The sequence below is a fragment of the Phyllobates terribilis genome, unplaced genomic scaffold, assembly GCF_046119375.1.
Source record: "Phyllobates terribilis strain yellow unplaced genomic scaffold, ASM4611937v1 Scaffold_4__5_contigs__length_816908805, whole genome shotgun sequence".
Lineage (NCBI taxonomy): Eukaryota > Metazoa > Chordata > Amphibia > Anura > Dendrobatidae > Phyllobates > Phyllobates terribilis.
This window is the reverse complement of record NW_027362764.1, coordinates 497,067,564-497,211,742: the sequence shown is the minus strand read 5'-3', so window position 1 is coordinate 497,211,742 and position 144,179 is coordinate 497,067,564. Positions and strand designations below refer to the sequence as shown.

General features: G+C 43.8%; 1 protein-coding gene across 1 annotated transcript; it reads left to right on the top strand.

Annotated features, from left to right (window-relative positions):
• Positions 1–49,879: 49,879 nt before the first annotated feature.
• RANBP9 (RAN binding protein 9) lies at positions 49,880–129,650 on the top strand. The gene is made up of 14 exons (XM_073678792.1): positions 49,880–50,143; positions 85,268–85,379; positions 94,180–94,232; positions 94,604–94,771; positions 95,180–95,202; positions 96,178–96,353; positions 114,739–114,851; positions 115,540–115,648; positions 116,371–116,462; positions 120,075–120,222; positions 121,144–121,265; positions 123,857–124,008; positions 125,358–125,469; positions 128,410–129,650. The coding sequence occupies exons 1-14, from the start codon at positions 49,996–49,998 to the stop codon at positions 128,538–128,540; spliced, it is 1,659 nt and encodes a 552-aa protein (XP_073534893.1). The 5' UTR covers positions 49,880–49,995; the 3' UTR covers positions 128,541–129,650.
• The last annotated feature ends 14,529 nt before the right edge of the window (positions 129,651–144,179 follow it).

Genomic DNA, 144,179 nt, shown 5'->3' with positions numbered 1-144,179 from the left:
CCAGGGGGGTATGTGGCGCCCCTGAGGGTTCTGTCGCCACAGAGGTGTTGCATCTCAGCCAGAGATGTGGCATCTCACTCTCAGGTAAGGAAGGAGTACAGCTCAGGACCCTAACACCTGCATTCATTACACCACACTTCAGAGGGCAGGGCGAGATTGCTCCTACGGGAGAGCACAGTCCCTGGTCCCTGGCTGGAGTGGGGGGAACCCAGAGATGGGGGAACCATGTAGTGGGTGTGGGTGGAGGAAGCAGCTTAGGGGAGCACATGAGAGGGAGATATAAAATGGGAAGTCAACTTAGGGTGTTCAGCCAGTCAGAGGAGGAAAGTAAGGGGAGGCGGGCCTAGCCAGTGAGGCCCAAGTCTGAAGAGAAGAGAGGAGAGGGAGCAGGAGAAAGGCTCCAGGAATCAGGAAAGGACCCCAGTGGTACGGGCCGTGCAGAAGGCCACCCGTACGCCTGCATCTGCCAGGCGGTGGAGGGGTCAGGCCATCTAAAGGGAACCGGTCCCTCAACTAGCAGAAGACTGTACGTCTCAACTAGAAACCAGAGGCTGCAGCACTTTAAGTCCTGTAGCTACAAGTCCACGCCAGTCTCACCGAGAAGGTAGTCACATAGGACCCAGGGGACGGAACAGACGTCGCCCGCCAAGGCCCGCGGGTACCGAAATGGAGATACTAGGTGTGAGGTGCAGGGAAAAGGCCAGAGAGAGGACACAGAAGGGGGTCCTGCTAAGTACTCCGGAGCTACCTGGGGGTAGACTGAACCCCTCCCTGAGTAAACACAGGACGACGAGGGCAGTTACATGGATCCCTGTAATCTGGACTGCAACAACTGTGAGTAAAGACCCTGGGACTGCACTATCTTGTCTCTGTGTTTCTTGCTGCGCCATCAACTCCTGCACTACAACGCCCAGCACAACCAACATCATCTACACTGCCCTGGAGCTAGCTCTTCCTCGTGGAGAGCCACACCCTCCCTACTGCAGTAACATCAGCTTCAGAGGACTGCTCCGCAGCGGCGGCTCCCTTTAGCCGCATTCCACAGGTGGCGTCACGAACTTTATAAACTATAATCCCCTGTAAATAACCCCCCCCTTTTATTGACCGGGTTTAAATCCGCATTTGTGAAGTGATAAATTTAAAGAGATATTGATCCGTGCCTTGGTCGAGGATGATGACAAGCACTAACGTAATGGGGTACCAGAGCTAGGGACCAATTTTGCATCATAATACCAAGCCATGGATCTTGTGCCAGAACTATCTGATCAAGAGGGTACCAGCAGCAACCACAGCTCTCAGAGTGGAATGGACTCTTGGTTGCCCCTAATTCTTCTGGGAGAATGTGACCCTCAAATGTGCTTGCAGCTTGTTTTACAAGGATGCCAAACTGAGCGCGAGTTTGCAAAGCAACAGCCCCAGACCGAGAGAGACTTTGCAGAGCATCAAGTTGAGTGGCTAGAGCCGCAGTCCGAGCAAGAGGCTGTAGAGCAACAGGCCCAGGCCGAGCAGGAAGCCAAGAGTACCAGTTGGAGTTAACACGGCTACAAACACGGCTAGCTAGCTCACAGAACAGCAATTCTAGTGAAGTCAACACCTTTAAGCCCTGTTTGGAGCACTTTCCTGTTATAGAAAAAGATGGGCAAGTGGACACTTTTCTAAAAGGTTTTGGAAGATTTGTAGACAGTACCAGTCGCCCAGTAAGCAATGGGCAAGGTACCTAACTCTAGGGCAAAGAGATAAAGCCCTGTAAATATTTGCCGCTGTATCCTGAGACAAGAATGGAGATTATGATGCTAATAAACAGGCCTTGATACAGAAATTTTATGTCACCCCAGAAGTATGCAGCAAAACATTTCAGACATTCTAACGTGGACATAACCACAGCTACATTGATGTAGCAGATGGGCTGAAAACTAACCTCCAACAGTGGATCCAAAGACTATCTATTTCCACCTTTGAGAACCTGAAGATTAAATACCAATTTTCACATTTACCCCATGGAACTGTGACAGTTTGTGATCGCCAGGGAAGCCAATGATGTAAAATAAAAAGATATGGATGTGTGTAGCTGAATTAATTTTTAATATGCATTTCATAGATACCCGCTCTCATTTAGCAGTTGTGGCTTTGCTCATCCAGCTTCCAGCCAACAGCTTCTTTTACTAATGAAAGCTTTCTCTACCTAGAAATTTCCCCTACATCCATCACTGCAGTGGAAATGTGGTATCACATGGAAGTCATTCAAATACTTAATCTGGCTCAAAAATGATATCCAAATCAGTGTACCCACCTCTATGGCATCATATGCCCCAATAGGGCTTTTAGAAAAGGGTTGTCTTCATTACTCCCTCTGAATAACAAGATGGCAACCACAGATGTCAAAACATTAAATTTTTTATAAATGCTGATGGCTCAATAAACTAGTATTTTTACTGTTTTGTTTGTTGTTTTTGAGCAAAGTCTAGTTCTTCAAATAATTCTCATGAAACAGCTTATCTTATCTCAAATTTTGTTCATCAACCAAAGAACCCCATATATGTGCCAGCCATACATGGCCCATACTGGCTTGATTTGCACAATGTGTTTTGCAGGATTTTTGGTGGTTTTTAACATTTTGTGTTTTTTTTAAAGCACCAATTTTTTTTATTTCACCACCATAGTCGTATCACTAATGTCTGTTCTCAGCTCCTAGAATGAAACTTACCAGCCATTGTCTTCTGCTCTTTCTGGCGCCACACCAGTCCTATTCTGCCATCTTGTTACCGCAGCTCTTTACTAACCGGAAGTTAGAGGTAACAGTCACAAACTCTCTTTCTGACTCTCATAGACTTACGTTAAGAAGTGACATACGGTCCACCGAGCAAACACTGGAGTGATATGGCTAGTCACAACTAGCAGAACAGGACTGGTGCAGCCCCGAGAACAAAAGAAGATAGCGGCTGGTAAGTATTCTAGTAGCGGTAGGGAACATGCATTAGTGATACCACTCCAGTGGTGAAATAAGATAAAGACGCAAGAGTGGTGCTTTAAATGTGGTAGACAGAAATTTCTTTAAAGCTGTCAGTGAATTTGTAATAGGTCTACATACACAGCATTTTTTGTTTTGGTGGTGACTTGGGGGTATATGGTGTTTTTTCAAAACACAGCATGCTCTAAGTATGCCACTTTTGGGGCATGTTGTTAGTAAGCCAGTTCACCTTTAATGATTGGCAAGATGTTTAAGCACAAGATAATTAATTGTAACTGTTCTAACTTTGTCAGACATGTCAGATATTGCCTTGTAGTCTCATGAGCTCCCCATTTTGGAGACTAGTAACCTATTTTCTCCATGAGGTTAAGGGCTGATTCAAGGTTAGCAAGTCTATTGCCATGTTTAGCAGTAACGGTACTGGGAAGAGTTCAGATTGAAACTATTATATCATATACAGTTGAAACCAGAAGTTTACATACATGTCATTGAAAATATTAAAAATCACTCTCTCTCACCAAACCACTCGTCCCCCCTCCTATCCGATTTACTGTAAGGATGGAAAATAGCAATGTAAAAAGCTGCTACTATGTCAAATGGCAGTGTACAAAAGAAGTGACAAACTTAATTATGCAGGCTAATTACCATATGAAATGGAGCTCCTGGTTAAAGAGGCATGTGTGACAAATAGACACCTTTGAACATATGGGACAGAGACTGAATGAGATGTGTATTTGATAACGAGTATGACACCTGAGAGAGTTAGGAAATATCTCATTAGGCTTCAAAGGGAACATATCACACTCCTGAGAATAGCCGGGTCATTCCCCGCTGCACATACGTTTAATCTCCAGACTCTGAGGCACCAAAATAAAATATGGAATAGCGGAATTGTGATGGGACATATATTTTTAGCGGTGGAGCTAATTAAGAACAGTATGCATTTTTTTCCATATCTGTGAGCCCTGCCGGTGAGCTGTAACACAAGAGGGCAAAAATAACCAACAGCGGCAATGTCATGTTTGATCTATAAGGAAAGGTAAAATCGCAATAAAAAATATGGCATCACTTGCTAACTTCTGCGATCATCGAGCGGGGAGATATCACAGAAATTAGAGATTTAATTAAACCATGAAAGGCGGAGACCAGCCCACGTGAGGTCATCAAGCCGAATATTGATTTATGCTCATGCTGGGAGCTACATATTTGTGTAAGCAGGGGTCACGTTCGCGGAATGGCCAAATGAATTGGGGTGCTCACTTCTGACTAAACTGAATAGTCTCTGCGATCGGTATAGTAAGTTCTTCTATTAATCCCTTTTATTTTGTGTAACTGTATATGCTGTATTGTTTCGTCCCCCTTTGTAAAATCTTTTGTATATTTTTTTCATAAACACTGCCTCCCTTTAGATTAAATATAAAATGTAATAGTTCTGTTTCTTTTGCTCTGTAATCGTTCCTCCCCCGAAGCCACGCGCTACCTATAAGGCGTCCAATCGGCCACAACGGATTGGTGGTGGCAGCTAATAATCTCTATTGGGTTATCGTGAGGCTGGCAGTGATCGTACAGGGGCCTATACACATATTCCATGCGTTGGAATTCGGAGGTGTGTACGCCATACGCTCCCTGTTAGCCTTCAGATAAATAATAAGTGAGAACAGCCTGCGGCCCCCTCGGTTTATCGTCGGCCAATCGTGCAATTGTCCGGACGATAGGGGGCAGCAGAGAGCTGTTTGCTCCAGAGATCACAGTGGGTGGTCTCTGTGAGTAATAGGATCGTGTGAATCCCTGAGAATACACTATATAAAAAGACACATATGCATGTTTTTCTCAATATCTGACATGAAATCAGAATAAACCTTTCCCGTTTTAGCTCAATTAGGATTACCATAATTTTTAATATTTGACAAATGCCAGAATAATGAGAGAGACAGAATGTTTTAAGGCATTTTTATTACTTACTGCAAAGTCAAAAGTTTACATACATTTCATTAGCATTTGGTACCATTGCCCTTAAACTGAATAACTTGGGTCATACGTTTGGGATATCTTTCCACAAGCTTCTCACAATAGTTGGTTGGAATTTGGGCCCATTCCTCCTGACAAAACTGGTGTAACTAATCCAAGTTTGTAGTTCGCCTTGCTCGCACCTGCCTTTTCAGCTTTGCCCATAAATTTTCAATAGGATTGAGATCAGGGCTTTGTGATGGCCACTCCAAAACATTGACTTTGTTATCCTTATTATAAAGAGAGGAAGGGATTTCATAGGCACATCCAACTGGGAATATAAAATTCAATCCTTTATTTTTAACTATTGGTTATACTCATAGATACCCTAGGTAAGGGTGCTGACATGCACCAGAAACGCGTCAGGTTTCTATGTGTTTAAATATGGATTTTAATAGTTCCCAATAAAGGATTGAATTTTATATTCCTGGTTGGATGTGCCTATCAAGTCCCTTCCTCTCTTTATGCAATCACCAGCGGATATGGCACCCACTGGAGCAACGCTAAATGAATAATCAACTTGGATCAGCCTATGTGGTGAGCTCCTAACTATCCTCTCCACTTCTCTTCTAAGCATTTGTTATCCTTAAGCCACTTTGCTTCCATTTTGGCAGTATGCTTCGGGTCATTGTCCATTTGGAAGACCCATTTCCGCCGAAGCTTTAACTTCCTGGCTGATGTCTTGAGATGTTGCCTCAGTATTGCTACATAATCTTCTTTTCTCTTTTCTCTCTATTTTGTGAAGTGCAACGATCCCTCCTGCAGCAAACGATGGTCATTATGCCCAAAAAGATCAATTTTAGTTTCATCAGACCACAGCACATGTCTCCAAAAATTAAGGTCTTTGTCTCTGTGTGCATTTGCAAACATTAATCTGGCTTTTTTATGTTTCTTTTGGAGTAATGGCTTCTTCCTGGCAGAGTGACCTTTCAGCCCATGTTCATACAGTTCTCGTTTACTGTGGTTATTGACACAATCTTACCAGCTTCCGCCATCATCTTCACAAGGTCGTTTGCTTTTGTCCTTGGGTTGATATGCACATGTCAGACCAAAGCACGTTCATCTCTGGGACACAGAACCCGTCTCCTTCCTGATGGCTGGACTTCCCATCTTGTTTGTACTTGCGTATAATTGTTTGTGTTAGAACCCTCCTGTTTGTTTTTTTCCATCTTGTGTTTTGCGTTCACGTGACCATCTGCCTTTATATTCCATCTCCGCCCTTTTGGCTGTGCTGGACTTCAGTGTTTGACTGTTTCTCTAGCCAGGTGCTTCGGTGCCTTTCTCTGTCAGTTTGCTTGGTCCTTCTGGGACCTCTAGTACCTTTTTGTCAGTTTGTCTTTTTGTGTTGTGCAACAACTTCTCTGTTTAGGAGGTGTCCCATTTTTGTCCCAGTCCTTAGTTCTTTTAGGGACCCCTCCACTTGTGCTATAGGTCTTCGTTCAGACTAGCCGAGGACTAAGGCGGGTCTATACACTAGGAACAGGCAGCCCGCTACATCATAGGGATTCAGCTTAGTCTTACTGTAGGGACAGCTTTCGCCTATCTTTCCTTAGTACTTGTTGCAGATCATAACAGTAAGTCCAGCCCAAAAAAACGAGAAGGAAAAAAATTCGGGGATCAGTATGGTTTCCGTCCAGGATTTGGCTCAAGGCTTGCAAGGATTGTCTCTGGAGGTGGCCGAGCTACAGCAACATGTGAGTGGCTGTTCTGGAGCGCATTTTGTGGACCCAAAGTAGGACTGCCTGATGTTTTTTATGGTAAACAGCAAGATTTTTTTTCCTTTAAAAATGCTTGTTTGTTATATTTTTGTTTGAGACCAAGGTCCTCTGGGAATGAATCACAGCGCATTGGTTTTGTTGTGTCACTTTTGCGCAATGAACCACAGGGGTGGGCCTTATCTCTCCAACCTAATGATCCATGCTATGGGTCTATTATATGATGATCCTGATCGAATCTCATCTGCTGAGGCAGAACTCAGGCGTTTGAATCAGGGGTCAGGTGATGTTGAAAATTATTGCACACACTTCAGAAGATGGGCTTCAGAAGTCTTATGGAATGATCCTACTCTGAAATGTTTATTTCTTGCTGGTCTAAGTGAAAGGGTAAGGATCTGCTAATTGCATTCCCTGCACCTGAGACTCTACAGGATGCCATGCAATTAGCTGTTCGTGTGGACAGGAGGCTGAGGTTCAGGCTGAATGAGGTAAAGACACCTGTAATGTCAGGTCCTAGTCCCCAGAAAATCTACTCAGACGGCAGAGAACCGATGGAGGTTGGGGCGATGTCACTCCGCTCTCAGGAAAGAGACCAGAGGTTCGCTGAGGGAATGTGTCTTTATTGTGGTAAAGCTGACCATTTGATTAAGTATTGTGAGCTTTGTTTAAGTAAAGAAAAAAAAAGTCAGGTACGCCCGTATTGCTGGTTTACACTCTGCAGGAGTATTTCTTTCTGGGAGTACTACTTTGCAGGGAGATTTGATTGAATTTCAGGTATTTGTGGATTGTGCTTCAACACTTAATGTGATTGATAAAGGGTTTTTGGAAAAACTTAACTTGAAATCCAAACCTTTGGCATCACCTATTTCTGTGATTGCAATTGATAACACTCCCTTGAAATGTATTACAAGGTTGCTGCATTTCCCCTCACTATCAATGGAGTTCACCAAGAAATTTTGGACTTGGTTGTTTTAGATAATTTACCCTGTCCGGTTGTTCTAGGATTGCCTTGGTTAAAACTGCACAATTCTTTACTGGACTGGTCTACTAATGTGATTAAGCCTTGGAGTCCGAAGTGCTATCATAAATGTTGTAATGGTCGCATTGCGGCTGTGGAAAAAGGGGAATTACCGGTACCTATTCAAGATTTTTGGAGGGTTTTTTCGGAAGAGGAGTCGCAAGTTTTAACTCCTCATAGGGATTATGATTGCGCCATTGAGTTTGTTCCTGGAGATACTCTTGCCAAGAGTCGCTTGTTTAATCTGACTATCCCTGAAAGAAAAGCCTTGGAGGAATACATACAGACTAGCCTGGCTGCTGGTCACATAAGACCTTCTAAGTCGCATGTGGCAGTTGGATTTTTCTTTGTTAAAAAAAAGGATGGGGGTTTACGTCCATGTCTGGATTTTCATGAAATTAATAAGATTACCGTACGCAATTCCTACCCATTGCTTCTAATTCCTGACTTGTTTAACCAGTTAGGGGGGCCAAGTGGTTCTCTAAAATTGATCTCCGGGGGCATACAATTTGTTACGAGTGAAGGAGGGTGATGAACGGAAAACTGCTTTTAACACTTCGGTAGGTCATTTTGAGAATCTGGTGATGCCTTTTGGTCTTACCAATGCACCTGCATTTTTTCAGAACCTTATTAATGACATCCTGAGACCTTTGATTGGTAAGAATGTGGTTGTGTATTTGGATGACATTTTGATTTATTCACCAGATCTAGAGTCCCATTGGCAGAGTGTACGTGAAGTTTTGCAGTTATTGAGTGATAATTCACTCTTTGCTAAGCAGGAGAAATGTGAGTTCACTGTGCAGAAAATTAGTTTTTTGGGCTACATTGTCTCCAGCGAGGGCTTTGAGATGGACCCTGTGAAGGTTCAGGCTGCGCAGGAATGGCCTAGGCCTATTGGTTTGAAATCTATACAGAGATTTTTGGGTTTTGCCAATTATTACAGGAAATTCATTAAGAATTTTTCTGTAATAGTTAAACCTCTAACCAATCTCACCAGGAAAGGTGCGAATACGGTCCAGTGGACTACTGAGGCCATTGAAGCGTTTAAGTATCTCAAAGAGAGGTTCAGTTCTGCCCCTATCCTTATGCAGCCTGATGAGACCAAGCTTTTTTTGGTCAAGGTCGATGCTTCATCGGTGGGGGTTGGAGCAGTTTTGTCTCAGGAGAACAGGGATGGAGTACATCCTTGTGCCTTCGTTTCGAAAAAAATTTCGGAAACCGAACTGCGTCAAGACCCTCGCTAAGGCATTTGTTAAGGAGATTGTCAAGCTTCATGGCGTTCCCACGGATATTGTTTCTGATAGAGGACCTTAGTTTGTGGCTCGCTTTTGGCGTGCTTTCTGTGACAGGTTGGGAGTCCATTTGTCCTTTTCGTCTGGGTATTATCCTGAGTCTAATGGACAGACTGAAAGAAAGAACCAGGATGTAGAACAGTTTTTGCTTTGTTTTGTGGCGGACAATCAAGAGGTGTGGTCTGAGTTTCTGCCTCTCACGGAATTTGCTCTTAATCATACATCCTCCTCTGCTGGGTGTTCTCCTTTTTTTTCTTGTACTGGGAGACATCCGTCTTTTTCTTTCGTTCTCCAAATTGGGGTCGGCGGTGCCGGAGGAGGAGAATTTCTCCGGTGATTTGGAGAGAGTTTGGACTAATGTACGTTGCATCCTTCAAGAGGCTAACAAGAAGTCCAAGAAGTATTTTGACAGGAAACGTAAGGAGGTTTTGTTTACTGCGGGTGACATGGTTTGGTTGTCCTCAAAGAACCTGCGGTTGAGGATTCCCTCTAAAAAACTGGGTCCTAAGTTTGTGGGTCCATTTAAAGTGCTTCAGGTTGTTAACCCGTCTGCTGTTAGGTTGGATTTCCCTACTTCCTGGAAGATTAATCCTGTGTTTCATGTTTCCTTGTTGAAAAAGGCTGATGTGTCAGATAGGGATATCACTGTCACAGTTCCTCCTGTGGTGGAAGACGGCGAATATGAAATTTCTCGTATCTTGAATTCTAGATGGCATAGAGGGAGATTACAGTATCTTGTCTCCTGGAAGGGTTTCGGTCCCGAAGACAACTCCTGGGTAAGGACGGATGATGTCTCTGCTCCTAGGCTTGTTAAAGCTTTCCACAAGAGGTTTCCGGATAGGCCTGGGCATGGAGGATCTGGAGGATCCTCATAAAAGAGGGGGTACTGTTAGAACCCTCCTGTTTGTTTTTTTCTATCTTGTGTTTTGCGTTCACGTGACCATCTGCCTTTATATTCCAGCTCCGCCCTTTTGGCTGTGCTGGAGTTCAGTGTTTGACTGTTTCTCTAGCCAGGTGCTTCGGTGCCTTTCTCTGTCAGTTCGCTTGGTCTTTCTGGGACCTCTAGTATCTTTTTGTCAGTTTGTCTTTTTGTGTTGTGCAACAACTTCTCTGTTTAGGAGGTGTCTCATTTTTGTCCCAGTTCTACGTTATTTTAGGGACCCCTCCTCTTATGGTATAGGTGTTCGTTCAGACTAGCCGAGGACTAACGTGGGTCTGTACGCTAGGAACAGGCAGCCCGCTACATCGTAGGGATTTAGCTTACTCTTACTGTAGGGTCAGCTTTCCCCTATCTTTCCTTAGTACTTGTTGCAGATCATAACAGTTTGTACAGATGAACGAGGCACCTTCAGGTATCTAGCAGTTGTACCCAAGGATGAGCCAGACTTGTGCAAGTCCACAATTCTCTTCCTGATATCTTGGCTGATTTCTTTAGACTTTCCCATGATGCTACACAAAGAAGCAGTGTGTTTCAGGTGTGCATTAAAATACATCCACAGGTGTGTCTCTAATTAACTCAGATGTTGCCAAAAAAAACAGAAGATTCCAAACACATGATATCATCATATGGGCAGTCCAGAATTGTTTAAAGCCATAGTAATCTAGGGGCATGTAAACTTTTGACTTTGCAGTGAGTAATAAAAATGTCTTAAAACATTCTCTCTCTCTCTCATTATTCTGCCATTTGACAAATATAAAAAATTATGGTAATCCTAATTGACCTAAAACGGGAAAGGTTTATTCTGATCTCATGTCAGATATTGTCACGGGTGTGTCAGAAATGACAGACTGTCGCCCTGCAGTTGGTTGCAGGAGATCTCTACGTTTGGCATTGCAGATACCTTCTTAGAAGCTGTCTCTCTAGGACCCAGTGGCCACCTTCCTCTGGCTAATTAACACCCTGGCCTGTGTGTATAAATACCTGCTGTCTGCTAGAGGGAGGTGCCGGCGATACTCACATTACCCTTTGTGAAGGCTCGGAGCAAGTGCATTACTTCATCCTCTCTGGAGCTATGAGGACGGATGTTCATTAGTGTTGAGCGAGCATGCTCGACACTGCTTGGTACTCGCCCGAGCATCACGCTACTCGAGATGTTCGGCGAGCACTGAGCATTTCCGGGTTACTCGGGCGGAAGCTCGGGTCTCCACCCTGCATGTTTGGCGCTCTTTACAGAGCCAATGAACATGCAGGGATTGCCAGCCAGTCACTGTAATGCCGCAGCCATGTTGTTTGTGGGCATTACAGTGATTGGCTGGCTGCACAGCATCACCTCGAGTATTTAAAACCGGGCGCCGCCATCTTGGACACAGTTGCTCCGGATCAGACAGTGTAGGGACAGTGCTGCTGATTTAGGGAGAGATATATCCTGCGAAATAGTTAGTGTAGGGTCTGTAAAGGCTGCCAGATCAAACCAACAGTCCTTCTCAGGACTAATATCCATCCCAGATATCAGGCAGGCAGGCAGGCTATATAGGAGACGCAGTGGTTATACCAGCAAACGCTGCATTACAGTCCTGTGTGCTCCTGTTGCTGAAATTGCTGGACTTAGCTCCAGGTCTCGGGGGCCAGGAAAAATCCTTTTTTTTTCATCTAAATCCTCTTTTTTTTTTTCTCCTTCACACTGTACAAATACCCATCTTATTAACCTTTTGGTATCGCCCCCCCCCCCCCCCAAAAAAAAAGTGTGTCTCTGATTTTTCAGACACAAATATATCTGTTGAAAATAGTCTAGTGTAGGCTAGAGAAACAGAAGTGTGGTTTTGCAGTTCCACGGTTCAAACCTCTGTATTATCCACTTTTGGGCAATGTGTATCTAAAAAAAACAATTTGAGTGTGTCGCTCACTGTTCAGCCGCAAATATATATATTTAAAAAAGTCTGGTATACACCAGTAAATTATAACTGTGGTTTTGCTGTTCCACGGTAAAAAATCTCTATTATCCTGCTTTTGGCATTTTTTGCCGTAAAAAAAAATAATAGTGTCTCTTGATTGTTCAGACACAAATATATCCGTTGAAAATAGTCTGGTGTAGGCCCGAGAAATACAAGTGTGGTTTTGCAGTTCCACGGGTCAAATCTCTGTATTATCCTGCTTTTTTGCATTTTTTGCCGTAAAGAAAAACAGTAGTGTCTCCTGATTGTTCAGACACAAATATATCTGTTGAAAATAGTCTGGTGTAGGCCCGAGAAATACAAGTGTGGTTTTGCAGTTCCACGGGTCAAATCTCTATATTATCCTGTTTTTTTTGCATTTTTTGCCATAAAGAAAAACAGTAGTGTCTACTGGTTGTTCAGACACAAATATATCTGTTGAAAAGAGTCTGGTGTAGGCCCGAGACATACAAGTATGGTTTTGCAGTTCCACGGGTCAAATCTCTGTATTATCCTGCTTTTTTGCGCTTTTTACCGTAAAGAAATACAGTAGTGTCTCCTGATTGTTCAGACACAAATATATCTGATGAAAATAGTCCGGTGTAGGCCCGAGAAATACAAGTGTGGTTTTGCAGTTCCACGGGTCAAATCTCTGTATTATCCTGCTTTTTTGCATTTTTTGCTGTAAAGAAAAACAGTAGTGTCTCCTGATTGTTCAGACACAAATATATCTGTTGAAAATAGTCTGGTGTAGGCCCGAGAAATACAAGTGTGGTTTTGCAGTTCCATGGGTCAAATCTCTGTATTATCCTTCTTTTGGCATTTTTTGCCGTAAAGAAAAACAGTAGTGTCTCCTGATTGTTCAGACACAAATATATCTGTTGAAAATAGTCTGGTGTAAGCCCGAGAAATACAAGTGTGGTTTTGCAGTTCCACTGGTCAAATCACTGTATTATCCTGCTTTTTTGCATTTTTTGGCGCAAAGAAAAACAGTAGTCTCTCCTGATTGTTCAGACACAAATATATCTGTTGAAAATAGTCTGGTGTAGGCCCGAGAAATACAAGTGTGGTTTTGCAGTTCCACTGGTCAAATCTCTGTATTATCCTACTTTTTTGCCATAAAGAAAAACAGTAGTGTCTCCTGATTGTTCAGACACAAATATATCTGTTGAAAATAGTCTGGTTTAGGGCAGATTACGAGAACTGTGATTTTGCAGCTCCACGGGTCAAATCTCTGTATTATCCTTCTTTTGGCATTTTTTGCTGTAAAGAAAAACAGTAGTGTCTCCTGATTGTTCAGACACAAATATATCTGTTGAAAATAGTCTGGTGTAGGCCCGAGAAATACAAGTGTGGTTTTGCAGTTCCACTGGTCAAATCTCTGTATTATCCTGCTTTTTTGCATTTTTTGCTGTAAAGAAAAACAGTAGTGTCTCCTGATTGTTCAGACACAAATATATCTGTTGAAAATAGTCTGGTGTAGGCCCGAGAATACAAGTGTGGTTTTGCAGTTCCACGGGTCAAATCTCTGTATTATCCTGCTTTTTTGCATTTTTTGCTGTAAAGAAAAACAGTAGTGTCTCCTGATTGTTCAGACACAAATATATCTGTTGAAAATAGTCTGGTGTAGGACCGAGAAATACAAGTGTGGTTTTGCAGTTCCACGGGTCAAATCTCTGTATTATCCTGCTTTTTTGCATTTTTTACCGTAAAGAAATACAGTAGTGTCTCCTGATTGTTCAGACACAAATATATCTGTTGAAAATAGTCCGGCGTAGGCCCAAGAAATACAAGTGTGGTTTTGCAGTTCCACGGGTCAAATCTCTGTATTATCCTGCTTTTTTGCATTTTTTGCTGTAAAGAAAAACAGTAGTGTCTCCTGATTTTTCAGACACAAATATATCTGCTGAAAATAGTCTGGTGTAGGCCAGATTACTAGAACTGTGGTTTTGCAGTTCCACGGGTCAAATCTCTGTATTATCCTTCTTTTGGCATTTTTTGCCGTAAAGAAAAACAGTAGCGTCTCCTGAATGTTCAGACACAAATATATCTGTTGAAAAGAGTCTGGTGTAGGCCCGAGAAATACTAGTGTGGTTTTGCAGTTCCACGGGTCAAATCTCTGTATTATCCTGCTTTTTTGCCGTAAAGAAAAACAGTAGTGTCTCCTGATTGTTCAGACACAAATATATCTGTTGAAAATAGTCCGGTGTAGGCCCGAGAAATACAAGTGTGGTTTTGCAGTTCCATGGGTCAAATCTCTGTATTATCCTGCATTTTTGCATTTTTTGCCGTAAAGAAAAACAGTAGTGTCTCCTGGTTGTTCAGACACAAATATATTTGTTGAAAATAGTCTGGTGTAGGCCCGAGAAATACAAGTGTGGTTTTGCAGTTCCATGGGTCAAATCTCTGTATTATCCTTCTTTTGGCATTTTTTGCCGTAAAGAAAAACAGTAGTGTCTACTGGTTGTTCAGACACAAATATATCTGTTGAAAATAGTCTGGTGTAGGCCCGAGAAATACAAGTATGATTTTGCAGTTCCACGGGTCAAATCTCTGTATTATCCTGCTTTTTTGCGCTTTTTACCGTAAAGAAATACAGTAGTGTCTGCTGATTGTTCAGACACAAATATATCTGATGAAAATAGTCCGGTGTAGGCCCGAGAAATACAAGTGTGGTTTTGCAGTTCCACGGGTCAAATCTCTGTATTATCCTGCTTTTTTGCATTTTTTGCTGTAAAGAAAAACAGTAGTGTCTCCTGATTGTTCAGACACATAGTTACATAGTTAGTAAAGCCGAATAAAGACTTGCGTCCATCAAGTTCGACCTGTTAGTTCTGTAATTGCTAAAGTTGATCCAGAGGAGGGCAAAAACCCCAAATGATTTAGCCAATCTTCACCTGAGGAAAAATTCCCTCCCGACTCTGAAACCAGCAGTCAGAATAAATCCCTGTAACAACCTACTATTTTATTCTATTTTTAAGTATATGCTGAAATCTGCCTGGTATCTAGAAATGCATCCAGTCCCCGCTTGAACTGGTTTAGTGAATCCGACATTACCGTCTCCTCACTCAGTGAATTCCATATTCTCACTGCTCTTACCGTAAAGAACCCCTTCCTATGCTGGTGCTGAAACCTTTTCTCTTCCAGTCTTAGTGAGTGCCCTCTTGTTACCGTAATATCCCTCCTTTTGAACAAATCCCGGGCAAGGTCTCTATACTGTCCCCTAACATATTTGTACACATTTATTATGTCCCCCCTCAACCTTCTCTTTTCCAGGCTGAATAGTCCTAGTTTTGCCAACCTCTCTGGGTATTGCAGTCCATCCATTCCCTTTATTAATTTTGTTGCCCTCCTTTGTACCTTTTCAAGCTCATTTATATCCTTTCTATATATTGGGGCCCATAACTGAGCACAGTATTCCAAGTGTGGTCTGACCAGTGCTTTGTACAGTGGAAGAACAATGTTCTCATCCTTTGCAGCTATACCTCTTCTGATACATCCCATTACCCTGTTTGCCCTTACAGCAGCGGCCTGACTTTGGGCACTCCAATTTAGTTTGCTATCAATCAAGATGCCCAAGTCCGTCTCCATCTCTGAATTCCCCAATGGTTTCCCATTCAGTGAGTACTGGTGACTTCCATTTTTCCTTCCCATATGTATGACCTTACATTTCTCCTCGTTAAACCTCATTTGCCATTTAATGCTCCACCTACCCAGCTTATCCAAATCCCTCTGTAGGTCTTCACTATCCTCTTTTGTATTAATTGTTTTACATAACTTTGTGTCATCTGCAAATATTGATATTTTACTATTTATCCCGTTGACTATGTCGTTAATAAAGATATTAAATAACATTGGGCCTAGTACAGACCCCTGTGGTACCCCACTAGTGACGCTTACCCAATCTGAGTATATTCCATTTATAACCACCCTCTGCCTTCTATCCTTTAGCCAGTTAGCTACCCACTTGCAGACATTTTCCCCCAGCCCCATCATTCTCATTTTGTATACCAACCTATTATGTGGCACGCTATCGAACGCTTTTGAGAAGTCGAGATACACGACATCCACTGGTTCCCCCTGATCTACTCGAGAGCTAACCTCCTCGTAGAAGTCAATCAGGTTAGTTTGGCAGGAGCGATTCCTCATGAATCCATGTTGGTTCGGGGTTAATAGATTATTAGCATCAAGATGCTCCGTAATTGCCTCATTAATAAAGCCTTCAAAAATTTTGCCCACAACGGACGTCAGACTCACCGGCCGATAGTTTCCGGTGTTACTTTTTGCTCCCTTTTTGAATATTGGCACTACATTCGCCTGTCGCCAATCAAGTGGTACAGACCCAGTCTCAACAGAGTCCTTAAATATAAGATATAACGGTCTGTCTATCACATTACTTAGTTCCCTTAGTACCCGAGGGTGTATGCCATCAGGTCCTGGTGATTTGTTTATTTTAATGTTACTGAGGCGTTTCTGTACCCCAGCTTGGGTTAGATTTGTCATACTTAGTGGAGGATTAAGTTTGTCACTTCTCATTTCGCCTGTTAGTTCTTTTTCCTTTGTGAAAGTTGACGAAAAAAATTTATTTAATAGATTAGCTTTATCCTCATCTTTCTCTATGATTTTGCCTTCCTCACTTTTTATCGGTCCAATATTATCCGATTTAATCCTTTTACTATTTATATACGTAAAGAACAGTTTGGGATTTGATCTACTTTCCCTAGCAATACGTCTCTCTGTTTCCTCCTTTGCTATTTTTATTTGTTTTTTGCAGGTTCTCGTTTTTTCCTTGTAACACATTAGTGCCTCCTTGCTGTTTTCATGTTTTAATCTCTTGAATGCCTCTTTTTTGCTATTTAACGCCCCTTTTACGTTCTTATTCAACCATATTGGTTTCCTCTTATTTCTGGCCCTTTTATTCCCATACGGTATATACCTCTCGCACTGAGTATTCAGAATTCTTTTGAAGGTTTCCCATTTACTATTCGTATTTCCTTGATTAAGAACTTTGTCCCAGTCTATAAGTTGAAGGTTTTCTTTCAGCTGATCAAACTTCGCCCTCCTAAAGTTTAATGTTTTTGTTGTTCCCTTATTGATAACCCTACTGAAGGGCATTTTGAAATTGATAATATTATGATCGCTATTACCTAGGTGCCCCCCTATCTGTACCTCAGTTATTCTATCAGGCCTATTAGTCAATATTAAGTCCAACACTGCCTTCCCTCTCGTTGGTTCCTGCACTAGTTGGGAGAGATAATTATCCTTGATATTTGTCAAGAACCTTTTTCCTTTCTGCGATCTACAGGTTTCTGTTTCCCAGTCAATATCCGGGTAGTTGAAGTCCCCCATTACAATCACCTCATTATGTTTTGCTACTTTGTCTATTTGTCCTAATAGCAGTTTCTCATTCTCCTCTGTTATATTAGGTGGCTTATAGCAGACCCCCAGTAATATTTTATTATTATTTTTTGCCCCCTCTATCTCTACCCACATGGACTCGACCCCCTCTTCTCCCTCTCCTATATCTTCCCTTAGTCTGGGCTTTAGACGTGACCTTACATATAAGCAGAATCCTCCGCCCTTCCCCTGTTTCCGGTCCCTTCTAAATAAACTATAATCTGTTAAATTTACCGCCCAGTCGTAGCTATCATCTAGCCAAGTCTCTGTTATACCTACGATGTCATACCTCTCCTCCGATATAAGCGCCCGCAGCTCATCCGCCTTATTGGTCAGGCTTCTTGCGTTGGTCAGCATGCAAGATAAAACTTTGGGGTTATTTAGCATCCTATTCTTCTCTAACGATCTAACTGTACTATCCCCACCCCCCTCTCCACCCTCATTATATTCACTTCTCCCCTTCCCCCTTGCTTGCCTCACATCCCACCTATTTCCTTGGTTTCCCCCCCCGTCTCTAGTTTAAAAACTCCTCCAACCTATTAGTCATCTTCTTCCCCAGCACCGCTGCACCCTCCCCATTGAGGTGCAGCCCGTCCCTACGGTAGAGCCTGTAGCCGACAGCGAAGTCGGCCCAGTTCTCCATGAACCCAAACCCTTCTGCCTTGCACCAACTCTTTAGCCACTTATTCACCTCCCTAACCTCCCGTTGGCGCTCCTGTGTGGCTCGCGGGATTGGTAGTATTTCTGAGAAAACTACCTTGGAGGTCCTTGCCCTAAGCTTCCTACCTAGATCCCTGAAATCATTTTTAAGGACCCTCCATCTACCACTCACTTTGTCATTGGTGCCAATGTGGACCATGACCGCTGGGTCTTCGCCAGCCCCACCCAGTAACCTGTCAACCCGATCCGCGCTGTGCCGGACTCGAGCGCCAGGGAGGCAGCACACCGTTCGGCGATCCCGGTCTTTGTGACAGATTGCCCTGTCTGTCCCCCTAATAATAGAGTCACCCACTACCAGGACCTGTCTAGCCTGCCCTACACTTCCCCCCTCCCCCTCATTACTGGAGCATACACTCCCCCGGCGGTCAGAGGATCTGTCATGCTCCAATAATGCCGGTTCTGAACCAGCCTTCCTATACTTCTTCCCTCTATCCCTTCTAACTGTTACCCAGCTCCCTGCCTGTTCAGCCTGCGCTTCCCCACTAAGCTCCACCCCCAGTGTTGAGCCATTGAGTGTCTGCTCGGTGAGCAGCAAACTCCGTTCCATGTTGTCGATGCTCCTCAGTACCGCTATCTGAGCACTTAGATCCAGGATTTGGGCTTCCAAGTGCACGATATGCTCACATCTCTCGCAGCAGTATGGATCCCTGAGCGGTAGCTCAGGGAATGCATACATTGCGCAAGATGTACACTTCACGGCTCCGGCCAACATGGACGCCATTCTAAATATGGGGATACAGTCAGTATATATATACAAGTACAAAACACAATTATTTATATATAGGTGTATGGACGGGGATCAATTAGGGATGTGCAAGTGTATCGATTAGATATCGGCGGGGGATCAATTAAGTATCAATTAAGTATGGACGGGGGATCAGCTGAGTGGGTCAGGTGGATTAATTAAGTATGGACGGTGTGTCAATTAACTATGGACTGGGATCAATAAGTATGGACTGGGGAAATAATTAATTGTGGACTAGGGAATCAATCAATTAATTATGGACAGGGGGTTTAATTAAATAGGATGGGGGGTAAAGCAAATAAATAGGTATGGACGGTGGGTCAATTAACTAAGGACTGGGGATCAATAAGTATCAATAATATCAATAAATATGGACTGGGGAAATAATTAATTGTGGTCTGGGGAATCAATCAATTAATTATGGACAGGGGTTAATTAAATATGGTGGGGGATAAGGCAAATAGATAGGGACTGGGGATGAGTAAAAGTGGACAAGGGGAATCTATTAAATAGGACAAGGGGGATCAATCAATTATGGGCTGGGGGGGTCAATCATTTAAATGTGGTCAGGGGGATCACTTTAATATGGACGGGGGGTGGTCGGGGATCAATTAAATGAGGACGGGGGGGTCAATTTAATGTGGTCAGAGGGATCAGTTAAATATGGACGGGGGTGTTCAGGGGAATCAATTTAAATATGGACGGGGGGTGATCAATTAAATATGGACGGGGGGGAAATCAATTAAATATGGACTAGGGAATACAATACAATTACAATACAGATACAAATACAATACAGTACAGTACACACTTGGGTTCAGTAGGGCCGCTTATCGCGGCCTCCTGCCCCTCACTCACCTCCTCTAGGGACGCTGCACGCTATCACAGCGCGCTTGTCCCTCCGGTCGCCTCTTACCGGTCCTCCTGATCACCTCCTGGTCACCACCACCTGGCACCCTCCGCTGGCCGGCACTGCACGCTGCCACAGCGCTCTCTTGCGCTCGTCCCTCCGGTCGCCTCCTACTGGTCCTCCCGGTCCGCTCGGTCACCTCCGCCTGGCTCTCCTCCCTTCCCAGGAGCTCTCTCCACACACAGCACAACTCTTGCCGCACACGGCAGGCTCCGCCTCCACCACTTCCTGTCAGGCCTCCTCCCACTTCCTGTTGAAAATAGTCTGGTGTAGGCCCGAGAAATACAAGTGTGGTTTTGCAGTTCCATGGGTCAAATCTCTGTATTATCCTTCTTTTGGCATTTTTTGCTGTAAAGAAAAACAGTAGTGTCTCCTGATTGTTCAGACACAAATATATCTGTTGAAAATAGTCTGGTGTAAGCCCGAGAAATACAAGTGTGGTTTTGCAGTTCCACTGGTCAAATCTCTGTATTATCCTGCTTTTTTGCATTTTTTGGCGCAAAGAAAAACAGTAGTGTCTCCTGATTGTTCAGACACAAATATATCTGTTAAAAATAGTCTGGTGTAGGCCCGAGAAATACAAGTGTGGTTTTGCAGTTCCACGGGTCAAATCTCTGTATTATCCTACTTTTTTGCATTTTTTGCCATAAAGAAAAACAGTAGTGTCTCCTGATTGTTCAGACACAAATATATCTGTTGAAAATAGTCTGGTTTAGGGCAGATTACTAGAACTGTGATTTTGCTGCTCCACGGGTCAAATCTCTGTATTATCCTTCTTTTGGCATTTTTTGCCGTAAAGAGAAACAGTAGTGTCTCCTGATTGTTCAGACACAAATATATCTGTTGAAAATAGTCTGGTGTAGGCCCGAGAAATACAAGTGTGGTTTTGCAGTTCCACGGGTCAAATCTCTGTATTATCCTGCTTTTTTGCATTTTTTGCTGTAAAGAAAAACAGTAGTGTCTCCTGATTGTTCAGACACAAATATATCTGTTGAAAATAGTCTGGTGTAGGCCCGAGAAATACAAGTGTGGTTTTGCAGTTCCACGGGTCAAATCTCTGTATTATCCTACTTTTTTGCCATAAAGAAAAACAGTAGTGTCTCCTGATTGTTCAGACACAAATATATCTGTTGAAAATAGTCTGGTTTAGGGCAGATTACTAGAACTGTGATTTTGCAGCTCCACGGGTCAAATCTCTGTATTGTCCTTCTTTTGGCATTTTTTGCCGTAAAGAAAAACAGTAGTGTCTCCTGATTGTTCAGACACAAATATATCTGTTGAAAATAGTCTGGTGTAGGCCCGAGAAATACAAGTGTGGTTTTGCAGTTCCACGGGTCAAATCTCTGTATTATCCTGCTTTTATGCATTTTTTGCTGTAAAGAAAAACAGTAGTGTCTCCTGATTGTTCAGACACAAATATATCTGTTGAAAATAGTCCGGTGTAGGCCCGAGAAATACAAGTGTGGTTTTGCAGTTCCACGGGTCAAATCTCTGTATTATCCTGCTTTTTTGCATTTTTTACCGTAAAGAAATACAGTAGTGTCTCCTGATTGTTCAGACACAAATATATCTGTTGAAAATAGTCCGGCGTAGGCCCAAGAAATACAAGTGTGGTTTTGCAGTTCCACGGGTCAAATCTCTGTATTATCCTGCTTTTTTGCATTTTTTGCTGTAAAGAAAAACAGTAGTGTCTCCTGATTGTTCAGACACAAATATATCTGTTGAAAATAGTCTGGTGTAGGCAAGATTACTAGAACTGTGGTTTTGCAGTTCCACGGGTCAAATCTCTGTATTATCCTTCTTTTGGCATTTTTTGCCGTAAAGAAAAACAGTAGCGTCTCCTGAATGTTCAGACACAAATATATCTGTTGAAAAGAGTCTGGTGTAGGCCCGAGAAATACTAGTGTGGTTTTGCAGTTCCACGGGTCAAATCTCTGTATTATCCTGCTTTTTTGCATTTTTTGCCGTAAAGTAAAACAGTAGTGTCTCCTGATTGTTCAGACACAAATATATCTGTTGAAAATAGTCCGGTGTAGGCCCGAGAAATACAAGTGTGGTTTTGCAGTTCCATGGGTCAAATCTCTGTATTATCCTGCATTTTTTGCCGTAAAGAAAAACAGTAGTGTCTCCTGGTTGTTCAGACACAAATATATTTGTTGAAAATAGTCTGGTGTAGGCCCGAGAAATACAAGTGTGGTTTTGCAGTTCCATGGGTCAAATCTCTGTATTATCCTTCTTTTGGCATTTTTTGACGTAAAGAAAAACAGTAGTGTCTACTGGTTGTTCAGACACAAATATATCTGTTGAAAATAGTCTGGTGTAGGCCCGAGAAATACAAGTATGGTTTTGCAGTTCCATGGGTCAAATCTCTGTATTATCCTGCTTTTTTGCGCTTTTTACCATAAAGAAATACAGTAGTGTCTCCTGATTGTTCAGACACAAATATATCTGATGAAAATAGTCCGGTGTAGGCCCGAGAAATACAAGTGTGGTTTTGCAGTTCCACGGGTCAAATCTCTGTATTATCCTGCTTTTTTGCATTTTTTGCAGTAAAGAAAAACAGTAGTGTCTCCTGATTGTTCAGACACAAATATATCTGTTGAAAATAGTCTGGTGTAGGCCCGAGAAATACAAGTGTGGTTTTGCAGTTCCATGGGTCAAATCTCTGTATTATCCTTCTTTTGGCATTTTTTGCTGTAACTGTAAAGAAAAACAGTAGTGTCTCCTGATTGTTCAGACACAAATATATCTGTTGAAAATAGTCTGCTGTAAGCCCGAGAAATACAAGTGTGGTTTTGCAGTTCCACTGGTCAAATCTCTGTATTATCCTGCTTTTTTGCATTTTTTGGCGCAAAGAAAAACAGTAGTGTCTCCTGATTGTTCAGACACAAATATATCTGTTAAAAATAGTCTGGTGTAGGCCCGAGAAATACAAGTGTGGTTTTGCAGTTTCACGGGTCAAATCTCTGTATTATCCTACTTTTTTGCATTTTTTGCCATAAAGAAAAACAGTAGTGTCTCCTGATTGTTCAGACACAAATATATCTGTTGAAAATAGTCTGGTTTAGGGCAGATTACTAGAACTGTGATTTTGCTGCTCCACGGGTCAAATCTCTGTATTATCCTTCTTTTGGCATTTTTTGCCGTAAAGAGAAACAGTAGTGTCTCCTGATTGATCAGACACAAATATATCTGTTGAAAATAGTCTGGTGTAGGCCCGAGAAATACAAGTGTGGTTTTGCAGTTCCACGGGTCAAATCTCTGTATTATCCTGCTTTTTTGCATTTTTTGCTGTAAAGAAAAACAGTAGTGTCTCCTGATTGTTCAGACACAAATATATCTGTTGAAAATAGTCTGGTGTAGGCCCGAGAAATACAAGTGTGGTTTTGCAGTTCCACGGGTCAAATCTCTGTATTATCCTGCTTTTTTGCATTTTTTACCGTAAAGAAATACAGTAGTGTCTCCTGATTGTACAGACACAAATATATCTGTTGAAAATAGTCCGGCGTAGGCCCGAGAAATACAAGTGTGGTTTTGCAGTTCCACGGGTCAAATCTCTGTATTATCCTGCTTTTTTGCATTTTTTGCTGTAAAGAAAAACAGTAGTGTCTCCTGATTGTTCAGACACAAATATATCTGTTGAAAATAGTCTGGTGTAGGCCAGATTACTAGAACTGTGGTTTTGCAGTTCCACGGGTCAAATCTCTGTATTATCCTTCTTTTGGCATGTTTTGCCGTAAAGAAAAACAGTAGCGTCTCCTGAATGTTCAGACACAAATATATCTGTTGAAAAGAGTCTGGTGTAGGCCCGAGAAATACTAGTGTGGTTTTGCAGTTCCACGGGTCAAATTTCTGTATTATCCTGCTTTTTTGCATTTTTTGCCGTAAAGAAAAACAGTAGTGTCTCCTGATTGTTCAGACACAAATATATCTGTTGAAAATAGTCCGGTGTAGGCCCGAGAAATACAAGTGTGGTTTTGCAGTTCCATGGGTCAAATCTCTGTATTATCCTGCATTTTTGCATTTTTTGCCGTAAAGAAAAACAGTAGTGTCTCCTGGTTGTTCAGACACAAATATATTTGCTGAAAATAGTCTGGTGTAGGCCCGAGAAATACAAGTGTGGTTTTGCAGTTCCACGGGTCAAATCTCTGTATTATCCTGCTTTTTTGCATTTTTTGCCATAAAGAAAAACAGTAGTGTCTCCTGATTTTTCAGACACAAATATATCTGTTGAAAATAGTCTGGTGTAGGACCGAGAAATACAAGTGTGGTTTTGCAGTTCCACGGGTCAAATCTCTGTATTATCCTGCTTTTTTGCATTTTTTACCGTAAAGAAATACAGTAGTGTCTCCTGATTGTTCAGACACAAATATATCTGTTGAAAATAGTCCGGCGTAGGCCCAAGAAATACAAGTGTGGTTTTGCAGTTCCACGGGTCAAATCTCTGTATTATCCTGCTTTTTTGCATTTTTTGCTGTAAAGAAAAACAGTAGTGTCTCCTGATTGTTCAGACACAAATATATCTGTTGAAAATAGTCTGGTGTAGGCCAGATTACTAGAACTGTGGTTTTGCAGTTCCACGGGTCAAATCTCTGTATTATCCTTCTTTTGGCATTTTTTGCTGTAAAGAAAAACAGTAGCGTCTCCTGAATGTTCAGACACAAATATATCTGTTGAAAAGAGTCTGGTGTAGGCCCGAGAAATACTAGTGTGGTTTTGCAGTTCCACGGGTCAAATCTCTGTATTATCCTGCTTTTTTGCATTTTTTGCCGTAAAGAAAAACAGTAGTGTCTCCTGATTGTTCAGACACAAATATATCTGTTGAAAATAGTCCGGTGTAGGCCCGAGAAATACAAGTGTGGTTTTGCAGTTCCATGGGTCAAATCTCTGTATTATCCTGCATTTTTGCATTTTTTGCCGTAAAGAAAAACAGTAGTGTCTCCTGTACAGACACAAATATATTTGTTGAAAATAGTCTGGTGTAGGCCCGAGAAATACAAGTGTGGTTTTGCAGTTCCATGAGTCAAATCTCTGTATTATCCTTCTTTTGGCATTTTTTGCCGTAAAGAAAAACAGTAGTGTCTCCTGATTGTTCAGACACAAATATATCTGTTGAAAATAGTCTGGTGTAGGCCCGAGAAATACAAGTGTGGTTTTGCAGTTCCACGGGTCAAATCTCTGTATTATCCTGCTTTTTTGCATTTTTTGCCGTAAAGAAAAACAGTAGTGTCTCCTGATTGTTCAGACACAAATATATCTGTTGAAAATTGTCTGGTGTAGGCCCGAGAAATACAAGTGTGGTTTTGCAGTTCCATGGGTCAAATCTCTGTATTATCCTGCTTTTTTGCATTTTTTGCCATAAAGAAAAAGAGTAGTATCTCCTGATTGTTCAGACACAAATATATCTGTTGAAAATAGTCTGGTGTAGGCCCGAGAAATACAAGTGTGGTTTTACAGTTCCACGGGTCAAATCTCTGTATTATACTGCTTTTTGGCATTTTTTGCTGTAAAGAAAAACAGTAGTGTCTCCTGATTGTTCAGACACAAATATATCTGTTGAAAATAGTCTGGTGTAGGCCAGATTACTAGAACTGTGGGTTTGCAGTTCCACGGGTCAAATCACTGTATTATCCTTCTTTTGCCATTTTTTGCCATAAAGAAAAACAGTAGTGTCTCCTGATTGTTCAGACACAAATATATGTGTTGAAAATAGTCTGGTGTAGGCCAGATTACTAGAACTGTGGTTTTGCAGCTCCACGGAACAAATCTCTGTATTATCCTTCTTTTGGCATTTTTTGCCGTAAAGAAAAACAGTAGTGTCTCTTGATTGTTCAGACACAAATATATCTGTTGAAAATAGTCTGGTGTAGGCTCGAGAAATACAAGTGTGGTTTTGCAGTCCCACGGGTCAAATCTCTGTATTATCCTGCTTTTTTGCATTTTTTGCCGTAAAGAAAAACAGTAGTGTCTCCTGATTGTTCAGACACAAATATATCTGTTGAAAATAGTCCGGTGTAGGCCCGAGAAATACAAGTGTGGTTTTGCAGTTCCATGGGTCAAATCTCTGTATTATCCTGCATTTTTGCATTTTTTGCCGTAAAGAAAAACAGTAGTGTCTCCTGTTCAGACACAAATATATTTGTTGAAAATAGTCTGGTGTAGGCCCGAGAAATACAAGTGTGGTTTTGCAGTTCCATGAGTCAAATCTCTGTATTATCCTTCTTTTGGCATTTTTTGCCGTAAAGAAAAACAGTAGTGTCTCCTGATTGTTCAGACACAAATATATCTGTTGAAAATAGTCTGGTGTAGGCCCGAGAAATACAAGTGTGGTTTTGCAGTTCCACGGGTCAAATCTCTGTATTATCCTGCTTTTTTGCATTTTTTGCCGTAAAGAAAAACAGTAGTGTCTCCTGATTGTTCAGACACAAATATATCTGTTGAAAATTGTCTGGTGTAGGCCCGAGAAATACAAGTGTGGTTTTGCAGTTCCATGGGTCAAATCTCTGTATTATCCTGCTTTTTTGCATTTTTTGCCATAAAGAAAAAGAGTAGTATCTCCTGATTGTTCAGACACAAATATATCTGTTGAAAATAGTCTGGTGTAGGCCCGAGAAATACAAGTGTGGTTTTACAGTTCCACGGGTCAAATCTCTGTATTATACTGCTTTTTGGCATTTTTTGCTGTAAAGAAAAACAGTAGTGTCTCCTGATTGTTCAGACACAAATATATCTGTTGAAAATAGTCTGGTGTAGGCCAGATTACTAGAACTGTGGGTTTGCAGTTCCACGGGTCAAATCACTGTATTATCCTTCTTTTGCCATTTTTTGCCATAAAGAAAAACAGTAGTGTCTCCTGATTGTTCAGACACAAATATATGTGTTGAAAATAGTCTGGTGTAGGCCAGATTACTAGAACTGTGGTTTTGCAGCTCCACGGATCAAATCTCTGTATTATCCTTCTTTTGGCATTTTTTGCCGTAAAGAAAAACAGTAGTGTCTCTTGATTGTTCAGACACAAATATATCTGTTGAAAATAGTCTGGTGTAGGCTCGAGAAATACAAGTGTGGTTTTGCAGTCCCACGGGTCAAATCTCTGTATTATCCTGCTTTTTTGCATTTTTTGCCGTAAAGAAAAACAGTAGTGTCTCCTGATTGTTCAGACACAAATATATCTGTTGAAAATAGTCTGGTGTAGGCCCGAGAAATACAAGTGTGGTTTTTGCAGTTCCACGGGTCAAATCTCTGTATTATCCTGCTTTTTTGCATTTTTTGCTGTAAAGAAAAACAGTAGTGTCTCCTGATTGTTCAGACACAAATATATCTGTTGAAAGTAGTCTGGTGTAGGCCACATTACTAGAACTGTGGTTTTGCAGCTCCACAGCTCAAATCTCTGTATTATCCTTCTTTTGGCATTTTTTGACGTAAAGAAAAACAGTAGTGTCTCCTGATTGTTCAGACACAAATATATCTGTTGAAAATAGCCTGGTGTAGGCCTGAGAAATACAAGTATGGTTTTGCAGTTCCACGGGATAAAATCTCTGTATTAGCCTGCTTTTTTGCATTTTTTGCTGTAAGTAAAACAGTAGTGTCTCCTGATTGTTCAGACACAAATATATCTGTTGAAAATAGTCTGGTGTAGGCCCGAGAAATACAAGTGTGGTTTTGCAGTTCCACGGTTAAAACCTCTGTATTATCCACTTTTGGGCCATTTTTACCTAAAAAAAAAAACAGTTTGAGTGTGTGGCTCACTGTTCAGCCGCAAATATATCTATTTAAAATTTTCTGGTATACCCCAGTAAACAATAACTGTGGTTTTGCCATTCCACGGTAAAAAAATCTCTATTATTCAGCTTTTGGTATTTTTTCCGTAAAGAAAAACAGTAATAGTTTCTCCCTGATTGTTCAGATTGTTTAAAAGAGTCGGGCGTAGGCCAGAGAAATAGAACTGTGGTTTTCCTCTTCCACGGTTCTAATCTACTTTTTATTACCCTTTTTCCACTGATAGTGCGAGTGTAAGCTATTTTACTTCCTTTACAATGGGCAAGGCGTGTGGCAAGGGACGTGGAAGTGAACGTTTTAGTGATGGTGCGTGCAGAGGACGGGGCCGTGGCCAAGGTGAAAATTCTTGACTGAATTACTAGGGAAGCACAGAACAACACCAGTATTGCGAACTGATCAGTGTGAACAGGTTATTAATTGGATAGCGGATAATACTTCCAGTTACCTGGGCACCACCACCTCCGGTCTGTCATCCACACGGTCAACTCTTAGTAGCCGTGAGTCTCGACAGCATACTCCTCCTCACCCTGATGCTCCTTCCTCCCACCATGCCGAGTGTCGTCAGACAGCAACTGATCCCACACTTGGACACTCTGAAGAGCTGTTCACTGGTCCATTTCTATATTTTGGCCCCTCGTCTGCTCCGCTTGAAGTGGTGGAAGAGGAGATTCCATGTAGCGATGCCCAAATATTTGAACAGCCACGGCCACAGGAAGTTGACGCTGGCAATTTGTCACAAGAGGTGGATGATGTCGAGACACAATTGCCACGAAGTGAGGAGGAAGATCGTGGTGCGCAAGTGGAAGAGGAGGAGGTGGTGGATGATCTAGTAACTGACCTGCAGTGCGAGGCCAGCAGCACACAGGGTGAGGGAGGCAGAGTACCCCAACAGGCAGGAAGAAGCAGTGTGGTGGCCGCACACAGAAGGCGGGCAACAGTTCCCCGTAACACCAACACGAGGGACGTTGCCAGTACAACCTGTAGGTCTTCCAGAGTCTGAAATTTTTTTAAAGACTCTGCTGATAACCCCAAAGAGGCCATTTGTACCACTTGCCATGCCAGCATCAGCAGGATGACAAAACTACCAGCCTGACCACAACCAGCATGATCAGGCACATGGCAGCAAAGCACCTGACTTCGTGGGGCGAACCCCAGGGTCCACGACCAGTGTCAGCGGGTGTCACCACTGCTTCTTCCGCTGTTGTGCGTGCAATAGAACCCTCTGTTGTGTGTGCAAGGCAATCCCCTGTCCATACTGCATGCAAAGATGCCCCCTCCTCTCAGTCTTCACTTGTTATGGCAGTTTCTCAAGAAACAGCATCAACGTCCACGTCCCACTGCAGCATTCAATTGTCCATATCCCAGACCTTTGAACGAAAGCTGAAATTCGCAGCTAACACCCCACAGGCCACAGTCCTAAATTCGCACATTTCACGACTGCTTGCGTTGGAAATGCTGCCTTTTAGGCTGGTGGAGACGGAATCCTTCCGCAACCTTATGGCGGTGGCCATCCCTCGGTACTCGGTTCCCAGCCGACACTATTTTGCCCAGTGTGCCATCCCCGCACTACACAAGCACGTGTCCCAAAACATCTGCCATGCCCTCAACAACGCAGTTACTGGGAGAGTCCACCTGACAACGGACACGTGGACAAGTGCTTGTGGCCAGGGACGGTACATCTCCCTGACGGCACACTGGGTAAACATAGTGGAAGCCGGGACCCAGTCGGACCTTGGGACAGAACACATCCTCCCCACACCGAGGATTGCGGGCCCTATGTCAGTCAGAGTTGCCCCCACAGTGTACAGATCCTGCGCATCATCCTCCTCCTCCTCCTCATGTTCAGCCTCCATCTCAGATATCACCACATCAGTTACAAGCTGGAAGCACTGCAGTACTGCCTCCGCCGAGCGGCAACAGGCTGTGCTGAAACTCATAAGCTTAGGTGAGAAACCTCACACTGCTTGTGAGTTGTGGACAGCTGTGAAAGAGCAGGCAGGTCTGTGGCTGAGACTGCTGAACCTACATCCAGGCATGGTCGTGTGTGACAATGACCGTAACCTGGTGGCGGCTCTGAAGCGAGGCGAGATCACACACGTACCATGCCTGGCTCATGTGCTTAACCTCGTGGTTCAGCGGTTTCTTAAATCGTACCCAGAATTGCCAGATCGGCTCGTCAAAGTACGCCACCTGCCAGCTCATTTTCGCAAGTCGGCTACAGCTAACGCCGCCCTTGCTGCATTGCAGCAGTGTTTGCAGCTTCCGTCACACCGACTGGTGTGTGATGTCCCCACACATTGGAACTCTACCCTCCACATGTAGCAAAGGATTTGTGAGCAGAAGAGAGCAGTTGTGGAGTACCAGCTGCAACAAGGCCGTCGATATTCAGGTCAGACTCCACACATAAGACCTCAGGAGTGGACCTGGATGTCTGACATATGTACCATCTTGACAAACTTTGAGGAGTCCACCAAGATGGTGAGTGGCGATGACGCCATCGTTAGCGTCAGCATTCCACTTGTCTGTCTTTTGCAATGCTCTCTGCAGAGAATTAAAGAGGAGGCATTGCAGCCAGAGTATGATGAGATGGATCAAGAAGCCATAGCGGTCGATTACACACAGCCCAGCCTCATCTCATCCCAACATGCTTTGGGGGACAATGAGGGAGAAGAGGAGGAGGAGGAAGAATAGGAGCTTGTATCATGCGCTGTAGACGGTAGCACCTGTACAACTGTCATACCGTCGGTGCAGCGTGGGTGGCCTGAGGACAGGGGGGAGGAGGAGGAGGAGGAGGAGAGCATGATCAGTCGTCATCTTGGTGAGGACACGGAAGTCTTGCCCGTTACCAGTCTGGCACGCATGACTGACTTTATGTTACGCTGCCTTAACCGTGACCCTCGCACTGTCAAAATGTTGGGTGACAGTCATTACTGGTTGGTGACACTTTTAGACGCCCGCTATAAGGAGAACTTTCACTCTCTTATTCCTGAGGTGGAGAGGTCTACAAAAATGGGGCAGTACCAGAAGGCCCTTGCTGCAGAACTGTTCTAAAAATTCCCATCTGAACACGCTAGCGGCAGAGGTCACAGTTCGTTGACCAACCAAGGCGTACAAGCGAGAGAGAGGCAACTCCAATCCAGCAGAGGCAGGGGAACACTGTCAACGATCTGGGACAGTTTTCTGAGACCCGCCCAGCTTACAGGTCCTGAGGCGCGGGGTACTCTCACAAGGAGTGGAAAGTTTCAAAAGATGGTGAGGGAGTACCTTGCCAACCGTACCAGTGTCCTCCGTGATTCCTCTGTGCCTTTTAATTATTGGGTATCCAAGCTGGACACTCGGAATGAACTCGCTCTGTACGCCTTGGAGGTCCTGGCCTGCCCTGCCGCTAGCGTGTTATCGGAGCGTCTTTTTAGTGCCGCTGGGGGAATTATAACTGATAAGCGCACTCACCTGTCAACTGACAATGCTGACAAGCTGACCCTTATCAAAATGAACAAGGGCTGGATTGGGCCAGACTTCTCATCACCACCAAATGACAGCAGAGTAACATAAAGTCAAATCCACTGTGTTATTTCGGGAGGTGTATTCACATGCACCGCTTCACACCCACACATGGGTATACGCTTCCTCATTTCGGCTGTTTTATGTTCTTCTCCTTATCCTCAGCCTCCACCACCACTATACCACCAGGGTGACCGTGGTCCGTGTTGCCATTATTGAAAGTTCCTCCGTCCTCATTTTTGTCAGCTTTTGCTTGGAAGGTACTGTATATAGCAAAGACTGTGGGAGACCCACTCCCCAATATTGAGAATAATATTTTTAAGATGCTGTACTGTATGGCTTTTGTAAGGGGCATTAAAAGCATCTTGTTAAGCTACTGCGACCTCCACCACTTTTCCGAGGGGCATTCAAACCGTCCTGTTAAGCTACTGGGACCTCCACGTCTCTTCTGAGGGGCACTAAAAGCGTCTTGTTAAGCTACTGCGACCTCAACCACTTTTCCGACGGGCATTAAAAGCGTCTTGTTAAGCTACTGGGACCTCCACGTCTCTTCCAAGGGGCATTCAAACCATTTTGTTAAGCTACTGGGACCTCCACGTCTCTTCTAAGGGGCATTAAAAGCGTCTTGTGAAGCTACTGTGATCTCCACCACTTTTCTGAGGGGCATTAAAACCGTCTTGTTAAGCTACTGGGACCCCCACGTCTCTTTCAAGGGGCATTCAAACCGTCTTGCTAAGCTACTGGGACCTCCACCACTTTTCCGAGGGGCATTAAAAGCGTCTTGTTAAGCTACTGGGACCTCCACGTCTCTTCTGAGGGGCATTAAAAGTGTCTTGTTAAGCTACTGTGACCTCCACCACTTTTCCGAGGGGCATTAAAACTGTTTTGTTAAGCTACTGGGACCTCCACGTCTCTTCTGAGGGGCATTAAAAGCGTCTTGTGAAGCTACTGTGATCTCCACCACTTTTCTGAGGGGCATTAAAACCGTCTTGTTAAGCTACTGGGACCCCCACGTCTCTTTCAAGGGGCATTCAAACCATCTTGCTAAGCTACTGGGACCTCCACCACTTTTCCGAGGGGCATTAAAAGCGTCTTGTTAAGCTACTGGGACCTCCACGTCTCTTCCAAGGGGCATTCAAACCGTCTTGTTAAGCTACTGCGACCTCCACCACTTTTCCAAGGGGCATTAAAACCGCCTTGTTAAGCTACTGGGACCTCCACGTCTCTTCTGAGGGGCATTAAAAGTGTCTTGTTAAACCACTCTGAACTCCACAGCTCTTCCAAGGGGCATTGAAATGTTGTTTTTAATTAACTCTAACCTCCACGACTCTTTGAACGGGCATTGCATTTCCTCCTAATTTTTGGCAGCTTTTGCTTGGAAGGCATAAGCAAAGACTATGGGAGACACACTCCCCAATAATGGGAATAATGTTTGTAATATGCTGTACTGCATGGCTCTTTTAAGGGGAATTGCAGGTTCGTCTGTCCTAATTTTTGGCAGCTTTTGCTTGGAAGGTATAAGCAAAGACTAAGGGAGACACACTCCCCAATAAGGGGAATAATGTTTGTAATATGCTGTACTGCATGGCTCTTGTAAGGGGCATTGCAAGTTCCTCCGTCCTAATTTTTGGCAGCTTTTGCTTGGAAGGCATAAGCAAAGACTATGGGAGACACACTCCCCAATAATGGGAATAATGTTTGTAATATGCTGTACTGCATGGCTCTTGTAAGGGGCATTGCAAGTTCCTCCGTCCTAATTTTTTGCAGCTTTTGCTTGGAAGGAATAAGCAAAGACTATGGGAGACACACTCCCCAATAATGGGAATAATGTTTTTAAGATGCTGTACTGTATGGCTCTTGTAAGGGGCATTAAAAGCGTCTTGTTAAGCTACTGCGACCTCCACCACTGTTCCGAGGGGCATTAAAACTGTCTTGTTAAGCTACTGTGATTTCCACGTCTCTTCCAATGGGCATTCAAACCGTCTTGTTAAGCTACTGGGACCTCCACGTCTTTTCCGAGGGGCATTAAAACCGTCTTGTTAAGCTACTGTGACCTCCACGTCTCTTCAAAGGGGCATTAAAAGCATCTTCTTAAGCCACTCTGAACTCCACAGCTCTTCCAAGGGGCATTGAAATGTTGTTTTTAATTACCTCTAACCTCCACGACTCTTCCAACGGGCATTGCATTTCCTCCTAATTTTAGGCAGCTTTTGCTTTTCAATGCAAAGGCGAAAACTAAGGGAGACTCACTCCCCAATAATGGGTAGAAGGTTTTTAGTATGCTGTAATCCACGTCTGCTTAAAGGGGCATTGCAGTTCCTCATAATTTTTGGAAAGCCTTCCATTCACTGCTTAGGCCAACAGTGTACAGGAGACCCAGTTGCTATAAATGGAAAAAATGGTTTAGTTAAGGCCCTCTGACCTCCATGTCATTTCCAAGGGGCAATGGAGTGCCTCAAATTTTTGGTAGGCATTGCACTCACTGTATGCCCTATAACTGTGTAGCCGAACTGCTCCTTTTGTTACAGAAACATATCCTACAAGACATATGTGGTTGACTGGCCTGATATTGATGTGAATGGTCCCTGTTCCTCCTGCTCTTTCTCCTTTGCTACTACTTCCTCCATCATTTATCACCTGAAGCTTTGTTTTAACGGGAGTCATAGAACTGGGATAGTAGCAGGAAAACATCCAGCAATCCTCGGAGGAGGTAGGATATGCGCCAAAACGCTGACCACTTCAGGCCTAGCCGCTACTACATACATGCGCTTGCATTCCAAGAAAACAAAGCAGATGCTAACTTCTATCATCATCATCATGCTCCTCACTTTGGCATTCTCAACTCCCCTGATGGAGAAACCAGGGCCCACTGGAGGAGTCTGGTTCTCTGGTGGGCTCGTCCAATGCTGCCCTAAAGCAGGCCGGGCTAAGAAAAGTGTGTGGGGGGAAGTTGACAAGAGAAATAGGGGCGGCTCGGGACCGTTTATGGACACCCGGCTGCCCCCTGGCGGCTGGGGACCGTGTGTGGACACGCGGCCGCGGGGCGGCTGGGGACCGAGTATGGACACCCGGCCGCCCCCTGGTGGCTGGGGACCGAGTGTGGACACCCGGCCTCCGGGCACCTGGGGACTGAGTATGGATACCAGGCTGCCAACGCAGCCATGACGTGGTGGCCAGATTCTGTCTCCACATGCCTAAAAGGCCCAATTTCAAGTGCAAGCAAGCAAGCAGTATGGTATTGCAGGATGGGGGTGGGTGGGTGGCAGGCTGCATACTTGCGCTTGCATTGCAAGGAATGGGAGAGGTACAACTGAACACGGCCCTGGGACAAGGACTTGAACGGGGATAGTTGCAAGTCTGCAACGACAGGTGCAGGGTGGAAGGCATCTTCGCATGTACCATGAAGAGGGGTTTGGCATGCACACACTACAGCGGAATAGGCTGTCCTTCCCACTAAATGCACTGGGGAGGGCACAGGTAATGTTTTGGTATGCACGCTTAATCTTATGTATAAGGCACACCGGGACAAATAGGGGCGGCTGGGGACTGAGTATGGATACCTCGCTGTCGAAGCAGCCATGAGGTAGTGGCCAGCTTCGGCCTCCTCCAAACTAAAAGTCCCCATTTCAAGTGCAAGCAAGCAATATGGTATTGCAGCCTGGGGGTGGGTGGGTGGCAGGCTGCACACTTACGCTTGCATTCTAAGAAAACAAAGCAGATGCTAACTTCTATCATCATCATCATGCTCCTCACCTTGGCACTCTCAACTCTCCTGATGGAGAAGCCAGGGCCCACCGGAGGAGCCTGGTTCTCTGGTGGGCTCGTCCAATGCTGCCCTAAAGCAGGCCGGGCTAAGAAAAGTGTGTGGGGGGAAGTTGACAGGAGAAATAGGGGCGGCTGGGGACCGTTTATGGACACCCGGCTGTTAGAACCTTGCTATTAGGTTTTTTTTTCCTTTGCTGGTCACATGACCTTGTTGGCCTATTTAATCCTGCTCCGCCCTTCTGGCTTTGCTGGACTTCATTGTATATCTACTTTCTAGCTAGCCTGTGCTCTGTATCTAGCTCTGTTAGTTTGCTTGGTCTACGGACCTCTATGTTCTATCTATTTTGTTTGTTCGTCTGTCTGCTACTATTTCTGTTAGGAGGTGTCCCATATTCCTCCCAGTCCTTAGTACTTGTAGGGATTCCCTCCCCACATCTATAGGTCTCCGTACAGACTAGATTAGGACTTTAGCAGGTCTGATCGCAGGATCAGGTTCCCTGTTACATCGTAGGGATTCAGCTGAGTCCTATAGTAGGGACAGATCTCCTCTCTTTCCTTAGCTTTGGTAGCAGAACATAACAGTAAGTCCAGCCTGCAAATTCTCTAAGGAAAGATTTTTTTTTTTTTTTTTTGTTCCATCATGGTGTCGGTTCAGGATTTGGCTAAACACCTGCAGGGACTCTCTCTGGAAGTGGCCGAGCTCCGTCAGCACGTGAGTAACTGTCCTGGAGCATATTTCTTGGAGCCTAAGGTATGTTTGCCGGATTTATTTTTTGGTGAACATCGAGAATTTTTTTCATTTAAAAATGCTTGCTTATTGTATTTTCGTTTGAGACCCAAGTCCTCTGGGGATGAATCCCAGCGCGTAGGGTTCATAATGTCACTTTTGCGCAAAGAGCCTCAGGAGTGGGCCTTTTCTTTGCAACCTAGTGATACATGCTTCAGATCAGTGGATAGTTTTTTTTCTGCTTTAGGATTATTATATGATGATCCTGACCGTGTGGCATCAGCTGAGACTGAGTTGAGACGTTTAAAACAAGGATCAGGTAATGTGGAAAAATATTGTACTCATTTTCGTCGTTGGTCCACTCAAACAGGGTGGAACGATTCTGCTCTGAAAAGTCTATTTCTTGCTGGGCTCAGTGAAAGGGTTAAAGACCTGCTAATTGCTTATCCTACACCTGAGGATTTGCAACAGGCTATGCAATTAGCTATACGGGTGGATAGAAGACTGCGTGCTAGGGTTAATGAGAGCAAATCCTCTGCTATGTCAGTTTCTGGTTATGAGAATGTATGTACTAACAGTGGTGAACCGATGGAGATTGGATCGGTGGCACCTTGCTCTCAAGAAAAAGACCGTCGTTTTTCGGAAGGCTTGTGTTTCTATTGCGGAAAATCTGGTCATTTGATTAAAGGCTGTGAGCTTCGTATGAAGAAAGAAAAAAAAATGGTCAGTCACGCCCGTATTGCCTGTTTAAATTCCAAGGGTATATTTTTAGCTGCTTCCACGATTGCTCAGGAAAAATTAATGGAATTTCGGGTGTTTGTTGATTGCGGGTCTACACTGAATGTAATTGATGGGGGATTCGTGGAAAAACTCAATTTAAAACCTGAACCTTTATCATCCCCCATTGCTGTGGTTTCTGTGGATGGCTCCCCTTTGAAGAATATTACTCTCAAGGTCAGTGAATTTCCTCTCACTATTAATGGTGTTCACCATGAGAAATTGGATTTGGTAGTGTTGAATAACTTGCCTTCTCCAGTAATATTGGGTTTGCCCTGGTTAAAATTTCACAATCCTGTACTGGATTGGTCTACCAGTGAAATTAAATCCTGGAGCCATAAATGTTATGACAAGTGTTGTAACGGGCGTATTGCAGCTTTGGATAGGGGAGAATTGCCTGTTCCTATTCAGGATTTTTGGAGAGTTTTTTCTGAGAAAGAATCGCAGGTTTTGCCTCCCCATAGAGACTATGATTGTTCTATTGAATTTGTCCCTGGAGCGATTCTTCCTAAAAGTCGTTTATTTAACCTTACTATTCCTGAGAGGAAGGCTTTGGAGGAATACATACAGACAAGTTTGGCCGCCGGTCACATTAGGCCCTCTAAGTCTCCTGCGGCGGTTGGATTTTTTTTTGTAAAAAAAAAGGACGGCGGTTTACGTCCTTGTCTGGATTTTCGTGAGATTAACAAAATTACGGTACGCAATCCTTACCCACTGCCATTGATTCCTGATCTGTTTAACCAGTTATTGGGGGCCAAGTGGTTCTCTAAAATTGACCTTAAGGGGGCATACAATCTGTTGCGCATGAAGGAGGGTGATGAATGGAAGACTGCTTTTAACACTCCTGTGGGTCATTTTGAGAATCTGGTTATGCCTTTTGGTCTTACTAATGCTCCTGCATTTTTTCAGAATCTGATTAATGACATCCTTAGACCTTTGATCGGTAAAAATGTGGTTGTGTATTTGGATGACATTTTGATTTATTCGCCAGATCTGGAGTCTCATTGGCGGAGCGTGCGTGAGGTATTACAGTTATTAATGGACAATTCGCTTTTTGCTAAGCTGGAGAAATGTGAGTTCGCTGTACAGAGAATTAGTTTTTTGGGCTACATTATCTCCAGCAAAGGTTTTGAGATGGATCCGGTTAAGGTTCAGGCTGTGCAGGAATGGCCTAGGCCTATTGGTTTGAAATCGATACAGAGGTTTTTGGGTTTCGCCAATTACTATAGAAAATTCATAAAAAAATTTTCTAGTATTGTCAAACCTCTGACTGATCTCACCAGGAAAGGTGCTGATGCGGTTCAGTGGTCTTCTGAGGCCATTGAAGCTTTTGTGTATCTCAAGGAGAGGTTCACCTCTGCTCCCATCCTTATGCAGCCTGATGTTACTAGGCCGTTTTTGGTTGAGGTTGATGCTTCCTCTGTGGGGGTTGGCGCAGTATTGTCTCAGGATAACGGGGATGGATTACATCCCTGTGCCTTTTTTTCAAAAAAATTTTCGGAGACTGAATTGAATTACGATATTGGTAATCGGGAATTATTGGCTATTAAACTCGCATTTGAACACTGGCGCCACTTCTTGGAAGGTGCGGAATTTCCCGTTCAGGTTCTTACGGATCATAAAAATCTGATATATCTTGATGCTGCCAAGCGCCTGAATGCCCGTCAGGCTAGGTGGGCACTGTTTTTCTCGCGGTTTAATTTCTCCGTTACTTACATCCCTGGTACTAAGAATGTTAAGGCGGATGCCTTGTCTCGCAGTTTTTCTCCCATAGTCGGTGCTGAGAAAGAGGAAAACATTTTACAAGAAGGTGTTGTGATAGCTGCTTTAGACTCCGTTTTGGAAGATGAGATTCTTAAAGCTCAGGAGAATGCCCCATCTAACACTCCTCATGGGAGGTTGTTTGTGCCTGGGACCTTTAGGAGAGATTTGTTTGTTGAGTGTCACGAATCTCAGTTGGCAGGTCATCCCGGAATCTCTGAGACCAAGAGACTGGTGGGTCGCAGTTTTTGGTGGCCTGGATGGCAGAAGGAAGTCATTAAGTGGGTGCGCCAATGTACTATATGTGCTAGATCTAAGTCCTCACATACTCCTGCTGCGGGGTTACTTTGTCCTTTGGAGGTCCCCAGTGCTCCTTGGACACATTTGGTTATGGACTTTATAACTGACCTTCCCCCCTCTGAGGGTTTTACTGTCATCTGGGTGGTCGTGGACCGTTTTAGCAAGATGTGTCACTTGGTTCCCTTCGTCAAACTGCCCTGCGCTAAAACTCTCGCTAAGGCCTTTGTCAAGGAAATTGTCAGACTTCATGGCGTTCCTACTGACATTGTTTCTGATAGGGGTCCTCAGTTCGTGGCTCGTTTTTGGCGTGCCTTTTGTGACAGGTTGGGAATTCATTTGTCGTTTTCGTCCGGATATCATCCTGAATCTAATGGCCAGACAGAAAGGAAAAACCAGGATGTTGAGCAGTTCTTGCGTTGTTTTGTGGCAGACAATCAAGAGGGGTGGTCTGAGTTTCTGCCACTTGCCGAATTTGCTCTGAACAATCATACATCTTCTTCTGCTGGTTGTTCGCCTTTTTTTTGTTGTTCTGGGAGACATCCGTCGTTTGGGTCGTTCTCCAAGTTGGGATCTGCCGTGCCTGAGGAGGAGAATTTTTCCGGTGATTTGGAAAGAGTTTGGACGGATGTGCGTGGTAATCTTCAGGAGGCCAACAGAAAATCTAAAGACTACTTTGATAGGAAACGACAGGAGGTTTTGTTCGCTGTTGGTGACATGGTTTGGTTGTCCTCTAGGAATCTGCGGTTGAGGATTCCTTCTAAGAAATTGGGTCCCAAGTTTGTAGGGCCCTTTAAGGTGCTTCAGGTTGTCAACCAATCTGCTGTTAGGTTGGAGGTTCCTACCTCCTGGAGAATTAATCCGGTCTTTCATGTCTCTCTGTTAAAAAAAGCTGTTGTGTCGGATGGTGACGCCTCTGCCTCTGTTCCTCCGGTGGTGGAGGACGGGGAATATGAAATTTCTCGCATCCTTGACTCTAGACGGTATAGAGGTAGTTTGCAGTATCTTGTGGCCTGGAAAGGTTTCGGACCCGAGGATAACTCTTGGGTGAGGTCAGATGATGTTTCCGCGTCCAGACTTATCAGAGCGTTTCACAGGAGATTTCCTGATAAGCCTGGTCCTAGGGGATCCGGAGGATCCTCTTAGAAGGGGGGGTACTGTTAGAACCTTGCTGTTAGGTTTTTTTTCCTTTGCTGGTCACATGACCTTGTTGGCCTATTTAATCCTGCTCCGCCCTTCTGGCTTTGCTGGACTTCATTGTATATCTACTTTCTAGCTAGCCTGTGCTCTGTATCTAGCTCTGTTAGTTTGCTTGGTCTACGGACCTCTATGTTCTATCTATTTTGTTTGTTCGTCTGTCTGCTACTATTTCTGTTAGGAGGTGTCCCATATTCCTCCCAGTCCTTAGTACTTGTAGGGATTCCCTCCCCACATCTATAGGTCTCCGTACAGACTAGATTAGGACTTTAGCAGGTCTGATCGCAGGATCAGGTTCCCTGTTACATCGTAGGGATTCAGCTGAGTCCTATAGTAGGGACAGATCTCCTCTCTTTCCTTAGCTTTGGTAGCAGAACATAACACCGGCTGCCCCCAGGCGGCTGGGGATCGTGTGTGGACACCCGCGGCTGGAGACCGAGTATGGACACCCGGCCGCCCCCTGGCAGCTGGGGACCGAGTGTGGACACCCGGCCGCCGGGCGGCTGGGGACTGAGTATGGATACCAGGCTGCCAACGCAGCCATGACATGGTGGCCAGATTCCGCCTCCACATGCCTAAAAGGCCCAATTTCAAGTGCAAGCAAGCAAGCAGTATGGTATTGCAGCCTGGGGGTGGGTGGGTGGCAGGCTGCACACTTACGCTTTCATTCAAAGAAAACAAAGCAGATGCTAACTTATATCATCATGCTCCTCACCTTGGCACTCTCAACTCCCCTGATGGAGAAGCCAGGGCCCACCGGAGGAGTCTGGTTCTCTGGTGGGCTCGTCCAATGCTGCCCTAAAGCAGGCCGGGCTAAGAAAAGTGTGTGGGGGGAAGTTGACAGGAGAAATAGGGGCGGCTGGGGACCGTTTATGGACACCCGGCTGCCCCCAGGTGGCTCGGGACCATGTGTGGACACCCGGCTGCGGGGCGGCTGGGGACCGAGTATTGACACCTGGCTGCCCCCTGGTGGCTGGGGACCAAGTGTGGACACCCGGCCGCCGGGCGGCTGGGGACTGAGTATGGATACCAGGCCGCCAACGCAGCCATGACGTGGTGGCCAGATTCTGCCTCCCCATGCCTAAAAGGCCCAATTTCAAGTGCAAGCAAGCAGTATGGTATTGCAACCTGGGGGTGGGTGGGTGGCAGGCTGCACACTTACGCTTGCATTCCATGAAAACAAAGCAGATGCTAACTTCTATCATCATCATCATGCCCCTCACCTTGACACTCTCAACTCCCCTGATGGAGAAGCCAGGGCCCACCGGAGTAGTCTGGTTCTCTGGTGGGCTCGTCCAATGCTGCCCTAAAGCAGGCCAGGCTAAGAAAAGTGTGTGGGGGGAAGTTGACAGGAGAAATAGGGGCGGCTGGGGACCATTTATGGACACCCGGCTGCCCCCAGGCGGCTGGGGACCGAGTATGGACACCCGGCCGCCCCCTGGCAGCTGGGGACTGAGTATGGATACCAGGCCGCCAACGCAGCCATGACATGGTGTCCAGATTCCGCCTCCACATGCCTAAAAGGCCCAATTTCAAGTGCAAGCAAGCAAGCAGTATGGTATTGCAGCCTGGGGGTCGGTGGGTGGCAAGCTGCACACTTACGCTTTCATTCCAAGAAAACAAAGCAGATGCTAACTTCTATCATCATCATCATGCTCCTCACCTTGGCACTCTCAACTCCCCTGATGGAGAAGCCAGGGCCCACCGGAGGAGTCTGGTTCTCTGGTGGGCTCGTCCAATGCTGCCCTAAAGCAGGCCGGGCTAAGAAAAGTGTGTGGGGGGAAGTTGACAGGAGAAATAGGGGCGGCTGGGGACCGTTTATGGACACCCGGCTGCCCCCTGGTGGCTGGGGACCGAGTGTGGACACCCGGCTGCCGGGCGGCTGGGGACTGAGTATGGATACCAGGCTGCCAACGCAGCCATGACGTGGTGGCCAGATTCCGCCTCCACATGCCTAAAAGGCCCAATTTCAAGTGCAAGCAAGCAGTATGGTATTGCAGCCTGGGGGTGGGTGGGTGGCAGGCTGCACACTTACGCTTGCATTCCAAGAAAACAAAGCAGATGCTACCTTCTATCATCATCATCATGCCCCTCACCTTGACACTCTCAACTCCCCTGATGGAGAAGCCAGGGCCCACCGGAGGAGTCTGGTTCTCTGGTGGGCTCGTCCAATGCTGCCCTAAAGCAGGCCGGGCTAAGAAAAGTGTGTGGGGGGAAGTTGACAGGAGACATAGGGGCGGCTGGGGACCGTTTATGGACACCCGGCTGCCCCCAGGCGGCTGGGGACCGAGTATGGACACCCGGCCACCCCCTGGCGGCTGGGGACCGAGTGTGGACACCCGGCCGCCGGGCGGCTGGGGACTGAGTATGGATACCAGGCCGCCAACGCAGCCATGACGTGGTGGCCAGATTCTGCCTCCACATGCCTAAAAGGCTCAATTTCAAGTGCAAGCAAGCAGTATGGTATTGCAGCCTGGGGGTGGGTGGGTGGTTGGCTGCATATTTGCGCTTGCATTGCAAGGAATGCGGGAGGTACAATTGAACACTGCCCTGGGACAAGAACTTGCACGGTAATAGTTGCAAGTCTGCATCTTCTGATGCAGCAAGGATGACTTCTGATGGGCACACTTTTAGGCAGTGACCTGGGTGTCAGAAATGCTTCCAGGGGTCTTCCCCATGCTGTTCCCATGTCTTTTCAGCACTGTATGCATGTGTCACATAGCACATGGCCAGATAAGGTTGTAAAATGTTAAAATGACATTTCCCGGTGAATGCATTTGTCACGGTTGAAAGCAATACAAAAGTGCAAAAACGCATAAAAAATGCTACTTGTAAACATAGCCCAAGGTGTGGAGGAGTATTTTTTTGGGGTTATTTATTTTACCTTATACACAAGTCTTTACCCTGGAAAGGAACTTCCTTAACATATTTCACAGAAAAGCAGTTTCAGTTTAGTTTTTGAACGTTTTATTGTGAGCCCTTAAAAGTGGCTTAATACCTCTGACCACGTTGTTGACAGCAGTGACCTGGGGGTCAGAAATGCTTCCTGGGGTGATCCCCATGCTGTCCCCATGTCATTTGAGCACTGACACTATCGTTTTGGGCACTTGTTAGGCTTTTAAAAGACTGCCGGGGGTGCCGCCGCAAAAATGCTCGGGTCTCCCATAGACTAACATTGGGCTCGTTGCTCTGGTCGAGCACCCGAGTATCACGGCGAGCTTGGCCTGAGCTTCGAGCACCCGAGCATTTTAGTGCTCGCTCAACACTAGTGTTCATCTCTCTGAAGCTAAGCTATCTTCCCTTGTTTGTTCCCCCTTGTTGTCTTTAGTGGTCAGTGGGGATCGACTAGCACTCATCCCCCTCTCTTCCCTAGCCAGGGCCCAACGCCAGGGAAAGACAGGGAGAGGTTTGCGTGCGGCGATTGGTGAAGAGCCAATACAGGGACATTAGTGGAGACAGGGTGATATTAGATCAGCCTAGGAGGTCTCCCCTCCCCCCTTTCCCTAGAGTCTGGGCTCCCTTTCCCTCTTCCCTTTGTGTTGCACTAAGTCTTTCCCACACCTTGCGTGACATTATCGCCGGCCGAGCACATTTTTGAAAAGGAAAAAAAGAAAAAAAAAAAAAGACTGACACTTTGGTTTCTTTTTTGTGTGTGTGTTTTTTGGGCGTGTTTTTTTTCCCTTTCTCCTTGGTATGGGAACATTTTCAGAGCTCGCAGAGCGGCTGTACAGTCTTTCTCTGGAGGTGAATGACCTCCACTGTGATTTTCAGCAGCAGCATCAGCGGCTAGAGGTCGCCAAAGTGGGGGTCTCTGCAGGTAGGTCTGTCCAGCCTGAACCTAAGGTTGCCCTCCCAGACAGGTTTTCAGGAGATAGGGACAAGTTTTTTGTATTCAGGGAGGCCTGCAAACTGTATTTTAAACTTTGTCCTTACTCCTCCGGAAATGAGGAGCAACGGGTTGGAATTGTGATCTCTATACTGCAGGGAGATCCTCAGTTGTGGACGTTTTCTTTACTGCAGAACTCGGTTTGTCTCCAGTCTGTGGAGGGGTTTTTCAAGGCTCTGGCCCTCATCTATGATGACCCTGACTGAGTCGCCTTGGCAGAGTCTAGGCTACGTCGCCTTCAGCAGGGGAATCGGTCAGTGGAGACGTACAGTTCTAAATTCCCTAGATGGGCAACGGATTCCAAATGGAATGACTCAGCCCTTAGAGTCAATTTTGTGAGGGTCTTACTGAAAGGTTGAAAGATGCTTTGGCAGTATATGAAACCCCTCAGTCCTTGGAGGCTGCCATGTCATTGGCCTTGGTCTTGATAGACGCCTTCGGGATAGATGGGTGAGACCACCTTCTCCGGGGCCTTCTTGTCGGGGTTGTGTACCGCTGCCAGAGGAGGGGTCTGGGGTTGAACCAGTACTGGGGGAGGTGGAGGAACCCATGCAGTTGGGGGGGTGGTCTCTGCATCATAAATTTCTCCGGAGATTTGTAAGAAAAAAGGCAAATTTTTTTTTGTGGGAAAAGGGGACATTTTGTTGAAACCTGTCCTTCAATTCCTAAACAAAAGGAGACTCGATTAACTCTTGGTAGTCTGGAGTTCGATAAACAAGGGGTGCATTTGTTGTCAACCTGCATTTCCAGGTTTGTCCTGACAGCAGAAGTGGTGCTAGAGAGCAAAACTGAGAACATTTCTCTGTTTGTTGACAGTGGAGCCGGAGTCAGCATGGTTGATGCTGAGTTTGTGAAAACTCATAGTCTTGCTTGCTGTACTTTAGCTAAACCTATTTCCATTTTCGCCATCGACTAGGCGCCACATGCACAGAATGCATTTACTCAGATTGTACATAATGTAAAATTGAGGGTGGGGTCAGTTCATTGTGAAATAATCCCTTGCTATGTCCTTGATAATCATCCCACACCTATTGTTTTGGGTATTCCTTGGCTTGCTAAACATAATCCGTTGGTGGATTGGCAAACCGGGGAGATTATTGAATGGGAAGATTACTGCCATGAGAACTGTTTAGATATTTCCCTTGCTACTGTCTCTACAGAAATATTACCTGCTTTTCTGTCTGGTTTTGAGGACGTTTTTTCTGAGAGGGGGTGTCAGGATTTGCCTCCTCAGCGTCCAGACTGTATAATCTTTCTGGCCCTGAGAGACAAGCCATGAAGGATTTCATTGCAGAAAGTCTGGAGAAGGGACATATCAGACCCTCATCTTTGCCCGTGGTGGCAGGGTTCTTCTTTGTGAAGAAAAAAGATGGCGGTCTACGTCCCTGTTTAGATTTCCGGGAATTAAATCAAATTACCATCCCTGATCCATACCCTCTTACTCTGATTCCTGATTTGTTCAGCCAGATTGTAGGAGCTAAGGTATTCTCTAAGTTGGATTTAAGGGGAGCCATCAATCTGGTTAGAATCAGAGAAGGGGACGAATGGAAAACAGCGTTCAATACCCCTAAAGGGCATTTCGAGAGTCTGGTTATGCCTTTCGGTTTCACAAATGCACCTGCGGTATTCCAGCATTTCATAAATGATATTTTCCATCATTTGGTGGTGAGGTTTGTGGTTGTCTATCTGGACGATATTTTGGTTTACCCACCTGATTTTGAGACACATCGGGGGCATGTTAAGCAGGTGCTCCAGATATTAAGGGATAACAAACTTTATGCCAAACTGGAAAAATGTGTTTTCGCTGTTCAGGAGGTGCAGTTTTTGGGGTACTTGTTGTCATCTTCGGGTTTTCGGAAAGATCCGTGCAGTCCTTGATTGGGACTGCCCCGAGAACCTGAAGGCTCTACAACGTTTTCTGGGCTTTACTAATTTTTACCGGAAATTCATCCAAAATTACTCTGTAGTTGTGAAACCCCTTACTGACATGACTAAGAAGGGGTCTGATTTTTCCAAATGGTCGGATGCCTCCCTCCAGGCTTTTTTTTCTTTTAAGAATCATTTTGATACTGCACCTATACTCAGTCAACAAGATGTTTCCCAACCCTTTATTGTGGAGGTTGATGCGTCGGGGTACGGGTTGTGTTGTCTCAGGGTCCATCCCCTGGTGAATGGAGTTCATGCGCCTTCTTTTCTAAAAAATTGTCTTCGGCTGAGAGAAATTATGATGTGTGTAATAGGGAACTTTTGGCGATCAAATTTGCATTCAAAGAATGGCGACACTGGTTGGAGGGGGCTGTCCATCCTATTATTGTTATTACTGACCATAAGAACTTGTCATATCTCCAGTCAGCTAAATGCCTCAACCCTAGGCAAGGGTCCAAGGGTCAAAAAAAATGTCAAGGCTTATGCTTTGTCCCAGAGCTTCCCTGGTGGTGGTGACCATGAGAACCATGCCCCGATATTACAGAAAGGGGTAGTCATTTCGGCACAGTATCCTGAACTAGAGGATGCGGTGTTGGAGGCTCAGGGAGACGCCCCTGCCTCCTGCCCTTCAGGAAGGTTATTTGTACCATCTAATCAGCTCTGCAAAGTAATTAAGGAACATTATAACTCTGTGCTTGCTGGGCATCCAGGTTGTAAGGCAACCACGGACCTCCTCTCTCATCGTTTTTGGTGGCCGGGGTTGTATTGCGATATGATTGAACACGTATCTGCTTGTAGTATTTGCGCGCGTTCTAAGGTTTCGCATACCCGTCCGTCTGGTACTCTTCTTCTGCTACCTGTCCTTAGTAGGCCATGGATTTTATTACTGACCTACTGGTTTCTGCAGGCTAAACGGTGGTTTTGGTGGTTGTTCAGTAAAATGGTTCACTTCATCGCATTACCTGCACTTCCAAATACCAAGACAATTGCTCAGGTGTTCATAAATGAGATTGTGATCACGGGGTTCCCTACGATGTGGTGTCAGATCGGGGGAACCAGTTTGTTTCCAAGTTCTGGAAAGCATTCTGTTCTCAACTGGGGGTGCAGCTGTCCTTGTCCTCTGCCTTCCACCCTTAGTCGAATGGACAGACAGCGTGTCAATCAGAATTTGGAGACCGACCTTAGGTGTTTCGTCTCCGAAAATCAGGAGGATTTGGCATCCTACTTACCGCAGGCAGAATTTGCCATTAATAATCATCGTCAAGAATCCACTGGCAGGTCACCGTTCTTTGGTGCATACGGTTACCACCCATAATTTGGTAGCTTTAGTGGGGGAGGAACTTCGTCGCTCCCCTTGGTGGTCCTGAGTAATTTAAAGATCATGGGAGACAGGTATAAACGTGTGGCTGACAGAAAACGCTTGCCAGGTCCGGACCTGAATGTGAATGACTTTGTGTGGTTGTCTACCAGGAATATTAAATGGAAAGTCCCTTCCTGAAAGCTGGGACCTAGGTTTATTATCTCTATAAAATAACCGCCGTTATTAACCCAGCAGCGTTTCGTCTTGAGCTTCCTCCTAAGGTGCACAATGTTTTCCACAGGTCCTTACTCAAGAAATATGTGGAACCTCTTGAGCCCTCACCCCTACCGCCGCCCCCAGTAATGGTTGATGGTAATCTTGAGTTTCAGATTTCGAGGATTGTAGATTCTCATCCCCAACGTCGTTCCCTACAATACTTTGTGCACTGGAAGGGTTATAGTCCAGAAGAGAGGATGTGGGTTTCAGCATTAGAGGTGAATGCTCTCAGGTTGGTTCGTTCATTCCACGCCTCTTATCCTGAGAAACCACGTTCATGAGTGTCCGTAGGCCACTCGTAAAGGAGGGGGTACTGTCACGGGTGTGTCAGAAGTGCCAGCCAGTCGCCCTGCAGTTGGTTGCTGGAGATCTCTACGTTTGGCATTGCAGACACCTTCTTAGAGGCTGTCTCTCTAGGACCCAGTGGCTACCTTCCTCTGGCTAATTAACACCCTGACGTGGGTGTATAAATACCTACTGTCTGCTTGAGGGAAGTGCCGGCGATACTCACATTACCCTTTGTGAAGGCTCGGAGTACGTGCTTAATTTCATCCTCTCTGGAGCTATGAGGACAGGTGTTCATCTCTTTGAAGTCAACTAAAAGCTAAGCCATCTTCCCTTGTTTGTTCCCCTTTTTGTCTTTAGTGGTCAGTGGTGATTGACTAGCGCTCATCCCCCTCTCTTCCCTAGCCAGGGCCCAATGCCAGAGAAAGACAGGGCGAGGTTTGCGTGCGACGATTGGTGAAGAGCCAATACAGGGACGTTAGTGGAGACAGGGTTATATTAGATCAGCCTAGGAGGTCTCCACTCCCCCCTTTCCCTAGAGTCTGGGCTCCCTTTCCCTCTTCTCTTTGTGTTGCACTAAGTCTTTCCCACACCTTGCCTTACAGATATTGAGAAAAACATGCATATGTGTCTTTTTATATAGTGTATGTAAACTTCTGGTTTCAACTGTAAATATCAAATTTGAGGCTACACAAATTTGTTACCCTATTGCCATCTCACCATGAGGTGACGATCCAAATGGAAAGAAGGTTGGCCAGTGGCCGATATCTACAAGATAGGGGGCATCAAGTCCATTAACTTCTCCAGAGAAACTCTAGATTTATGGAGCAGGACAATGGCTAACAATCTAGAGTTCAAAGCTCAGTTAATTCCAGGCCACTTGAATAAATTGTCAGTTTCTCTAAAAGGGAGTGAAAGATAGATCTCTTTGCATCAGAGACAACAATGTAGGTTCCTCAATATATCCAGCATTTAGAAGTGGATTCCCTGTCCATTCCATGGCCCCAGTGGAGGATCCTGTTTCTTTCCACTTTCCTGCTAACTCATGTCCTCTAGAATATGTGAGATCAAGTAGATCAGATGGTTGTACAGTGACTGGGATCCACAAATTAAGTTTGGCTGCACTCCCTTTCAGGTTTGTCAAACACACTATTGATTTGATTACTCATTCCTTTTAAGTTGATGGATACATAACAAAAGATATGTCACTTGGAAGTAAGCATAAGTCGAAATTAGGCCTTTCTTGCAAGACAGGCTTATGTGACCTAAGATGCCCCTGGCCAGCCACAGCCAGCATAATTATTTACTTTCCAGGAGGATTGGGGGGCAACACTTATTCCCAAAGGCTATTGCTGAGTGAATGTCCTTTTCTCACAGAAGAAAAATAATAAAATGGAGCCAACACCAAGCGCAATAGGGTCTTATCCGAGGGAGGAATATCCCGGTTCTCCTGAGGAAGAAGTTGGTCCACCTTCAAAGCGCATAGAGAATAAATCGCATGAACCCATATTGCTGTTTCTTGCCATCCACATTGGCAGCGTGGACTAACACCTTCATTCTCCAACCAATTGAGAAGAACTATGACGCAAGTCAAAGATTCCCGCAAACCATACTTCATTGGTCCCATGCAGCAGTATTACAGGGTATTAGGCCAGAGCTGCTTCACAATGTTGTTGCATTGTGATATTGCATCTTAAGACTGTCAGTGCAGTTGTATTGTGACACAACATGATCACAAAATAACTTTCGCAAAGTCCAACACTAATGTATTTCTGGTCACATACAACTTTTCCATCATGTAATTCACTTGCGACACTGTCTGAAATTTGGTTGTTATCTTCGACTGGGGATATTTGACGACTTTGGCTACATGGTATGAAGTCTTGAAGAAGAGGGGAAACATAAAAATGAGTGTAATATGTCTGCAATTGGGCGCATTGTAATTTTTTTGTAAAAATACAGCTAAATCGCAGAAAGGACACAAGCCACAGTCACAAGCAACTTACACTATGGTGGTCCAAGATGGCAATATGACATTACAGACCTGGCAACCATAATGCCAGGAGGTTTTGGTTGTTGCCATCGCAGTCAAATTGTATCAGGCTATGTTCAGACAGTTTTTTTGAGGCGTAAAAACATCCAGTTTTTCAAGTGAAAATCACTCTAGGAAACAATTTTGTAGAGGGTAGTTTCTGAGGATGTTTTTTAGATTTTTTTTTATGTATTTTTTCTCTGAAGCGTTTTTCGCAGCCTTTTTTACTCAACGTATCAAATTTGAGTGTATTCTAGGACTAATCTGCACTTTTTCTTTTCAACAAAGCATTTTTTTTTCCTTAGAGGGGGGGGACCCGCTCACCGCTCAATGGTTTTTGTAGCGGGTTTGGTCAAAAAAATCCTTAAAAAACTTGGCGGGAGCATAGCTTTATGGTGCGAGTCACAACAGTCAACGCGACTCGATAACAGGCGACAAAAGTCACCGTACTGCCGTCACCTAACTGCCACAGCGTAACTGTAACAGGCGCACAGTTGGTTTTCAAAGTTGCTGTTGAGCCTAGTAGTGCAGGGCTGGCCAATACCTGAGATAATGAGAGACCTGACAGCCATAATGGTCGCCCACCATCCTATATACATGCACTCTCGGGGTGAGCAGTGATAGTGCAGGGCTAGTCTCTCCCTCACACTCAGTGACAGTGCTGGGCTAGTCTCTCCCTCACACTCAGTGACAGTGCTGGGCTGGTCTCTCCCTCACACTCAGCCTCCATCCTCTGTATGTGTCACACGGCCGGGCTGTGGGCGGCTCCTCCCGCTTCCTGTGCCGTGTTATGTGCTCTGCTCGGCCCCCGTGTGGTTGTGTCTTGTTGTGTTGTTGTGTCTCATGTCGTCTCCTCCTCTGCTCGCCCCTGTAGTCGGGGGATCCCCCGGTCTTCTCCTCCCCCGGGACCCGCCACCCCGAGCCTGGAGTCCCCGGGACAAGTGCAGCTACCTGGGCCTGTCCCACGGTAACCTGCGGGTCCACTACAAAGGTCAGTACGGCGCCGGGGAAAGTGGATGGCAGTCGGGAGGGGGGTGATTCGAGCGATTCCGGGCTTTTGGGGGGCACAGAGGGATTATTGGGGGGCCTGGCGGTGATTTGGGGTGTATGGAGATAATAAACACTGCAGGGAGGAGGATGGGGCCGGAGGAGGAGTGCGTTAGTGGCTTGGCTAACAAGGGGCTTGTGTTTACTAGCTGACACATATATACAGACGTATACACAACAATGGAGGCTCCGCACCGAGCAGACGTGCTGCTACATGCTCGGGTCTCCGGGAGCCTCCACTGCTGAGCTGCAGAGCACACACCAGGGAGGGGGATGGGGTGTTTGTCAGCCTGACAGCCGATAACTCCTGCAGTGCTAACCTCCCTGTGACTCACTACAACCCCCATCATCCTGATCCCTGCTGATGCGTACTAACTGTCATTTGTCCTGCAGCTCAGATGATTGACCATACACTATATTTTGGGTGAAGCCCCCTCCTCCCCAGGTGACATCTGCTGCTGAGTTTTCAGGCCTCATTCACACACACAGGCTTTGTTGTAGAGTGGGGATTTGCAGTAAACCCCATTTTCATTGTGTGATCCCTCGGTTCTGGAGAGCGCACAGCTATGATCTGCACATTACACAATCACATGCACTGCCTGTGTGGGGTTACTGCAGATTTGCTGTGTCACTATCCAAAACTAAAGATAATCCACAAAACTTGTTTATTCTCCCAGCCGAGCTCCATTACCCCCTCGGCTTTGCATCTGCATGTCATCTGTCATCATACATTGCGGTCACATATGTCTGATTGGCTTTTTCTTCCAGTCCGGGCCTTTAATTCTGTGTAAGCTCATAGAGATATATTATGAGGATGGGGCAATATGTGATAAAATCCCCATCTGGACACGGTCGGGGCTTGTGATCAGCCCTGGTGGTTCCTGTGTATGGATGACTTGGTGTGATGTCACAGATTTCATCATGGATTACCGACTTTGCAGCAGAAAGATTTGGGCCTGCGGCTCCTGAGTTTAGGGTCAGGGAAGGATTTAGTAGGCCGTTCTGCTGGGAGCCTGGATATGGCCAGGCCATTGAAATGTGGCTTCTGAATAATGACCCTATGTAGGGTTATGAGAGGTCAAGAGGGGCTTATGCAGGTCGATTCACAACATTATTACATAGACATTTGCCTTCACAGCTGCCCCTGGTGAATTCTGGCACAACCTAGTGTCAGTAGCGACAGCCAGAGAATACCTCTGCTGCCGGAGAAAACTTGCCCTGGACAGGCTTAGGTCTGCTCGAATGACTGACGCCCGTTTGTCAGACTACGATCAGTGTTATAAAGGGACGGTTTTCACCATAAAACCATGTTAACCCTCTGTGAACTTCTGCATTTTAATCACAATTTGGAGCAGTTAGGGATAGCACTTTGCAAACCCATCATAATTTATTACCTCCCCCAAAGCTATTTTTTTGTGTATGGTTGGCCAATCTGGTGAACTAAGTTGAGATCATGACTTTTGATAAAAGTTTATCTAGGTTTAGAAGCTAGCCTCTGGTATATCCTGTGGATATGCCATAAATGTTTGATAGCTGCACCTCTCCCTTGCTAATTCTGCAATTCTCCAAAGTCCTATCAAGGGAATTGTGAGTTGCGCTCAGTAGGAGACAGTGACCCATTTTGGAAACGGGAGCAACGTGTTGATCAAACATTTATGGCAAATTCGGTGGAGTTGCAACAAACGTCCGAGATGGGACTTTAAACCAGTTATCTCGCTGATAATCTAATGTGTGTGTGAGTTACCCCTGACATTTGCTGTCAAGAAAGAGGGGAAAAAATAATTTTAACTTTTTTATTCCACTAAAAAATAAATTGGTCAAACGTGTCTGACATCCACTTAAGCCCCTCGCCTCACACTTTGAACAGGAGGCTGACACCTTTCAGAGAATGCTTGGACAGGTTACTTTGCTTGCAACACAACAGATAAGACAATATTTACACTATTTGGGAAATGGCCTTAGGTTTTGCCCATTTTTTTGAGTTTGGGGCAGGAGATCCACTTCCAGGCCAGACATCGCTCTCCATAGTCAGACCATAAATGTCGGAGTGTGTGTGAAACCAGCCTTTTGCCATATTCACACAGCCATTTGTCACCGTCCAAGCTTGGACCATGATTCATGGAACGGATGCAGGTCTATTGTCCCTAACGCAATGGCTTCAGACATGTATGAGGCTATGTAGTTTGGGTCAGGAGACCACTGGTCATGATCAGGAGAACCATTGCTTGGACCTTGATATACAGATGTGTGAATGCCGCCTTAGAGAAAGGGTTCCAATAGAAGTATAACCCTATGTTCACATGCAGCTGATTTTTTGTCTAAAATACTTCTTTTAATGTCCTGATTATCTGAATGATGTTTGCAGAAATCCACGCATGTCAGGCATTAACACACATCTTTTTAATTATTTTGTTTTTGTATTTTTGAAGCTTCATTGAGATCGGGCAATTTAGATCTCTGTGAAGAATGACAGAGGGCCTGATTCATTATTGTATTTGCACTTGTTTTTAATGTTTTGCGTCTTTTTTTGTTTGCACCATATTTATCTTTCCATTGGTGGATTTTTTAAAGTCTGTTATGTGTTCACTCCCTGCACATGTGCTGCCTCTGTCTACCACTGCAGAACATGCAGCCGCAGGGAGTCCAACATATTAGAAGAGCACGCTGAAAATACTCGGAAAACACATGAACATACTCAGATAGCACGTGATCCGAGCACGTTCGCCTGTTTTTTTTTTCTTCATTTCTGTTGGTCATTGTGGGTGGAGTTCAGGGTTTCCAATTGTCTAGTCCTGATTCATCGTTTGTGACTTTTCGAAACTTGTATATGTACTCCAGTCCTCCTCTTGGAGTGGTTTCATATATACCTGAAATTTTGCCTCAAATTTTTTAGCATTTTAATGGAACATGTGATTTTTATGTGCCAAAAAAATCACTAAACTGGTTAAAGACGAATGTGAAGACCATTTCTGATTGTGTGCACAATTCATGAACCTCTTGTGCCGTTTTGAAGAATTTGGAGTCAACCAATACGAGACAAAAAAATAGAAAAGTGACTTCAAGAAATCGCAAATGATGGATCGGGCCCATAAAGCATGCAGTGTCAATGCCATGGGTTTGAGAAACACAAAAGAATCCTTCAATATTGACTAGCAAGTATCTGGACATTATTGTTTTGGCAACAATGAAAGGAGAAAAATGTCACAAAAATGTGACCCAGACTCTGAGTACAACCTTATGGCATGTTCACATAGGGCCGACATGTATAGATTTTCTGGGCAAAAATATGCAGTGCATAAGACTAGGCCTACACGGAGACTTTGGCCACAACTTCTGTCGTGCGGTCAAAGTTTTTTGTGTGGCTGCTATACTAGTGAATGGGATCACATTGCCACCTCTAGGATACTGTGATACAAGTCACAAAAAACTCCCAACTGCGTCAATTTTTTTCCAACCTTCTTGTCATGGTCACTTAGCAAACTTTGGCTGCGCAAATAGTTGTAGCCAAAGTCACCATGTAACCTCAGCCTTACAGTAGCATTGAAGTGGATGAGATAACACTAGTCCACACTAAAATTCTACTGGTTTTTAAGGTGTAGTAACCACCTGGCAGCTGACAGCTCTGAGCTAGATTGCCGACGAGAGAAGTGACCACCTCTTCTCCATTTTTTTTTCATGATTTTCCTGAATAATTCCTTTAGCTCAGACTATGCCAGTAGAGTACATGAAAATGGGTCCAATCCTCTAAATATCTTCTTCATTGAGGGCTAAGGAATTAGAAGATGGCTGTAGATTTCAGATGCTCAGCTCCGTGTCTTCACATCTCCGCTCTATTTCTGGTTCCTCCTCTGTGACCTTCCTACTAATGTCCCATCATAAGGAGGTAACAGGAGCAGCAGATCTACGGTGTGTAGGCAATATTTATATATTAATCCGCCATTTTCAGCCTAGCAAAATGTGTTTGGGTGGCATTAGTGTTTCGCATATTAGAGTACGCAAAGCTTTTCAGTAAGTACTGGACATTTTACCCAAGCCTTATGTATAGAGTGTTCTGTGCACCATGAAGGAGAACACTCCCTAGTTCTGCTGTTTGGTAATAATGTCATGCACACAGACGAGATCACCGAGCTTCTCTTCTTACAGGCTTTACCTGATATCATGAAAATTGAAATGGTGGGAAAAGGGAATCTGCAATATGTCATATTCATGTAGAAGGCCGATCTTTTAGACAGGCATTTTCATCCCAATTTGCTTAATGGGTAACTGGAAAATCATTATTGGCCCCTTCACACACTTTATGTAAACTTTAGTATATGGTTTTTTTATTTTTACTTTCCTGTTTTCCTATGGCTCCTGCACCAGAGTGGATGGGCTGTCTTCTGTCAAAGGCAGCATTACGGCTCTTTCACACATCAGTGTCTCTTGTACGAGTGGTGACAGTTTCCACACATACCAGAGACACTGACACATTCAGACCCGATCAAATGAATAGGTCTGTGCACATCTCAGTGTGTTTTCACGGACCATGTGTCCGTGTACTTCACACGGAGACAAGTCCGTTTTTTTGTGGACACACGGTCCACAAAACGTCCCACACGAATAACATCCTTATGCCATCCTTGTGACACGTACCAGCGCCTGGGAATTAGCGTTACAGTTAGCACTGTCCCCAAGCCCCGGATGCTGAACGCTGCCGTCATTATGGTTCCTGCTGGCGTTGCGATCAGCACCAGCAGGGACTATGGTGAGGGTAGTGGTAATCTGATCCCACAGTGTCCCCACCTGTAAAAATAAGAATAAAATAATAAAAAATCCATGTACTCACCTCTCCTAGGTGTCCCCTGCTGTAATTCATCCGACTGCTGCTTCCGGGGAGAATGAGCTGGAGCTGCGCTCAGTGAGTCACAGGACACCGCTCCTGAGCTGCAGCTCCGGGGAGACTCATTCTCCCCGGCTCCTCTACAGCAGCGGTCTCATGGATTACAGCGGGGGACACCTAGGAGAGGTGAGTACATCCATTTTATTCTTATTTTTACAGGTGGGAACACTGCGGGAGCAGACTACTACTACTCTCATCATGGTCCTTGCTGGTGCTGATCAAGGTGCCGGCAGGGAACCATGATGAGGGCAGTATTCACCGGCGCTTGGGGACAGCTCTAACTGTAGCACTGATTCCCAGGCAGCACACAGTTGCCACACATGTGACACACGGGACACGGATATCTCCTTTACTGGTTTTTCCGGTACCGGAGATATGCGGACGTGTGAAACTGGCCTTGGGGTATGTGCACACAACATGTGCGAAACCAGCAAGCTTTTCACGAGGAAGATGCTTCTGGACACGTCAGTGTCTTTTGTCCTGAAGTGTGTGGGGGTTTTTTGTTTTTCTTACGTCTTTTCGGTCTTTTTTTGCAATATTTTTGATGGGCGACTTTTTTTTTTTTAATTTTATTTTTACTTTTATTGAATAAACTAGTGAGTGACTTCCAAGGAGAAGACACCTGAAGAATGGTAAGGTCACTTTTTTAAACCGCGTCACGGCTTTGGAAATTTTAAGCATTAAAAGAAGCTTCAAAGACTATATATATCGTTTTTACATGGCAATGCTTGGAATCATTATTTTTAACAGGTTTTTTTTTATGTGGATTACGGAGTATACCGCCTGGAAGAGACGTCATGTGCACATACCCTTAGGTTACCATTCCCCCCATGTTACCACTTCCATTGATTTGACTACCGCGCAGTGAGACGGCCGTATAAATCAAACCGACTTTTTATCGTAATACTTTGCCCGTATTTCGGTGGTATAGAACATTCCAAAAAAGCGTTCAAAAATTTTTATGGATTCAATTAGTAATCCATACAGTGTAACATGCTTAGTGGGCGACAAGGGTGGCAGAGTCCTGCGAGACTCCTGAGGGAGCAATCCGACGAATATCTGAGCCAGACCAAGCTGCCGCGACAGCGGAGGTGGCAGAAGCCTGTGGTCCAGAACTGGATGTTTTCCCAGAACTACAAAGGCCCGAACCCATACCGCAGCCTTCACCGCTGGGTTTCTTGCGGATGGGAGAGCCCAAATCCAGCAACTTTTGAGCAGTCTGCGGGGCCTAGGCTAGTCGGATGAGAGAAGGAGTCAAGCCAGTTCCGGGGCTGGAGATATGCTAGCGGGCCCGCTAGCTGGAAGGTACTAAGAGTTGGAATCCCAGGGGGAGGTTGTTACATACGATCACGACCGGCAGCGGAGATAGGGGTCTAAAGAAGAGTTTGGACCAGTCATCACATCTTTTTCAACCAGCGGGCAGTAGAGACCGAACACTTGCCGCGAAGGCTGCAAGAGCTGACTGCTGAAACCAGGGTCACGTTCCTTGAAATGAAGGGGCGACATAGCTGGTGTGCAGTGGGTGTCATCCAAGAAGGAAGGGATCAGAATGAAGCCTTTTTGCGAAATGAACGGGCCTGCGAGAGGTTCCTCGAGGTCTCTTGAGACAGGGCTACCACCCCCGATATATCGTACTGTCCTTGGGGTTCCCCACCTCCTATGCGGGAGCAGGCAATGGTGCAGGTGACACAGGGGGCTGTTTTCCCTTTCTACATGTCAGGGGCTCCGGCACTACCTGAAGCCGGGTCATTTAAAGCCGAGGCAATTGGGCTCCAGGTAGCAGGTGGAGGCAGTCCCCACAGCCTACCGAAGAAGAAGAAGAAGCAGACACCTGAATAGGATTACCGTTTACCCTCCTTATCATTTTTCATGGCTTTGCACTGTGTGCAATGCCTTTATAAGTATAGGAGTACATTAACTACACTTTCAAAATATTTAAATGAGGCCCGCCAGTTTTCTTTTAAGGGTCTATGAATGACCCTCCTTTTATAATAATTTTCTAGCTTTGCATTGTGTGCAGAGCCTTTGAGTGTAGAAGTATCACAACTACACTTTCTTAATATTTGAATGCAGCTCTACTGTTGATGCCTTCAAGGGTGTATGAATGACTCTGCTTGTAATTTTTGGCAGGCTTTACAATTAGTGGATAGGCTTTGCAGTTAGTACTCTTAGACTCATAAGGCTATGCTCTACTACATGAGAATTTTAAAATAATTTATATGAGGCCCTCCTTTATGTTTAATCCCTAATTTTTGGCACTTCTTGCTTTCCTCAAATTACACTGAAATTTCCAATTTTTTTAAATAAAAAATTAAATTTCTCATCAATATGGAATGTTTTATTGTTCGTTTTTAAAGTGGAGTAAAAGTGTGACACTATTGTTCTCAGCAGCGATCTGGGAGTCAGAGATACTTCCAGGGGTTTTCCCCATTCTTTTCTATTTTCAATCAGCACTTTTTCTATCCATTTCAACATTTTTCACTGCAGGGTCCGCTGGCAATATGATCGGATTTCCCATCGACTCCCATTATACTCGAAACGAGCATCCAAGCATTAGGCATTGCCCGGGTCGAGTAATGAGCATCCGAGCATTTTAGTGCTCGCTCATCCCTGATAGAAGCCGTCATGCTTGGGTCAGGAGAGCCACCGGCCAGTCCGTACATTGATATCCAATCTTGGTCCAATTTATACGACCGTCTGCTGCGCCCTAAAAAGGATATCTGGACGGTGTGTTCAGCTGTGACGTTATACCTAAAGTGGCTAAGCTAATGACAGTTATTTTAATGCATATGTTAAGCTGGCTATAGACTTCAAATCACTGACTGTCATGGTAATAATTGACCATGATCCTCTTCTTCACCATCACCAGGGGTCGAGTACTGTTTTCTTCTGCAAGGAGGAAGAATCATACGGAAATTCTAGTGTAATACCAATCTAATACTGTATAGCAGAACACCCAAAATTCTATAATGAAATTTGATTTAAGTAACAAAAGTGACACTGACGAACAAACATATTAAGAGTCAAGAAACAAGGGATGGATATAATAAGATATCCACACATCAGACACAAATAGATATAAATAATATCTGTGAAATTTAAAAAAATACATAAGCAAGTATTGCTGTGTTAGATCTAAATAGGCAGGTCACTGTGTGTTATATTTTGCTTTGTTCTTTTCTTGTACAAGAGTCCTCTTTATTTGTAATTTATATTTTCTATTTAATTATTTATGTATTCTCTCATTTTACTTACCTGACCTGCATTCTATATTCACTTTATCACGATACTTGCACTGTACACCTTGGGGATACCATTGCTCTTTTATTTTTGTCAATTTCCGATATTATTTATATGTATTTGTGCCTGGTATGTGGGGATGTATTTGGATTACTATAGCCACCCCTTGTTTCTTGATTATATTTTTTCTTTTAATTATTTTTAATGTGTGTTTGTCACTGTCACATTTGTTACTTAAATCATGTTTAATTATCAAATATTGAGTGTGCACTCATATATGCTGTGCAGCTTTTTCCTTTTCCTTCCTGCGTCTTTCATCTTTGGCTAGTTTCTGTAGCACCCCTTTTTTCACTTATTCATATTACCTACTATATTTTCTTCTTTTTTTTCACACCAATCGAATACTAAGCGCTACATGTTACTGTCTGTCTCCGATAAGATGAGTGCTGGATCAGGGGGCAAAATTGGACCAATAATGAAGAGTTGGACACAACACTGTAAAACATTACTCTATGGGCAATTTGCATTGCTTTATTTCCCCTGCAGGCACCCATAGTTATTAGCTGTTTTCCCCAGTGGCGTGCCTTCATGAAGGGAGTTATTAGCAATAGGTATCTATTACATGTCCACTAAGTCTTTTGCATTCATAGTATTTGTGTTACATACCTTTCTTGCTTTTCCACATTTCGCAGGCATGTGTGTTCTTTTGTGTGAGGACTTCACTAGCCTCTGTTCCATTTAATGCCTTTATACCTCCTATATTCTATATTGACTGTTCCTATTACTGTTTTCTTGTTTTTTGGCCTATTGCCTTGTCTTTTTATTGTTACGCCTCGGTATTTTTTGACTCCTACTCTGAATTTTGCCATTGTTTCCTCCTTCTGCATTGTCGTTTCTGACCTAGTCTCCAGTTTCGACATCACATCCCTCTGACAACCATTGACTGCTCTGCGAACCATAAACTGGGAATCCAACCAGTTAAGTTCAGGCTCCCTTTTGAGAGTCCCTGGTGTTTGTCCTTTTCTGCCTCACCATCATGGATGCACGATAGCAACGTTCTTCTCTTCTTCAAAGTCCTTTCTTTATGGAAAGCTGGAGAAATTCTGTTTTGAGAGGCTTAAACTTCCCTCCCTTGGGCATAATCGTCTCCACTCAAGATTTAAAGATGAATCCATATAAACTTGCTGTTGTTTGCTGATCTAAAAGCCAAGTTATTGAGTTGCGCACTCCTTCCATTCTACATACTCCTCACACACTAAGGCTATGTTCACACATCTTGTGGTTTTTTTTTTTTCAGCCAGAAATCTGTAGCAAAACTGATCTCTGCCAGGAAATCAGCTGCGTCAAATCTGCAGGTTTTGGTGCATTTTTTTCACCACCCATTACTTCCTATGGGTGAAAAAAACATGAAAAAACGCTGAAAGAAGTGACATGCTCTATTTTCCAAGAACACAACCAAGGCACAAAATACGCATTAAAAAAAAACACAAGAATAGAGAATTCTGGTTTCTCATAGACTTTGCTGGTACTGCAAAATGCAGCTGAAAATTAGCATAAAAATCTGCAGCAAAATACGTTAAAAAAACACAACATGTGGGAACATAGCCTAAGGGAGTCTGGACACTAATTCATAAGTCAATTCCCTTTCAGTGTGGCTCATCTTGGGTTATGTTTAGTTGCCTTCCTTGCTTAATATTTTGTCACAGATTCAATATTGTGGGTACATACAACTCCAGTTCCCCCAAAATTCGGACTCTGAGTAAAATGTAAAGAAAACAAGAATGCAATGATTTTTAAAACGCCTTTAGAAATTGATGGCAGCAGCACATCTCAAAAAAGTTGGCACAGGGTTAGCAAAAGGCCAGAAAAGTAAGTGGCACTAACTGTGGGGTCAATTTGCAACTATGTCACATGACTGTATAAAAAGAGCATTCGAGAGGCAGAGTCTCTGGGAAGCAAAGATGGTCGGAGGATCACCAATCACCAGTGAACAACTGCTTCTAAAAAATTGCAGAACAATTTCAGAAAAACATTCTTCAACATAATAATTGCAAAGATTTTGAATATTCCACCATCTACAGTACATAATATCAAAATATTCAGAGATCCTGGAGAAATCTATTTGCTCAGGGTACAGGGCTAAAGGTCAGTATTGGATTCTCGTGATCTATGGACTTTCAAGCCACACTGCATTAAAAGCAAGCATGATTCGGTTGTGCAAATCACTGTAATAGGCTCAGGAAAACTTCCAGAAATCATTATCTGTAAACACAGTTGTGCAATCCATAAATGCAGTTTAAAGATCTGTCATGCAAACAAAAAAACATTAATCAACACAATCCAAAAACGCTGCTTTATTTGGGCTAAAGCTCCTTTAGAATGGCCTGAGACACAATGGAAAACTGTTTTTGATCAGATGAATTAAAATGTGAAATTCTTTATGGAAATCACAGACGTAGTGTCCTGCGGACTGAAGAGGAGAGGGCCATCCAGCTTGTTATCAGCGCATAGTCCAAAAGCCTGCATATCATAGCTGAGCATTAGATAGAGGTTTTAGAACAACATATGCTCTCATCCAGACAATATATATTTCAGGGAAGACCTTGCATATTTCAGCAGGACAATGCTAAACCACATACTGCACCCATCACAACAGCATGGCTTCGCCGATGAAGAGTTTGGGTGATGATCTGGCCACCTGCAGTACAGACCTTTTCACCACTAGAAAACATTTGGTGCATTATAAAACAAAGAATCTGGCAAAGAAGACCCAGGACTGTGAAGCAGCTAGAATCCTACATCAGACAAGGATGGAACAACATTACTCTCCCAAAACTCCTGCAGTTGGCCTACTCACTTCCAGACATTTACAGACTGTTGTGAAAAGAAGAGGGTTTGCTAGACAATTGTAGATGAAAGATTTTATATATTTACTAGCAAGCAATAGTATAATCCCCAAAGAGAAAATAACATTGAAGCCTACAATGAAAATATGGGGATCTGAAAAATTCAAAGAATAAATATTAGAATTAATTAATATACAGTTCTATAAAAGCAGGAGAGAAAAAAAAGATAGGGTTTCAAGAACACAATCAATACAGAGATCTAGAATAAGAGGCGTCTCACACAGCTGACACTGCCATTTAGCCATTTTTTAACAATACATCATAAAGAGTGACATATAATTCGACTAAATTGCTGTACACTAGAGTGTGTGTGTGTGTATATGTGTGTGTATATATATATATATATATATATATATATATATAATATATATATTAGTACGGACCAAAAGTTTGGACACACCTTCTCATTTAAAGATTTTTCTGTATTTTCATGACTTTGAAAATTGTACATTCACACTGAAGGCATCAAAACTATGAATTAACACATGTGGAATTATATACTTAACAAAAAAGTGTGAAAAAACTGAAAATATGTCTTATTTTCTAGGTTCTTCAAAGTAGCCACCTTTTGCTTTGATGACTGCTTTGCACACTCTTGGCATTCTCTTGATGAGCTTCGAGAGGTAGTCACCGGAAATGGTTTTCACTTCACAGGTGTGCCCTGTCAGGTTTAATAAGTGGTATTTCTTGCCTTATAAATGGGGTTGGGACCATCAGTTGTGTTGTCCAGAAGTCAGGTGGATACACAGCTGATAGTCCTACTGAATAGACTGTTAGAATTTGTATAATGGCAAGAAAAAAGCAGCAAAGTAAGGAAAAACAAGTGGCCATCATTACTTTAAGAAATGAAGGTCAGTCAGTGCGAAAAATTGGGCAAACTTTGAATGTGTCCCCAAGTGCAGTTGCAAAAACCATCAAGCACTACAAAGAAACTGGCTCACATGAGGACCGCCCCAGGAAAGGAAGACCCAAGAGTCACCTCTGCTTCTGAGGATAAGTTTATCCGAGTCAACCTGCGATTTCTGAGGCTGGTAACAGCATCTCAGATTAGAGACCAGGATAATGCCACACAGAGTTCTAGCAGCAGACACATCTCTTCAACAACTGTTAAGAGGAGACTTTGTGCAGCAGGCCTTCATGGTAAAACAGCTGCTAGGAAACCACTGCTAAGGACAGGCAACAAGCAGAAGAGACTTGTTTGGGCTAAAGAACACAAGCAATGGACATTAGACCAGTGGAAATCTGTGCTTTGGTCTGATGAGTCCAAATTTGAGATCTTTGGTTCCAACCACCGTGTCTTTGACGCAGAAAAGGTGAACGGATGGACTCTACAAGCCTGGTTCCCACCGTGAAGCATGGAGGAGGAGATGTGATGGTGTGGGGGTGCTTTGCTGGTGACACTGTTGGAGAGTTATTCAAAATTGAAGGCATACTGAACCAGCATGGCTACCACAGCATCTTGCAGCGGCATGCTATTCCATCCGGTTTGCGTTTAGTTGGACCATCATTTATTTTTCAACAGGACAATGACCCCAAACACACCTCCAGGCTGTGTAAGGGCTATTTGACCAAGAAGGAGAGTGATGGGGTGCTACGCCAGATGACCTGGCCTCCACAGTCACCAGACCTGAACCCAATCGAGATGGTTTGGGGTGAGCTGGACCGCAGAGTGAAGGCAAAAGGCCCAACAAGTGCTAAGCATCTCTGGGAACTCCTTCAAGATTGTTGGAAGACCATGTCCTTTGACGACCTCTTGAAGCTCATCAAGAGCATGCCAAGAGTGTGCAAAGCAGTCATCAAAGCAAAAGGTGGCTACTTTGAAGAACCTAGAAAATAAGACATATTTTCAGTTGTTTCACACTTTTTTGTTAGTATATAATTCCACATGTGTTAATTCATAGTTTTGATGCCTTCAGTGTGAATGTACAATTTTCAAAGTCATGAAAATACAGAAAAATCTTTAAATGAGAAGGTGTATCCAAACTTTTGATCTGTAATAATATATATATATATATATATATATATATATATATATATATATATATATATATATATATAAAATGTGTGTGTGTGTGTGTGTAAATACAACCAATAGTATAATATGTCTGAGCAGAAGGAAAAAAATCAATGCTAATTAGCATAGACCATATACTAGAACATAAAATTTATGTGTGCACTTTATACATTGTCTTGCCCAAAGGTGTATATTAATATATAGGTGAATATCCCCAATAAAATAGTACGAGGGTCGGAAAGAGTATACCTGCAGCAATTCTAATAAGGATAGAGATTGCAGCCTCAAGAACCCCCCCCCACCTCGATGCGCGTTTCACCTCCACCCGCGGTTTTGTGAGGAGGTCAATTGTAAACGTGGCCCAGTCCTGACTTTTTTGAGATGTTTTGCTGCCATCAATTTATAAATTAGTTATTTTTTTTCCAATTGAAATGGAAAAATGTTTAACTTTCAACTTCTGATATGTGCTTTTTAATAGGTTTCTATGGCTCCGGTCTGAGGGTGACCGATTACAATAATTATTTGTCACCCTTTCTGGACAAGTTTCATTTTGGTACAATATTTGCTATTACTCCCCAACTAAATTGTGTGGCTACTTTCAGAGGTTGGTATGTGTGATCTAAGGCCTGGAATCCAATGTCTAAGCAGTATTCCTGTTGTTTTACTTTCCACCATTCCTTGTCAAAGATAGACCTAGAAGTGTTTTGTTTTAATTTTTTATCAATGCTGTTGTACATCCGTAGGATAAATTCTGTGTCTGATAGTGTTTAGTGGCATTCTTCTACATTGGATTAATATCGGAAGGGGAAAGGCAACCTAATGTTGGAAAATTAAAGATTGTATCCTTATTCTGGGTCATCAACAGTACTGCATGATCGGGAGGCCATAAATTCATATACCAAGTGGAATATATATTGAGAACATGAATGCTTACAAAGAAAAGGTACCGTCACACTTAGCGACGCTACAGCGATCCCGACAACGATACGACCTGGCAGGGATCGTTGCTGCGTCGCTGTGTGGTCGCTGGTGAGATTTCAAACAGTCAGATCTTCCCAACGACGCAGCAACGATACCGCGACCTGTATAACGATGCAACGTAAATGCACGCCTCTGTGTCTCAGTTCTGAGTCGCCAACGAGGTCTTTGGTAAGGTGTCAAACACACTGATGCATGCTACCCAGCGGGACCTCAACAATCAAAAAATGGACCAGGCCTTTTCGACATGACCAGCGATCTCACAGCAGGGGCCTGGTCGCTGCTACGTGTCAAACGTAGCGAGATCGCTGCTGAGGTCGCTGTTGTGTCACAAAACTTGTGACTAAGCAGCGATCTCGCTAGCGATCTCACTTAGTGTGACGGCGGCTTAAAGAGTAGAGATATCCAGACTGCCCTACAGCAATGGGCTATAGTCCCGAAAGACAATTTATTGAAACCCCTCAAAGGCAAGTTGATTGAAAGCCTAGTGCCAATTAAAAGACCTCATACAAGTAGTGGAAAACAAATGCTTTTTTACCAAGCAAAGGTACATTCAGACAAGGTTTTTGGCATCCTTTACTTGCTTTGTTCTACAGGTTCGAAAGCGTTTTAATGCTTTCTGGGATTTGCTAATTACCATTAGCAATGCATTTACAGCTTTTCTTCTCTGGTGGCTCTTCTTACCGCTCTCTCATGTGAAGAGGCTACTTGTCACTCTTGTTCTGAAGCTGTAGTTCATGCCTTTCTGTCTGCTCTGGTTCTCTCCCACTCAGATATTTTTTGGGCTTCTTTTATCAAAGTGGGATGCCTCTTCAGTAGGTGTAGGAGTCCTCTTTTTTTTCTCTCAAAAATGATTTAACAGGTAATTCCTCCCAAAGGCCATTTTCTCTAAAATGTTCTCTGCAGCAAATCAGAACTATTCCAATGAAGATTGGAAATGTCTGGCTACACCTGAAGAAGCTAAAAATATTGTTGCCATCTATGCTAATCAGAGAAACCTAGTGTATCTGCAGTTCAACCGGAGACTAACCATTGACAAGCCGCCAGTCTCAAACATTATTATTTTATACTCACACATATGCCAGCTACAAAGAATTGTAGGGTTCCTGCTCTTTCTTGTTCCTTTGATACATCCAACTCCTGTCCATGCAATTTAGTGTACATCATAGATCGTCTCGATAATGTGGGAGTCTTTTTTTTTTTTTTTGTCGTCTGCCAATGGTCGGAACTTTCTACGCTGGGCATATTCCTTTGTGCTGTTTAGTCCCTTTGGCTGGTTTTGCTCTATGTACCATGTTATAATATTCTACTGGTGACCTATTGGAGATGAGATTATAGACTCCATGTCGACCTGTTCAACTAGCCCTCTAGTTGGTTCTTTCCATCAAGCACCTTTTCTTCTTCTGTGGCCATTATCCATTCCACAACAGGTTTGAACTGACTGGCCCATGAAATTCTGTAATATGGGGGTGTTAAAAAGGTTCTTGAAAGTGGCTCATCGTGTTTCTCTTCTGTGATTACACTCCTGCTCCTTAACTGGCCATTGACTCTAACCTGCTATATTCTATATAAAGGGGTTGTTTGGCATTGAAATATTTAGGCATGAATCTTTTCAAAATAACGGAAACATATTCAGCTTCCATCCCCTACACCACCCTTTTGGTCCAGAGCAAGTTGCTCTGGAAGTTTGTGTTGATTCTGGAATTGATGACTGCGCTGTCCAGATGTCACAAGACCACTGAAGCTGGTGATTGGCTGCAATGATCAGGTGATGATGCGCTCTTCTAGTCAGCTGACCACAGCAGCCTAGGTAAACAGAAAGCCAGCAGGGAGGATGCGGGTTGTTTTGTTCTGGCCCAATACATTAAGAATGTTTGAGAGCCGGATGCATGACGCTTTGTAGCCATGATTTGTTTCTGCTGTGAGTAACTGTTTCCAAGCTCATGGCTCCAGTAGCTGTGAGCACAGTTTCCTCTTTTAGGTCCAGGCTGTTACACTTGTGCTCAAAAGTTTACATACCCCGGCAGAATTTTTGCTTTCTTGGCCTTGTTTCAGAGAATATGAATGATGGCAAAAAAAACTTTTTCTCCACTCATGGTTATTGGTTGGGTGAAGCCATTTATTGTCAAACTACTGTGTTTTCTCTTTTTAAATCTTAATGAGAACCAAAAACATCCAAATGACCCTGATCAAAAGTTCACATACTCAGTTCTTAATACCGTGTATTCCCCCCTCTAACAACAATGACAGCTTGAAGTCTTTTGTGGTAGTTGTGGATGAGGTTCTTTATTTTCTCAGATAGTAAAGCTGCCCATTCTTCTTGGCAAAAAGCCTCCAGTTCCTGTAAATTCCTGAACTTCGCGCTTGAGATCTCCCCAGAGTGGCTCCATGATATTGAGGTCAGGAGACTGAGATGGCCACTCCAGAACCTTCACTTTGTTCTGCTGTAGCCAATGACAGGTAGACTTGGCCTTGTGTTTTGGATCGTTGTCATATTGGATCGTCCAAGTACGTCCCATGCGCCGCTTCCGAGCTGATGAGTTCAAATTTGCCTCCAGTATTTGCTGATAACATGCTGAATTCATCTTTCTTTCAACTTTTACAAAGTTTCCTGTGCCTTTGTAGCTCACACATCCCCAAAACATCAGTGATCCACCTCCGTGCTTTACTGTAGGAATGGTGTTCCTTTCATCATAGGCCTTGTTGACCTCTCTCCAAATGTAACGTTTATGGTTGTGGCCAAAAAGTAAAATTTTGGTCTCATCACACCAAATTACCTTGTTCCAGAAGTTTTGAGGCTTGTCTCTGTGCTGTTTGACATATTGTAGGCGAGATACTTTGTGGTATTTGCACAGTAATGGCTTTCTTCTATGCGGCCCATTTTTCTTCAAGTGCCTCCTTATTGTGCATCTTGAAACTGCCACACCGCTAGTTTTCAGAGAGTCCTGAATTTCAGCTGATTTTATTTGTAGGTTTTCCCATTTGTTAATCACAGTTTGAATGCTGCTCACTGGCATTATCAATTTCTTGTGTATTTTTTCTGTATCTCTTTCCTGTGTTATACAGTTCGACTACCTTTTCCCATAGATCCGTTGACAATTCTTTTGCTTTCCCCATGACTCACAATTCAGAAACGTCAGTGGCTGGATGAAAGATGCAAGAGTCTTTCTGGATCCCGGAAACTCATTCAGCTTTTATACACACACACTGATTACAAGCAAACAGGTCACAGGTGAGGATGTTACCTTTAGTAGCTATTCAAACCCATTTGTGTCAAATTCTGTGCATGTTATCAGGCCAAAATCACCAGGGTATGTGAACTTTTGATCAGGGTCATTTGGATGTTTTTGGTTGTCATTAAGATTTTAAAAAGAGAAAACACAGTAGTTTGACAATAAATGGCTTCACCCAACCAATAACCATGAGTGGAGAAAAAGGTTTTTTATTATCATTCATATTCTCTGAAACAAGGCCAAGAAAGGTAAAATTCTGCAGGAGTATGTAAACTTTTAAGCACAACTGTATATACCGGGTCTTTTATTCTTGTGTTTTGCTTTTTTATATATTAGACAGATCTGCAGGGCTTCTTGGAACGCTGCAGTGCATTTTTAGTTTGCTTTTCTAGTTTGCCTAAGAGTCAATTGATTGACATTTTGTAGCTAGTCCCTTTTATTTTTCAAATTGGTAAATAATGATTACTTTGTTAAAGTTTAGGGTGAGGCCACACAGGGCAGCTGTCCGCATGCAGCCGTATCTTCACCCAACCGCTGTGGCCAATGGCAACATAATAACAAATCGTGCTGCAACTGTTGGCCATCGGAGGTGGGCAGTTTAGGCGCGTGTGTGATATCATTCTAAGTAGAAATCTAATACGTAATTAAAGGGACTGTCCTATTTTCAAAACCGTTATGCCATGTGCTGCGTTTGTTCTAAGAGACAAACAAGCTGAGTACTAGTTGCCCTTCCTGGGTCCAGTGCCAGTTATCTGCCCCTGTGTCTGGTGGAGTGGTGCCCTGAAAGTTGAACACTCTGCTGCTTAAAGGGGTATTATTGCCATTTAGTAATGCCAATGTAATAGATCGTTCAGGGCACATAGGCTGCCATTGTTGTTGACAGCACATGTTTAAACAGGACAATGCACTGTTGAGAAGCTAGCTTTAAAATTTATTTCACCCAACGAATGATCATTTTGCTTGTTCATCGAACGATCGGCAGTCTGATTACACTGAAAGATTCTCAGGAAACTGTCATTTTTCAGTGTAATTACCGCTTAAAGGGGTATTCCCATCTCCAAGATCCTATCAAAATATGTAGTACATGTAATAATAATATTAGCAAATACTTTCAATAACAAATGCAGTATAGTTCTGATTCGCTATGTCTCTTACCCCATGTGCAGGGCATTGCAATAGCTTAGGTATCCATGGTTACGACCACTCATAGTGACAGTTAGTGGTAGTAACAATGAATATCTAAGCTACTGCAATGCCTGCAAATGGGGTAAGTGACATAGCGAATCAGAAAAACTATACTACATTTCTAATTGGAGGTATTTGCTAGCATTATTATTGCACCTACTACATATTGGGATAGGATCTATGAGATGGAAATATCCCATTTTAAGTGTTTTTTTTGCAGTTTTTCACTCCTTGAATTAAACATGCAACATAGAGCATACATGTTTGTGGTAAAATGAAGGAGAAATAGTCTTTTGTTGACATAGTTGAGGGTGGTCTCCATATTTGTATATTTAATACATACACAAAAAGCATAATAAATTATACACAATGAGTTTGCACTTTCCACCACTCTGTACACTATTAAGGTGACTACTATGTTGAGCTGCCAGTGCCCGCTTCCAGTAACGCCCATCTTCTATGCCAGAATTGGCCAGTTGGGTTTTCAGAATTGATCTGTAGCCCTTGGGAGGCACCGCTGGCCTATGGTGCTATGACCTCTCAACCAAGAAAGCATTGATTGCTTATGGATTGCCACTTCCTTTGTCATACCTAGATTATAGGCCATTGTGCAGTATGAAAACTAACACTACAAAAATGAACTAGACATTTGTATGTGCACACTTGTCTACATTATTCTGGGACTGCCGTACCACCTGGAAGGAAAATCTAAGAAGCCTCACAGATTTATTGCTTGAGTTTTTTCCTTAATTATTTTTTGGGGGGGTTGGTCACTAAATCTTCCTTTTTTTTTTTTTTTTTTTCTTTCTTAATATATCCTCATATAAATGACAACGTTGAAATCCTTTCTCTGTCCTGAGGTTTAGCAGTGCTGTTACACCAAGGGTAGAGAAGGTATATTTACTTCTCCTTGTGATCACTAATCCCTATTTATAGCACATCCCAGGCCCCATCTGTGTACTGCGGGATGAACAGAAAGCTACAGATAGCAGTGGTACAATTCTAAATCCTAGCTAATCCGGGTAGTAAACCACTAGATCTTTACACCCTATTTTACCATATGATTGGAAAATGTGCATACTGCGATCTTGCAGGCTAATGCTCATTAGATTTGCGTGAGGGTGCACTTTCTATCTTCCTGCATTAGGACAGTTCTCATTCTGTGATACAACCTGACATATACCATAACGGAATATGATAGGCTCCAAGTGACGTCTTCTTCTGGACCTTCAAAGCCTAGGCCCACTAGAGGATTTTCTGCCACTGGTGGGCAAGACCCTGTAAGTGCACATTAGTCAATGCTCTATTCTGCCGCCTGTATTAAAATGTCTTCTTTTGAACCCGTGGCGCCTACTGTGTTAATTGCCACCAGCACTACCATAGTCTGTGATCCCATGTGTTTCCCAGCTCAGTTTTTGCATTGATCTCTGTTGTTACTGCCTATTCCTACTGGGTAAGATTCCTGAATGTCTGTGGCATCCCCCCTCACCCACTATAGAGGGACATGGGATCCAGTTGACTGACCTAGTACTATTCTGAGAAGTAGTTATATAATAATAATAATCTTATTTATATAGCGCCAACATATTCCGCAGCGCTTTACAATTCAGACAATTTTACAGACCTTATCATCACTGTCCCCATCAGGGCTCACAATCTACATTCCCTATCAGTATGTCTTTGGAGTGTGGGAGGAAACCGGAGAACCAGGAGGAAACCCACGCAAACACGGGGAGAACATACAAACTCCTTGCAGATGTGTCCTTGGTTGGATTTCAACCCAGGACCCCAGCGCTGCAAGGCTGCAGTGCTAACCACTGAGCTACCGTGCTGCCCTATGGATTATCTGATACTTGTACAACAATATATAGAATAATCTGTAAGGACAGGGTTTTTCTAAATAGTTTAAAAAAAAAAAAAGGTAAAAATAAAAGAGCCTATGCATGCCAGCCTGTTCAACGCCAAAATAACATTCTATTTACCTCTGTTGGTGAATATGTAAGAGCATAAAGCATCCCTATATCTACTCTTCCGATATGTGCTCCGGGGCCTATTTATACTGTAATAAGAAATGGTTGCACAGTCAACTTTACTCAGCTGATCCACAGAGCAAGGTTCTGGCAGCACCGCTATCCACCATTACCTGACAGCCTATAACCGGATGTTTTACCGGTCCCTACACGCTTACCTGGACTAAGAGTCTAGCTTCTAAAGAACCCTACCTACCTGAATACACAGCTATCATTTCTATACATATACTAACCAGTAGAAATAGCGACTGAATTGAATAAGGCCGAGTGGGCCGAAACGTCTTCACTGTTCGCTATATTCTTTGTATTGTCGCCTTCTACAACTGGTCTGGTTTAAGTATTTCTACTTATGCTGTTTTAATAAACCACACTTTGCATCTATACGAGAGTGCGATGTATTAACTCTACTATACTCAACCTGGGCTTACTGGCCCATTACATCTGCACCTCAACCTGTGACAGAGTGCACACCAATCTTACCCCTCTTTGAGCCTAATGGCAGAACACGTAGCAGAATAGAAAGAGCTGGTATATAGTATGTTGGGAAAAGATTTAGTACAGATTTTGTTATATGGGTCATAAAAGTAAAATAAATGGGAGTTCAAACCCCGGGCCTACCAGCAGTCACCTAGAATGAAGGGCCACAAGTCTCTGTACCCCATTTTCCTGGAACACAGCCACTCCCCGGAGAAATGAATGGAAATGTAGGAAGAGCTTGACTATTTGTTGTCAACTCCTGTAAATCCCTGGTCACTCTGAGCTTTGTTTCAAACATCTTTCGTTGTCAGAATATGGACCACAATGCATGAACTGGTCCCGGGTCTCTTGACCTGAGCCTAATTAGGCTCATAGGCATATGTGAGACTGTCGTGTTTGGTTCAAGTGACCCACAGCCAGTCCATGCTTCGTGGCCTATACTTGGACTTGTGAAATTGGCCTGATTTGACGCCTAGAGCGTGGCCTTCACAATGATTGCGCCAGAATGCACATTAATATAGGAAGGGCTGTCAGTCATGGATTAACCCTGCTCCTTCTGACTCATAGCTTAGTGATTCGAGATAAAAATAATTACAGACAATGCAGAACATTTTGCCACAAAAATGTGTTTCCTAGAGCTTTGCTTGCATAGCGTCAACATAATTTGTAGTGATGTACGGAGATTTGTCATCACTTGTATCAATCCCACAATCTACATTTCTTATAGCTGTTAAACTTTATACAGCAGTGCTTGAAAATTTGTCAACCCTTCAGAATTTTGCATAAATTTGGCCTAAAATATGTAGATAAGGAAAAACAAATCAAATGAGTAAAAAATATTACAAATATTCTCTTTTTAAATGCGAAAATGGTCCAATATCACACGTCAGTGAGTGGCAAAAGTATGTGAACCTTTTACGATTAGCACAATTTGAAGGAAAAATTAGTCTGGTGTTGTCTGTCAATGGGATGAAAATCTGATGTGAGTGGAAGACCTGTTTTATTTAAAGGGAAGCTAGTGTAAGAAAATTATGTACTGTTTAAATCAGGTTTTTTAAAAAAAAAATCACATCACAGTCTGTATTAAAAAATAAATATATAGAAATCTTAGTTTCACATTGGCCACTGTGGCTTTTTTGGACTCTAACGTCCTGTATATATATTTTTTTTAATGTAACACAGAAACTTGATTTAAACAATAGGTGATTTTTCTGATGGTAGCTTCCCTTTTAAAGAACAGGAATATATCAAAAGTCTGATCTTCAGATCTTATCTGTGGAAGCATATGGCTCGATCAAATGAGGACGCAAGAGGAAGGTTTTTGAAATCAATCGGGCTAGAAAAGTTTACAAAATATTGTTGAAAGAGTTTGGTTTCCAACAATCCACAGTCAGAGAGAATATGTACAAACAGATGAAATTTAAGATCATTATCATCAAAACCAAAAGTGGTCAACTAACAAAGATCACTTCAAGAGCAATGCGTATGGATAATAGTCCACGAGGTCACAAGGAAACATCTAAGCAACTAAAGACCTTTTTAAATTTAGTTAATGTTCATGAGTCCACCAGGAGGACACTGAACAACAGTGGTGTACATGACAGGATTGCAGGCAGAAAGCCACTGCCCTCCAAATAGAACAAACATTGCTGTCCATCTGTAGTTCCCTAAAGATCAGCTGGAAAAGCCAGAACTCAACTGGAACAATGTTTTATGGCCAAATGAGACTAAAATAGATCCTTTTGGTTTAAATGAAAAGTGTTCTGTTTGGAGATGAAGAGCACTGCATTACAGCATAAAACCTCCTACAATCTGTGAACCACAGTGGTGGTATCATGATTTAGGCCTGTTTTGACTTGCCATCGTTGATGGGACTGTGAATTCTGAATTATTCATGCAAATTGTAATGGAAAATGTAAAAATATCTGTCTATGAGCTGAAATATCAAGAGAATGTGTGTCCTATAGCAAGACTATGATCCAAAACACACAAATCGTTCTACAAAAGAATTAAAGAACAATAAAGTTTTGGAATGAGGAGATCAAAGACCTAACCTTACTCCTATAGAAATGTTTTGGAAGGGCCTGACTCAAGCCGTTCATGGGAGAAAATCCACCAACATAACAGAGTTGAAGCTGTTTGGTAGGGAGAAATTGGTTAAAATTCCTTCAAGCCGATGTACAGGGCTAATGAACAATTGCCAGAAACATTTAGATGCAATTATTGCTGCACAAGGGGGTCACCCCAGATACTGACTGCAAAGGTTCACATATTTTTGCCACTAAGACATGATACTGGATAATTTTTCTCATTTAAAAAATGATAGTCTAATATTTTTGACTAATGTGTATGATTTGGTTCTCTAAATCTACTTTTATGACTTGTGTAAATATCTGATGTAATTTTAGGTCAAATTTATGCAGAAATCTAGGAAATTCTGAAGGGCTCACAAACTTTCAAGCCCTACTGTATCAAGCAAAGCGATCCGACTGCTCCTCAGTAATGTGATACACACAGGTATGGCAGATCCTCATTAGGTCTTAACAAAACCTGCATCCTCCCTACTTTGCTATAAGTAGTAATGTATTGCTGGGTGATGAAAATCCAGCAGGGCCGGTTCATGATTCAGACATGAAGCTCCTCTTTAGTATGTAACATGGGTACTCCTTTATGATGACACTTTTTTTTCTCTTTACTCACCTGTTGTGAAGCTAGCAGAAAAATATCAATCACAGTTCTGCCTGTTACCTGAGACCAAGTTCATATGTGGCCTGAAATGAAAATCCGCAACAATAGGACAATGTAAAGGGATGTGGCTTTTAAAAAACATCATTCACAGGTTGCTTAAATTAAATTCAGAACGGTTGTAGGGCATGGGCAGACTTTGAAATCTGTAGGTTGATATACACACGTGGTCAAAATTGTTGGTACCCCTCGTTTAATGAAAGAAAAACCCACAATGGTCACAGAAATAACTTGAATCTGACAAATAATAATAATAAATTAAAAATCTCTGAAAATGAACAAATTAAAGTCAGACATTGCTTTCAACCTTGCTTCCTCAGAATTGTTTAAAAATTAAACTCATGAAATAGGCCTGGACAGAAATGATGGTACCCCTGAAAATAATGTGACAAAAGGGATATGTTAAATCCAAGTTGTGTCCACTAATTAGCATCACAGGTGTCTACAATGTTGTAATCAGTCAGTGGGCCTGTATATAGGGCTACAGATACTCACTGTGCAGTTTGGTGACATGGTGTGTACCACACTCAACATGGACCAGAGGAAGCAAAGGAAAGAGTTGTCTCAAAAGATTAGAAAAAAAACCTATAGACTAGCATGTTAAAGGTAAAGGTTATAAGACCATCTCCAAGCAGCTTGATGTTCCTGTAAATACAGTTGCACATATTTTTCAGAAATTTAGGATCCATGGGACTGTAGCCAACCTCCCTGGACGTGGCTGCAGGAGGAAAATTGATGATAAAACAATACGAATGGTAACGAAAGAGCCCAGGAAAACTTCTAAAGAGATTAAAGGTGAACTTCAAGCTCAATGAACATCAGTGTCAGATCGCACCATCTATCGTTTGATCCAAAGTTAACTTCATGGGAGATGACCAAGGAGAACACCATTGTTGAAAAAAATCATATAAAAGCCAGACTGGAATTTGCCAAACTACATGTTGACAAGCCACAAAGCTGGGAGAATATCCTATGGACAGATAAGACAAAAATGGAAGTTTTTGGCAAGGCACATCAGCTCTATGTTCACAGACTGAAAAATGAAGCATAGCAAGAAAAGAACACTGTCCCTACAGTGAAACATGGAGGAGGCTCTGTTATGTTCTGTGGCTGCTTTGCTGCATGTGGCACAGGGTGTCTTGAATCTGTGCAGGGTACAATGAAATCTCAAGACTATCAAGGGATTCTAGAGAGAAATGTGCTGCCCAGTGTGAGAAAGCATGGTCTCCGTTGCAGGTCATGGGTCTTGCAGCAGGATAATGACCCAAAACACACAGCTAAAACACCCAAGAATGGCTAAGAGGAAAACATTGGAATATTCTGAAGTGGCCTATGAGCCCTGACCTAAATCCTATTGAGCATCTTTGGAAAGAGCTGAAACATGCTGTCTGAAAAAGGCAACCTTCAAACATGAGACAACTGGAGCAGTTTGCTCATGAGGAGTGGGCCAAAATACTTGTCGAGAGGTGCAGAAGTCTCATTGACAGTTACAGGAATCGTTTAATTTTTTTAAAAATTCTGTGGAAGCAGGGTTGAAAAGCAATGTCTGACTTTCATTTGTTCATTTTCATAGATTTTTAATTTATTACTTATTTTGAAAGGTTCAAGTTATTTCTGTGACCATTGTGGGTTTTTCTTTAATTAAACGAGGGGTACCAACAATTTTGACCACGTGTATCCCCTTCAACACGCGCTCCAGCTGTGCTTTCAGCACCAAACGGAAGTGTTCAAATCTGGCCACATTTCACACTGAACAGGGTGCAGCTTCCACATGGTTCTCTTTAGCTCCAACACACAGACTGCTCAGCTTTCCTGGCTCACCCTTGCAGTCTTCATCCTTAGAGACAACTGGACACATCTCTCTCAGCTACAGCACATATTTTGGCTGGTCACTCACCAGCAGCATACTCTATTCTGCTTATCATCCAGCAGACTGACACACCTAGTGAACACAAGACCCTGGTTCTTAGTCAAAGGAAGTCAGGTGCATCTAATCAAGATATACAGTGCTAGGATTTAACCCTAGGCTACCTGGCTTTGCTACAATAATTATATAAATATGTGTGTGTATATATAATATTAGGGTTTATTTTTGTCTGTCCTAAACTCAGTAATGCAGAGTCATAGGCACTCCATGTGCTGCCATATGTAGGCTTTATCACAGGGATATTTTCTGCTGGAAGGAGTACTGCCGAAGAATACCTATGCCATCTACAGCATGCCATGATTATGTTGTCTGGATTCAAACAGGATCTTCCAGAAGAAGGCTTCCTATAAAATTGAAGCCATATTTAGCTACAGAAGGGTAGATTGGAGGTGCAGTTCTATAGCTGCCTGTATCTGCAGGGTGCAAAAGACATTAAAGGGAATGTCTGGTGAAAACAAGTCATCACCTTTCCACAGGATGATTGCGGGGGACCGACCACTAATATCTGCACCTAGAACAGGGAACTTTTATCCCTGTTGATATGGAGCAGCAGTGTGCATGCTCGACTGCTGCTCCATTCATTTCATTATAGGGTGTCAATCGCTGCTCTCAACTTTTCCGGCAGCACTATAAGAAATTACTGGAGCTGCATTCGGGTGTCCAACCTAACGCTCACATTTTGTAAAGAAGATAAAAGTTTCCCAATGGGGATAAATCTGCCAATCGGCACAGGTCCCAGCATTGGGACACTCATCGATGTGCACTTTATTACCTTTGCTGTGATCTCATGGCTCACTTGGGTCCAGATCCCACCAAGGACAACATCTGCAAGGAGTGTGTATTTTCTGCGGAATTAATGGCGCTATATAGGAAAGTAAAATAAATAGCTGACAACTTCTTTTCATTGGACAGCCCCTTCAAAATCTGTTCATTATTTTCCTTTGAAAATTCCATAACCAGGATTTACAGAACAGAAAAGTAGTATAATAATTTACCTCCACTCATCTCCATTGCACTTTTTTTTTTACCCTACTGCTTTTGCTTATCTCTGATTTTTGTCTCTGACGTGTCAGAAGTATTAATGTGTCTGGATCCTGAGGCCCCACTGTTCCTTAAAAATGAGGGACGAACCATTTCACTGAAATGTTTTTATTTTTTTTCTCCCTTTTAGTAATGGTCAGCTTATTTGTTAGTGTAGTCTCCAGTATGTACATGGCTATTGCATTTCTCTCATAAAATTCAATATATAGCAAATCGACTTCAAAAGGGGCAAGTGTTTTTTCCCTTTAGTTTATTGGAATAGTAGGTGACTTTTTATTTTTATTTCTTCCCCTCTATATTGAAACATCGAGCCAACTTGCATCCTAGTAATGCAGCAGCTTTGCCATACTCACCATGGAGCCATGGCCTTCATGCTCTTATTTGGCAAACTTCTTTTTCTTTTGGTTTGTCGTATTCATTATTGTGATGAATTTCACATCTGTCAAATTGGTTCTTGGCCTGGTCTTACTTGCTCCTAAAGTCAGTTATTTCTCCATCCCAGCTATAATATTCATTTTCCTTGATCTCTATCTGTTCCCCGTAATACTTTAATCTTCCCTGAAGCCATCCTGTGAATTGTTTTGAGGCATGAGAGACCTGTAACAATACTATGGCTTCCTGTGATAATCTCCAGACAACGAAATAGCTTGGACTTGTGGATATTACAAAGGATGGTATTGTGGGCTCTACCTGTATCCTCAGTGGTGTAAAAAGAGGAGGCACAGCTTGTAAGCACAATGAAGCAAAAAAAACAAAACGGAGTATAAATTGGTGATCACCAGCTATTTATCAGCTTACACCACAAGTCTATCGTATTCTTTGCTAGGTACAGTTCAGACGAGCATGATTTGTTTCTCTGACTGCACATGGACCAATGGTAATGAGTGGGCCAGTTCATGAGCGATTTTTCCACTGAAAGTCCACTAGTCTTGCCCCATGGATGCAATGTTTGGCTTCTGGACGCTGTAGACCCTTGGACTATAGACGTTCTTTTGAGCTCTTGTGAATCAAACGAATGGCAGTGGCCCATTAAATTAGTCAGAATCGACTCTGACTGTTCCCTCTTTCACGCTCACGTATCCCCATGGCTTCCCATCTATCACACAGATTGCTCTTTCTCTTTCTTAGTCTCCTCATTATCCTCCACCACAGTTAGCAGCAATATCCTCTAATCCTGCCCCTCCTAGGTGGTACCTGTGTGCAGGACCTTTGTCATATGACTCTTATCATTAGCAACTGGGGAAAAATTGATATGAAAAGGCATAAGGGGAGCCAGGGCGGCCAATGTATGCGATGTTGTGGGGTGTAGTTATATAAGTGAGATAGATGAATGTGTTAAAATTGGTGATGGGGAATAGGAGTAATAGTTAAAATAGCACTGGCCGCATGGCTGAAAGAGATTCGGATGGGCAAGATGAACAGTAATGTTCATCTGCGGACTGGTGGGTTAGGGGAAGTTCTGGCAGGAATAATTAGTAAGGCTTGGGTCAGGAACAATAGGTGTTCTTAGTGCGTTTTCACTGGAGAACCTGTTTATTGCCTCTTAGTGGGCTAGGCGATTAATTTGTTGATTCATGGTGGTCTAAGCTGCACCGATTGGCAGATTGGGGTATTGTTATCCCTATTAGAATGGAGAAGTAGTGCACATGCTGAACCACTACTCCATTAATTCTCTAGGAGGCCACCAAGTGCTGCACTTGGCAATTTCCAGTTGCCCCATAGTAAATGAATGGAGCTGCACTCGGGCTTCTGACCTGCCGTGACAATTTGTACCTGGGATAACAGTTCCCACAATATTACGATCAGTGTTGGTTCCGGCGGTGCAGTCAATCCCTTTTAAGGACTAGCTTAGGTGGGTTTATTTTAGGATCCACCTAAATAGAGCAAAGTCTCAGCCAGGCCTTGCTGTGTAGTGTCACAGCACTGCACTGCAGATAAGTAAGGGTTTTGTGGTGGACCCTGGATATTCACGCCTGGGCAGTCACAATGGCTGAACGGCAGTCCAGCGGCTGCCTGGTGGGTCAGCTGTGACAGATTAACATTGCTGACCTCGTATAAAGTGTGAGTCGTTTACTGATGGGCACCGGCTCCAGGAGTACTGTGTTAGGACAGGCTGCTCCTCTGCTATTAAAGGAAATCAATCACCGGGTTTTTGTCACCTAATCTGAGAGATGCATGATGTAGAGACAGAGACCCTGATTCCAGAGATGTGTCACTTCCTAGGCTGCTTGTTGTAGTTTTTATAAAAACATTTTTTATAAAGTTTTTATCAGCAGAAGATTATCACCAGATGACTAGTAAACCTGCTGCCAGGTAGTCCTCCATATTCATGAGCTCTGGATAACCCTGTCCACACTTCTGCCTATTTACAGTGTTAACAGAAAGCTGCCAATCAGTAATCTGCCAATCAGTGATGTGGGCGGGGTTATACAGAGGTCAGCATTCAGAGAACTGCTAGATCTACTGCAGATAAAACTGATTTTTATCAAAATGACATCAAGCACCCAGTAAGTGACACATCGCTGGAATCAGGGTTTTTGTCTCTACATTATGTTCTCAGGTGAGGTAGCAAATACATACTGACCGATGCCCTTTAAATTATTGCCTAATTCTAATAAAAGTTGTCACAAAATGCCAAATTTTTATGATGCGATAGACTATTTTGAGTTTCTGATGTATTTTGCTGTGTGTTGAGATATTAAGGATTTGGCCTGTGCACACCTTATGTCGCCTGGGCCCTGCACTTCTAGTTGCACTTTTCCCTCAAGTTTCATGCAAAAAATGGAGTCATGTGCCCAATTTATACAGCAAAACTGCTGTTGCTTTGCACAGTGTATATAGATCTGTGTCAGAAACAACCCTGCTTATCGCTGCCAAATCCCAAAACATGCCAGAACTAGGGGTCCACTGCTGCCTGCTCCCTGGCCCCTAGTTCTGGCATATTTTTCAGTGATCAGTGAGCTTTGCCAGATGCTGACGCCAACCCAGGCCCATGCTATGGCAATGATGGCGCCTGTGCAGACTGTAACGCATCTGTTAGAGCCACTGAATACACATTTATAGTAATGTTAGCGATGATGACGATAATGTGTGTGGTGGGCAGTCAGTGACTTTCATGTCTGCTCACGTCACTCCTTGCACACCTATTGTTCTCCAGGATCTATAATGAGGAAGAGAATCCCTAAGAATAGTCCCAATCCATATGTTTCTATGCACTGCTGCTAACGTGCAGAGCTTTCATTACAGGTAATGGGGTAGATCTGAAGTTCACTAGGGCATTGTGCTGGGAGCCTGTCATCTTTGTGGTTTCACAGTGTATTACAGCCCGTGCTGTGTACCAGGCAGTAGTTGTGTCTGCACATTGCACACAGCTTCTGTTACATTTCTCTGAGGTCACCAATGTTGTAAGTAGAACCAGTCCTTTCCAGTGTAGAAAACTATACTTTGCAGTGTGGCTATGCTATTTTTAGTCAGCTTTCACAAAATGGTTTCCTGAATACAGTCTGTGCACTGGTTGTGAGGAAGGTGTGGTGTTCTCACAGTCTGTTATTGTAGCCATACAATGTGCTCTTTGGTGGATAACAGCTGTGCCTTCTCCTGTCTGCGCAGTCCTGTGCCCGGCCCCATCCACTGCTAAAATCCAGAGATAAAGGCAGCAGTTAGTAATCCCTTCACTAGACACTGCGTTTACACTATTCACAAAAAGTTAGGGATATTTGGCTTTTGGGTGAAAATTCAGGATTAACCTAAAATGCACTCTTACCTTTTCAGGTGACCTTAATGTGACCTTCTCTATAATCTTTCAATGCACATTTCCCACTGATCAATGTTTTCAGTACTTTTTGCACATCTTGCTGTTCTCTAAGGTTATGTGCCCACGATCCGGCGCCGCCTGCAGCACCGACGCTGCGGAATAGCCGTGCAGTTTCCGCCCTCATTTTATACAAATGAGCGGTGCAATTTTTTTATTTTTTTTTTTTACATGCGGACTTTCCTCATAGATGTTAGTCTATAGGGAAAGTCCACTAGCAGAGCCGCAAAAGAAATTGACATGCTGCAGGTCTGAAAGACGCGCCACATGTGAGTTTCCGCAGGTGCACAGAGACACATGGTGGACATGGGATTTCTAGAAATCCCATCCACTATGCTGTAACATCTGGACGCTGCAGGTTTGACGCCGCAGGACACTCGGCTTCAAACCCGCACCGGCTCCCTAACAAGCAGCTTAATGGCAAAATTCACAAAAGGTGTTTGATCCATGAATCGCCCAATGAATTTCGGGGTTCAATTAGAATTGGTATTTCAACAGTCCTCCTCTTCATGCTGTTCACATTTTGACATAGTACCTCGCCATTGCAAGGATTCAAGCAGGATGTTCTCAGACAGAAGTGGCCACTGAGCGTCACAGAGGGTCATTAGCAGGTTGCAAAAGAGATAGAGAGAGAGACTGGAAGAGTCACAGAAAGGCAGAGAAGTGGACGTCCTTTGGCCACATCCCACACTGATGACCGCTTCATTGTGAACAATGCCCTTCGGAACTGGATATGAATGCCACACAGCTCCAATCACATTTGAGGGAGATGAATGGCACTCAAATGTCACGTCAGACCATTTGAAACTGTTTAAATCAGCGTGGTCTGCGTGCTAGACTACCTTCAAGGGTACCTGATCACACCACCATGCACAGGCGTCATCGTCTGCATGGGCCAGGGAGCATGTATGCTGGAATAGGGGCCAGTGCTGTTCACTGATGAAAGTCGACTCACGCTGAGGAGAAATGATGTCCACCAACGATGTTGGAGACATCAAGGAGAATGCTATGCATCATCCACTGTTGTCATCAGACGAGCCTTTCGTGGTGGTGTTATAGTGTGGGCAGTTGTGTGTAGTCAATACAGAACTGCCTTATGGTACAGTGACAAGCCCCTACTACTTGAACAACATCATTAATCCAGTCATTGTGCCTTTGCATGAACAACACAGGCCTAATTTCATCTTCATGGACAACAATGCTCCAGCTCACCGGAGGTTGCATCAATAGGGAACGGCTGCTGGAGACTGGGGTACCTCAAATGAAGTGGCCTGCACTTTCTTCAGACCTGATTCCCATAGAAAACCTATGGGATCAGCTGTGTTGCCGTGTAGAGGCTCGTAACTCTGTACCCTAGAACTTCAATGACTCAAGAAAAGTGGGATGCCATGCCTCAGCAGACATTAACTCGACTTGTGAACAGCATTAGACGTCATTGTCAAGCTGTAATTGATGCTCAAGGCCACATGACAAGTTATTGAGACATTGAAATTTTTTTGTTGGATTATACCCACCACTGTTATTGGCTTTTGTTTCAATAAATTGTTTGAGATGAGGAAATCACCATTGCATGCTTCTACGTAAATGTCCTAATTTCATGATAAAATATCTCTGTAGCAGGAACTTTTTACATTTTCCATAAATTTCACCCGAAAGCCAAATATCCCTAAGTTTTTGTGAGTAGTGTATCTTTACAAGTAAGCATCTCCAAGGTTGAGAAATTGTAATGCTGCTTTCTTATTCTAAAAAGTGTGGTCCAGTGTTTAGTGTGTAAAAGAGTTTAAAATTCGGCACTGTTTATTATACAGGAATCGTGACTAGAGTTTGTGCAAATCGATTCATAGGACTCTGTCCATCCACCACATCAGTAATCTGTGGTCGCTGGTTGGGAGGCTAAGAACTGCCTGTTCGCTGACTGCATACTCAGCTCTTCTTTTGATTAGTTGGCCTGGCGCACCATCACATGTGTGTCATGGCAGTCTGGCTAATCAAGTGAAGAGACGCAGATTCTGTCAGGTAAGAGGTGTTTCTCAGGGCTCTCGTGAATCTATTTGCACCAATTCTACATCATGTCATCTTTTGTGGCCAGAGATTAGTCTCGCAAACAATGTGACAACAGGAATTGGTGTAGGACAGCCATGATCGACACCCACCATTGTAAGCCATTGATATTTATACATGGCCCTCTTTTAGGCTTCATTCAAACATTTATAATATTTATCGCACATAAAAACCCAGACCGTTGTTCATCAGGGTTTTGAATCAACGTTTCATCAGTGATTTTATATAGATAGATAATAGATGAATGGTGGATGTAATCGCAAAGCTTCCCCTATACATTACAGTGTTAATCATGGATAGCGCACAGACTTTACACTAATGATTCATCTGTGTGCTATCTGGACCCATAGACTTGCTTGTATGGTTGATTTTGAGCCATAAGTCGGATTAAAAATGGTCACGTCTCCATGATTTTTTTGCTGAGACACGGTCCGCAAAAGAAGCAACCCACGGACATGTGAATAGCACCAGAGGCTTTAATAGGTACGAGTTGACAGACTACTAAATGAGGTCTTTGCCAAGAGGACCATCAGTAACACAAAATCCACTGTGACAAAGACCACTGTGGATTTTGTAAAAAGGCAGAGGCATCTTTGCACTTTTCACCATTTTTAATGTCCTAAAACCCCTTTTAAGCACTTTTTCCTCAGTAACTAGTTTCAGAACGCAGCTGAATTTTCCTGAACAATCCAAGATGGTCGCTGCTCTTGTAGACTCCAGCCTTGTCTCATGCAGTTAGAAGAGCGAGCTATGTAGATTCTGTAGTCTGTATAAAGCATGGAAATGACTGATTACATTCTTTGACTCACTGATACATAGAAACAACTTGCTCCCAGCATCTGTTCCTCCTTCTACACTGTAAATTGACACTTTGTACTTGTGTTTGAGTCTGGTAACACAAGGTGAATGTTTCAGCTAGGATTGACTATTGCACAACCCTGAGCTAGGAATGACCAATTCCTGGTACACTACCCCTGACAGCCTGCAGTCCCACATAATCGGAGGCGTTCCAGGCTAGATTTAGCTGTTTTTACATGTCACAACCTTACTTTTAGCAGGATGCCCTGAATCTATGAAATGTACATGTGTCTCTGGTTAGACTCAGTACATGAAATAGTCTCCTTTTTGTAAATACAGACAGTGCATGAACCTATAGACTTAATAATTAACTTTGTTTTACTATGGATATTTGTGTCCGTTGAACTCAATAATGTAATAATCATAATCAACCAGTCAGTGTATCGTGCTCCATTAAATATCAATGGCACATGGAAACCATTTGCTTTTTAAGGGATCTGCTTTCGGCATTTTCAAAAACGGACAGGGTCGTCTGAATGTGCCTTTTAAAATGAGCAAAGATGTTTATAGAAATGATAGGGAACCAGACCACTATTTTAAGTGTTTGGGAGTCTGCCGCCTGTTCCCGGATGGAAGATATCAGGAGAAGGAAGGATCAAGCTTGTTGGATTATAACATCCTTTTTTCTCACAGGAGATACGTTGTCACCAAAGTTGATTGGCAGAACGCATGTTTCTCGATTATCTTGTAAACAGGCTGCCGATCACCTGATTATTGAGCAGAACTCTCGTTCATTAGGCTAACTGATCTTTTGTTGAGCGCAAAAGATCATCGTTCTCGGTGGTGCATTGTCATGTGTAAATGGGTCCTGCCGAGATCCATTGCAATTCATTACACTGTCCTGTGCACATTACTTACTTCGGTCTGTCTGTGTAAACAGTTTATTAAATGACCGCCGATCAGTAAAGTTTTACCGATGAGTGGTTAAATGCCTTTGATCAGTCCATGTGAACGGACGCTTATTGTGGTCTGCTTGTGTAAACAGGCTATTAAATAACCACGGATCTGTAAAGGTTTACTGATCGGCTTGTCATTTAGTGCCGCTGATCAGTCTATGTAAATTAACCCTTATTCTTTACTTCTCATTGAGAGCACGTTTAAACTCTCCTCAACTGAAGGTGCGCACATATGGTAAAGTTCAAAGCCAATATCATAGTTCTCTAGGAGCTTTCGTCATGTACCCCAAAATCCAAATGAAGGACTTGTGAATTACTAGATGTAGGATTGATGTGGTGTAAACATATAGGCATGATCATTCAGGATCTCTGCTTGTTTTAGAAGATTGATGTGTAGGAGTCTGAGCCCATTTTGGTGGAGTCGGTATATATGGACCGACTCCTAAAATATATAATAAATTGGATACAGTAGTTCAATGCTGTTTGGGGGGAATATTTTTTCATAAGAATTTGGGAAAGTTATGAAATGTCCTATAAATGTCTGTCCTATTCCTGATCTAAGGGTCTAGACTTTTAGCTGAGATCTGTGCTACAGTAAATTTATCACTTAAACAGGAGCCATGTATGAGGGAGTCGGAGTCATGGAAATTGAGGAGTCGGAGGTTTGGCGTACCGACTCCACAGCCCTACCTTTAAATCTTATTGCTCAACTCGTAATATATTTTAACATGGCAAATAATAAAGTTGTTACCGTAATAGCAATGATTTTGTTTTTATCTCTGCGCAGGACATGGAAAAACCTCTCGAGATGCTGCCTCCGTGCGGGCTACACATCCTATTCCAGCAGCATGTGGCATATACTATTTTGAAGTGAAGATTATAAGTAAAGGGAGAGATGGGTAAGTAGTATGTACCTGTATATGTTCTGGTTTAAAATGGAAATCCTTCTAGGAATAGGAACCATTGTGTTAAAGAAAATGGTTTATTACAGACAACCTATTTCATGCTGGCGCTGCCATACAATCTGATGATTTTGCCTTGACAAATGTGGCCGTGTATGGCAGCTATTGACGTGATGCAATGCATGGATGGATTGAATCCAATGGAATGGGAGCTGCTCTAGCTCATATGAGGTCCCAATAGGGAGATGCCCATATGTGACACCTATGTGTCAAGTGCCAGTCTGCCCAATTCGGCTAATACCAGAAGGACCAGTATCTGCAGTATGCCGCTCTGTTCTTCCTTTCAGACAGCTTACCTTTCTGCCTTGAGCGTAGAACAGGTCTACTTGCATTGTCCACTGCTTTAGTAGGCTGCGTAGCACATCAGGTGCACTGTGCATGGCAGATGGCTCATTAACCTCCCTCCAAATTTCTCCAGGCCCCTTATTGTTGCCACTAGAACCACAAATGTTCCTCTTGCAGCTATTTGAACACATGTCCATGCCACCTGCCCTCATTATTCATCACGAGTGAATGCATGATGGCGCGATTGGCTCATAGAGCTGAGGACAGTCAAAAATGGTAAAATCTAAGGCAAGCAGCAGACATGAAGCCAAAGAACCAGCAACGGATGAGAACAGCTTAATTTAGGGGCAGAAACTATGATTTTAACACTGGGTCACTTACTGGACTTCTTGCTGTAGTTTTGGTAAAACTTAGTATTATCTGTAGCAGCTCTTGTAGTCCTCTGTGTTGAACTCTTGCTATTTAGTCTTCAATATTCATGAGCTCTTGCTATTCTGTCCCCACTTATGATTGGCAGCATTCTGCCTATGCACAGTGCAGGCAGAAAGCTGTCAGTGGTGTGATGGAGTTAAAAGGACTGACAGAAACAACAGTGATATTATCATAACTACAGTAAGGAGTCCAGAAAGTGACAGATCACTATAGTCATGGTCTCTATCCCTACATATGCTACAGAGGGAATGTGAAGCATAAACCTGGTGACAAATTTTCTTTCAAGTGGGTTGTAACAAGTATATAATATACCCTTTATCAATAGTACACAGGATAACTGATTCATTGTTCAGGGTCTCACCTTTATGACTTTCACCAGTCCTGAGAATGGCGCTCTACTGAACCCCTCCTGAATAGAATGGAAGTGTGCTCCGTTCAGATGGTTCCCTGCAGAGCCCCGTTCTGAGTATCAGTGTGGGTGTTTAGCCGTCAGACCATATGAGAGTAATAACTTATCCCATATCCTGACAATAGGGGTACAGCGCCTTTTAAGTACCAGCCTAGTCCGCATGCGCCCTAATAGTAAATGTGGATAGGAAATGTTCTGCTGAGAGATCCTTTTTAATAATAATAATTAAAAAAAAAAAACTCCATGAATTTTTCTTCTGTAAAGTTTTTTTTTTTTTCACCATTCTGTTCCGCCATTGACTTATCTCTATTTGTTCTCATATGTTTTTTTAAATGACAGGAGACCATTATTGTTTCTGTTAAAAATGTCACCTACTTGGAAGGAGGCGTTGGTTATTGACAGACTTATTTTTTCGGGGTCTTAAATTTGCATTTGCTGCATGCGATCCCTGCCAATCAGTGACATGAGGGACATGTTCCTTGTATGTACATCACACGTTAAATTATATCCCCTCACCCTTTTTTGCGGCTTACAGTTGAGAATGGAGTTTTGTACATTCTGTGAGTACTACTGCACCTAATATCTATACTGTCTTCATAAGAAATTCTCCCTCATGTGTTTGAATCATTGTAATTTTACAAATTCCTTTGACCAGCCAGCTTTCATCCCCCGTTTGAGAGTGTTTTTTTTTGACTATGTAATAAATACTGGAAACCGAAATTGCATTAATAATAGTGTGGTTGGTAGAGGTGTGGAGGGTCCAAAAAATAGTGACAGGTGAGTATATACTTATTGCATTTAAAATAAGTATGCAAGGAAAAAAACTAACACAAAAACATAACATGTATAAGGAGAAAAGATAAGACAAAATAAAGAATATCATGTATACGACCAGTACACAGTACAGTAGAAAACTACAGGCATAGCCGTCAGTTATGACTGCTGAAAACATAACAAACTCTCGTATCTAGGGTCAGTGGAGAACAATAGGATATGAAGCAAAGCTCCGGGGTTTTCCATATAGAGACCTTAAAGGAAAGACGCCCAAATTTGAGATAGAAAAAAAACAAACCAAGGTTATTTGGCTGAAGAAACAAAAAAGTAAGAGAAGAATGGAAAGGCTTGGGGCTCTACTGTTACAGCACAATATTCATTGTGTGTGCATATATATATATATTTTCTTTTAATTTATTAGTATTGTGTGTATACATTTTTTGAGGAGATCGAATACTGGAGTTATAGTTTCAAATCCCACCAAAGACCACATTTGTAAAGAGTTGTGCCTGTGTTTGCATCAGTTTTCTCCAGAGATACTGATTGGGAATTTACATTTGTGAGCTACAAGGGGGTCAGTGGAATATGATAGTGCTATATAAGTAGGTAAAAGAAACAAAAATTGTCATTTTGAGATTGAGATAAATTTTGGTTTTCACAAGTTTGCTGCTTCCGTTTTTATAACCGCAATGTGCATTAACTCTAGATTCTTATGAAGAGTGATCAAATGAATTGCAAAATTTACAGTAATTTTTTTCTCTGAAAATTAACTTAATCCCAGAAACCCGATTTCCGCTTAATTTCAGCCCTGCCACAAAATGACAGGCTGACATCATTTTGGTGATTTTCTCATTCGCTCAGGAGAAAGTGTTAACAAGGAGAAGAAAGCAGATATCACTCGGTAATGCTGATTGAATTTTATAAGAGCAGACTGGTTCTTTTAAACGGCGTGTGGTGCTTGAAATCATTGTCTTCTGTTAAATGGTTACCTCATATGAAACACGTGGAGTCATCATTACTTTACATCAAAACAGCTTGATAGGCAAGGACATTGCTGCTTGCACCTAAATTAACCATTTATCGGATAATCAGAAAATTGAAAAAGAGAGGTTCAGTTGCTGCAAAGAAGGCTTCAGGGTACCCAAGAAATCCCAGCAATTGCCTGGACTGTCTCTTAAAGAGGAATTCAGCTATGGGATCAGTTCAACACCAATGCAGAGCTTGCTCATGAATGGCAGCAGGCAGGTGTAAGTGCAAATGCATGCTCAGTGAAATTAAGGTTTTTGGGGGCTGGACTGGTCACAAGAGGGGCAGCAAAGAAGCCACTTCTTTACAAAAAAAAGGATCAAGGACTAACTAACATTGTGCAGGAAGTACAAGAATTTGACTGCAGCACAGGTGAAAAGTTATTTTCTCTGTTGAGGCCCCCTATTATTTGGGACATTTGGAAGAATGATTGTTCGGAGAAGAAAAGGTGAGAGCTACCATAAGTCCTTTGTCATATCAACTGTAAAGCATCCTGAGACCAATCATGTGTGGGGTATCATCCAAGGGAGTGGGTTTACTCACAATTTTGCCTAAGGACACTGTCATGAATAAAGAAAGGCATCTAAACATTCTTCTTGAGCAACTTCTTACAACAATCCAGGAGCAATTTGGTGATGAACAATTTCTTTTTCCAGCATGTTGGAGCTCCATGTCACAATGCAAAAGTGATAATTAAGTGGCTCGATTAGCAAAATATTGATACTTTGGGTCCATGACCATGAAACTCCCCAGATTTCAATCCCATTGCGAACCTTTGGTCAATCCTCAAAAAGCAGGTGGACAAACAAAAACACAGAAAGTGTGATGACTCTAAGCACTGATTAGGTAAGAATGGAATCTTCTCAATCAGAATGCAGCAATCTTTATGGAAACCAACATTTGTGTCAGTCTCAAAATTTAAGTTTTAGGAAAAATTGCTGCAAATTTAGAATGCCTTCAAAAGTGTGTTCATTGTTTATTTTTATCAAATAACAAAGTGTAAGAGAGATCTAACTCAAATAAACTTTCGGTGTGACCACCCTTTTCTTTTAAAATAGCATCAATGCATTAAATCTTCTGAGTACACATGCACACTGTTATTGAAGGAACTCAGCAGGCATGTTATTCCAAACATTTTCGGGAACTAACCACAGATCTTCTGTGGATTTAGACTTATGCAAATCCTTCTGTCTCTTCATGTAAACCCACGCATACTCAATGTGGAGATCAGGGCTCTGTGCGGGTCATATTATCAATTTTCGGACTTCTTGTTCTTTATGCTGAATATTGTTCTTAAATATTTTGGCTGTATATTTGGAATCGTTGTCCTGATGCCGAATACATTTGGAACCAATCAGACCCCTCTCTGATGGTATTGCATGATAGATTAGTATCTGCTTGTATTTGTTAGCATTAAGGACACCATTAGTCTTGACCAAATCTCCATCTCTATTTGTTCAACTGCATCCCAACACTTGCAAGGAGCAGACATTTATTATTGTACTGCTTACCAACCCTTCAACAAACAGTGACTTCTCTTACAGTCAAATATTTCAAATTTTGTCTCCTCAATCCAGAGCACTTGCTGTTAATTTTCTGCACCCCAGTTCCTATGTTTTTGTGTATTGTTTAGTCAGTTGCCTTGTTTCTCTGTCGAAAAAGTTTTGGCTGCAATTCTTCTATGTAGACTACTTCTGGCCAGACTTCTCCAAACAGCAGTTTGTTCTAGCTGAACCTCGCTGGTTACTGCCAGTTCTGAACTGATGGGCACTGCTGGACATCTCCCGACTTTCAATGGTAAGCATGATGTGTCTTTCATCTGCTGCACAAAGTTTACTTGGCTGACCACTGGGCCTACAGTGCTCAACATTGCCCATTTCATGGTGTCCTCGATGCTGAGAAATACAGATAGATATTGATCTATATTGCAATACCATCAGTGAGTTGTCTGGCTCCAAATTTATTCTGCAGCTGGACAACAACCCTAAACATACAGCTAGTGTCAGTAAGAACTATTTCCCGCATAAAGATGAACAAGGAGTCCTGTAAGCGATGAGATGGCCACACAGAGCTCTGATCTCAACCTCATCAAGTCTGTTTGGGGTTACATCAAGAGACTGAAGGATTTGGACAAGCCTCCATCCACAGAAGATCTGTGATTAGTTGTCCAAAATGTTTGGAACAACCTCCCTCCCAAGTTCCTTCAAAAACGGTTTGCTTTCAAAGCAGCATCTGAATACACTTTCAAAGAGGTGGTCACATCAAATAATAGTTTTTTTTTTTAATCAGTAAACAAAATCCACAACGATTGCTTAAAAAATAAACATTCTTACTTTGCTGCATTTTTGCACACCTGCCTAAAACGTTTGCACATTACTGTGTGTGTGTATATGTACAATTTTGATCTCTGCTCTAAATCCTGTTGAAGAAGCCAGTAGAAATGATGCTTGTGTGGTTATATACTGTATTCTCCAGCACGTAGGCTTACTTCTGTGTAGAGGCGCTGCAGGTGATGAAGGCAATGTACTGTATGCCTATCACTAGAAGGCAGAAGCAGAATTGCACTGTCACCCTGATAGAATGACCTTGCTGCATTCCTCTAGATAAGTCTACTGTACTGGGGCTGAACGTAGTCACATTCTTTGTAAATGTTCAGTTTTACTTCTATTAATTGACACAGATTACAATTAGGGAGCAGTAAAATGTGTAATTGTCTGACCGTAATACACAATTGATATCTGTGTATTTTGTTCATAACTGGATTAGTGCTGTTCCAAAAGTTTCCTCAGTGCTTTAGTCACTGTATAGTAGGTATAGGGACTGCTGAGGCCAGTGATTGCTTGCAGTGGTGACATGGGGTATACAGGATGTCCCTGGTGAAGCTGGGAGGACTCAGAATTCCGTACTGCAATGGCGGAGATCAAATGGGTGGTATGTCATCAGTATTGATGGCTGTGAGTAGTTTTTAAAATAAAACGTTGGAAACCCTTTTAATGCTAACCAACCCTGGCTCTAAAGTGTGTAAGTACTAGGATATTGATGTCCTTTTGCATTAAAGGGGAGGTGCATGTATACAATATTTTTATTTAATTGTTGTACTGCATCTAAAATAAAATTAAAGAATGAAGCTGCTGTGCAAAAAATAGCCATGATTGACTCACTCCTACAGTTTTATATATAGAAGACCTACAGTGGCATGTGAAGGTAATCCCCCCTCCCCTTGACTTTTTACCTATTTTGTCACATTACAACCTATGTTTTAAATATTTTTGTAATCCGATTTGTGTGTGATGCGTCAGCACTAAATAGGCTTAAGTTGGTGAAGTGAGAAAAATATAGGCATAAACTAAATTTATGGAAACAAATAACTAAAAATTGCGATGAAGCCTTAAAAAATTCTGGTGCAAGCAATTGCCTTCATAAGTCACATGCTTAGTGAAAGGAAGTCCACCTGTGTACAATCGAAGTGTCACATGGTCTGTCGGTATATACACACCTTTTCTGAAAGGCCACAACAGCATTAAGCAAGAGGCACCACTAACCAAACAACACCATGAAGACCAAGGAGATCTCCAAACAAATCAGGGACAAAGGTGTTGAGGAATACAAGTCAGGATTGGGTTATTAAAAATAAAAAAAATATCCCAATCTCTGATGATCCCCCAGATTACCATCAAATCCATTATCCTCAAATGGAAAAAACATGGTACCACAACAACCCTGCCAAGACTCTCAGCCCGGGCAAGGAGGGCATTAATCAGAGAGGCAGCACAGAGACCAAGGGTGACCATGAAGGAGCTGCAGAGTTCCAAAGCAGAGACTGGAGTATCTGAGTATCTGTCCATACCACCATAATAAGCCGTACACTCCATGGAGATGGCCTTTTATGGAAAAGTGAGTAGAAAAAAGCCTTTACTTACACACACCAAATTGTGAGGGTCTTTTTGCGTTTGCCAAAGACATGTGGGAGACTCTCCAAATGTGTGGAGGAAGGTGCTGTGGTCAGATGAGACCAAAATGTAACTTTTAGACCTCCAAGGTAAACGCCATGTCTGGTGCCAAACCATCACAGCTCATCAGTCCAAGATCTCCTTAACCCCCACCCTCCCGTACGCGAACACGTGACTAGGCCCTTGCTGGCCCTGAACTCACCCTGACTAATGCGTGTCCCAGCGAGACACTTGTCCCACTACTACAATACCACAACATGAGGAAGGTAAGAAAAATAGGTAGGTAAAGATGCAACAAATAGCACTCCTCAGCTTCTCCAATCAGAAATTTCACTGCTGCAACAGGAACGAACACCACAGGTTATCCAGAGACAGGATCCTTCAAAGTGACCTGTATAGAAGATCTATAACCGGCAAGGGATGAAGCTAGGAGTGGGTTTATATAGTGGAAGGGAGTGGTCACAAGGTGCTGCAGCTGAGTACTCAAGGTAAAAGTTCACAGCCAGAAGGGAAAGGGTCTTTAACTCCTTCAGCACTGAACGACAGTAAATCCACTCCAATTCAAGGTAATAGACAAACTGGCTCCAAGGAGGACCAGCAATTAATTAAGCCAGGAGTGGGGAACCTTATTTCTGCCAAGGGCCATTTGGATATTTATACCATCCTACAGGGGCTGCACAAGTCACACTCTAACTCCACCCTCAAGTACGTCCTGACGCTGTCACTGGTATCCGGATGTAATCTTTGCACGTGCCTCAGCATTCAGTAATGAACACTGCGTGTGCATTTTCACAGCGCAAGACGAAATTAAAGGGCTGACGGCCGTCAGAATACAGCTGCTGACCGAAGGAATCTGCCCAGGGGCCCAATAAAAGGTCGAGGGCAGTAAACGGCCCACTGGCCTGTGGGGTTCCCCACCCCTGAATTAAGCGTTGTGACCTGCTGAACCCAGATGCCCCAGAGGTTACATCAGGATGCGCCACTCTCCCGACACTCCCGACAATACTCCACTCTATCTGTCCCCACTTCTGTACGTAGATATGACAGATGGAGCAAAGTAGCACATGACTACACACTGTGGGTATAATAACTGAAGGTGTGCATGTGAGCTTAGGGGGCGCAACACCAGGATAGTTTTCTTTTAGACTATTTGCAAAGTTTTATTTTAGCTGTATTGAAGGTTGCACACATGAGAAGACTCGAAAATTGCAATTTGTAACCTCATCACCCGACATTATTCTGTTCCTCAAAGTTAAGTATAATTAGTATTTCCAAAATCTTGTTGCCGTCACGCCACTTTACTGACATTATGCAGCATCTACTTCTTTTATGTATCATGTCTTTACAGGAGTTGTCTGATATAGAGAAAAAATGTTTTGAAACATTTATAGGCTTAAAATAAAAATGGTAGCATGCTCGCCTTCCCGTGCTCACTTAGATCTAGTGTCGGCCGCTGTGGAAGAGAAAGCGAGGTCGAAATTCAAAACACATTTAGAGAAACAGCTGTTGACGTGCTCTTTTAATCACTTGACCACTACTGCTAATCACAGTCTGCAGCGGTCCTTTGCACTCAAAACAGTCAGGCATTGCTCCCGGCGATGGCAGATACCTATGGAGCGGCCTGCAGTGGACCCAAGGGGGCGCTGGAAAAGCAAGTATGCCACCATTTTTTATTTTAAGTCCATCCGTGCCCTAGTTTTTATTCTCTTGTATTGGACAATTCCTTTAAAGGAAATCTTTACCGTTGACCACTTTGAGAGTTTTTAAAGGCTTGTCCTCATTACTTGTTTAATGGCTTGGAATATTGTACTAATTTAGTAAAAATGAACCTTTTTATTTATTTTCAATTCCTCTATTACAGCTATATGGGCATTGGCCTATCCACACAGGGCGTCAACCTGAACAGACTCCCAGGTACGTGCTTGATCAGTATGTATGTATGTGTTGTGAGAGATAAGAGATGACGTAGGGGGTAAAATTATGAGTTCATAGATTTACTTACAATATATACTTCTAAAGTTCTTCAAGCAATTGACTTCCCATCCTTGTCACCCCATAGGAGCATTACCCCTTTCACGTAGTGCTGTTTTGTAGGATCCACTACCATAATAATGAAGTACAGAGTATACAGATATGACGGAACTGAGATGCATCATCCACTACTTAATAATATTATTATTATTCCAATAAATCATCACTGATATTGGGAAATATTAATTTAACCCGTGTAGTAATATTTTTTTTCTTCTTTCTTTCTTTTTGCTTTTCACTTTGGCGACAAAAAGGTTGGGATAAGCATTCTTATGGATATCATGGAGATGACGGACATTCATTTTGCTCTTCTGGAACTGGCCAACCTTATGGGCCGACTTTTACAACTGGCGATGTCATCGGGTGCTGTGTTAACCTAATTGATAATACATGCTTCTATACTAAAAATGGCCACAGCCTAGGTAAATAAGCCGATATTCCTGTGCTCTGTGCCGGGGGATTCCGGATATAGTAGTGCGGAGGCTTGTGAATGGAGTCTATTCAGTGATTGCTAATGTCAGTCTTACAGCAAGAATACTCTCATTATTCCACCATCCAATCCCTTATTCTTTGAATGTAAAGATGTGTGCATTCAGCAGACACTTCTACACTCTTGAGGAACTGCTTCGGCCATTGGCTACTTAGAGGGTGGTGGTATTTATATATCAGAGTAGTCACAAAGGAGGATTCTTTTTCCTTTTTTTTTTTTTTTTTAGATTTGCAAAATATTTTTGTGAAAGTCATTGTTGTTGTGGTACTAATATGTCCTATAAAAGAACATTTCTTACTAATCTCATTTATTTTTACTTCTTCTTTTTTCCCCTTAACAGGAATTGCGTTCACAGATCTTCCGGTAAGTCTTATTCTAGTAAAGTTCTTTTATCGTGTAGACGAGCGGATAATACTCATGAATTTCGCTTTGTTATAAAGTATCTTTTCTACTTTTTTTGAGTAGTAGTTTTATTCCTTTTGAGCAAATCTCTAGTGCTGCAGAATATGTTGGCACCATGTAATTACCTGGAAAAATAATGTAAGTATCAACCAAAATGGCTTACAAATTTATACAAATGCACATTGTCTGGTACAGTCCTGACAGGTTATTGAATTTGGCATACAATTGCAAAAAAATAGACCATGTCGCCAAACTGTGAGCCATCAAATTAGTCAGACATTCAAAATACAGTTGGCAGGAGCTGTAATAATATGGCGCTACATACAGCACCATATCTACGTCACAACCTAAATGTGCCCCAGTGTGTCCTTTGACCCTTTCAGCACACAATTACCCTAATATTTCAGATCTTTCCTAACAATGAACATGGCCCTTGTGCTTGTGACAAAGATGTAGTCAAACAAAATTTAATTCTTTATTGCATTCTGTTAAATACAGGCAGGTTGGGAACTTTGCAGAGTGCAGTCAGACGACAGCCGTTTCGCATTCAAAAATGCTTCTACTGGTCGGCATTGTAGATCCGTAGAAGTGTTTTTGAAGGCGAAACATTAGTCGTCTGGCTGCTTTATTTCTCCACTCCCATAGTTGAAGATAGTGTCGAGTATTCTTTCTCTTTTTGCTGTAGGTCTTGTATTTATTGGCATAACGAAGTATTACCAGTTAATTAGTGTCTTATTACCATTGTAGCCACTGCCATATTAACCTCCCCCTTTGCCTTTGACTCTTGTCCCTTTGTGTTGAGTGGCCACATCACCTAGTCACCCTGCGTTTTCCTTTAGTATGTCTGGAGTTATATTGATAAGCTGCTAAATGAAATGGAATTTGAAGAGTGAAATATGGTTCCCAGATCTAATAGAATTTTGTCTTTGTGTTCAGCCCAACTTGTACCCAACAGTTGGACTTCAGACTCCAGGAGAAGTGGTGGATGCAAATTTTGGACAGAGTCCTTTTGTCTTTGACATAGAAGACTACATTAGAGAGTGGAGAACTAAAATCCAGGCACAGATTGAGAGGTTCCCTGTTGCTGGAGATTGGCAGTCTATAATACAGAGGTAAGGAGATTTTTAGGACTTCCTTTTTTTATTTGCTCTCATTAGTGAATTTATGTCACCCTAATGTACATTAATGTAGGCATAAGTGGTCTGTCTTGTCTAAGATTATACAGTGGGTGCAGAAAAGTATTCAGACCCCTTTACATTTTTCACTCTTTGTTTCATTGCAGCCATTTGGTAAATTCTAAAAAGTTCATTTTTTTTCTCATTAATGTACACTCTGCACTAGTGTTGAGCCACCCCCGTAGTGTTCGAGTTCGGTTCGGTTCGTCGAACACCCGTGTGTTCGCCGAACTCTTCGTCGAACACCTTCGAACACCGTTAAAACCAATGGCAGGCAAACAAAAACACATAGAAACACATAGAAAACACCTTCAAAGGTGTCCAAAAGCTGACAAACTGCTCAGAAGACACAACTAACACATGGAAAAGTGACAAGTACATATAGTCATGCGAAAAGAAAAGAGGTGGAGGAGTAAAAGGAGGGGGAGACACAGATATAGGCATGTCATGCCCTTCTAAAATCCAAAAAGTGAGAAGCCGACACGTTCAGTCCGCTCCTGCCCTTGCCACCTCCGTGTCGCCGGGTTTGTGCCAGAGCCGCGGTGAACCCTGACGGCCAGCCCCCCTCTCCCAATACTGGTGCCTGTCCGCTGGTGGGTCGAGCGAGCCCCCCTGTGGTGGAGGCACCTCTAAGCTTTTTAATTTAAATTGTCTCTCTAATTTGAATGAATACACTTTAAATCCATTTACAAGGATCTATTGGAGGGCAAGTCTCATGCCAGCAGCCGCGTAATTCCAGCTCCAGTAGCGTCCACTAAAGCTGCTGCAGTTAAAAAGCTTTTATAAGGATCGAGCTCGGCTGTCCACCGCAAGGCATCCTACTGCCAGTCCCAGCCCCTATGCCTTGGGGTGCCTCCTGATGCTCTTCACTGAGTATCCCGTGGTCCCGAAGCATTTCCTTTGAAAAAATTAAGTGTCCAAACTACAGGTGGTGTAGCTTGCTTAACAGCCGGGATAATCCGCTGACTAGCACACACTGCTACTAGGCACAAAGTATTTCCTGGGCTAGATGCAGTTAAAAATTAGTAATTAGATACTCTCGTTGGATGCTGAGAAAGCATTCCATAGAGTCTCCTGGCACGCCATATATGATTCTCTTAAAAAGCTTGGGGTAGGGGTCTAGGGGACCCTTTTATAGCCAAAATCACGGCCCTGTATCACAATACGTCACCTAGGCTGAAGATAAATGGAACTGTAGCACCCTGAGGGCTCGGTTGCTACAGAGGTATTGCACCTCACCCAGAGGTGTGATATCTCACTCTCAGGTAAGGATGGAGTGTGGATCAGGACCCGACACCTGCATGCATTACACCACATTGCCGTGGGTCAGGGCGACCAATATGCCTCTGAGATGGGCACGACAGTCCCTGTCCCTGGCTGGAGTGGGGGGAGAGAACACTGAGGAAGGGGAACCCTGTAGTGCAGGAGCAGGGAGGAAGCAGTTCCTGGGTGCATTGAGAAGGGAGTATAAAAGGTGGGCACCATCTTAGTTCAGTGCAGAGAAGTCTGAGCAGAAGTGGCAGGGAGCAGGGGCTCTGCATGAGCTCTGCTCCGGAGGCGGGCCTAGTAACAGAGGCCCAGGCCTGGAAGAGGGAGAAGGAAGGAAGAGGAGCGGAGAAGGCTCCAGGAACGAGGAATGAAGGGATCCCAGGGGTGCGGACGGGCGTGTCGCCACCGCACGCCCGAATCCACCTGCGTGGAGGGGTCAGGCCAAAGGGGGAGACCGGTCCCCGAAACTAGTGGAGGCAGGAAACGACCCTCAGCTAGAAACCGGAGGCTGTGACATTTTATGTGGCGCAGCCCCTCGCTACACCCGCTAGGAAGGCACCACATAGGGTCAGGGAAACTGGCGCCAAGTTTACCAAGAGGAGGCCCGAGGCAGCCGGACAGAAGGGTTGGTAAGAAAGGCCAGACAAAGGACACACAAAGGGGGTCCTGTGAAGCGCTCCAAAGTTATCTGGGAGTTGTCTGAGCCCCTCACCCGGTGAGCACAGTACGACGTGGGCAGCCGTTACCTGCAGACGTGGTCTGGATAATAAGAACTGTGAGTAAAGGCCCTGGACTGCATCACTGACTCCGTGTCGTTACTGCTGCTGCCCTGCACCATCACCCCCATCCTCCGCATACACTGCCCTGAGGCTATACTCCTCCCGTGGGGAGTTATGCTACGCTCTGCTGCACCCACAACACCAGCCTCAGTGGTCTGCCCTGCAGCGGCGGTTCACTCTGACCGCAATCCACGGGTGGCGTAGTCGGACATTTAAACATCAAAACCACATAAATAGTTCCGCCACTGGTTTGACCACCCTGAGCCACGGAACCGGGTCGCCGCCACGAAGACTACAACCACCAGCATCCACCAAAAAGGGTCCGGCTCCGGGTGTCCCAAGGCCCAGGGGGTGCATCAGAACATTTTCATCACCTTTCACAATCCCCAATGGGACAAGGCAGGGATGTCCTCTGTCCCCTCTCTTATACATCCTAGTGACGGAGCACCTGCTCTCATCAATTCGCCATAACCCCAATATTAGGTGGATTGAGGTGGGAGGCACCGAGTACAAGTGCTCTCTATTTGCTGATGATGTCCTAGTATATATCACTCAATCACATATATCCATCCATGCTGTTATGGCTGAAATAGATCACTTTGTTACATGGTCAAATTTTAAAATCAATGCAGCGAAGTCTGAGGCCCTCGATGTCTCCCTCCCCAAATCCATATAGGATTCCATCCAGTCCAACTTTCCCTTTGCCTGGCCCTCACAGGGTATCAAATACTTAGGAATTCCTATTCATAGAGACCTCTCCCATCTATGTTATCTTAATTTTGGGCCCTTTATTGAACAACTCCATACAGACCACGGTTGGCAAGTTAGAACTGTAAGATTCACTACGTGAACCACTGGTGTTTTGTGGAAAAGCACATGTACACTGTGTTCCAAATTATTATGCAAAAAGTGTTTAGCGGTGATAAGGGAAGAATTTGTTTGTTTGTCAGTTAAACTCATTGATGGTGATGTGTGTCAGGGCTCTTTATATCACTGTAAGCAATTGCAGACACCTGTGCTAATTAGTTTGGCAGGTGTGTCCAATGAAAGGCAAGACTACTTAAGAAGGCTCTCTCACATTATTAAGCAGCCTACATTTTCTGCCAAAATGGGAAAGAAAAAGGATGTGTCGGCTGCTGAGAAGCAACAAATTGTGGAGTGTTTAGGTCAAGGCATGACTACAATCAACATTGTGCGATGATCAGGATGAAGTGTCTTGGCAATCAAGAAGTATGTAGCTGATTCACAGTACACACGTGTGCGTGCTGATAAGGGCAAATTGAGGACTCTTTCCTACAGGCAATTACGTCAGGTTAAAAGAGCAGCGGCAAAAAAGCCTTGTCATAGCAGCAGACAAGTTTTTGAAGCTGCTGGTGCCTCCAACATCCCCCGAACAACAAGATGCAGGGTCCTTCAGAGGTTTGCAGCTGTGCATACGCCATCCTGTCGACCTCCTCTATCCACTTCACACAAGCAGAAACGGCTCCAGTGGGCTAAACATTACATGAAGACTGATTTCAAAACTGTTTTGTTCACGGATGAGTGCCGTGCAGCGCTCGATGGTCCACATGGATGAAGTGGAGGATGGCTGGTTGATGGACACCCCACGCAAACACGGCTACAGCGCCAACAAGGAGGAGGTGGAGTAATGTTTTGGGCTGGAATCATGGGGAGAGAGATTGTCGGCCCCTTTAGGATCCCTGAAGGCGCTAAAGATGAACTCCATAATGTATGTGGATTTTCTCAAACAGCACTTCCTGCCATGGTTCAAGAAGAAGAACCGTGTATTTCACAGCAAGATCATTTTTTTGCATGATAATGCACCATCTCATGCTGCACATAAAACATCTGCATCTCTGGCTGATATGGGCATAAAAGGGGACAAACTTATGGTGTGACCCCCATGCTCCCCTGACCTCTACCCCATTCAGAACCTCTGCAGCATCATCAAAAGGAGTGTCTATGATGGCGGGAGGCAGTTCACATCTAAGCAACAGCTCTGGGAGGGTATTCTGTCCTCATGCAAAACAATTGAAGCAGAAACCATCCAAAACCTGACAAATTCAATGGACGAGAGAGTTCAGAAGCTCCTTTCGAACAAGGGGTCCTATGTGAAAATGTAACATCGCCTAGAATAAAGTTTTGAGTTGAAAACTGTTTGATTTCAGTTTCTAATAACCTGCTAATGCTTATAATTTCAAAAATGACAATTTTTTTGGTCTTTATTAAAATGAAAAGGTTGATCGAAAAGTTTGGGGGATCTAAGAGTGTGGTAACCCAGTAGTCATGATTACTTCGAATTCTGACAATGAGGGTCATGTTGCAGGTAGTGCAGCAAGAAGGCACTTATGTGTCTTGCGCATCTCGGAGCCCCAAAATTATTTTCCGGGCTAGATGCAGCTAAAAATTATTATTAATTTTAAATCTGGTGGAGCTTAGTATAGATGGCCTAATAGGATCAGTGCTGCACACTGCTACAAAGCCCAAATTATTTTCCAGCCAAGATACAGATAAACATGATTAGTAATTTGAAAGCTTAAAACGGTTGGTAGGGTGATTTTAACCAATCATCAAGCTTTTACTCTCCCCAGGATGACACAGGGGTAGAAAAGTCGTTTCGGATCCATGATTTGTTCATCTTTATGAACGTGAGTCTGTCTACATTATCAGTGGAGAGCCGCGTGCGCTTATCTGTCAGCACACCACCAGCAGCGCTGAACACACGTTCAGACAGAACGCTGGCTGCGGGGCATGACAAGATCTCCAAGGCGTAAGTGGCTAGCTCCGGCCATTTATCCAGATTGGAAGCCCAAAAAGAGCAAGGGTCCAGTGACACAGTCATGGCTTCAATGTTTACTTGGAGATACTCCTGTACCATCGTCTCTAGGCGTTGACTATGTGTCAGATTTCTTGTCTCCTGTGGCCTTGCAAAGGATGGGCTAAAAAAGTGGTGAAATGATTCCGCAAAATTGATGTTACCAGCAGATACTGTGGTTCTGTTACGGTTTGAGTGCTGAACACTTGACGGTCCCATGGTTGGCAAGGTGGAACTGTGAGATTCACTACGTGCACCACTGGTGTTTTGTGGAAAAGCACATGTAAGATTCTGCAACAGTCTCTGCTGATACTCCTGCATGCGTGCATCCCTTTCTATGGCAGGAATAATTTCTGCAAATTTACTTTTGTACCGGGGATCTAACAGTGTGGCAACCCAGTAGTCAGGATTATTTCTAATTCTCACAATTCGAGGGTCATGTTGCAGGTAGTGCAGCAAGAAGGCACTCATGTGTGTTGCGCATCCAGGAGCACCAAGTCCCTGTTGTGTTGGTGGCGAGGTAACAATCATGCTTCCTTCCTCTGTCCTCTCCCCCCAACCTCGCACAACAGAAATGTGATCAAGGTCTCCCTCATCTGATGAGTCTTCCATCAGTTCGTCCTCCACTTCTTCCTGGGCTCCTGCACCTTCCTCACTAGTTTGGCTGCTACCATGCGCCCTGGTAAAACCATCTCCCCCACCCTCACATGCCTGCCGCCTTGGTGCTGCCGACCGTCTGGACCTTGCAGATGTTAGCCCTTCCGCATACAACTCCTCCTCCTCTACTTCCTCCACCTCCTCTTGTGCCACCACCTGACTCCGAATTCTGTTTAACATGTGCTCCAGCATGTAAATCACCGGAATAGTTATGCTGATCATGGCATCGTCAGCACTAAACATCTTCGTCGCCATTTCAAAACTGTGCAGAAGGGTGCATAGGTCCCTGATCTGAGACCACTCCTCCAGCGTGATTTGCCCCACCTCTGGATCTCGTTGGCCCAGGCTATACGTCAGAACATATTGCACCAGGGCTTCTCGGTGCTGCCACAGTCGCTGCAACATGTGCAGAGTTGAATTCCACCGGGTAGGCACATCGCATTTTAGCCGGTGAAGTGGCAGGCCCAACGACTTCTGTAGAGATGCAAGTCGCTGAGCTGCGGGATGCGAACGGCGGAAGTGAGCACACAGCGACCGTGCCCTCTGCAGAAGGCCATCTAGTCTGGGATAGTAGGCTAAAAATTGCTGGACAACCAGGTTCAACACGTGAGCCATACAAGGCACGTGTGTGACATTGCCCCGGCGAAGGGCCGCACCTAGGTTTGCAGCATTGTCGCACACTGCTTTCCCTGGTTTCAGGTCCAGTGGAGACAACCATTCATGAAATTGGTTCTCCAGAGCTGACCACAACTCCTCAGCTGTGTGACTCACATTTCCCAGACATTTCAAAGTAAAAACCGCCTGATGACGTTGAGCCCTACTGCCAGCATAGTAAGGAGGTGTGCAGGATCCCTTCTGCGCAGTTAGAAAGCTTGTGGCATGACCAGACAGGCTTTGGGTGCAGGTGGAAGACCGAGAGGAGGTTGAGGAGGCAGAAGCAGTGGAGGAACTTTGACATAAAGAGGATTGACGCACAACTCGTGGGGACGGCAAGACTTGGACAGCAGCCCCTTGTCCTGCTGTCACCATAGTTACCCAGTGCCCAGTCAGCGACATGTAACGCCCCTGTCCATGCCTACTCGTCCAAGTGTCTGTGGTGAAATGCACCCTGTCACACACAGAGTTTCTCAAAGAAGCGGTGATGTTGTGTGCGACATGCTGGTGGAGCGCAGGCACACCTTTCTTTGAGAAGTAGTGCCGACTGGGCATCTGGTACTGGGGCACTGCGACGGACATAACGTCTTGAAAATCCTCTGTGTCCACCAGGCGGAAAGGCAGCATTTCTGTAGCCAAGAGCTTGCAGATGGTGAAATTCAACCTCTTAGCTTTCTCATGGCTAGGAGGAAATGGTCTTTTACTTGTCCACATCTGAGGGACCGAGGGCTGGCTATTGTGCTTAGACGGGGTTGATAAGGGTGTCCCCGGCAAACTGCCGGTCTGTGAGGAAGATGCAGGCGGACATGTTAGGTTGCCTTGATCCAAAGGTGGTGCTATCGATGTCTGACAGCGCTCAACACCAGCTGGTGTTACCACCTCCAAAGAAAATGATGACCTGCCAATCACGCTGGCTGTTGCGGGTAAAGAGGTGGCAGGTCTGCGCCCCAAAACAGGTGTGACTGCTGTCCCCCCAGTCACAGAGGATGAAGAGGCCGCGGATGCACAAGATATGGCAGACGGTGGTTGGCCCGGCCGGCTAGGCCGCATTGTAGCACACTGAGCTTCCCACTGCAACTTATGCTTCATGTCCATGTGCCGGTTCATGCATGAAGTACTCAAACTATGTATTTTTTGGCCTCTACTTAGCTTTTGCTGACAAATGTTACAGATAACACGAGTTGGGTCATCTTTATCGATCTGAAAAAATGCCCAGGCTATGCAAGGCTTAGCACCCATGCGACCTGAAGAGCCACCACGACTTGTGGTGAGAGGCAGAGTTGTGTTTGAGGATGCAGTTGTTGACGTGCTTCCAGTACTACGTCTCTGTCCAGGAAGGCGCAACCTGACCTCGTCGTCACTAGCATCTTCCTCCACCTCCTCTGCTGACCTCATCTCTTGGCTGACTGTGGGTTGACAGTAAGTGGGATCTCCAACCTCATCATCATCATCCTGTGCGTTATCACACCCGTCGTCCTCAGAGCCAACCTGTTCCTGCCCTGATTAAAAACTAAAGTTGTCGCTCCAATCAGGTATTTGAGTCTCATCATCGTCTTCCTCATTGTCTCCACCAACAGGAGTTACAGTTTGGGAATGAGGGTCTACATTATGGTCAGAACCTTCTGCGTCTGGTCCTGGATCCGACTCATAAAGATTCTGGGCATCAGTGCAGATCATTTCCTCGTCTGGATTCACAGAAGCGCTGGAGTCGACCTCTGATTCCCAGGCTATAGTATGAGTAAACAGCTCTGCAGACTCAACCATCTGTTCTACCTCATACTCAGACGGGCAGCTGGAGATTTGGGAGCTGTGAGGAAGCAAGTGCGATTGGGATGACACCTTTGAGGACTGGAGTATTTGTGATGTTGAAGTTGATGTGGAGGAGAGCCCACTTAAAGGAGCACTTGATATCCGTTGAAGCACCTGCTGTTTTTGTGCCTCATCTGGAATTTGTAGCGATTGGCGTGGCCGTAAGAAAGGGATCTTATCACATTGTCCGCTAAAAGAAGTAGACATTTTAGTTTGGCTGGAAGATGGTCTTTCTTCTGCAGATGTTACTGTTGCTTTAACACCTACCCCACGGACACAACCTTTTTTCCCCTTCCCAACACGCCTATTCCCCTTTCCACCAGCAGCAGGCCTTTTTCCACTCATTTTGGTGGTTAACTAATTCACAACTCTGGAGTTGTTTGCACAAAAAAACAATGGATGGGAACCGAGCAGAGCTGAGTGGCCAAACTGTGGTATTAGGCCAAAACTATTGGCTGGGTTAGATGCAGAAAAAAATTATATTCGATTTGCAACCTGATGGAGGTCAGTATAGATGGACTAATAGAACAAGTCCCACACACAGCTAGAAGGCCAAATATTTTTTCAGAGCTAGATGCATAAAAAAATTATATTCAGTTTGCAACCTGATGGAGGTCAGTATAGATGGACTAATAGAACAAGTCCCACACACAGCTAGAAGCCCAAATATTTTTTCAGAGGTAGATGCAGAAAAAAAAATATATTCAGTTTGCAACCTGATGGAGGTCAGTATAGATGGACTAATAGAGAAAGTCCCACACACTGCTAGAAGGCCAAATATTTTTTCAGAGCTAGATGCAGAAAAAAATTATATTCAGTTTGCAACCTGATGGAGGTCAGTATAGATGGACTAATAGAGAAAGTCCCACACACTGCTAGAAGGCCAAATATTTTTTCAGAGGTAGATGCAGAAAAAAAATATATTCAGTTTGCAACCTGATGGAGGTCAGTATAGATGGACTAATAGAGAAAGTCCCACACACTGCTAGAAGGCCAAATATTTTTTCAGAGGTAGATGCAGAAAAAAAATATATTCAGTTTGCAACCTGATGGAGGTCAGTATAGATGGACTAATAGAGAAAGTCCCACACACTGCTAGAAGGCCAAATATTTTTTCAGAGCTAGATGCAGAAAAAAAATATATTCAGTTTGCAACCTGATGGAGGTCTGTATAGATGGATTAATAGAACAAGTCCCACACACAGCTAGAAGCCCAAATATTTTTTCAGAGGTAGATGCAGATAAAAATTATTTTTGATTTGCAACCTGATGGAGGTCAGTATAGATGGACTAATAGAGAAAGTCCCACACACTGCTAGAAGCCCAAATATTTTTTCAGAGCTAGATGCAGAAAAAAATTATATTCAGTTTGCAACCTGATGGAGGTCAGTATAGATGGACTAATAGAACAAGTCCCACACACTGCTAGAAGCCCAAATATTTTTTCAGAGGTAGATGCAGAAAAAAATTATATTCAGTTTGCAACCTGATGGAGGTCTGTATAGATGGATTAATAGAACAAGTCCCACACACTGCTAGAAGGCCAAATATTTTTTCAGAGCTAGATGCAGAAAAAAAATATTTTTAATTTGCAACCTGATGGAGGTCAGTATAGATGGACTAATAGAATGATGCTATGCCCAAAAGATTTTACTTCACTAGGTGCAGTAAAAAAATTGGTATTCTATACACAGGTGGTATATCTTGCAACACAGATAGGCTACTCCACTGACTAACACACTCTGCAATAGGCCAAAAAGGATTAGCTTTGCTAGATTCAGCCAAATGCTGTGAAAAAAACTTGCACAGCACTGGCACAGACCTGCCTGGCAAAAACTGATAGGAACTGATGTAACCTAGTCCTGAAAAGGACTGCAATTACAATTAGTCTTTACTCCCACAACCTATCTATTTAAGAGCACAGACCTGCCTGATAAAAGTCGTAGGAAATGCTGTAACCTAGTCCTTAAAAGGACTGCAATCACAACTATTCCCTACTCCCAAGCTATCTGTAGATTTGTGCGAAAATTGGCTTGAAATTAACAAGGTATAGCGCACACAGCAACAGCGGTGCCGTCTAACACGCAGCTGCAGCAGTGAGAAAATGGTGGCGACGGGGAAAATGGCTTGGTCTTATAGGGCAAGGACATGTGACATACACTGCCAATGACACATGCCCTTGCTTGTGTGAAAAACAGCAGTTCGCTCCGTGTGTGCGCTGCTGATAGGCTGACAGACTGCACCTCCCCACTGCAAATGCGGGAAAGAGAAAAAAAAATGGAGATCTTCATTATTCCTGCAGAGATCCATCCCCTGCCCCTCCCCCCACCCCGCTGTACACTCAAACTGCGTATTAACATTAATTTTCATCATTACTGAGAAAAAATCCAGTTATGATTTTGGTGCACGAACAGTTATCGAACATAACCTCGAACAGCCGAATTTTTCTCAAATCGTTCGTGTTCGCCGAACGGCTCGAACACCGCCCAAAACAGCTCGAATTTGAGATTGGCGAACAGTTCGAGTAGAACAACGCTCATCTCTACTCTGCACCCCATCTTGACTGAAAAAAAACAGAAATGTAGAAATTTTTGCAAATGTATTAAAAAAGAAAAACTGAAATATCACATGGTCATAAGTATTCAGACCCTTTGCGCAGACACTCATATTTAAGTCACATGCTGTCCATTTCCTTGTGATCCTCCTTGAGATGGTTCTACTCCTTCATTGGAGTCCAGCTGTGTTTTTATTAAACTGATAGGACTTGATTTAGAAAGGCACACACCTGGGTATATATAAGACCTCAGCTCAGTGCATGTTAGACCAAATGAGAATCCTGAGCTCAAAGGAACTGCCCAAGGAGCTCAGAGACAGAGTTGTGGCAAGGCACAGATCTGGCCAAGGTTACAAAGGAATTTCTGCATTACTCGAGGTTCCTAAGAGCACAGTGGCCTCTATAATCTTTAAAGGGAAGAAGTTTGGGACCACCAGAAGTCTTCCTAGACCTGACAGTCCAGCCAAACTGAGCAATCGTGGGAGAAGAGCCTTGGTGAGAGAGGTAAAGAAGAACCCCAAGATCACTGTAGCTGAGCTCCACAGATGCAGTAGGGAGATGGGAGAAAGTTCCACAAAGTCAACTATCACTGCAGCCCTCCACCAGTGGGCGCCTTTATGGCAGAGTGGCCTGACGGAAGCCTCTCCTCAGTGCAAGACATATGAAAGCCCGCATAGAGTTTGCTCAAAAACACATGAAGGACTCCCAGACTATCAGAAATAAGATTCTCTGTTCTGATAAGACGAAGATAGAACTTTTTGGTGATAATTCTAAGCGGTATGTGTGGAGAAAACCAGGCACTGCTCATCACCTGCCCAATACAATCCTAACAGTGAAACATGGTGGTGGCAGCATCATGCTATAGGGGTGTTTTTGAGCTGCAGGGACAGGACGACTGGTTGCTATTGAAGGACCATGAATGCGGCCAAGTACAGAGATATCCTGGATGAAAACCTCTTCCAGAGTGCTCTGGACCTCAGACTTGGCTGAAGGTTCACCTTCCAACAACACAATGACCCTAAGCACACAGCTAAAATAACAAAGGAGTGGCTTCAAAACAACTCTGTGACCATTCTTCATTCTTGACTGGCGCAGCCAGAGCCCTGATCTAAACCCAATTGAGCATCTCTGGAGAGACCTGAAAATGGCTGTCCACCAACGTTCACCATCCAGCCTGATGGAACTGGAGAGGATCTGCAAGGAAAAATGGCAGAGGATCCCCAAATCCAGGTATGAAAAACTCGTTGCATCATTCCCAAGAAGACTCATGGCTGTACTAGGTCAAAAGGGTGCTTCTACTCAATACTGAGCAAAGGGTCTGAATACTTATGACCATGTGATATTTCAGTTTTTCTTTTTTAATAAATTTGCTAAAAATTCTACATTTCTGGGGGTTTTTTTCAGTCAAGATGGGGTGCAGAGTGTACTTTAATGAGAAAAAAATGAACTTTTTAGAATTTACCAAATGGCTGCAATGAAACAAAGAGTGAAAAATTTAAAGGGGTCTGAATACTTTTCCTACCCACTGTATATACTGAGGAAAATGAGCTCCGGTAAGGGAGAGCCTAAAGAATCCACATTAACCACGATTACACAGAAATGGAGTATCCGTATCATCCTTTGTACTCATGAGCTTCAAGCCGCTGCCCCTGGTGATGATTGTCAGCTTTTTGTCTGTGCAGTGTAGGGAGAAAGCTGTAAATGAATGGAGGGATGCCAAGCATAGCCGGAGCTCATGAGTATCTAGGACTCCATAGCCTTTACAGAAGTTCTTCACTGAGAGGACTAGCAGAGATGCATCAGCTCACAGTTATTTATCCAAACTACAGCAAGGAACCCCATAAGTGACACAGGCCTGGAATCAGGGTTCATTGCCCCTATTGCTTTCAGATCTGCCAGCACAAAGATGGTGATGGATTCCCTGATGACTTGCACATTTCTGTTTACATGTGAATATTGACATAAGCAGTGTGCTTGTTTCTGTCCTATTGCTTATGTAGAAGCTTATCTGCGCTAACGTGAATCACTGTTTAACCCCTTAAGCCCCGCGGGTGGTTTGCACGTTAATGACCGGGCCAATTTTTACAATTCTGACCACTGTCACTTTATGAGGTAATTACTCTCGAACGCTTCAACGGATCCCCCTGATTCTGAGATTGTTTTTTCGTGACATATTGTACTTCATGATTGTGGAAAAATTTCTTCGATATCACTTGCGTTTATTTGTGAAAAAAACGGAAATTTGGCGAAAATTTTGAAAATTTTGCAATTTTCAAAATTTGAATTTTTAAGCCCTGAAATCAGAGCGATATGTCACACAAAAGAGTTAATAAATAACATTTCCCACATGTCTACTTTACATCAGCACAATTTTGGAACCAAAATTTTTTTTTGTTAGGGAGCTATAAGGGTTAAAAGTTGACCAGCGATTTCTCATTTTTCCAACAAAATTTACAAAACCATTTTTTTAGGGACCACATCACATTTGAAGTGACTTTGAGAGGTCTTTATGACAGAAAATACCCAAAAGTGACACCATTCTAAAAACTGCACCCCTCAAGGTGCTCAAAACCACATTCAAGAACTTTATTAACCCTTCAGGTGCTTCACAGGAATTTTTTGAATGTGGAAGAAAAAAATGAACATTTAACTTTTTTCACAAAAATGTTAATTTAGACCCAATTTTTTTTATTTTCACAGGGGTAACAAGAAAAAATGGACCCCAAAATTTGTTGTGCAATTTCCCCTGGGCACGCAGATACCCAATATTTGGGGAAAAAATACTGTTTGGGCGCACGGCAGGGCTCGGAAGGGAAGGAGCGCTATTTGACTTTTTGATTGTAAAATTTGCTTGAATAATTAGCGGACGCCATGTTGTGTTTGGAGAGCCCATGTGTGCCCAAACTTTGGAGCTCCCCCACAAGTGACCCCATTTTGGAAACTAGACCCCCCAAGGCACCTTTCTAGATGCATAGTGAGCACTTGGAACCCCCAGGTGCTTCACAAATTGATTCGTAACAATGAAAAAGTGAAAAAAAAAAACACTTTTTCATTTTTATGAATCAATTTGTGAAGCACCTGAGTGTTCCAAGTGCTCACAATGCATCTAGATAGGTGCCTTGGGGGGTCTAGTTTCCAAAATGGGGTCACTTGTGGGGGAGCTCCAATGTTTGGGCACACAGCGGCTCTCCAAACGCAACATGGTGTCGCTAACAATTTGAGCCGATTTTCCGTTAAATTTGTTAGAGGACACCATGTTGCATTTAGAGAGTCCCTGTGTGCCCAAACATTGGAGCTCCCCCACAAGTGACCCCATTTTGGAAACTAGACCCCCCAAGGCACCTATCTAGATGCATAGTGAGCACTTGGAACCCCCAGGTGCTTCACAAATTGATTCGTAACAATGAAAAAGTGAAAAAAAAAACACTTTTTCATTTGTATGAATCAATTTGTGAAGCACCTGAGGGTTCCAAGTGCTCACTATGCATCTAGATAGGTGCCTTGGGTGGTCTAGTTTCCAAAATGGGGTCACTTGTGGGGGAGCTCCAATATTTGGGCACACAGCGGCTCTCTAAATGCAACATGGTGTCCGCTAACAAATTTAACGCAAAATTGGCTCAAATTGTTAGCGACACCATGTTGCGTTTGGAGAGCTGCTGTGTGCCCAAACATTGGAGCTCCCCCACAAGTGACCCCATTTTGGAAACTAGACCCCCCAAGGCACCTATCTAGATGCATAGTGAGCACTTGGAACCCCCAGGTGCTTCACAAATTGATTCGTAACAATGAAAAAGTGAAAAAAAAAACACTTTTTCATTTTTATGAATCAATTTGTGAAGCACCTGGGGGTTCCAACTGCTCACTATGCATCTAGATAGGTGCCTTGGGGGGTCTAGTTTCCAAAATGGGGTCACTTGTGGGAGAGCTCCAATGTTTGGGCACACAGGGACTCTCTAAATGCAACATGGTATCCGCTAACAAATTGAATGGAAAATCGGCTCAAATTGTTAGCGGACACCACATTGCGTTTGGAGAGCTTCTCTGTGCCCAAACTTTGGAGCTCCCCCACAAGTGACCCCATTTTGGAAACTAGACCCCCCAAGGCACCTTTCTAGATGCATAGTGAGCACTTGGAACCCCCAGGTGCTTCACAAATTGATTCGTAATAATGAAAAAGTGAAAAAAAAAACACTTTTTCATTTTTACGAATCAATTTGTGAAGCACCTAGGGGTTCCAAGTGCTCACTATGCATCTAGATAGGTGCCTTGGGGGGTCTAGTTTCCAAAATGGGGTCACTTGTGGGGGAGCTCCAATGTTTGGGCACACAGGGACTCTCTAAATGCAACATGGTATCCGCTAACAAATTGAATGGAAAATCGGCTCAAATTGTTAGCGGACGCCACATTGCGTTTGGAGAGCCCCTCTGTGCCCAAACTTTGGAGCTCCCCCACAAGTGACCCCATTTTGGAAACTAGACCCCCCAAGGCACCTTTCTAGATGCATAGTGAGCACTTGGAACCCCCAGGTGCTTCACAAATTGATTCGTAATAATGAAAAAGTGAAAAAAAAAACACTTTTTCATTTTTACGAATTAATTTGTGAAGCACCTAGGGGTTCCAAGTGCTCACTATGCATCTAGATAGGTGCCTTGGGGGGTCTAGTTTCCAAAATGGGGTCACTTGTGGAGGAGCTCCAATGTTTGGGCACACAGGGACTCTCCAAATGCAACATGATATCCGCTAACAATTTGAGCCGACAATTTGTTAGCGGATATCATGTTGCATTTAGAGAGTCCCTGTGTGCCCAAACATTGGAGCTCCCCCACAAGTGACCCCATTTTGGAAACTAGACCCCCAAGGCACCTATCTAGATTCATAGTGAGCACTTGGAACCCCAGGTGCTTCACAAATTGATTCATAAAAATGAAAAAGTGTTTTATTTTCACTTTTTCATTTTTACGAATCAATTTGTGAAGCACCTGGGGGTTCCAAGTGCTCACTATGCATCTAGAAAGGTGCCTTGGGGGGTCTAGTTTCCAAAATGGGGTCACTTGTGGGGGAGCTCCAATGTTTGGACACACAGGGGCTCTCCAAACGCAACATGGCGTCCGCTAACAATTTGAGCCGATTTTCCATTCAATTTGTTAGCGGACACCATGTCGCGTTTGGAGAGCCCGTGATGTGCCTAAACAGTGGAGCTCCCCCACAAGTGTCCCCATTTTGGAAACTATACCCCTCAAAGATTTTATTAAGGTGTATAGTGAACATTTTGAACCCAGAGGTACGGCACATTATTTGTTTACATTAGGTCATCATATTGAATAAGTTTTCATTATTCTTGAGCGCAAGTGCTCGCTACTTGAGTTTGCATCGGGTACTCAGGTATGCACCATGTACAGCGTGTGCTCGAGTGACATGCTCGAGTCCCTGCTCCGCATGTTTCACGGTTATTAGACACCCAAAAAAAAACATGCGGGGATCGCTCGTGCATGGCAGGCAATCCCCGTAAAGCATATGGGGCAGAGACTCGAGCATGTCACTCAAATACCCACGATACTAAATGCATACCAGAGCACCCGATGCAAACTCAAGTAGCGAGCACTTGCTCTCAACACTAGTCGCCATATCGTCATCTTTTTTTCTTACTTTTGAAAAAAATCCCAACCCCAGCCCTAACCCTAGCACAACCCTAACCCTAGCACAACCCTAGCCCCAGCACAACCCTAGCCCCAGCACAACCCTAGCCCCAGCACAACCCTAGCCCCAAACCCAGCCCTAACCCTAGCCCAATCCTAACTCAAGAGTTTATTTTTGACGCCGTTCCTTGTGCGGTATAAGTGATTAGACGACTTTATTCTTCGGGTCGGTGTGATTACAGCAATGCCAGAATCATATGGGGTTTTTATGACTGACAGCTGTCACACACTAAAAGACGCATTTTTTGTAAAATCTAGTTTTTGCATCGCCATATTTTGAGAGCTATAATTTTTCCAAATTTTGGCAGACAGTCATGTGACGGCTCGTTTTTTGCGGGATGACTTGACGTTGTTATTGGTGCCATTTTCAGGCACGTGACATTTTTTGATCGCTTTCTATTCCGATTTTTGGGAGGCAGAATAAACAAAAACCAACAATTCAGGAATTGTTTTTTTTTTTTTTTTTTTATTCTGTTCCGCGTGTGGTAAAATTGATGAGGCAGCTTTACTCTTCGGGTCAGTACGTTTACAGCGGTACCACATTTGTATAATTTTTCTATGTTTTGGCGCTTATACACAATAAAAGCTATTTTATAGAAAAAAATATTTTTTAGTATCGCTTTATTCTGAGAGCTATAACTTTTTTATTTTTCGGCTGATGGAGCTATATGGCGGCTTGTTTTTTGCGGGACGAGATGACGTTTTCAGCGGTATCATTTTTATTTATATGCGTCTTTTTGATCGCGTGTTATTCCACTTTTTGTTTGGCGGTATGGTGATAAAGCATTGTTTTTTGCTTGGTTTTTTTTTTTTTTTTTTTACCGTGTTCACTGAAGGGGTTAACTAGTGGGACAGTTTTATAGGTCAGGTTGTTCCGGACGCGGCGATACCAAATATGTGTACTTTTATTGTTTTTTTTTTATTTTTTTTATAATAATATTTATTGATGGGTACATTATATTTTTATTTTTGGTGTATTATTTTTTTTATTTTTTTATAATATTTTTGCACATTTTTTTTTTTTTTTTTTTTTCCACTTTCACACAGTTTATACACTTTATTACTTTGTCCCACTCTGGGACTTTCACTTTTTTTTTTCTGATCGCCTGCATGGCACAGGAATGGAGCACCATCCCTATGCCATGAAGGCTGTCAGAAGTGCACAGTGTGAAGATTGCTTGGAGATGCACTGCGCATGTCCAAGCAATCTTCCTGCTCTCTGGTGACCCGGATGTTGTCATGACGACATCGGGTCGTCATGGCAACACCCGGGAAGCCTTTGCAGACTGCGCTGGAAGCCAGAAGAGGAGGTGAGTATCGGCGATCACCTCCCCTTGCCCCCGCAATGCCGCGATCGACTTCGATCGACTTCGATCGCAGCATCGCGGGGGTTAATGTGCTGGGAGCGGTGCGTGACCGCTCCCTGCACATAGTACCGGGTGTCAGCTGTGACAATCAGCTGACACCCGGCGGCGATCGCGCCCGCACAGCCTGTGTGCGCGCGCGATCGCCATGACGTACTAATACGGGTCTGGCTCTTAAGTCCCAGGGCACAGACGCGTATTAGTACGTCAGATGTTATTAAGGGGTTAAAGGGATATTCCCACAAACTCATTCATGACCCATTGGACCAACCCTTGCAAATGAAACCAATGAACACAACTCTACCCTGCTGGTTTGTTTCTACCATGCCCTCACCTACGTCTGCCAGCTGTTCATCTACCAAGAGACCGAGCAAGTGCAATTCTGTTCTGCCATCTCTCTTGCTGTTCTCATTGCACCATGGTGGAGCACGCACTAAGCTGACACAGAACAATGGTGGTGCACACGGCCTTACATGCAGCAAACCTCTCCCACTCCATTCTTTTATTAAACAATTCACTTCATTCATTGAGAATCTGTTTGTTGCATTGATTGGCCTATATTGTAATTAATATTGTTAATATTATTTTTATGGGGTTTTTTTGGGTGTGTGGTGTTAAATCCTTTAAGTCTCGGTTACATTAAAAGCAATACTAGTGTGCGATCATTTTTGTAAGCTGGCTATTTCTGTGTATGACTGCTGTAACTGCTTATTACTTTTGTTTAGGATGGTGTCTTCATATCTTGTACATCATGGCTACTGTTCCACTGCAGAGGCTTTCGCCAAGTCCACAGATCAGACTGTTCAGGAAGAGCTGGCCTCCATTAAAAATAGACAAAGTGAGTTTGTACATATCTGTAGGAAGTGGTAGTATCTTGGTTGTATACCCAATAATGTGTGACAGATCTGCTTTCAGTATTCTTGTGCACACGTGATCAGACTGTCTGCATTTTACCTGCACAACCAGCCATGATCTTATGGCCTCTGTGATGTGGATGACTGGCTTCAGACAATACACAGAAGTCTGATCGTTATTAGGCGGGGTGGGGTTCTGTGTAAAACGCCGATCAGGACACATGTATTTCATAAGTTAACACTTTCAGTAATAAAAAAACATTATTTTGCCCGGTTACTGGTTACACTGAAGCCTTTCAGGTGGAATTTCCAATAATGTCAAGGAAAATGGGTGTGGGTGTCCGCGGACTACCTCACATGTAAATGTCTTAAAGGGGTTGTCTGGTCTTGTGATGAAAGTCTGGAGTCATTCTATATGTCTGCAGACTTCTGAATACTTACAGTTTGCTAACCACTGTTGCGAGTGAGAGCAGGCAGTCATGTTGCCTCCAGTCGGTCACGCGCCGACTAGAGGTGCTCAGCCTCGATCCATTCGAGTGAATTGCGCAAGGCTGAGCACGTCTAGTCTGAATGTGGCTGAAAGTGTGCAAATCACACACTTGTGGTCACATGACTGCCCAATCTCACTGGGCAGTTATCTGTAAATTGACTAATTATGTGTTTATTTAATAGGGATTCAGAAATTGGTGTTGGCAGGAAGAATGGGAGAGGCAATCGAGACTACACAGCAGTTATACCCTAACCTGCTAGAAAGGAATCCTAATCTTTTCTTTACCTTAAAGTGAGTGTCCAGCGTTGTCTGGGATATGCATCTCAGAACTAGCAGTAGATGTGACATTTTTATTGTACAGATTCCTTAAAGAAGCTGATGGACCACTTCTTTTCTATTGTACAACTTCCTTTGAAAAAGTTGATGGACCTAATAAATTGGAAAGCATTATTTATTTACATGCTCCTGCACCCAGAACAGCACCACTTTTTTCTCTTGGCTACGTTGGGTATTGCGGCTGAGCCCCATTTTCTTATAATATCAATCATATTCCATGGACTCCATGAACAAGAGCGGTGCTGTATTAGGGTTAGGCACACTCTTATTTTTTTTCCACTTTCAAACGACCCTTTTTAATCATCTCTTTCAGCATTCTGAACACTGACTGCACATGGTAATGGATGCATGCATGGAATAAATAAATTTATATGGAAATGACAAATGGCTAAGACCAAATTCCATAACATACAGCCCGTCTGTGAGAAAATATGTAGGACATGACTGGCCTGAAATGTGACCTGCATGACTGCTGACTACTGTACAGCTAGATGACGACAACTGGCAGTGCCATGCTTTCCCCTCCACAGCCGTGATTTATGCAGTCAGCCGTCTTATGTCATAACCTCAGCAATATGGACATAAATCTAAAACTGTTACAAGTGTACAGATACATAAAGTTCAGCCTTTGTGCACGTGTCGATGTATTCTCTCTAACGAAATCTCCTTCTTCTCAGAGTTAGGCAATTCATAGAGATGGTGAACGGGACAGACAGTGAAGTGAGATGTCTGGGAGGTCGCAGTCCTAAGTCACAAGACAGTTATTCAGGTAGGACATTGCACAACGTGAGCCAATCTATCTGTAGGCACAAACTTCACAAGGAGCGAGCCCGCTGAGGCTCGGGTGCCACGGTTTGTTGCAAAAAATGTTTTTTTTTATCCTGATTACCCCTACTAGGTTGTGTGGGGGTCTAGCACTGTAAGCCACTAAAAAGTCTTTGATCTGTTATTAGCAGTGGAATAAATGTATTGATTAACACTGAATGTGCGGATAACATAGTCATAATAATAGTAACCACAAGAAGTGATGACATATTGCTATAATATGCCTAATATATGTCTGATCTCTGACTGTCGAGATCCCAACAACACTCATAATAAAGTGGTCCTAGTGCTAGGTAAGCCCTGTGGCTCGTTTGCAGGTCCTCCTTCTACAGCTATGGTCCGACCACACGGCGCGCCAAAAGTGACAACACATCCCCATTCACTTAGGCTAAACGATAAGGCCACGTGCACATTTTGCAGCCGTGGTACAGTTTTCACTGCTTTTTTTTACTAAAAAAAAATCAGTTTGGTTCTATCACGGCAAAAACATTGTGATTTTTACCACAATCGTGTAAAAAAAAATAAAAAAAAAATACCATTGTTGCATTGTGTGAATGCATCCTATTAGAGTTTCCGAAATAAGTGGTGGAAAGGAGCATTTCTGTGCATGTGAAGACCCCTTTGTCCTTCGGATAGGTGTGTCAGGATTTACCAGAGATTGGGCTATCATCTGATCACAATATTCTAGAAAAATGCCATAACATTCAAGATGGGAGTTTAAGGAAGTGGCTATTTTTCAATTTTATTTTATTCCCGCTGCTGTTTTGTTTTTTAAATCTGCTATAAGGTTCCCGAGATATGGGCCTTTTTCGTTAGTACTATTTGTAATGCTCTATATCAGTGTTTCCCAAACTCCAGTCCTCATGGCCCCCACAGGTCAGGTTCTCAGGATTTTTATAGTATTGCACAGGTGAGAGAATTCCTGATGCCTTGATGATACTTCCATCACCTGTGCAATACTAAGGAAATGCTGAAATCAAGATCTGTGGGGGCTGTGAGGATGGGGTTTGGGAAACACTGGTGTATACCAAGGGAGTGTGCCATTATGCAGAGCAACCTAAAGATACGCGTCTGGAGAATCCTGAGAACACCACCCCTTGATAAAGACCATTAAAATTCTATCTAAATAAAAAAGGTCCACATTCTGGAACCATATAGGAGCAACGGGAATAAACTAAGAGGAAAAAACTGGTGATTTTTTGGCCGGTGACAGGTCCTCTTTAATTTTCTTTCCTCTTTTGTTTTAGTAATGTTTATCACATTTAGATAAATTTCCCCACTGGCCAATATATCAAGTAATTCGTTGCTCAATTACTACATTTTATAGGTTTCAATAATTCTGCGGTTTTCCGATGAATGGTTGATTGTTTCCCCCCACCCTGTGCAGCTTCTTTTAGAAGTTACTGCCTCGCTAACTATGGGAAGAATGTGCTGATGACAAATGATCATTTTTATGTTGGCATCAAGGATGTGATCAAAAACTAGTGAGTGAATTGTCATTTGATCGCTGGGCTTGTTTAGACTGAGTAATGATTGTGAATTGCTCTGGTGATTACCGCCACAGGGAACATTACCCTTAAAGGGATTTGCCCACAAACAAAGTTTATTTTAATCAATAGATCTTTGAATAATAATAAGTTCCACAATTGGATGTGTTTAAATAAAATGTTCCTGTGCTGAGATAATCTTATAAATGTGACTCTGCTATGTACTGTGTAATGCCTGTGTCTGGCTGTACAGGAACATGGTCTGATCATACCACATCTCCTGGGCAGGGAGGAGGAGAAAAAGAGTCAACAGACATTACAGCAGGGGATCACAGCTGATTCTTTCTTTGAGGTAAAACATTGATTAAAAACAGGCAGGGAGATGTTTTATTTCATGGAAAGAATTATCTGCGGTACCATACTGTAATGTCTGTATACTCTTTTGCTTCCCCCCCTGCCCAGGAGATGTGATATAATCAGACCATGTTCCTGTACGGTGAGACACAGCCATTACACAGTACACAGCAGGGGCACATTTATAAGATTATCTCAGCACAGGAACATTTTTTTTTAACACATTCAATTGTGGAACTTATTTTTAGTCAAAGATGTATTGATTTAAATGTAATTTGTTCGTGGAAAAATCCCTTTAAGGCTATGTGCCAACGATGCAGAAATGCTCAGGACTTTTTCCTGAGCGTTTCTGCATTTCCCTGGCAGAAAAAAAACGCATGCGGATTGTACATGTGGATTGTACATGCGTTTTCCTGCCAGGAACATGTGGATGTGAAGCGTTCTTCACTTGCATTTCCGCATGCGGGTTGACCAGCGCTTTCCAGGCGATTTTAGCATCACTTGGAAAGTGCTTGACAACTTGGTCACACTATATAAATCCATGCAAACGGCATGGATTTATATAATGTGACCCGAGAGAATGGTAAAAAATAAATATATACTTACCTTCTGATGGCCCCCGGAGTCTTGCTGTGCTCCTGTGCTGGCTGCCGGCAGATCGCGGTGCCCTGTACTGAAGGACCTGCCGTCACATGACTGTGACGTCACCTCAGGTCCTACAATCCTTCTCGATCTGCTCACAAGCACATAGAAGGAGTCCGGGGGTTGTCGGAAGGTGAATATAATCTTTATTTTTTATTTTATTCTTTTTTTTTTACTGGTTCTATGGTACCCGGGCCCGGAGGAGAGTCTCCTGTCCTCCACACCCGGGTACCATCCGCACATTAGAACGCATGTAATGCGCATCTGCAGATGCAGTGATGCGCTTTTCATGCGTTCTAATGAAAGTCAATGGTGGTGAAAACGCCGCGCTTCCACAAAATTAATGAACATGCTGCGGATTTTTGAGCGCAGCATAAACGCTGCGGAAAAATCCGCAGCATGGGCATTGACATTGCGGCTTGTCATTGGGGACAATGGGGGATGGATTACCAAGCGTTTCCGCTGCTTAAATTCCGCAGCATAAACGCTTGGAAAACGCATAGTGGGCACACAGACTTAGTGTATTGCGCCACAAAAAAGAAGAAGCAAAAACTCCATATAAATGACTTTTATATGCTGTTTTATTGTGATTAGTCACTGGTCTAAAGGCTGCCATATGCAACAAATGTGACGACCCTTCCCCGACAGATGAGGTCAGGGGAGAGAAGGGATTCAGCATGTCCGATTTGCAAGCTCACCTGTGTCTGGATTGATGGCTGTCAGCTGAACGGTCGGACGAGCCATCATTTGGCTGGCTGCTGTCTATTGTGTATGAGGTCTTAAGGCCATAGGAAAAGCTGCATGTAGTCCTTGTGTGGTAATGCAGTGGCCCTCTCCTGCACCATGTCCACCACTCGGGATAATGCGCAATCTGGATTTTGGTTTGTACAAGTAGTGAATTCCTGAAAACGATGAGGATTTCTTTACTTTGCACATTGGATGAGTTCAGGTCAGTCACAAGCCTACGAGGCCGACCATCCCTTCTAGTTTGTGTTTGATGTCTGTTCCTTTATTACACTGGTTTGTTTTTCCCTCTCTATAGAGCACTTACAGCCTCGGCTTTCTCTTCTCAGGTTCGGATAGCAATTGCAGTAATGGTGTAATATCCAACAAAAGCCACCAGTCCCACAGTCGTAGTAAACACCAGCCTTCCAGCCTCAATGTAACAGAACTGAACAGTATAAACATGACTATGTCACAGCAAATTAACAACTACACCAGGTACGCAGCTCCTGCTGAGACTAAGCAGTGTATCTGATGGCACGCCGTGCCCGAAACCTGTCAGCTTGAATCTGTGCATGGCCTGCGGAGCAGCCTGCCTTGTACTCGTCTCACTGTGGCAAGGAGAGCCCCACACGGAAGGCATAATGATGGCTGTACTGCTGCTCGGCCTGGGCTTGTAGGGGGCCTCACTCGGTCAGAATACTGATACTGGTCACGTACAGTGGTCAATTACAAACCCGTTGAGATTTTCACTCTGGTGATACCTGTTAACACTGCCTATAGTGATGTTGGTGACTGACTGTCAAATATTATGCAGTTCATATGCTTTTCCTTTCTTTTTTTCTTTCCGTGAATCGATTTGGCCATTTACTTGCTGCAATTTTTAGATTTATATAGTCTCCGTCCAATATTTGAGTGCTAAATCTGAATCTGACCACAGACAGTCAAGTCTTTTTTTTTATTTTCTTTTTCTCCTTGGTGTTAGTTGAACATAACATTAACATATGCAAACCATTATTGCTTTACAAATCTTTGTGCCGATTATTTTCAATTGTAATATAAATGTAATCTATGGTCTATTAGAGATCTATTGGTCCAGGATCAGGTCCGTAATCTGTGGTCTCTGGACAGGAGCCTTGTGAACTGCCTCCTACCTGACCGCATCTACGCTCCTCTTTTAATTAGATGGCTTAGCACAACGTTGTGTGTACATCAAGCTGCAAAGATATTGTCACGCAAGACCGGCCAACCAAAAGCAGAGCCGCAGATGCCGTCAGATTGGAGGCGGCTTGCAGGACTCCCCTCCAGCGGCCATGGATACTGACCCAGCTGATGGACCCGGGTCCTACGAAACGATTTTGCTTATCTTTATGGTATATATCAAATCTGAAGGATGGATCTTCTTTTTTTTCTTTTCAGCAATGATGTAGAAATGGAGACTGATCACTATTCCAACGGTTTTGCTGCTGCTTCATCTAATGGATTTCTTAATGGCAGTACAAAGCATGACAATGAATTGGAAGAATGTGACACCGAAATGGGTTTGTGCTTATGTTTATTGCCTTCAAAAAGTAGCAGCAGATCTTTTATACACTCAATGCCTGTTTTATTAGAGACTCCTACCTTTTCACAATTGAAGCTTTCCTGTATGGAAATGACATGACCACAAAGTGCAGCATCAAGTGAGGAAGGTTTCCTTTGATCAGATTAGAATTGGAAAACCAAGTGACCTGAGCGACTTCGAACGAGGCATGGTCATGGATTTCACTCTAAGGCTATGTGCCCACGATGCAGAAAATTTCCGCAGCGTTTCTGCATGTTCTTTGCAGTAAAAACGCTTGCGGATTTTACACGTGTTTTTTAAGCGTTTTTACATGCGGATTTGACTTGTGTTTTTCTAATGCATTGGGACCTCAAATCCGCATGTGGAAACGCACAATTAATGGACATGCTGCAGATTTTTCCGCTGCGGAAAATTCCACAGCATGGGCACAGAACATGCGAATTTTCATTGGGGATCATGGGGCATGGATTACCAAGCATTTTTCAAGCGTTTACGCTGTGGAAATTCCGCATCAAAAACGCTTGAAAAACGCATAGTGGGCACGCAGCCTTAAAATCTGGATTGAATGCAGCACTGTGCTAGTGAATGGGCTTTTACAAAACCAAATTCCCTTGTGGTGGATAGTTCTCACTATGAGTGATGTTGCGTCATATTCCTATAGCCTGTGTTCGGCTGGGTTCACCCCTGTGTTTGGGAATTCTGTTGCGTGTTAGTGTTTTAGAACTTAAAAAAAAAAAAAATGTTCTGAACTATGCCAGTCACTGCACGGATGCTACCTTGTACAGCACGTCACCCCTAAGACGAGAGAGTGGCTGTTGCAGTCTTGTGCATATAGTGGCATGTAAAAGTTTGGGCACCCCTGGTCAAAATGTACTGTTATTGTGAACAGTTAAGTAAGTTGAAAATGAAATAATCTCTAAAAGGCTTAAAGTTAAAGATGAAACATTTCCTTTGTATTTTTGGCAAAAAAAAAAAAAATATATATGGACATTTTTTAAATTTTAAAAAGTAAAATGGTCCGATGCAAAAGTTTGGGTACCCTTGGAGATTTGTGTGCGAAGATAACTTTGACCAAGGTTTCAGACCTTAATTAGCCTGTTGGGGTTATGGCTTGGTACTATCATCGTTAGGAAAGGCCAGGTGATGCAAATTTACCAGCTTTATAAAAACCCAGTCTCTTCTAACCTTGTGCCAAAAAACAGCAGCCATGGGTTCTTCTAAGCAGCTGCCTAAAACTCTGAAAATGGTGGGGGCCCACAAAGCAGGGGAAGGCTATAAGAAGATAGCAAAGCGTTTTCAAGTTGCCTTTTGCTCAGTTTGAAATGTAAGAAGTGGCAGTTAACAGGAATAGTGGAGGTCAAGATAAGGTCTAGAAGACCAAGCAAAATTTCAGTGACAGTTGCTCGTAGGATTGCTACAGAGGCAAACCAGAACCCCCGCTTGACTGCAAAAGACCAGAAAGATTTAGCAGACTCTGGAGTTGTACATCGTTTTACTGTTCAGAGACACCTGCACAAATATGGCCTAAGAGATGAGTCATCAGAAGAAAACCTCTCATGCATCTTCACCATAAAATTCAGCATCCGAAGTATTCAAAAGAACATCTAAACAAGCCTGATGCATTTTGGAAACAAGTCCTGTGAACCAATGAGGTTAAAATAGATACCTTTGATCATTGTGGCCAAAGAGATGTGTGAAGAAAAAAGGGTACAGAATTTCAGGAAAAGAACATCTCACCAACCATTAAGCGTGGGGGTGGATTAATCATGCTTTGGGTTGTGTTGCAGCCAGTGGCACAGGGAACATTTCACAGGTAGAGGGAAGAATGGATTCAATGAAATTGCAATAAATTCTTGATGCAAAAATAACGCCATCTGTAAAAAAAGCTGAAGTTGAAAAGTGGATGGCTTCTACAAATGGATAATGATCCTAAAAACACTTCAAAATCCACAATAGACTACCTCAAAAGGCGCAAGCTGAAGGCTTTACAATGGCCCTCACAGTCCCCTGATCTGAACATCATTGAAAATCTGTGGCTAGACCTCAAAATAGCCGTGCATGCAAGACAACCCAGGAATCTCACAGAACTGGAATAATTTTCCAATGAAGAATGGATGAAATCCCTCAAACAAGAATTGAAAGACTCTTGGCTGGTTACAAAACGAGTTTACAAGCTGTGATACTTTCAAAAGGGGGTGCTACTAGCTACAAACCATGCAGGATGCCCAAACTTTTGCATTGGCCCATTTTCCTTTTTGTAATTTTTAAAATGTAAAAGATGAAAATATATATATATTTTGCCTAAAATACAAAAGGAAATGTGTCATCTTTACCTTTAGGCCTTTTAGAGATCATTTCATCTTCAACTTGCTTAACTGTTCACAATAACAGTAATTTTGACCAGGGGTGCCCAAACTTTTAGTTACATGCCACTGTATAAGTGATGTCATTGCCCCACTACACACAGACTACGTCCCTTTAGTGTCCTTTTTTGGTTCTGACGAGTAAGCTTTGAAGGGTCACAAGGGCAATGGCGCAATATAACTTGCTTCTTTCCTATTGTGGCAGAGGTAGATTCAACTCAGGTGAGACGTCAACTGTGTGGAGGAAGCCAGGCTGCTGTTGAGAGGATGATATGTTTTGGGAGAGAACTACAAGCCATGAGCGAGCAACTAAGGAGAGAACGTGGAAAAAATGCCACTAACAAAAATATGCTGAAGGTAAATATTTGGTTGAATCAAGATTGCTTCTATCATTCCTTCCAAGTGAAGGCCTTACTTTTCCGTTCCTCTCAATGTCAGGAGAGTTGGACACCGATACTGGGCTGTTTTGAGCTGATACAGATTTTAAGAGATTCTTCGATATATTTTTACAAGGAGTCTGTCAGCAACAAAATGACTGTTCAAACAAAGCACAGGTGCTCGGTGCATCATGGCGTGGTCAGTGGCCAGTCAGTTCAGTGCACTCTCCCATCTACTTGTTTTCCATCTCTCTCTTCCTCCTTTGGCTCCTATAAAACACAGAGCTGTCAATCAAAGAATAGGGACAGTGAAGATGCAAAACAAGTTAGGGTGCTTTCACAGAGCGTTCTTCTCCTTGGTCCTGTCAGGGCTTGCGTCCGAACCCCCTCGCAAAACGGGATGTTGACATATGCGCCAATGGGGGCTATAGACTTTTTAATGGTGTCAACAGAGTCACCGTGTGTTCTGATGTGCATCATTTTTGGGTGTATACACCTACTGGAGGAGGACCCTCAGACATGGTAGACTGCGTCTGAGTGTCCGCCTCCAGTAGGCGTTTACAACCGAAAATTATGAACAGCAGAGCACACTGTGACTTTGTCGGCACCATTATACACTATGGCCCCTTTGGCGTATATGTCAGAATCCCGTTTTGCGGGAGTGGGGGTTTGGACGCAAGCCCTGATGGAACCAACGAACGTTGTGTGAAAGCACCCTTATCAGGACGGTTCACTGAACTGTTTGACCCACACTAAGGATACACCGAGCACCTATACTTGGTTTGAGCAGTCATTTTGTCCTGACAGTCTTCCTTTAAACTTTACGGGGGAAAGTCCGCATTGAGAAAAAAAGATGACATGATTTCCCACGAAATCCTGGAAGTGATGACCTCACAACCACCAGTGATCTGACGACTGAGACCACTGATTGGTTGCAGGGTCCAGGTGACGGGTGGTCAGGACATCATTTCTTCAGGCTGACCTCCGTAAAGTATAAAAAATACACCAGAGCGCTATAGACAGAAATTGGGTCACTTTAACCTCATACATGATGTAACATTCAGCAGGTATTACAGCTTGAATCTGTCCCCTGCTCATATGTCAGCTCTCTGCTAATAGTATATATAGATTATATAATGTGCTTATGGCAGGTGGTGGTGGTATGGATGACAAGCCTGTCAGCGGGTCTCCTACTCTTTTTTGATTTACTTTTGTATACAGTGCAGCCTATTAGAGGAGAGCTAGGTGTGTTATATTGGTGGTGTTTTGGACTAATCTACAATTTCTTGTCTTTATTATATACAATATATTTGTTCTTTCTTTAACTAGGACGCATTTAGTTTACTTGCATACTCCGACCCCTGGAACAGCCCAGTTGGCTACCAACTTGATCCTATACAGAGGGAACATGTGTGCTCATCCCTTAATAGTGCAATACTAGGTAAGACGTGTGCCCGGCACATCTCTACAATCTCCAACCATTACATTTTGCCTGTAACACAGTAATTCACAGATTCCCATTGCTCGTATGGCTGACAAAGAGACCAGGTCCATCCGGGACAAGGGAAAGGATGTGACACTAATCAGGGAACTTTTTTCCTTATTTGTTTTAAAAGCAAAAGAGAAGTTATTTAATACTGTCCTTCCATCAGTCCCGTCCCTCTGCTCTCATATTAGCACCCTGCTATCTCCCAGCAAACACTGCACCCATTTTAAACACAAAGACTGATATTTTATACAGTAGTTTGTCATGTCCCACTATGGTTACCATAGAAACATTCTGGGAATTCTGCCAAATCCAATGCAGCATTGTTAGTGTATGTGAGATCTGAGCCGTGTTGGGGATGTCTGTTCACATTTTCCGACTGCCAGTCTTTCTAGGACTCCATGCAGGCCCCCAGTCTTTCTAGGACTCCATGCAGGCCCCCAGTCTTTCTAGGACTCCATGCAGGCCCCCAGTCTTTCTAGGACTCCATGCAGGCCCCCAGTCTTTCTAGGACTCCATGCAGGCCCCCAGTCTTTCTAGGACTCCATGCAGGCCCCCAGTCTTTCTAGGACTCCATGCAGGCCCCCAGTCTTTCTAGGACTCCATGCAGGCCCCCAGTCTTTCTAGGACTCCATGCAGGCCCCCAGTCTTTCTAGAACTCCATGCAGGCCCCCAGTCTTTCTAGGACTCCATGCAGGCCCCCAGTCTTTGTGGGACCAGATACAGGCCCTCAGCCTTTGTGGGACCAGATACAGGCCCTCAGCCTTTGTGGGACTAGATACAGGCCCTCAGCCTTTGTGGGACTAGATACAGGCCCTCAGCCTTTGTGGGACTAGATACAGGCCCTCAGCCTTTGTGGGACTAGATACAGGCCCTCAGCCTTTGTGGGACTAGATACAGGCCCTCAGCCTTTGTGGGACTAGATACAGGCCCTCAGCCTTTGTGGGACTAGATACAGGCCCTCAGCCTTTGTGGGACTAGATACAGACCCTCAGCCTTTGTGGGACTAGATACAGGCCCTCAGCCTTTGTGGGACTAGATACAGGCCCTCAGCCTTTGTGGGACTAGATACAGGCCCTCAGCCTTTGTGGGACTAGATACAGGCCCTCAGCCTTTGTGGGACTGGATACAGGCCCTCAGCCTTTGTGGGACTGGATACAGGCCCTCAGCCTTTGTGGGACTGGATACTGGCCCTCAGCCTTAGTGGGACTGGATACAGGCCCTCAGCCTTTGTGGGACTGGATACAGGCCCTCAGCCTTTGTGGGACTGGATACAGGCCCTCAGCCTTTGTGGGACTGGATACAGGCCCTCAGCCTTTGTGGGACTGGATACAGGCCCTCAGCCTTTGTGGGACTGGATACAGGCCCTCAGTCTCTTTTGCCCCTTTTGAAATGTACCTTATTTCCATGTACATTATAGTACTGATATCACAAAAGGATGAATAGATTTTTAAAGTCTCATTTGTGTTTTGATAATCGTTATATTTCAATTACAATACATTTGCTAACAGTTGAATCGTTCCCTCTTTTGTGGCATGTGGGGCATGTCATGTGACAATACAACACGCCACATTGCCCTCTGGTGCCTTTCTGCTACAGAGTATTAGATGTGTGAGAGATGTCAGCTTTGCTCTCTGCTCATAGTCCTAGCCAGTGCTAACTGAACCTGCTTTAAGGATTCTTATTAATACTGAAATAGACACCATCATGCATCTTCTTTCTGACACAGCCCCTCAAATATACCGATATGGAGAAGGTATATGATTAAGGTTGTTATAGACTATACCTAATTTCCACCTTTTGTGGAAGCTGGCGCATTATGTTTAAAGGGAACCCGTCAGTTGATTCATCCTGCCCAAACCACGGGCAGCATGTATCAGAGCCTGGCTGCACGATTGCCGCCAGTTATGTTTTTCTCTGAAACGCTCCAAAGTTTCAGAGAAAACATAGTTTAAAGGTCCTTCCAAGAACAACCGGAATAGACAAGATTAATCCAGCTCTGCCCCTGGCAAGATAGTTCACAGGTGTACATAGAGAGACCAGTTGATCAATGGAGCGGAAGGGGAGAAGCCGGCCGTGGCCATGCCGCACTAGTCTCGTTTATTTCCATGGACCCCATCGGATCTTTAAACTGTTTTTTCTGAAACGTCGAGAAAACATTCCTGGCTGCAATTGTGTGTCCAGGCTCTGATCCATGCTGCCTGTGGTTTGGTGACAATGAGTGAGATGCATGATGGGTAGGAGTATGTGTGCTAGAATATGACCATAGCTGTACACCCATATGTCCGCTACAGAGCAATTTATTATGTCGGCCTTGGCACTGGAGAGTTTCCCAGAAAGATATTGTCCTGTTTGGGCCCACTGACCACAAGGCACTCTACTAGTGTTTTTCCATTTGCTTTTCAGAGTGTATATAGTAATCCCCAGTGCCAAAATAACTGGTTTGCCTATATTAAAGGGGTTTTCCAGTTTTAAGCTACAAGTCTGCAGTCACTCTATGTGACTGCAGACTTGTGAATTCTCACATCGCGTGCACTACTCACTGTGAGGATTCTCTGCTGCTGGCGCTGGGAATGATAGCAAGTATGTGATATCCTGGTCACATTCCGACTAGACGGTTTCCGGCAAGTGCATTGAGTGAGCCCACGCCCATCTAGTTGGATTGTGGCCGGGAGTATGCATATTGCATACATGCAGTCACATCACCGCTGCTCCTGACACAAGAGAACCCTCACAGCGTGCAATGTGAGCATTCACAAGCCTGTAGTCACCTAGAGTGGCTGCAGAAGGTAGTTTAAGACTGGACAACCCCTTTAAATCTTGTTGTCTAGGAGAGTTGGATCTTCTTATCATTGGTCTGGTAAGTTCCTAACCGTATTTTGTTTAATTCTATAGATATTCACAACCTGCCAAAGCAGCCGCCCCTGTCCCTGGCTTTAGAGCAAGCTGCGCAGTGTCTAGAGATGATGGCGCACTCAGGCATCGGATCCTGTGCTTTTGCCAGGTTGAGTGATTACTTACATTAGCTATGCAGTAGAAGAAGTCAACAGCCTACGTGCAGTATGGAAATACTGTAAGACACATAGACCAGCTCTAGTTACTTGGAACTCATTTGTTTCCTTTATTACGTTTGTAACAAGCACGTCCCTATCATTTGACTTTAGCCTTTTTTTTAATTATTATTTCATTCAGTTTTAAGAGGATGTTGCTATGGAATTCTGGTTTGCCATACCAGCAACAATTTGATTTGACTATATTAATCTATGTTAATCCTCTTACAATACTGAGGTACAGTGAAGAATAGCGAATCACAGGGCGAGGCTTACATTCAAGCTACCTGCTTGCAGCAGTCCTGTGTTTTTTTGTTTTTTTTTTAGTATTATTTTGGGATGCATTATAGACACTTATATGCTGTGCTGCAAGGATCCTTGTGATTGCAGGCTGTGCCGTTTATTTTTTTTCCTTTTCTGCGCACAGTTTATGGCTTCCGGATCCTCGCTGGCCAAGCTGTGTATCTTGAAACTGCACGCACTGTGAATGAAATCACAGGATATATGTAATACTTATCTAAGACTGCCAGTGTGCAGGTTGTGTATGGCACATCTCATGTGTAGACATCAATCTGCTTTTGTTTCCCCATTGAGGGCACCGTTAAAGGTAATGACATACAGTGTAGACTGCTGAGTTTCCATCCGTGTCATAAAACTTGAAATGACTCAAAAAAAAAAAAAAAGTGTTTATTTTTTTTTTCCTTTTCTTTCTTTTTAATCTGCACCTCAACTGTAGTCCCAGGACACGTTGATATGGCCAGCTTCAACATTTGTACTTGCTATGGGCTGTGTCATTGTTTTTCCTGTTGTGTGATAATCTCTTTATTGTAACATGTCAGCACAGCGTGTGACGTGAAGAATTCTTCTCTACTCCTTCTGTAACAGGACAGCTTCTTCACACTATATTTAGATAGGGATTGGTGTGTCTTTAATCATTTATTTATAGAAAAGAACCAAATATTTAGTCTTCTTCTAGGTATCTTAATTTCACCTTTGTACACTTTAATTTTTAAGTGCTAAAATATTGAATAAAAATGTTACTGTACTTAAATTAATCTGCCAATAAAAATTTAATTCGGAAACAAATCTGGTGTGTTTCTTTGACAGCAGATTTTCATATTCATTCGTAAGTTTATAAATGCAGTAGTGACAGATGATGTCAAAAAATATACTCAGTGGTCACTTTACTAGAGACGCTCGTCTGGAGGCAATCTAGACCTCCTTTGGCCTTTCAGAACAACCTCAAGATCATGGCATAGATTCCAAGTTGTGCAGGAATAATGACCCAGGAGGACAGGATAGTTTCTTGCAGAAAATTAGCTGGAGGTCCCATAAATGTTCTAATGAATTAAAATCTGAGGACTGTGAAGGCTGGAGAAGTAAGGAGAACTCATTGTCATGATTCTGAAACCAATCCATGACTATATCACCCTTGTTAATCAGAGGAGTATAGGGGGACAGGCACCACCAATATAAATGAGCTCTGTGCCATACATTCCAAAAAAAGTTAAATAAAAAGGAAGGAAGGACGGTGTATGAATGGCACCAGTAGCCCAAAATTTCATTTTGGGCTACTTGTGCCATTTTTACACCATCCTTCCTTCCTTTTTATTTAATTTACCCTTGTAGCATGATGCATTATCCTGCTGAAAGCATTGTTTTGATAATATCAGGATGGAATGAACAGATGAACTTGGTCACAGTGCTTGGGTAAGACCTACTGTCCAAATGTCCAGCCATACATATCAGAGGCCCCCAGCTTGTGCCAATAACATATTCCCCACACAATTACTCCACATCTTCAGCCAGAACCATTAATACCTGATAGGGAAGGGTTCATGAATTAATGCAGCATGTGCTATTTTCTGACACTATAGGTACCGTCACACTTAGCGACGCTACAGCGATCCCGACAATGATACGACCTGGCAGGGATCGTTGCTGCGTCGCTGTGTGGTCGCTGGTGAGATGTCAAACAGTCAGATCTTCCCAATGACGCAGCAACGATACGGCGACCTGTATAACAATGTCGGCGGTCGTTGGGACCCTGTCACATAGCAACTACTCTGATGATTCAGACCTCGATGAGGAACGACTTCTCAGTTCTGAGTCGCCAACGAGGTCGTTTGTAAGGTGTCAAACACACCGATGCATGCTACCCAGCGGGGCCTCAGCGATCAAAAAATGGTCCATGCCATTTCGACACGACCAGCGATCTCACAGCAGGGGCCTGGTCGCTGCTACGTGTCAAACTGCTGAGGTCGCTGTTGCGTCACAAAACTTGTGACTCAGCAGCGATCTCGCTTAGTGTGACGGGGGCTTATCTGCATGATGCAACAGAAATCTGGATTGATATGACCCTGCAATGTTTTTTTTCCACTGCTCAGGGATCAAGTTTTGGCAATCTTTTGTATACTAAAGTCTTATCTTGCTTTTTTGTCTCCCTTATAGACAGTGCTTAAATTGGTCATCTATTGTTATGGCCTATCCGTGCTAAGAAACAATGAGTTGTGTATTCAGACACGTTAATTGAGGCACCAGTGTTGTATTTGACAGTAATGGGCTTGGCTGTGCACCATCTGGATGTCATAACATCTTCTTCTGACTTTTTTTTTTAATTGTTTACGGGTTGTTTACATCTTCAGGATCTTTTGTGCCGTTATGCATTTTAGACACATTCTAGATGGACTTTAGGCAAGAGGGAATGGCCTATTGGAAAGTGGGCAGACACACGGTCTTGTGCTCTGACATCACTTTACAATTTGGCATGTAAGATGACCAATGTAAGCCGACCCAGAGATGGTGTAAACTTAAGACTAAGGCTACATTCCGACAATGAGCTTTTGGTGCGTTTTTGATGCTGCATATTTTTTCTTCCTCAAAAACGTCTTACAGTTATAGAAAAGTGGATAGGATTTATAGAAATTTCATGCCCACTGTGCTTTTTAACGCTGAGGTGAGGGTTTCAAATCCGCAGCATGTCAATTTCCCTTGCAGGTACGCTGAGTGTTCTATGCAGATTTTCCCCATAGACTTGCATTAGGTGTGGAAAATCTGCACGTAAAAAAAAAAAAGACAAAAACGGCAGCGTCAAAAAACAAAATAACACAAGTAACCTAATTTAAAAATAGGTTCAGAAATTCTGCAACATAAAAAGGTCATCATAGAAACGTAGCCTGCGATGCATCAAATAAGCCTTTTATTTCCTTGTTGCTGGGGGAGGTAAGGTGGCGATCCTCCTTGGGAGTTCTATTTTAGTAACATCATACTTCTGCTGAGCTTATTGTGCTACTGTGACATAACGTCTGTCAGTGCTTGTTCTGAAGTCTACACTGTTATTTCTATTTTAAAATATAGTCATAACAGTGCCTGGAAAATAAGCAATGATGAGAACTGCTCTGGAAACACTGACAGGTGTGTGCCAGGGGCTTGTGATTTTGCAGGACTGATAACAGCAGCTCTGGTTTAGGAGCCAACAGTGAGGATAGCTGTAGTATAACTGCTGTATCGAAATTAATGGTCTGGCAAAAGAATACTGGGATCTCAGGAGTTAACTCCAGGGCTGTGGAGTCTGTAAGCCAAACCTCAGACTCCTCAATTTCCATGACACCAACTCAGGCTCCACGACTCCAACTCCCTCATACATGGCTCATGTTTAAGTGATAAATTTACTGTAGCACCGATTCATCTCAGCTAATAGTCTAGACCCTTAGATCAGGAATAGGACAGACATTTATAGGACATTTCATAACTTTCCCAAATTCTTACGAAAAAATATTCCCCACAAACTGCATTGAACTACTGGACCCAATTTATTATATAGTTTAGGAGTCGGAGTTGGTCCATTTTATACAGACTCAGACTCCACAGCCTGGAGTGTAGCTATTGTTGGGTCAGGCAAATGTGGAAGGTTTCCTTGGCAATGAGCTATAAACAATGACAAAATGTGAGATCCATCCTTTAAAAAATATCAGCAACTAACACAGCAAGTCCAATTCGGGGTATTTGTCATCTCATTCTCTTTTGATGGGACTGTCAGCACAGAATGACTGTTCAAATGAAGTTCCGACGCTCGGTGCATCACGGCAAGGACAATCATTTAAATACACATTCCCATCTGCTTGTTTTCTCTCAATCTGTACCCCCCATTTCTTTGACAGCTGTAGCTTCATAGGGCCAGAGAAGGGAGAAGATAGCTGGAAACCAAGCACGTGGGAAGGTATATGTAAATGATTGGCCCTGCCGTGCTGCTTTCAGCGCCTGTCCTTGGTTTGAACAGTCATTCTGTGCTGACAGTCGCTTTAAATCACATGTGAATTGAAACACCCGGCAAACATTTTCTTTAAATAAAAAAAACATTATTTAGTATGATGCCAAAACACAGTCCAAGGATATGTACAAGAAATAATTGACTTTAGGTGCATATTGCTACTTTAGATTACAGCAATGTCTAAATCCACAGGAGTAACTCCTAATGCTGAGACACTGCAGTGTCAATTGCAAACGTGCTTATTTTCATGCTGTCTAAATATACCAGTTTCATAACATGAGAATAACCTAGTCTACGTTTTATCCTGTCAAACTTTAGATAGCATTAGTAAATCGGCCTCAGCATGTTTTATTTAAAATGTTTGTGTAGGTGGAGTAGTAAATGTATAAAGGAGGTAGCTTTTTCTTATATAAAAACATTTTTTTTAACAAAAATAAACATTTTGCACCTATTTAGATTGAAAAAAATGGATAAGCCAGATTTTTTCCCTTTTGCGTAAGGGAAGAAAAAACAGTTTATGCTTCATGGGGGCAGTTTGTCATTTTCTGGATGCAAATGGCTGAAGAACTGGGTGAACTAGATGGACATAGAGGTTGTCTGGTACTTTTACATTGATGGCCTGTCCTTGCGATGGATATCAGATTGGTGGGCGTACAGTACAACCGCCAGTCAGCTTATTTGCCGGGGATTGCTGTGTGCAGGTCTGTGGAGTCTGAGTCTGAGCCCATTTTGGTGGAGTCGGTATAAAATGGACCAACTCTGACTCCTAAAATATATAATAAATTGGATACAGTAATTCAATGCAGTTTGTGGGGAATATTTTTTCATAAGAATTTGGGAAAGTTATGAAATGTCCTATAAATGTCTGTCCTATTCCTGATCTAAGGGTCTAGACTTTTAGCTGAGATGAATCTGCGCTACAGTAAATTTATCACTTATACATGAGCTGTGTATGAGGGAGTCGGAGTCGTGGAAATTGAGGAGTCGGAGGTTTGGCTTACTGACTCCACAGCCCTGGCTGTGTGTCGTTCCTGCATCAATCTGGTATTGATGAGCAATAGGCCATCAATGTAAAAGCACCTGACAACCTATTTAAGGCTTTGTGCCCACGATGCAGAAATTCGCAGGATTTCTGCATGCTGGTTGTCAAGCGCTTTCCAAACGATTTTAGCATCACTTGGAAAGTGCTTGACAACTTGGTCACACTATATAAATCCATGCAAAATAAAAAATAAATCTACTTACCTTCTGGTGGCCCCCACAGACTTGCTTCGCTCCGTCCTGGCTGCCGGCAGCTCGCGGTACACTACACTGAAGGACCTGCCGTCACATGACTAAATGACGTCAGAGCAGGTCCTTCAGTCCACCGCAAGTTGCCAGCAAGTGAAGACAAGGAGAGCCGGGGCCATCAGAAGGTAAATATGATATTTATTTTTTATTTTATTCTTTTTTTCACAGGTTCTATGGTACCTGGGTCCGGAGGAGAGTCTCCTGTCCTCCACAACCGGGTACCATCCGCACATTGGAACGCATGGATTCCGCATGTACAGATCCAGTGATGCATAATCCATGCGTTCCAATGAAAGTCAATGACGGCGAAAACGCAGCACTTCCGCAAAATAATTGGTAGTGCTGCTTTTTTTTCCGCAATGATAATCTGCAGCGGAAATTTCCGCAGCATGTGCACAGCACATGCGGATTATCATTGGGGAACATGGCAGGCCTTCTACCATGCGTTTTTTTAAGCGTTTCTGCAACGTTTTTGCCGCTGCGGAAACGCTTAAACGCATCGTGGGCACACAGCCTAATAATAAAATGTAGATGTTAAATTTAGGAAAACTAAAAGTCTTGCTGTACAGATTCCATCTGATAAAATTGTTATTTTCACTTTACTATAAAGTCACTTAACTAATATGGTCCAATGGTTTTATATATATATATATATATATATATATATATATAAATAAATATATATATATATATATATATATATATATATATATATATATATATATATATAATAACAATTAAAAAAAGTATAATTTGCCACTGTTTTGGGGATATAACAAAGTACTTAATTACAGATGGGAGGACTATGGTTTACCCCTACTGTTCTTTATATACTGGCAGAGAGACAAACTTCACTCTCACTTGCCATGACATATGTACTTTTCAGCAGCAGAAAGGAAGGAAGGGAGACACAGACTTCGTTACTTAGTGGTAGGCGGAGCCCCACAGGGATAGTTCACCTCAGATTAAAAGAGTGACGACCGGCCCCTCCAGTATAAAGGCTCCTCCTACTCCCATGTTCTTCAGTCTTAAATTTGAGGTCGCAGAGGATAGTCGCTGCCTTTGCAGCTCCTCAGAAGATTTTTTTGTTTTTTTCCAGGGAGACCAGGGCCCCCCGTGGTCTAGAGGTCTCAGGGGGTCTCGGCGCTGCCAGGACCCCTGACCCTCCCCTGACAGTCCTGCGTACCCCTTAAGGAGGTCCCCGCTGAGACCTGTCGGCCCCGGGGGATACAGGGCGCTTCCTGGCGGGGTCGCACACCGCCTGTGCGGTCCCTGCGCGCTCCGCCGTGGAGGGAGCAAGGGCCACAGCGCCACACATCCCTGGGGGTCCCTGTGGCGCACAGCGGGGTGAGTGCTCAGTAATGTGGAGTGCTTCAGCAGTTGCTGCCACTGTTACTTGTCATAGTGTGACTGCCTTTCTTGTCCCTTGCAGGTGATGCATATGGACAAGGGCTGGCAGGGGAGCAGAGAGGGGCGTGGGCTCCGTTTGTTTAGAGTCTGCTGGGAGTGATAGTCCCTTGGTTGGGCAGACAGCTGTGGGGGCGTGGCTCGCGCGTTTTTTTTTGCTTTCTTCCTGGCCTCTTATACAGGCAGGAAGCTCTGGTACCGCGTGCTTACTGAAGCTCCGCCCCTTCCTCCTCCGGGCTCTGCAGTCAGCTTCTCCTCGACAGAGCTTTCTGCCTTCTGCTCCCCGTTCTCTGCCACACCGCACGCTCACTCTGGAAGAGCAGTCTCCGCGGCTGGTAAGTCACTCCTGCCTTTTAAGGTGGAAGACTGTCTTTTTTCTATTACAGCGCTTGGGCACTTTCCTGCTTGTCTATTAGGGCAGGCAGGGCGCGATATACAGCGCTGCTATTTTCTCTGCCAGGCACACCCTTGTCTTTTAGGGCAAGGTGTATTGCGTGACTTCAGCATATTAACCCCTTCTGAACAGGACCTGCTCATCAGAGTGGTTAACTATTTCTGGTGCACACTTTGTTTCCAGTTTTGTTAAGTTAACTGTTTTTTTGCCCAGCAGTGCTGGGGTAGCTCGTGCCTTATAGAGTGGGAAGAGGGGGAAAAAAAAAAAAGTAGATTTCCCCCCCCCCCCCCCCCCCCCCCCCCTTTGAAGCAGGCTGTGTTGGTTGAATTCACACACTCTAGGTTGCCATACACATTATAACAGGCTGGCATCTGGTGTGGGGGGCATGTCGGATCAGGGACCAGGAGGCGCGGACCTCTCTCCCGATCCGTTCCAGGTTCGGTCGGGCGTTTCTGGTACACCTAGGCCCTCAACGGCATCAAGTTCGACCCTTATTGATGCTAAGGTGGAGGCGCTCACTCGCTCCATTGATGGTCTTTCTGACCTCCTGGGTCGTTGGGTGTCGGCTAAATCGCAACCAACGACTCGAGGCAAGAAGCGCCGCAGGACTGTGGTGGGGCTGTCTTCTCCGCACAGCACATCAGAGGCTTCAGATTCACCAACAGGTTCGATGGGTGAAATCTCCGACTCTGAGGTAGAGGATCGGCAGAGTTGCTCTGCTTCGCTTTCTAGCCGCGTGGATGCTCTTATTGGGGCCATACGGGAAACTTTACAGCTGTCTGAAGAGCTGACTAAACCTTGTAAGTCGGCCCGGCTGTATTAAGATTCGCTTCGGGCTCGCTCATTTTTTCCAGCGCATGATGAACTTAACGAGGCAGTGGAGAAGGAGCGCCGGTGTCCGGATAAACGCTTTCGGGGGATGCGGTTTTTTGATGCTCTGTATCCCTGCGCTACGGAGACTATCGCTAATTGGGTTCCCTCCCCTGAGGTGGATGTATCTCTGTCTCAGCTGAGCAGGTCTTCCTTGCTTCCTGTTAAGGGGAAGGCCAGTCTTCAGGATCCCCTGGACAGAAGATCAGAGTCAGCGGCGAAGTCCATCTATGAAGCCGCAGGTCATGGTTTTCGGGCGGCCTTAGGGGTCATGTGGGCCAGTGAGGCTTCTCTGCGGTGGGATCAGTTGCGGACGGCATGGCAGGATGGGACTCCGCTGTTGGAAGTAGAAAGGCTTTTTCAACTTGTGGAAGATGCATTACGTTATGGCAGGGATGCAGTACTGGACACTGCTTCTGTTCTTTCTAAAGCTCAATCTTCAGCGGTCACAGTCAGGCGAGCACTGTGGCTCAAACAGTGGACCGGGGACGCTGTATCCAAGCAAGGTCTGCTTAGTCTGGCGTTCAGGGGTGGTCAGCTTTTTGGTTCAGACCTTACAGAGCTGATTGCCAAGGCCAAAGCTAAGGATGGTGCTTTGCCTCAGAGAAGGGCAGCGGCATCCACATTTGGCAGGGCAGGGACCAGTAGAGGTCGTCGGTCCTTTCGGACCCGGGGATGGTTCGGTCAGCCCTCTGGGAGATCGAGCCGTCCCTCATCTTCTGGTAGATCCGCCCAGAAATCCCGTGTTCCATGGAAGCAACATTTCCGTCAGGACAGACTGGAGATTGACAAGAAACCCGCTAAGGCTGACTGACGCCAGAAATCCCGCCGAGGGCTCTCGGGTGGGAGGTCGTCTGCTACAATTCGGATCAATTTGGGCATCCCACATATCAGACGCCTGGGTGACGCGGGTTATGTCAGCAGGCTATTTCATAGAGTTTCATTCTCAACCTCCAGACAGGTTTCGTCAGTCATGCATTCCGTCCGTGCCAAGGCTGGCTACCGCTCTGTTATGGGAGGTCGACTCTCTTCTACACCAAGGTGTAGTGGTTCAGGTTCCTCCGGAGGACCGGGGAAGGGGTTTTTACTCCAACCTGTTTGTGGTCCCCAAAAAGGAAGACAGATTTCGCCCTGTGCTGGATCTCAGAGATCTGAATATTCATGTCCGGACCCGGAAGTTCCGCATGGAGTCTCTCCGCTCTGTGGTAGCGGCCTTGTCGCAGTTCGACTTCTTGATTTCAATGGACATTCGCGACACCTATTTGCATGTCCCTATCGGCAGGGCTCACCAGCGTTTTCTGCGTTTCGCCATAGGTCAGGCTCATTACCAGTTTGTGGCCCTACCATTCGGGTTGGCCTCGGCTCCCAGTATCTTTACAAAGACTCTGGCTCCTCTCATGGCGCTTCTTCGAAGACAGGGGGTTACGATTCTCCCCTACCTGGACGACCTGTTGATAGTGTCGCCCACAGCGGAGGAGGCGATAACAGCTCGCGATCTTTCCCTTCAGTATCTGGAGGACTTCGGGTGGCTGATCAATTAGGAAAAGTCGTCATTGGAACCGGCGCAGTCTATCCTGTTCTTGGGGATGCACTTCGATACAGTTTGGGCAGTGGTGTCCCTGCCTCCTGTCAAACAAGCAAACCTTTGTCGCCAGGTCTGGCTTATAAGGTCGGCGTTGGCAATGTCCCTTCGGCAATGCATGCGCGTTCTGGGTCTTAAGGTGGCGGCTATGGAAGCCGTACCATTTGCACTATTTCATTCCCGAGATCTCCAAAATCTTATTCTGACCCGTTGGGATCGATCACTGGCTTCGCTGGATCACTCTGTCATTATCTCCTGCAGGGTGCGAGAGTCTCTTGGATGGTGGTTACGTCCGGAGACTCTATCCCTGGGGAAATCCTTCCATCTCCCGAGGTGGTCGGTGATTTCCACCGATGCCAGCCTGACGGGCTGGGGGGGAGTTTGGAACGACCTCTGGGTTCAGGGGGTCTGGTCGCCAGAAGAGTTTTCTCTCCCGATCAACATTTGGAGTTGAGAGCAATTTTTCTCTGCCTCCAACATTGGACGGTCCTGTTGAGCGGTCTGTCGGTCCGGATCCAGTCGGACAATGCGACGGCTGTCGCGTACATCAACCATCAGGGCGGGACGAGGAGTTCCAGTCTCATGACGGAGGTCTCTCGGATCCTGGTCTGGGCCAAGTCCAGAGTTCCAGCAATCTCTGCAATTCACATCCCAGGGGTGTTGAATATCTCGGCGGACTTCCTCAGTCGCGAGCAGATGGACCCTGGGGAATGGAGTCTCCATCCAGAAGTGTTTTCACTGCTGTGTTCCCGTAGGGGGACTCCTCAGGTAGACTTGATGGCATCCAGGCTGAACGCCAGGGTTCCGACGTTCATGTCCAGATACAGGGACCCGGAGGCTGTGGCGGTAGATGCTCTAGTGGCCCCGTGGGGTCAGTTCAAGCTGATCTATGCGTTTCCGCCGATATCCTTACTTTCTCTGGTGATCCGACGGATCAAACTCGAAAAGGTATCAATAATTCTGATAGCACGCGGAGGACGTGGTATTTGACGCTGGTGTCTCTTCAGGCGGCGCCTCCGTTTCCGCTGCCCCTTCGCCCGGACTTGCTAACCCAGGGGCCCATTCGTCATCCAGACCTGAGGTCTCTTCGTTTGACGGTGTGGCTCTTGAGACTGAGATCTTGACCCCGTCACGGTTTTTCGCCCGAGGTCATTGCTACCTTGCGGGCGGCCAGGGGTCCAGCTACGACTAAGATTTATCACAGAACTTTGTAGTCTTTCTATTCATGGTGTTCTGAATCTTCAAGAAACCCGAGGGTTTTTTCCATCCCCAACCTCTTGGCTTTTCTGCAATATGGCTTGACCAAAGGTCTAGCAGTTAGTACCATACGGGGTCAGGTATTTGCACTATCCGCGCTTTTTTGTAAGGCTATTGCCTCACGCAGGGACGTGCGTTCTTTTTTTCGCGGAGTTGCACATCAGTTTCCGCCTTGGAGGGCGGTTGTGGCTCCTTGGCGGCTCAATCTAGTCCTGGAAGCTCTTCAGCATAGGCCTTTTGAGCCTATGGATTCTGCTAAGCTTTCGTTACTTTCCTGGAAGGTGGCCTTCCTGATGCAGTCACCTCTTTGAGAAGGGTTTTGGAGTTGGCGGCACTGTTTTGCTCGCCCCCTTTTCTGGAATTTTTTCCGGATCGTGTGGTGCTTCGTATCCGTGGATATTTTTTACCTAAGGTGGTGTTGCATTTCCACATTAATCAGGACATCGTGTTGCCTTCTCTCTGTCCGAAACCAAACAATCCAAAGGAGCAGGCCTTGCACTCATTGGATTTAGTGCAGGCTTTAAAGTTCTATCTTTCGATCACACAGGGTTTTCGGAAGTCGGACTCTCTTTTTGTGATTCCTGCTGGTCCTCAGCGTGGTCAGCGTGCTTCCAAGGACACTATAGCTCGGTGGATACGCTCGGCTATCCTGGAGGCGTACCGGCTCAAGGTCGAGCCTTGTCCGGTTAAGGTTCAGGCTCATTCCACGAGAGCCGTCGGCTCATCGTGGGCTTTTCGTCAGGGGGCCTCGGCAGCGCAGCTCTGCCGGGCGGCCACCTGGCGCTCCGTGCACACCTTTACTAAGGTTTATAAAAGGTGGACGTGAGTGCTTCCACCGATGTGGCCCTGGGACGCAGGGTTCTGCAGGCGGCGGTGGTGTAAATTATTTATTTCCTTATTATTTTCCTTTATTCAGCGCGGTTTGCGCACTGGCCTAAGTTACGGGGGTGTTGGGGATGCTGCCACTATTTCCCACCCTTAAGTTTTGTACTGCTTTGGGACGTCCCACTAAGTAATGAAGTCTGTGTCTCCCTTCCTTCCCTTCTGCTGCTGAAAGACGGATTTTGGTAAGAACTTACCTGTAAAATCCTTTTCAGCGAAGGAAGGAAGGGAGACACAGCACCCTCCCATGGCAGTTAGTTAGATTTTTTTTGTGTTTTCTAGATGCTGCGTGACTCCTTCCTGATGACGATCATCTGGACTGGGTTTAGCGCTCTACGGCACTTTTTCCAGCATCACCAGCTCTACACAGTTGTCAGGTCCAGTAAGGTATGCCTAGGACTGTGTGTTTTTTGTTACATAACCTGTTTTCTCTCATTTCTGAACTTTCAGAAGGGGATGTGTTGTTCTGCTGGTGGGGTCTGCTCTTCCTTAGCTTGTGTACGGACTGAAGAACATGGGAGTAGGAGGAGCCTTTATACTGGGGGGGGCGGTCGTCACTCTTTTAATCTGAGGTGAACTATCCCTGTGGGGCTCCGCCTACCACTAAGTAATGAAGTCTGTGTCTCCCTTCCTTCCTTCGCTGAAAAGGATTTTGCAGGTAAGTTCTTACCAAAATCCGTCTTTTAGAAAAGGCCTCTGGAATAAATGATTACCAAAGCCATATCATAGCGCACAATTTCCTTTCCACGAGCTTTGATTCATCTTTCCAGCTGGGCGTAGATCCTTGCATGGTAGCCAAATGAATGAAGTAAAAGGCGATGGGTTTCTGAGGATGGTCTTTAAAATGAACTGTGATGAGACGTGTATCTGCAAAAAAAACCCAAAAGGTTAAATGTGATTTCTTATTTTATTTACACCATTTTATCTAATTTTTTTTTCAAAGCAAAGTTACATTATAGAATCTAATGGAATGCCACTAATCATCTTGCCTCACAAAAGGTAAATGGCTCATGCTAGAGGCACCTTGGATCTATAGGGCATACTGCGGAGACAAAAGAACTGTGGTGTGTTGATAGTAGAGCGGTAATGTTTGCATTCAACACCCACGCTGGCTATACCTGACATGTAACAGTCAGTGTGTCTCACGAGGTCGGATTACTTTGCGGGATCTCAATAGCTAACAAACACTTATTGACTCCTGTCACGAAACTGCCTGCCCTATGACAGCAGCTGTTTCTACAAAAGCAAGTGAATCGTCGTGACAGCGGTCTGTGTCATCTGGACAACAGGGGATTCACAAGGCCTTGGCCAACTCATTGTTTTACTCAACCTAGTACATAAAGAGGCCACAGCTGTCATTCAGGGGTTGACACAAAGCACATGGCCACTGGACCCTAATGTCAATATAAGTACCGCAACACTTGAGAAAAAAAAACATGAATTGATGCAGTTTTAGGGGCTTCACCCGAACTTAGTGCACAGTCAAAAAATTGCATGCAGCAGTTGCAGAGTGTGTATGTTGGCACACTTCCTAACATGCAGTTTTAGGTTAAAAGGGTGCTCCAATTTTTTTTTTTTTTTTTTTTTTTTTACTTATATGGCGCCGTTAATTCCACAGCGCTTTACATACATCATCACCACTGTCCCCAATGGGGTGCACAATCTAGATTCCCCATCAGTATGTCTTTGTCTGTTCTCCCTGTGTTTGCATAGGTTTCCTTCCAAACTCCTTGCAGATGTTGTCCTTGGTGGGATTTAAAACCAGGACCCCAGCGCTCCAAAGCATCACTGCTAACCAGTCACAGTGCTGCACAAAATCCAAATTAATTTTTGTCCTTATCTATTTAATCTCATAATCTAAACTATTTTCTCATATACTTGAATTAAAAATTCCCTCCTATCCTTCCCAACTTTTTATTTCCTACTTCCTTTTTGAGAAACCTAGTGCATGCTGGGATACTCGGAAAGCGTCTTCACGGGGCAGAGGCTGCAGTCACTGCCCCCTCCCTGAGCCATCAGCATGCACTGGGATTCTCTAATGAAGCATCATAAAAAGGGAAGTGGGAAATAAAAAAGCAGTTATAGTGTAGCTAGGGAAGGAGAGGGAATTTTTAATTCAAGTATATTAGAAAATAGTTCAGATTATGGCATTAGATAAACAGCGATTTAGGTTGAAAATGAATTTTGATTTCAGACCAGTCTTTTTAAGTTCACACTGAGTTTTTGACGCAGCGTACTTTCATTGCACAAACAAAATGCAGCATCTTACAGTTCCAGCTAAGTAGATGGAATTTATAGAAAACTCATGCCAATTGCGGTTTGTTTGTTTTTTTACTCGGCGTAAACTGACCTGCGGTGCGTGTCTGAAATCTGCAACCTGTCAATTTCTCTTATGGGTACGTTGAGTTTTATGTGCGGATTTTCCCTGTACAATTGCATGAGATGCAGAAAATCCACCAGTGAAAAACACGAGTTTTTAGTGACTTTCCGCTGCAGAAACATCCTAAAAAAATCTACACCTGATTGTATCAGTTTTATCAAATCCAAATACCTTGAAGTATAAAAAACAAACCAACTTTATTTAAAACATGACCTACAAAAAAAGACAAAAAGCCTTAGTGTCCAAAACACACACAAAGAAAAACAGCAAGTAACATCTGCAACATCAAAAACTCATCAGATACACATTGTGGGAACATAGCCTTTGGCTATGTGCCCACGATGCAGAAATGCTCCGGATTTTTCCTGAGCGTTTCTGCATCTCCCTGGCAGAAAAAAAAGCATGCGGATTGTACATGCGTTTTTCCTGCCAGGGACATGCGGATGTGAAGCGTTCTTCACATGCATTTCCTCATGCGGGTTGACAAGCGCTTTCCAGGCGATTTTAGCATCACTTGGAAAGTGCTTGACAACTTGGTCACACTATATAAATCCATGCAACCGGCATGGATTTATATATTGTGACCTTAAAAAATGGTTAAAAATAAAAAAATAAATCTATACTTACCTTCCGATGGCCCCCGCAGTCTTGCTTCCCTCCGTCCTGGCTGCCGGCAGATCGCAGTACACTGATGGACCTGCCAACGTCAGCATCGTGTGACCCGTCACATGACTAGGACGTCAGCGCAGGTCCTTCAGTCCACCGCGATCTGCCGGCATGAGAGGACGAGCGCAGCGGGGGCCGCCAGAAGCTAAATATAAATTTTTTTATTTTATTAGTTTTTTTTACAAGAACTATGGTACCTGGGTCTGGAGGAGAGTCTCCTCTCCTCCACACCCGGGTACCATCCGCACATTGGAACGCATGGAATGCGCATCTACATATACAGTGGTGCGGAATCCATGCGTTCCAATTTAAGTCAATGGTGGCGAAAACGCAGCGCTTCCGCAAAATAACTGGTAGTGCTGCGTTTTTTTCCACAATGATAATCCGCAGCGGAAATTTCCGCAGCATGTGTACAACACATGCGTATTATCATTGGGGAACATGGCAGGCCTTCTACCATGCCTTTAAGCGTTTCTGCCACTGCGGAAACGCTTAAAAAACGCATCGTGTGCACACAGCCTTTGACGGCAAGAGGCAGCTACTTAAGTGGCAGTGGGCTTACTCACTTTACTGTTTCAAATATATGCCTTCCTCAGTGTTATCTCCCTTATCAGAGA

Bases quoted from the DNA above. Each gene is read 5' to 3' on its own strand.
- RANBP9 (XM_073678792.1), top strand. From the start codon at position 49,996: ATGTCGTCTCCTCCTCTGCTCGCCCCTGTAGTCGGGGGATCCCCCGGT. The intron at 94,233-94,603 runs GTACGTGCTTGA...GGCGACAAAAAG, and splicing joins CAACCTGAACAGACTCCCAG to GTTGGGATAAGCATTCTTAT. The intron at 114,852-115,539 runs GTGAGTTTGTAC...TTTATTTAATAG, and splicing joins CTCCATTAAAAATAGACAAA to GGATTCAGAAATTGGTGTTG.